We start from the raw sequence: 132231 nt of genomic DNA on the forward strand, positions 1-132231 counted from the left end.
TCACTGAAAAATTTCAAATATTGTTATCATCTTTGTATGATAATTATAAGACAGTTTTGTTAATTTGATCTTTAATATTTGTATTTATAATTAGTATCTGCTCACCATTTTCCTCTGGTTGCTGAGGCAGAAAGTACAGATGTGTTTTGGCTGAGCTGATTGGTCAGATCCTCGGCTGGGGGAGGAGTTAACGTGGAAGAACGGCGGTGAGGGAGTGTGGCACGGCTGTCCGTCAATAAGCCCCTCGCCCATGAGTAAGACGGTCCCCAGGTGACTGATGTAGCTGCTAGCCAGACGCAGCGTCTCGATCTTTGACAGCTTCCTAATCATCAATATAAAAAAGACATTTAGGTTATTAACTATAACATTACATTTTTTTTAAAGTGTACAATAATTAAAAAAAGAAATAATGCATTACAGTATTTCAAAAATAATGGGAAACTACTGATGCTGGAGTGAGATGTGTGAGATGGTACTTCCTGGACACAAAATCTTTGACAAATTTATTATAGGTAATATTCTCTTGTCATAAATGCAGTGCTGCCTCAAATACAGAACAGGCTTTTCCCAACAATAATGAAATAGGGTTTACATTGAAATGCTTTCCAGAACTACATCAGGGACTATTTATTTTTGTTTCAAGATGGAATAGATTTATATATCAGACAAAAATCTCCTGACTCTTGTTGCTCAGTACCTGTCTGCAGGCTCGGTGGGGATGAGTGTGCGCAGCGCTGTGAATGCCGTGTTGACAGAATTGGTGCGATCCCTCTCCCGTGCGTTGGCTGCAGTCCTCTGGCGACCCTCCCCAAGGGGGGGAGACCCCGGGGGGATGAGCCTCCCCATCATGGCCTCTACATCTACCGCTCCGATTCCCCCACACAGCTTCCTCTTCCTGTTCACCTTGATGTGAAAGGCAGATGGCGAAGAGGACAGGCGGTAGTTGGAGGAACGCTCCTCAGATCCCGACCCTTCGCTCCCGTTCTCTTCGTCGTCTTCGGAGAGGAGGGCGATGTCGCCGTACAGGAAGCGGCCCGCGGGAGGCGCACTGCGCAGCATGGCGAATGTCATCTTCTCAGAAACAATGCTCGGTCGGCTACCGGTCAATCCTCGAGACACTTGTTGAGGTTGAAGTTGTGGCGTTTGTTATCGGAAGTTGCTTGGCAAATGTTCTGTTGATGCTGCTTACCCTTGCTTCTCTGCAAAATGAGTTTAGCCAGGTGATTCAGATGTATTGGTTTATAAGGTCAGCGAGTTGATCCTTAGTCAGTGGTCAAGAGCAGCTTTACGTCAGAGCGGCAGTTTTCTCCCTTGGTTTATACAAAAATAACTTCACATACCAAATGTCAGTTCTTAGTTCTGTAAATCCTGAGGAAGAAATGATACGTTCAAGTCAAATGGTTGCTGATTTTGTCCTCTTTTTCTTCTTTAACCCTCTTTCTTGGTCCTTTGTTTCTATATCTGTCTGTGTCAATCCCAATGGCAAAGAACTACTCCCAGTCTGTGGCAGCAGTTTTACCGTCTCTTGCTCTCTATTGGCCTCTCTCTCCAAGTCCTTCTCTGTCCCTGCCTCTTTGCTCCACGTGTGCCTGTTGTCTGAGTGTTTCCGTCTGCCCCTGGTCTTATAGCTAGTGGGAGGGCCGGAGGACTCCTCTGCTCCTCCCTCTGAGTGCTGAGGGTCCCTGGGCTGCTGTCTAGAAGCAGGCCAGAGAGACCGGAGGAAAGAGGCTAACCATCAGCAGGAGTTTGTTTTGGCTGCACGATGATTTGTTTCAGGGGGAATCGACACTAAAACAGAACTTGCATCATCCTTTTGCTCAGGGGGTTTGGAGACCATAGTGACCACAAAGACTTTTAAAACACATTTTCCTATTAGTATGAATATTATATACATTACATTTCTTGGAAGGCAACTAAAAATGGAAAATAAACTTCCTCTTTCTGTCATCTGACAATAGTAATAGAGTTATAATACTTGAATGTGCTGTCATCAATATCAAATGTCCTAACCAAAGAAGTTTTTTAAAATATTCTTTCTGCAAGGACAAAAGACAAGAAACTTATTTAACTTGGCTTGAGGTCAATTGCTCGCATAAACTAAAATTATCCAATATACTGTAATTCCGTAATCCAAACATGTTTTTCTAGCAAACAGTCTTGTCCAAACTTTTTTCTGGACTCCTCAGACTTATTAGAGTATAGGAGCATATTCATGAAACAAAGGTTTGAGAGCACAAAATAAAAGCTGACGCGATCTTGTCTACAATTAAATAATTTCGAAATTCGCTCTCTGATTTCTACAGCTGTTTTAGAAGCTTCGGAGCACTTGAGGTCACAAAAGGTCGCAATAGGTCCCTCGCCAACAATCTTTGACAAGCGAGCTGCAGCAGAACACACCCACATCTGGAGGGACAGAGGTCTGCATAATCTGTTGATCCAACTGATCCCCTTATCGCCGTCTGATTTATTCAAGCAGTGTGTCGGATTGGCACCACGCCTATTCTAAAAATGTTGAAATTCTCGATTCAGCCACAGCCTATAACAAATTATTGAAATCATTACAAATAATTAAAATGAATGAGATTTCAATACTTCTCACTTAACAAACTGAATTTGACTTTAGTCTTCAGTTGTCAATATACTTCCATAACAGAGCAGACTCCCACCAAGAGGTGAGACTGGGACTTTGGTTTGCACGATCGGATGTTTTGTTAAACTACTTTCTTGACAGCAAGAAGCTGAGAAGCTTGATTAGTGTAGAAAGAGTTTGCCTCCATGTGTCTTATTTTCTTCCCTGGGCCTCCACGTCTGGGCCGAGTTTGTCCCTGGACAGCAGGCGGCGTGGCGGGCGGCCGCAGCGTTAGATGGTTCAGTCTGGGCTTGTGGTTAGAGCAGGGAACTGAGTTCATTCAGCCATGGCTGAAGACTTTTATCTGTACAAGCTGTGACGCTGGAGGGTCTGCAAGTCGTTTGCCCTCAAGGGATTCAGACTTTTGGGTGGAGTGTTTTGGTGATGAAGGGGAGGCTCAGGGGTTTATAGTAGGGGAGCTGCTACTTTACTCACTAACACTCCCTTTAACAATCTGTCTTCTTCTTGAAGAGAAGAAAAGACGAGAACAGACAGCGAAGGGAGCAAAGACAGAGGGGGAATAAAAAAAAAAAAAGGAGTGGGAGAAAACTAATGAAAGACAGAAGAGATTGAAAGAGATCCATCTATCTAGCTACAAATACAGATGCAATACGTGTACAAAAGGCATAGAGGTGATGTAGCAGTTTGGAACATTCTCCCTCTGATTTGACCAAAGCTATTGCACAGCCTTTATCAAACTTTAATCTGCTTTGGGGTCTTTGGGGTTTTATTAGCCATGATTGTGCAACTTAACTCTTCCATGGAACTGGCTGACCTTATCGTTTTGTTTCCTGCTTCAACTGTGCAGTGGTTAAAGGTTGACAACCTATGTAAAACTCAACTATGAAGTGTGTAATCCTCAGTAGTGCATTATTGAAAACCCTAAACCCAACTGCCATTTCTGGTATGCCTCTTTTGTGTAGATTGGCAACTGTAAACTGCTGCTGAAAACTAATAGCACAATGAATAATCTGTCAGAGTTGCACAATGTTACAGTCAGCATTCATCACTCTTCTCTCTCCTTCCTTACTTTCTGTTTCTATCTCTACCCTTCAATCACAGTCGTAGTTTTTATGCTGTGGTATTGACTGTATGAAGTGAGGCCAGTGCTGGTTTCAGTGGTGGATTACAGTTCATACATGAAGTGCTGGGAGCAGTCAGGACTCAGGATGGAGGTATACTGAATGTTTCCTATAATATAACAAGATAAACCAGGAAGCATTACTGTACAGTAGGTGTTGGCACTCTATAACCCCCTCAACCCAATCAAACTAAAGCTGCATTCAATAATCACCATTTGGTTTTGGTAATCGCGTCGCCATACTGGACATCCAAATTTACAATACATTGCCTTCACTAGAAAACAACTGCTATAAAACTTACGGACCAAGTATGAAATGGAAAACTCACATTTTATAGTTTGTTTTATAGTTTTCCACTCTCCTGCAGTTCTCATTGGACACATCCGGTCACTCGATATCAAATGTGTTTGAAAAAAAAAGTCGCCTGGCCGTCAACTCTGAACATCTGAGACGCAGACTGCATCTACATTACCTCAAGTCACTCACAAAAGAGCCATGCCTTCATGCAACCGGTGCCCTCTGCAGTGACCTCTACTGTAGATCAGATTCCCACACCTGGGCTCCACCTCAGTTATTGTACCAGATTCAACAGCCCATATCACTGCTGTTACAGTAGTGTTACATTTGAAAATAACAAAACCCTGAATCAAAGTGTACCCAAAATAACAAAATCACAGAAGAAAAACAAACGTTGTCTTTTGAGCACCAACACTGCAAAAAAATCCTGCCAGCATGTTGTAAACAAAGGGGTTTGGTTCTGTGGTGAGATTCAGCAGAAAAGTCTGGGACATCCTCTGATGCTCTGCTCAGCTTGGAGTGTAAAGAGTTAAGGTAGAGTCAGCGATTCTGGAGAAAAGAAAATGGGTTTATATTTGAACTCAAAACCTAAACAACTTCCCCCCTTTAGATTATACTATCCCTCTCATATCCATTGCCTTTACCCAGTCCTACGCACAACGGCAGCACACATTTATTTTGTGCAACCTTTTGTTTCCGATAAAAGGAAAGTTGAAAATGATAAATATATTTTATGTTATAGTATATTTTTATTACACTTTTAATATTGATATAAAGAAGAGAATGGCAACAACACGTAGATTCAAACCTAGATACCCGATTAATGACTGTGTTTAGACTGGCTGTACATATATTCGTGAGGGCCCACTCTGGAGGAGGGTTTCCAAACCATTCCCTCACTGTGGTCCGTCATTACATGCATTAGCATGATCTTCCTCTCATTTGCATCTCCCAGGAGTTTGTGGCTGGTCTAACACAGTATCCATTTCTCTCTGAATTGTGGCCCGCAGGCCAGAAAACATTTGACTGAGTATAATGTAGACATTATGTCTTTTCATAATCACACATGGCTGCATTTCGCCAGAAGAATGTTGTTTGAAAAGGAAATACATTACAGCACAGTAATGGTTACATTTGCATAAAACTACATAAAGTGTTGACCTAAGTCCACTGCACAGATTTTGGATTTTACATTTATAACCATGCTTGTTGTGCCTTACATAGAGAACACTGGTTGTCAGTTAGACACTTTTATGAAGCTTCTACTTAATATGAATCTAAAATATGAAATCTAAATGTTTAAACCAAACCCACACACCCTTGCTAAAAAGTTTTCCAATTTGAACAACACCATTTACCTTTACGTGATAAAAGCAATCAAAACATATCTCAAAAATATGCCTTAAATTCGACCTTTCTGTGTCGTCTTGTTTGCTATCTTACCTGTTGTTGTATGACAGATGAAAGTGTCTGTGAATTTCAGATGTCTCTAAGAACCACAAGGCTTCACCGAGAGGAAGGGACGTCTGCACTCCCGTCACTGAGGCTAACAGTAAGCTAGCTGCTGAAAGTAAGTAAGCATACGTCCGAGCTGGAAACTGCTGCTTGTTCATTACTCTATAACAGAGGTGGGTACTCGAGTCACATGGCTTGACTCGAGTCGCATATTTTTTGACTTGAGACTTGCTTGACTAACATTGATAAAAGACTTGACTTGACTTGACTTTGACTTGGTATTCATGACTTGAGACTTGACTTAAGCTTGAGGTAGATGACTTGAAAGGACTTGACTGTTTAAAATGAAATATTTGCGTTTGTTTTGGTAGTGAGATATTACGTTTAGTTTTTTTCGAAAAACGTGATTATAGCGCCATGCGCGCAAACCTGGCAACCCACTAGAAGACAGGAGTCTCAGCTAACATGGCAGCGGCTGGCTTTACTCCACAAATAGTCAAGTTTGGATTCAAGGATTATGTCGTCGATGACGGTAATAAGAAGAGAGCAGCGGTATGCAGGGTCTGCAGCATAAAGATCAGTGACACGACCACCACAACATCCAACTTCATTCGTCACTACAAAAAAAAACACAGAGAAAGGTGCGTGCATGTGTTGTGTTAGCTACGTTAGACTTGGTTTCAAATCGGTTAAAAACGGCAAATGAACACTAGAACCGCCAAGGGTCAGGGATTCATTTTTGACTAACCCTGATACTGACGGGCTGTCAGAGGAGAGAGAGAGAGGGAAAGAGATGCCTTGTTTATTTCCCCTGTGTTATTATCAGAAGTTACTGTAAACTTTTGAATAATGTAGTTCATCTACTTTTAGTAGTTTGTTTAAATGTTTTTATTATGTTGTTTTTGTTTGTAGAAGTGCATCATTCCTTGATTTATTGTAAAATGAATCTGAACTTTTTGATCTGTTATGATGATAAACTGAAGCAATTTCTAAATTAACCCAATTAACTGAGTTTTAAATCGTCCTACTTAGTTTATAAGGAAATTATGAAGAGGAACAAATTAAATGATTTGAAAATGATATCTATGTAGGTGCTGAGGCTGTTGGCGGTTCTAGTGTTAACAGAAATGTATGTGTAATGGAAAATGCCATATATGATTTTCTTACCTGGAATTCTGCCTTTTTGAACAGACGTTTGATTGAGTCCTTCCTAGCTATATATTGTCTGCAGTTCTAGGGTTAATATTAATCTAATATGATTGTCATCGGTCTAAATTAGATTTCAAATGAAGTATGTAATGAAGATTATAGTGTGGGTTGAATCCATTTTCATAACTACTGTCTTTTAACTGATGCGGAACTGGGCTTGTTCATCAGAATTTCGTATGACTTGACTTGCTTGACCTGAGCAATGACTTGACTTGCTTGACTCTCACCACAGTGACTTGGACTTGCTTGATACTTGTAGGTCAAGACTTGAGACTTGCCCATGACTTGCACATGTAGGACTTACTCCCACCTCTGCTCTATAATACACGATCGTAATATTAGGATGATAAGATTTGTGAAGAGATAGAGAACACTAATTGCTTTTTGAATTTGAATAATAAGTCGAGTAACACCGTTTAAATCTACAATAACACCGGTTTCTGCCACAGGTGGGCAGCAGAACATGTAATGAACACATTATCTTTTAAAGGCCAGGGCTGCACATACAGTTGCAAGAAAAAGTATGTGAACCCTTTGGAATTACCTGGATTTCTGCATAAGTTGGTCATAAAATGGAGGAAGCCACTGCTGTCCAGAAAAAACATTGCTGCACGTTTGAAGTTTTCAAAAGAGCACCTGGATGTTCCAAAAATATTCTGTGGACAGATTAAACCAAAGTTGAGTTGTTTGGAAGGAACACACAATGCTATGTGTGGAGAAAAAAAGGCACAGCACACCAACATCAAAACCTCATCCCAACTGTGAAGTATGGTGGAGGGAGCATCATGGTTTGGAGCTGCTTAGCTGCCTCAGGGCCTGGACAGATTGCCATCATCGACGGAAAATGAATTCTCAAGTTTATCAAGACATTTTGCTGGAGAACTTAAGGCCATCTGTCCACCAATTGAAGCTCAACAGAAGATGGGTGATGCAACAGGACAACGACCCAAAGCACAGAAGTAAATCAACAACAGAATGGCTTCAACAGAAGAAAATACGCCTTCTGGAGTGGCCCAGTCAGAGTCCTGACCTCAACCCAATTGAGATGCTGTGGCATGAGCTCAAGAGAGCGATTCACACCAGACATTCCAAGAATATTGCTGAACTGAAACAGGTTTGTAAAGAGGAATGGTCCAAAATTCCTCCTGACCGTTGTGTAGGTCTGATATGCAACTATAGGAAACGTTTGGTTGAGGTTATTGCTGCCAAAGAAGGGTCAACCAGTTATTAAATCCCAGGGTTCACATACTTTTTCCACCCTGCACTGTGAATGTTTACATGGTGTGTTCAATAAAAACATTAAAAACATATCATTGTTTGTGTGGTTTTAGCTATATAAATAGAAGAGTTGCGACAGCGGAAGTCCAAAATGCTTGATCGTCACGTGGTTCAGGGAGACTCAATAGTTCTCCGGAAGTTCATGGCGGGCCATTTGAATCACGATTTGAATGCATAAATAACAGGATAGAAATGCAATTTTTGGTAATTAGTGGTCAATAAAGGTTTTGATTTGCAATATTTATACAACATATCGATATGTGTATGTAGTTACATCAATGTTTTGTTTTTTTTTTAAAGTAAAATTTGCTAATATTTGAGGATTAAGATAAAAAAGTACTTTATTGATAACAATTGGGGAAATGTTTACGCTGCAGCAGCAAAAGACAAGGCATTGTACATTAGACACTTAAAAGACTAGAATTAAACAATCGAAAATTTAAAAATCTTAAATAGAAATAACATAGCATTACAAAGGGTAGAAAATATACATTGATAATGTGAACAGCTATCTCACCTGTTAACATATACATATTAGGCTAACGTTGCCTTGGTTAAAGAGCCTGTTGTTTATTGCTTTGAATTCTTTAAAACAAATACTATCCTCTTAAACTTGTATGGTAGTCAGGAGCATCAAATCCTAATGTTTATTGATATATTTAGAGGGAGGGAAGGAAGGTTTCAAAATTCTGATAAGATACATTTCTACCATTTCTTTAATTCATGGTGGTTTCAGTAATCCCATGGTAATTGAGGACATTAGTCATCTAAATGACTAATGTAATCTTTGTGACTTTCAGAAAGGACAGGAGACTGACAGGTGCCTATCAATGATGGTCAACTGACAGCACAATGAGTCAAAGGGCTAGCAGCAGCAGCAGCATGATGATGTTAAATGTGTTGTGTTAGGAACATCCATTGTAAATAAATGGAATTCAATACACATTGAATAGCATGCATGCAGTTTGTCTGTGCCTTTTCCTCTGTGTTGTCCTGGCATATAGTCTCCCCCATGGTTTGCTGTGCTGCCTGGGGATGCTCCAATCGCTCAGAGAAAGGAGTATGAATGTACGGCTTCCCCACTGACACAGAGAGGAGGAAAGAATGGCTGGCTCAAGTCAGCAGGAGCAATTTAACTATCACAAAAGACAACAACAGAAACAAAATATGTGAGGTAATCATATTTTTCACAAAACGAAGACCACACCATTGGGAAGCTTAAAGTGTGTTTAATCAAAAATAAGGAACAGGGAGAGGCTTGCAAAACTCTGGGAGTTGAGACTCAGGTGCAGGGTGAGGGTCTCATTGCAGGTCTTCAGGCTCCATTGAATCCCCCTGAGGTTCTTGTGCTGAAAGAGGGAGACAAAGACAGCAGAAAGGGTTGGATACATCTATATAGCAACCTATAGGATGGGAAATTGCTGACCTATTTGAAACTTACCTTGTGTCCCCTGTTTCTCTCCCTTTGCGATCAATCCGACATCAGCTGAGCTGCAACATAATACAGACACACAAGGACATAATATGACTGCTAAAAACACTCACCCATAAGTTATGTTTTTGTTTACTGTTTGGAAGTCTCAAATATGCACTCTAAATCCATATCAATAGCGATGTATCACAAAAATAGTTCTCTTCCTTATTATTGTGTAACGTTAACTATAATATACTAGCTTGAACTCCAATATGGATATCCTCATTTCCCCACCTCCACCCACTACAATCACATGCCCCAATGTTATATTTAACTAATATTTAACTCCCTCCACCCCGGATAAAAGCACGTTAAGAAGCCCCTTTTCTCTAATTCCACAATGTTGGGTTGAAATAACATTAGGAGAACGGATTAATAGGCTGTTCATGGTTAACGTGTGTTGCTAACTTTATCCGGTATCCTAGCCTAATCTGTTATCTGTAAACATTCCCTAGATGTATTGATTTAGGGATAATCCACTAACATCCTTTAATACACATGTTAATTTGACCCGCCATTGCTGTAAAAAAACAGGTCCATTGGAGTGAACGGAGATGTCGTAACTCTTCTATTATATGGCTCTGATAGATACATGTGAGCTAATTAGAGCTGGAGTTGTTTAACTCACCCTCCCTCACAGGTGCAACGAAACAGAAGGCCCAGAGAGACGTTAATCTGGCTCGACTCTTACACATCAGAGTACTAATTATGGATGTTTGGTGAACACAGTACACCTGTGTGGGTGTGTTCAAATAGTACAGTTGTTAGCAGTACTTGTGATGGGCATTACAACTATTTGAATGGCTCTGTTCCTGTTTTTTAAGTCATGTTTAAAAAAGGTAGTTAATTAGCATATCATATGTTGTGCTGGTCAACAGAGCTTTCTTCTCGACCCCTCTCTCTCTCTCTGTTTGCTTGTATGTACATACTGTATGTCTCTCTGCTTATGGCTGTATTTTGGCATTTGTCCGTTTCAAAGAACCATTTAAAAAAATGGGTAGGCTATGTAACATCATTCTTTATTTACACATCCAGCAGATAGAGAGCACAAAAAATGCTGCTTTGAAAGCGTTGACACTGAACCAAACAATTCGGACACCAAAATATTCACTGTATGGCTAACAATAATGCTCGCCCATTTGCCGAGGAAAATGTAAATGCTTCGTCTTACAGGTAAATCTTACTAATGATTTGCTCGATTGGTCAACAAAAATAATCAATCTATATTTGAGTTGGTGTGCAAGCAAGCATTTTGGTTATCCTGGAAACAGGAGTTTCATTTTGTGTTTGAGGATGTAGGTAAAACTACTAATATTTATTAGACCGTTTTTTTCTCTTTTTTCCTTATGTAACATTGAAAAGAGTATATTAAATATAGCAGCTTTAAAATAAGTCACCTAGAGCAGACCAAAGAGCCATGAGTCCATCTGAATTGAGACGTAACTCCAGAAGGTCTGCTGTCATTTGCACCAGGTTTAATATGAAATTACACACTCTCAAGTCTCTCTTTTTACTTTATTCCTTTTCACAATGATGAACGCACAGACCCTGAGAATAATAATCATATTAGTGCATTTTTCAGTTGAGGGCTGTTCTCCTTTAAGGACACAGCAGCAGCAGCAGCAGCAGCAGCAGCAGCAGCAGCAGCGGCAGCGGTGGCGGCAGCAGCACAGTAGTAGAGCACCATCTGATAGTCATTACCCCTCCCCTCTCCTCCTCCCTCCTTTCTCCTCCTCTCCTCCTCCCGCTTGATACTCTTCTCTCAGCTCAGACGTAGTATTCATTAGTCTGATGAAAAACACCCACCAACCTCGCTCACACACACACACAAACCCACAATTATTACACACACACGCAGTCCCAACCCAGCTGAACCGCTCTGGCGTGGGTCAGGGACCTGTCAAAACTCGGAAGCAGGTCTGGACCCGATACGGTACCAGAGCAGGCTTCTAGAGGGGGAGAGTGACTCCAAGGACCTGAGCTATTTAACGTAGTCCTTGGACGCTCGTTTCTGGCCTGCTCTGAAAGTGATAGAGAGGATAGAGGGAAGACTTTCTAGATTTGTTATGGTGCTGCTGAGCCGATGCCTGGAGAGGGTCATTATCCAAAAATTATTGTCAGAAAGCAGGACTGCAGGAAGAAGAATAGGAAATGGAAGAAAGGAAGGTGGGAGGGTGGAAAGCAGAAGGGAAAGGGGGAAGGAGATGGTAGGGAGACGGAGGAAGAAAAGTAGGATGGAAAGGAAGGAAATGAAGGAGAAGACGAAGGGGAGAGGGCTGGCGGCGGCCTGCCAACGCTCCAGACTGCATGCTGTATTGCATGGGGAAAATGGTCGGAAGTGCTCGCCCCCCCAACTTGCACCCCCGCCACCACCACCACCAGCCCCAATTTCAGGCTCATTCAGCCTCAACTCCAGCCACACTCTACTGTGTTTCCCAAGAGTGCCAGACTCTACAGCTGGCCCTATTAAAACCGAGAGAGGCAGAGAGACAGAAAAAAGACGGGGAAGGAAAGAGAGGTCACACAACTGGAAGACATCAGTTGAAACCGTGCTCGCTCTCTTAGTTTTTTCCGTTCATATCCCGTTTTATGATAGAGTTTCTCACAAACACGCTCGTGGTGCACCGGGTTCAAACACATAGTAAAAAAGCTATTGTTTGATTCGACATCCCTCAGAACGCTGTAAAACAATGAAAGAAATGCTGGGAAATTAAAGTCTGGGTGACTTTTATCTCGTTTGTCTGAGTGCGTCTGAAGGCTGTCGTCATACATCTGAGCCCCGCTGCATGAGGGTGTCTCTGCTAGTTTGTTTGAATCTTGTCATATTTGTGAACACTGGGGGGCAATAAAGTCAACTTTGAGGGATGGAAGTCTGTTTCCAATCCTTTATCTGGTGTTCATTTATCATTTTCTTTTTTTTCTGCTGCAGCTTGTCTGAGTTGATGTTAAACCTTGAGCTTTTTTTTTTTTTTGACAATGATGCTCTGTGCTTTAGAATAACACAATTACACAAATTCACACCGACGCTGAGTATTTCCGAAGAACAGCTGCTGGCCACTGATCCGCTCCACTGGGGCAGCTGAGGGTGGAGTACATCGCTCGAGGCCATCTCACCTCCGTTAACATATCGAGAGTCAGGAAAGCTTTACAGTCATCTATTGTCTGGGCATTCAAAAGGGAAGCAAATTGAGTTGTAAAAATAGAAGAAAAAAAATAGAAATACATTTTAGAACCCAAACACAGAAGAATAGAATCAAACGTTACAACTGAACATTACAAAAGTGGAAGAAAAAAGCTGTCAAATTGTTTCAATGAAAGTTGATGTCATGGTTCCTTGTCATCAATTTGATTATAATAATAATTGGTTATCAATCATGTATATGCAAAAAGACGAAACCAACCAATCACAGCTCTTGCCTCCTCCAGAACTCTGTTGCTATTATATCCCCAGCACAAAGTTATATGTAAGCCATAGGGTAGCTATACCTGCATACGTTCTGTAGCTACACCATAGTATCTTAACACACACATATCTTTAAAGGTTTAATTTACTTAAATATTCAAGCCTGAATTGAGAATGCTTCTGTATTCACTCACTCATCTCACTGTTATGTGATGTTAATTACGAGCAAAGTGTGCTTAATTCCATAGCCAGACCACTCCCCACCCTCTGTCACCTTAAACATTTTATTCCACCGTGTGAAAGATCTGGTTCATGTCAGCACTGTAAAAGAATCAAGGCACCACTCCCTTTTCTGCAGCCAATCAGACCCTGAGCAGCTGACACCTCTCTTCCGATGAGTATTAGATATGACTCCTGTTGAATAAATGTTGTAATAAAATGAAAGGCACTTAACAAAGGTAAAGGGATTGGTTGGAGTTGACCAAGTACCAGTAAGCAGGCACTGCTGGTCAAATGTGAGATGTTTGCGTTGTAGAAGTAAAAACTATAAGAGCACTCAAAGGCCCCATCTTTAACAAAAGTGAAAGACAATGCATGTAGTGGCCATTGGAATTAAGGGCTTATTTCTTGACCCATGCTGCAGCCCTCCACCAATTTTCATGAAAATTGAGGCAGTATTTTTTCCATAATCCTGCTGACAAACAGAAAAATGGAAGGAAGTAGCAATTTCGAAAGCTTTCTATTAACATTACTATAAGCCATATCCTCAAGAGAAACTGCTAAAAGTCTTTGTTATAACTAAATCAGTTCCATACAGACAGCTGCAGCTGGACTACAGTCGTTTCATGATTATTAATAAGCAGCATTTAAAGATCTGAACTATGATTACTGGGCTCAAAAAAGTAGATATTTTTCTCTCTGGAGTTATTGTGGACATAAAAGCAGCTCCCCAGACTCTGCCCTCAAAGACTGCGGCCGGTAGCAGCTCTACCTCTCTGTAGCGGAGGAGTTGTGGCGCGGTAGTAGCAGACTAAAAGAAAAATCTGCTGTGATGTCATCGCTGCTAATGAGGTGGCAGGAACAATATGACCACCTGACGCACCCACCAGCTCACCTCTCTCTCCGTATTTATAACTTTTTTTCTCACACCCAACCACTTTCCCACTCACTTCTTCTTCTCCCCTCCCTCTGCCCCCATCTCTGCCTACCGCCTTTTCCCCGGACTTTGCGTTTACCCGACGGGCCATATCAGATTATCCAGACTGATATGTTGTACCTTGGCTGCAGGGTGAGCTTCCACAAACAACTAAAAAAGTAATTAAATGCCGTTCACTTTTATGTATCTGAAGCTTTCATTTCCAATCTGGTCTCCTTAAGTAACAATGAACCAATCGTATCAGGGTTGATTATAATACACAGACACCGATTTAGCATCAATAAAGGTACGATGTTCAATACCCGACCAAATGCTCCAAAGAAACATTACCCTCTACTACTGTGTCCATACAATCTGAATGAATATGAATATTACGCAGTGAAGCAGGATTGAATTTTAAGCTTTTTTGCACAAAGAAGAAGTAATCACCAATCACGTTGTGTGGGTCAGGTTTTGAGTTGCTACTATACTAATGAGGATTATGAAACGACAACACTCCTGCTCCTTTGTCTGAACAAAAACAGCAACTCTATTACTCTGTTCAACCTTGACAAAGCCCAGATCCACTCCTTGAAAAGCCACAAGAAAAGCCCTTGACATGTAATATTTTCAGGCAAAAATGTTTTCCTTTTACGTGTTGTTGTCTGCAGTCGGTAAAGGTCTTTGATTTGCTTTCTTGTGCAGAATAAAATATTGAGATCTATACAAATCTCAAGGCTATATCTTAAAGGCATATTTTCAAGTTCATATTTGTATTTGTTCCCTCTACTGTGACATGTTTACATGCTTTACTGTTCAAAAAGGGGATTTCTCATGTTTTCTGTTGATTAGTCAACTGCTCAGAAATGCCCCCATTTGGCGTCACGTACCACGTGTTGGAGCGCTAGCCAATAGAAAGGCAAGTACTCACTATGTTACAGAAGTAAACAAAGGACTGGAGGGAACTTTGGGATTTTAGCCTTTGCAGACCATTTGCATGCACAAAAACCAACCAATCTAAAAAACCCAAATAGCATAATAGGGCTCCTATTATTGCTTGCTTTTTGCAAGCTCCAGCACACTTAGCTAAGCTTAGCATAAACAGGACTCCAGATTGTCAAGTGGGACTAAATATTTTCACTGGTTGCACACTGCGCAACCCTTTAACTCTTTGAAAACTAAAATGGTGGTGTAACACAACAAATATAATAAAGTATAAAATACGTTTTATTGCCAGGTCAATTCCAAACATTTCATACTTCATACTGCTTTTTATGACTGTCCTACTGTGGTCCAGCAGTGGAGCAAAGTTCACAGAACTAAACCTTAAGGAGTGAAAAACAATCCTGCTTTAAAACTGTCACTTATATTATTGGGCAACAGGGGGTTGAAGGACGTTTTAGATTGTGCTGTTCCATTATGTCAGGGTCAACTTCAGATTTACACCTGTTGTGCTGATAAGGATTTTTTATCTTGCATTTCATACTTAAGTACTCTACATATACAGTAATTGAAAATAAAAACCGGCATTTAATCAAAAAAATACTTACTGTTTATACATTGTATTGTTTCTCAAAGACAGGAGAGGGGCCCTGGGAGGTGCGAGGGTAAAGTTCAGAGGTATGTAGAGAATGGAAGAAGTGAGGAGAAGAGTTAATTTGTTGAACTTGTTAAGGGAGTCTCAGGGTTGAAGTGAAAGCTGTGTCAACCCCTTTGTGTTAAGTGTGAGTGTATGTGTGTGTTTGATGTTACAGTCTTGTAAAGCAGCAGCTGGAGAGGGCTGTCCCCTGAGAACCACCGCAGCCGGCTAGTAAACCACACACGCACACGCACACACACACACACACACACACACACACACACACACACACACACACACACACACACACACACACACACACACACACACACACACACACACACACACAGACACACACAGATGCAGTCTTTAATAAAGCTATTGCTCTGGAAACAGACCAGACCCGGGCCAATCTGAAGCTCTTTTAAGGCGAGAGTGACACGGTCACGCTCACATTTGTACAGATTCATGTCCTCTCAACCTGTAAGAAAAAAACCCAGAAGAACCTCATTATTCTGACCTTAAAACCTATAAACCACCAGCTTCCCTATCAGAAAATAGAAAAAATATGACATAAGTAGCAGATATATTGAAATGAAAGTCTCATTACGGGTTATAACTATTTTCTCGGCATATGCGGCCGTACTGTTAAATTATAACTGTACTGTAAAACGGCCCCATCCAGATGTGGACTCAGTAATACAAGCCACAGCAGGGGGGCACACCTAGTGAGCCGGTAGCTCAGTGAAACTCATTAGAAAGGTGGAACACCTGCAAGACCCTTTGCAAGACCAGACTGAGGTATATTTTTTCATCAGGTGTATTATTTGTGTTTAACCCCAAGTATTAGGTTTGAACAACAGGAGCAGAATAGCAGTTTAATTATGATTTGTCTTCCTGATTACCTTTTTTTTTTACTTTTTAGTGTTTTTTTGCCCTAAAAGAAATAAGAGACAGGTGCAAAGACTCAAGCAACAAGTTTCTCTGTTTATGGTGAGTCTCTGTTTAGGCACACATTAGCTGTAGACAGCCCTCTAAATTAGTCTGCACCACAAGAATCTCCACATTTACAGAAAACCACTGTTCTTTGCACATTCACATGTCATGAAATATCCCTTTTCCCCCCCTTGATTGTAGGAATTATATTGGATGACATCATGCTGCAGCTGACGGGGAGCAAACACTCCTATTTTAGAGCTGTGGACCGTTTCCAGGGAGATGATATAACGCAGTCCAGATGAGTCCCTCTAAGGATTGTCTCATTATCACACACGCCACAGCTGCACGACCACTGTGTGTATGAGTAAGTGTGTTTATATGTGCATGTGTGCTGCTCGTGTGTATGTGTCTGTGACCATTTAAACTCTGCTTGCAGTCAATTACCAGAAAATGACTTGTGTGGACCTCTTTCCCTCGAAAAATATAATAATTACAGGGTTTGGGTTAAGGTTAGGATTGGGTTTGGGATTGCAGGAAAGTCTTGGACTGAGCTTGTTCCATGTGGACGACGTGAATCAGGGGCGTAGCCAGAGGGCTGCCTGCAGGGCGGGGCTGAACACCATCCAAATCCGATTGCTCCCGCTTCCTCACCCAACGTTTGTAGTATATCTTTGGATATTTTGGGCTTCCAATTTAAAAGATTGCATGGTTGTAAGTCAGGTCACCTTGCCAACAGCAAGAGCTAAGTACAAATATTTTTTCAAAATATAGCAGCCCATAAAATAGTGGAAATTCTATTTTGACACTTGCTCAACCAAACAAAGGTTTTTTTTTTCCCACAAAGATGTAATTCTGACAGTCCTTTCAGTGATTACATTAGTGATTTAAAGCCTGTTTCCATTCAAACACTGCTTGTTTAGCATTTCATTTAGCTCCAAAGTGGTAACCACTATCATTGTGATGTTTCAGATGGGCCAAACTGCACCCACTATGTTGTAAAAGTAAAATGAAAACAACATGAAGCTATAAAACTGAACGACACGTTACATTTTGATCAAAACCAAAAAGATGTTAAAGGTTTAGGGAACCAAACCTTGTAATTTTTTTAAGAAAGTGGTTTTCGTTGTTAAAGTGAAAGTGAAACTTAACATTGTGAAAATAAATACAACCTCACATCAGTTTCACATAAGACTAGAACACACTCTTTATACTACACTACCTGAATTCAATACTGAATGTAGTCCTGCAAAGCTCTTTTTATAGCTGCATGGTTGTGTAATTTGTCTATTTGCAAAGTGAATGCTATTGGCAGACTCTTTAAACTGTTTATTTGCTTATATCCTTAACTTTTTTTTTTTTTTTGAGAGATCCCTACACGGTAAATAATATCCTTTATCCTTTATGTATCTATTAGCTCCATATGCAAAACTGCAAATGTTTTTTTTTTATTCCAAAAGGAAATAAAAAATGTTTTATCTCACATATTCTGCAAATTTGGATATACCTTTTTTTTACAACAATAACTTCATCCAGTTGTAACGTTCATTTAGGTTTGTTGCCTAGGAAGTTCTAAAGCTTTAAATGTGACACCGTTAACAATCTGTCTTTGCAGCCTAACATTTCTCAAATGATGCATTGGGACTTTAAAATGATACATTGTTAGCTTAAAAGCAATGTGTATAACCAGTCTTGTACAATCTTCAGAGGTATAAAGAAGGATGAAGAGGAACAGGAGGAGGAGGTAAGAGAAGGAGCGTTTCCGACAGTAGCCCCGACCTGACAGGTTCCCTCATATCCGACTTCATACAGTCCCAAACAGGGAATCTGCACATGGTAAAACCATCACGCACATGCACATGCACACACACACACACACACACACACACACACACACACACACACACACACACACACACACACACACACACACACACACACACACACACACACACACACACACACACACACACACTGTCTCCCTCTCTATTACACATACAAAAAACACACATGTTCTTTCTCAGTCTCAACCAGGAAATGGCTTTACTCAAGAAATACACACAGAGACAGACAGACAGACAGACAGACAGACGGACGGTTTATTTGTGTGTCTGTGTGTGTGTAGCTGTTTGTGGGTGTATTTATCCTATCCTAGATATTCCTACTCAGTTCAATAATCTCAGCAGACAAAAAGTTAGTGCGGTTGATTGATGAACTAAATAAAAGGATTACATAATGATTACAAGTGTGTTAAGTTGAATGTTTATTGCCAATGAAAGCAAATAAAACACATTTTGGGAAAAGATTGCTTCGTGCAGCGTTAAATTATAAGATCGATTCCACCTACATATCTATGACGTAACTGAACTACATTTATATAGTGCTTAATACAGTCTTTTTGACCACTCAAAGCACTTTACATTCTACAAATCATCATTCACCCATTCACACCCCATTCGTACAGACTACTAGAGCAATGTGCCAGTTGCTCAAGTAAGCTAACAAACAAACACATTAACACACTGTTGGCCACGCCATCGGGAGCAACTAGGGGTTTATTTTTCTTGCCCAAGGACACATCGCCATGTTGACTGCAGGGGCTGCGATCGAAGCCTCAACCATTCGATTGAAAGAAGCACTCCTTAACAAAAAGTGAAGCTACCACAAGCAGTCGCTTTTCTTAGCTTAGCATAACAACTGAAAACAGGCAAACAGCTAGCATGGCTCTGTACAAAATAAAAAAAACTATTCCCAAGCACCTCTATGTTTAGTAACAAATTGCGCTGATTTGGTTACAAATATCAATGTGTACACAGGACACATTTTCACATTTTGGTTTTGGCGGAGGTTATGAGATAGACTATTTCAGCATTTCAAGCACTGGTTGCCCTTTCTGAATGGTGGAATTTGGATGGGATTTGCAAAAAAAGTCAAGTTACGCTACGATACTTTTTTAGCCCACACAACATCACCAAATCATCTAACCAGCTCAGGTAAAATATACGCCAATTTTCAGAATTGCCATTAACACAATGAATAACACAAATGTTTTCCCAACCCCAACTGTAACCGGCTGAGGGATTGTCACTTCACAGCTTTTTCTTTTGATTATCACAGTCAAAGGTACACTGCATTTTATTTGATGGCCTCAAAAGCAGCCTCAACTGCTCAATTAGCCTCTCAGTGCACTGTTGAACACAAGAGAGAGGTATTACTCAACCTAACATTAAGTATAAACCTCAATGTATTCTTATATCACTAACCAAACATTTTTCCTTTACTCGTCTAGCCTGGTTAACTGAGAACTTGATCAGTTAGATTGGTTGGACGAGGCTCAACAAAATATGTAATTTTGTCTGCTGCCACTAGACGGGGTGAGAGATTCTGGGGTGGGGGGGGGGGGGTAGTCAAACGCCTGCCCATAATAACCACCAGACATGACTCATTCAGCGTGGAATACCACAGCAGCCACAGACAGGTCTCTGGCAGACAAGCAGCAGAAATCTGACCCTGCAGCACGGTTTGTGAATGGGGCAAGAATGAGCAAAACCAGGGTACATTTAATAGATCTCCAATAAGTTTCAAAGATTTAAGAGTTTTAAAGATTCATCAAGTGTTTGGTTTGGCTTGTTTATGAAAGTCAAGTGTATAAATCGCTAAAGATATTACAGTTAAACAAAAAAGAATCCCATCTCTTTTTTCTCTTTTTCTTTTTCTTTCTTTTTATTTAATCCCCATTGGTTTGATGATTCTCTTGGCTTATATCCTGCTCATCAAGTCATCATGCGGAGCTCCTAAAAGACAGCACAGGAACAACATATCACCTTGTCAGATATGATTGTAGCTCTGATCATCGTCGTGCTTGCCCAGACTTCTCCCGTGGAGAGCACCACTCAATTTGAAGACTAACACATGTTGGACAGTCCAATCATTATTTGCTTTTGTGGAGTCTGTCCAAGGCTCGAGGGCCCGCAGAGCCAAAAGTCTAATCTGTGGGCATAGAGGAATAACACAGAAATAACATATTGTACAACTTAAAGTATGGCAGGGGAGCAAACTGTGAGCGGTCACATTACATGAAAACAGCAGGCAGGAAGTGTTTTGCAACAGCGGAAAATCTTCAGGTCCAGTCTGACCACCAGACGGTCACACTTCATCTGGCCCTGAGGCTGCGGTCAGTGGACGGATACCTTCCCTACCGTTAGGGTTGGATACGCTGTCATACATGTGTCTATTGCTCCCTCTCACACTTTTTTCCATCTCTTTTCTCTCTACTTTTACGAACCCATCACACATTTTAAAACAATTCCCCCTCATTTTTAGTACTTTCTTCCTACTTTTTCTCCCTACTTCCGCCGTTTCATATACAGTCTTTCTCCGGCTTTCTTTCCAACCTTACCTCGTGTTTTTGTCCCCCCCACCTTCTCCTACCTTCCCCTTTAAACCTTTTCCTTCCTCCCTCTCTCACCCTCTTTCTCTTTCTGTTTGTGGTCAGTCACACTTAATCTAGCTCCATCCATCTGTTTCTCTTCATTCATTTAGTCCGGTCTGCTTTCGATTAAGATTACATCAGGCTTTGACCTATTAGTGTGCCGTGATCCTTTTGAAGTCATTCTGTGGTTACAGGTTAAGCTCAAAGCCCACCACTCTTCTTACTCAACATAATATACACAGTATTTGGAGGGGGAAGGTTCTTAAAACTTCTCAGCCAGAGACCAAAATTACTCTTTTTTTTTTCTCAAGGATCCAGGATCATTAAATCATACAAACTTTTCCTGTCATGTGGAGACCCACTAGAGGAGGGCCTGCGACCCATTTTGGTTCCCAACCCATAATCCAACCTAGCAATCTGTGAACTGGAATATAATGTGCATTGAACTATATATCCTTAGAATTTTGATTACATTTTGAAAGGTTACTTTCCCAACCAGAGAGTGTTTCCTATTAGGGTTGCTGTTTAAGGTCCAGCTCAAATTCTACATTTAACATAACGCAGACCCCATTAAACTAAATTGAATTTTTTTAGACAGCGGCCTGATTGCCTAATGGTTAAAAGCATAATGTACCACTTTATTGGAATATCCACTGTTTTTTTTCCAGCAGGGAACCTGTGTTCCACGTCATACCCCTCTCTTGTCTTTTGATTGCCCAATGAACAAAGCCGAAAATGCCAGAACACAACCTTAAAGTGGTAGTTTGGGAGTTCAGAAGTGAAAAATGGCAATTATTAAGGAAGAAATCAGTTCAGGCTACGGTTGGTTGTTTTTGGTGGTGCTTACTTAGCTTATATTTAACTGCACACAAGAAGTGTTGAGCAATTATATACTTTACATACCTATTTTACTATCTATTATTGGGTTTTATCATGCTTCTGAGATGCATTGTGTTGCAACATTCTAAGAGATCTACCTGCCTTCTGTTTTTATTTCAGTTGGTGTTGCTGATATTGGCGTTGATAAATCCTGAGATTAAATATTGTATCTTTTATGAGGAGGAAGGTTAGTCGCTAATAATGGGGTATTCTAAATAAGAAACATTTAAATAGATGTCGGTCAGAATGCCCATGGTTTGTAGAAACAGTCACTTCCATCACAGGAGAAAATAATGTACTTGTGTGGAAGGGGAGGTCAGAAAAATGTATATATTTGCCAAAATAATAGCCTAAAGAAAGCCCCAATAAACTCAATATCAGTTTAAATGTACACAACATTTCAAATATTTTCACTACTTTACCTTGCTTTTGGGAAGCCCATTCTGTTGAAAAAGCTGGTATCTATGCTCTGTCTTGACAAAGCCACCAGTGCTGCTCTGTTTCCCCCCGATATGGGGCGTGCCAACCGCCATCCGCTGTAGGTAATACACTGACCATTTATAAGCAGCTCATACTGTACAACCTACACTTTAAACACTCTTTTCTTTGAAAACTATCCCTTTCATTTAAAAGGTTATTTTGAAGGACTTAATAACTAATTAAAAAAAGATATATATATATATATATTCCTGGTGTTCTTATTTATCTTTATTTAACATATAAAGAGGATATAGGCCTTCATCTCTGAAACCTTAAAGTTAACCCTCGTCCCTTCTCTGACTTGGATGCCTATGAACAGAGATTGACTGAGAAGTTAAACTGTACATCATCATTACTCCTGGGTCAGAGCTGGGGTAAGTAGCCAATTGGCCGAGTCGGGATGCTAAACTGACATCTATTGGCCAAGATGTGGCAGGGTAGGATGTTAAAGTCATTTAGACTCATCAGGCTAAGTGGACACAGTTGACTGAGAGGTCTCAAACTTCCTCACGTCTGTTTGTGGGTAGCTAGCTTTCCGTGCCAACGATTCTCAATTAGAGCAGTAGATGAGAGGACATCTGGGCTGCTGGGTCTATGTCTGCTTCGCTTATGTATGTTAATGTACGCCAACAGGCCTGAACTTGTTTTAGAAATCAACCAAACATGTTCGTCTTTTAACAATCAGTCAATCATGACGGTCAGAGTTCGCTCAAACATTGTGACAGTGTCAGAGTAGAGTAATTCACTTCCCTTACAGTGCAATATATTTTACTGCACGTTCAGTATACACAATGAGTCAAATACATTTCATGAAACCAGTAAAAAAACACTGCCTGTCTTTGCAGTTCCCTTACATTTCAGTGACTTTAAGCTCATAGTTTTGTTTTTTACAGCATACAATTTTACTGTTTGATTCACTCTCACGGCTCTCATCAGTGCCTTTTTTAAGGTACAGTAGGAAACAACACAAATTAGAAAAACTATTCAAAGTGTTTATGCTCGTGTTTGACCAACCAAAGGTGCTACAAACGTACGCTTGGCTTGTTTCTCTGATAAAGACCAATATGGAGGATGACCAAAATCATTGACCTGCTAAAAACTACCAAGATCTAAAAGGTATATCATAAAACTGTGGCTTTAAACTGTGGAATATTTTACGGAATAACTGAGGAATAGTATTATTAATAGTTATAGTTGAGGGTAATTCTTGCAAAGAGTTTGAGAGATTAGAACATGTAGTTAGTTGCTGAAAACTTCTCTAAGTCCAGAAACAATCGGTTGATAGAGGAATTCTGTTAAAAGAGACAATTGTGAAAGTAACATGATCAGAAGGGTTGTCACATTTTCTAAATAGCACAACATAGGGAACCAGTGTCATCACATCATTGACCTTTTAAGACTGTTTTGGAAGGAGAAGTGGAAAAAATGGGAATAGAAACAGTGGAAAGGTAGTTGAAAGTAGTATTAACCCTTAGATGCATAAGTGGGTATTTTTTGAACCGGTGAGGTGGTTTTCTTGAAGTATCTTTGTAATTACATTTTTTATCATTTCATATTCCAGCTATTCCTCAAAAAACATGTTTTGGATATCATACCATTCGCATTTTAAATTTTAAGTTTTTTTATTACTACCCCAAGTTTCAATGAGTGGGTCAAAAATGACCCGCATGCATTTTCTATGGAATCCTATGGGAACCTTTTATTCTTATCACCTCTTGCTGTCAGGAATACATTCACTGTAGACCATGCAGACTACATCACAAGTGACACCTCTCAGGAAGATTATTTTACACAGCAAGATCTGATACCTGTCTGTATAATAATAATAATAAATTATATTTTTATAGGGCTTTACAATATAAGGGAAGGTTAGGGTGGGTGGTATAGGACTATCAAACTTGATCAACCGGCATGGATTGATGGGGGGTGGGCTATGAGTAGACAATAGGAGAAGAGATGAGTTTTGAAAAGGGACTGGAATACTGTGAGGGTCTCAGAATAGCAGAGATCTTTGCATCAATTCTGTTCAAAACTTTTTTTTCAAAATGTAAAAAAAGTGTCTAAAATTATAAATAGTGAAAAATTAAATATAAAGTATTTCTAGTGATTTTTCTTAACCAAAATTACAAAAATGGCATAAAAACACATATTATTCTAATACGGGTCCTTTTTGACCCACTTATGTCCGAGTGTAGGGTCCAGTCACTCGTGCATCCAAGGGTTAAAAGGCATCTGAAGTGACTTCCTCTTCCTTTTCCTGTCCCTTCCACTCCCCCTCCCATCTGCTGCCACCTGACTTTCATCACAATGCAACCTCCCTTTAAAAACTCACCTCCATCACCCATCGAGTCGCATTCATCCCTCTAACCCTGTTCTTCCTGAGTAACTTTGGCGAATGAAGATACTTTAAGGGGTGAGTGCTTCGTATTTAACCAGCTGTATTGTGTCTGTTTTTTCCTGATAAAGGTTTCACCTTTGTGTCGCTCTATGCTTCTCCTTCTCCGGTGACATTACAGAGCTCGTGTCAGCGGAGATGTTGGCAGGTGCGTTAGTTCTGGGCACCATCCTTACAGCTTTGCCAGGTAAGAGAAAACACAATAAAACATCAGAAATTATGACTTTGTTTCATTGTGAGGTGTAAAAACATAACGTGAAATGGTTTTAAAGAGAATATTCTTACAACTTCTGGGGTTAATATGAACTGGAAGCTCCTTAACTGTCAGATATTTATATTTTATTCCAGAAATATCATTAATGTGTCACACATGCTTTAAAACAACAGTTGAAAAATGAATGAGTGATTTATAGGATCCATTATGCACATAGGCTCCTGCAGCCAGGTGCCCTTGCCTTTACGCTCCAGTTATTTATAAGTATTGATTGCCTTTTGTGCAAGGTAGTCAGCCAGGCAGGCAGTTAGCAGCACAGGATGACACCATGGCTGTACATCAAGGCTCAGTCTCTCTGCTTCAATTTTATTAGTCACACTTGAAGCTGTGGTTTGACAACTCTTTCTCTGAGGAGCCACACTGAAGGAAAACTTTGACTTGTGGGCAGTTCAAATGTACACCTCCTTTTAGTGTTCAAGTATGTATCCCCTAAACCTTAGCTTATTTTATATGGCAAGCTGTCTTTGTCAAAGTGACAGCCAGTAGATGCTTCATTTTCTTTGAATCCCTGAACTCGTCCAACATAAAAACATTAAGAAAATGGTGAAAAAAGCAGAGTGTAGAGACTCCATCTGTTAGCCTGTAGTGCTTTGTTTAAGTGTAAAGCGTTGCAGACTGTGTGTGAGTTTTAGTTTGCTTCTTTTTAACTATTCATGTTTGTATGTTCTTGTAGCATTTGTTTTTCATGCTGTTTAGGATTTAGTATGTTTGTGCTGCAGGTATCCAGAGCAGGTGGAGCGTGTCATTTTCCCGGAGGGAGATCTGTGTGTGGGCGGGAACAACTGTCACTCTGCCCTGTCGCTATGACTACCCATCAGGTATCATATCCATTATTTTTCACTTCGCTATTTCAAATATCTATAACTATTATATTCAGCCTCAAAACAATCTAGAGTTACAACGTTTTACTTTTTTTTTTTGGTGGTTTTCTTTAACTTTACAGGTCACAACGTAAAGCGGGTCATGTGGTTCCGTGTGTCTGCAGAGGGTCGGAGGGAGTTCACTTACCACACTGACCCGAACGAGATCAGCCTGTCGTACCGCGGACGCACACGGTAGGAGAACGAATATAGGCATGTTAATATGCTGTGAATGTGAATTAATGAATAAATGTTTTACACCACGATGGTGGGTTCCAGGTACATCGGGGGCAGCTACTCCAGCTGCTCAGTGCAGATTCGGGTGGTGAAGCTGAGTGATGCAGGCCAGTACCACTTCAGGTTTGAGACAGACCAACCACTGGGGAGATGGACCTCTCCGAACACCATCACCCTCCATGTGACAGGTAGGTTCAGGCAAAAGAGAAGCTGCCTTTACGGATATTTTGCCTACATACCTTGTCTTCTATTAGACATCCACAGATACACATTAAGGTATATTTTTGCTACAGTGTGAACATGTATCTGGTAATCGACGGAATGTTTTATCTTTTTCCTCCCACTGATACAGTGGGGTGTTTTCATATGTTGTTATTGGCCGGATTTAGACTACATTTATATTCCTGATTTTATAATTTTTGCAAAACTAGTAAGTAATCAGCTGGAGAATTTTCATGCTGATATCTAAGTGTAAAAGCTGTTATCTATATTCACGCGTTTTGTCCCCTCTTGACCATCCTGCTCTGTGCAGCCGACAGTGGGTGTTTCTCAATGTCGAGGAAAGCTGCTCCAGATCCACTATTTCAAGAATACTACGTCATCGAGTCCCGCCGAAGGACTGTTCAAATGTCCAGGATACTTGGAATTCTACCGAGGCCGGCGTACTTTGTTGCGGGAAATTTCGAGGCTGCACATGTGTAGACTCCGCGGTCTTAAAATTCCCACAATGCTTTGCGCACGGACCAATTTCCAAATCTTTGGCGGAAATCACGCTCCATTTAAGGCGGGGCCTCACATATGACGCACACCTGCACACCTGTTAGCCTGTTCCACAATTCTTCGTTTTCCGAGACTAGGAAGGATTCTTGCCTTGCTTCTGAAGCAACTGACTCTGAAGTGCATGTGCTACCAAGCAAGCCTCCTCGACATTGAGAAACACCCAGTGTGCTTGTGAGTGTGTGACTGTCTGTGTGTGTTTCAGACCTGCAGGTCCAGGTCCATCCAGCCAGGCCCAGGAACATGTTTGGCCTTGCAGAGACTGTGTTTGTAGGCTGCCAGGCGACAGGATGTGCTGCTCCAGGAAGGAGCCTGGCACTGTACAGGTGTGTGATTATTCATATGAGTGTATTAGTGGTCACTTAGACAGAGAGTCATACATGTTGTCAATATTTAACACTGTAGATGTGATATGATGCTCTGTACACAGGAACGGACTGAACCAGGGCTCCTATGAGAAATGGATGACCATCAACCGCTTTGACCAGCAGCATGTTGGAGCGTACACCTGTCGACCAATCCCACCACAGAACGTGCAGTCCCCGCCCCTCACGCTGGCTCTTGGATGTGAGTAATCTCTTACAAAGCAAAACGCACAGTTTTCACAAAACCTGCTCATATCTAAAAATGCTTTATGTGGTGTATCTCAAACCAGATGGAGACACATTTTGGGGTTAATCACAGAAACACAGAATAAATAACTTTTAGGGACTGTACACACCTGCTATTGGCCCTGATAAGTTTTATATTAATTAAATGTATTTAATATAGTGTAAACTGCACTAGCATTTTCCCTATGTGTCCTTGTTGTCTTCATTCTATCTCAAATTTCCTTCCTTTTTTTCCTTCTTTTATTTTCCCCTGCAGACAGTCCCCGCTACACCTCCATAGCAGTCTTCCCAGTAGGGGGTCTGTCGGAGGGGGAGTCTGTCACTCTCACCTGCAGTAGTGACGCAGCTCCACCTGTGGAGAGCTTTGCATGGTTCAAAGGTACAGGACAACATGAAATGCTAAAATATATGTGTGACCTTCGAGGGAAAAATTGGTATTTGACTTAGTGTTTGGATTAATCGTGTAATCTGTGTCTGTATCCGCTCCTCAGACATGGAGAGTGGCAGCATCCCGGACAGTTTTCGGCCTCAGCTCCGTCTGTCCCAGGTCAGATACACCGATAGAGGAGAGTACTTCTGTGTAGCACGCAACTCCCTGGGAACAGACCGCTCCAACCCTCTTCTACTCAACGTCACTTGTAAGTGTGTTGAGTGTTTCCTTTGTTATCACAGAGAAGGTGCCCTTGCTCTACTTCAAACTCATGCACACATCAGAATCCACACTACATGCTGAAATCTGAATCACATTATGCAATAACACTTTATTAACACATATTAGGTATGTTTCTATCTTCAGTCCTGTTGTAACTTGTGTCTGTCAAATGTTAGTCTGGGTTGAACTGATTAGGCAACAACTCTATTTTAAACTAGAAGGGAATCTTCTGTCATTGTGTAAGTGACACAAACTGAAACTGAAATGTCAAATAAAAACATGAACATGGTGGTAATATTGCTTCTGTTTTCCTCTCTGCATGCCAAGACTCTCCAAAGAACACGCGTGTGCTGGTGAGTCCTGCAGCAGATATCAGAGAGGGCTCCTTTGTGAACCTGAGCTGCGTCTGCCAAGCCCACCCTCCTGCCAGCAGGTAGAACCACCACTGAACTCCTTGAGGTTTATTCCGTTTTTCCAAATAATACATGAGTCTGATATTGTTTTTCTTATCATGATCCTTATTGACCCTCTTGCCGGTTTTCTTTCATCATTATCATCATTTCTGCATTTGTCCTCCTCAAATGTTCTCTTTTCTCCTTCTAATCTCCTTATGTTTTTAATTCAGACTTGATCTTAACTTAACTCAACCTCACTATGAGAAATACTCCACTGCAAGTCAAAGCCCTTCATTATGAATGTTACTGAATTAGAAGTATACAAGTATAAGCAGCACAATGTATTTAAAATACCAAAAGTACTCATTCGGCAGCCCAATGACCCCTGTTAGTGTCCCCATATTATCCGTTTTTATTTTTAAGTATGCATAACTGTGTAAGAAGGATTTGATAAAAAAGACCATCTTAACTATGTTTTATACTGTTATGTAATTTAAACTAAAACAATACATCTATATAATATACAGTGGCACTGCAAGACACTCTGGGGGCCCCAAGCAGAAGAGACATGTAGCACAAGCGTCACCGTTCTATTACCATTTCCAACGTCATCATTGTTTCCATATACATCTTCATTACCTTCTCTCCTGCAGGTATGCCTGGTATCGTATCCTAGGTGACCAGCTGCTGTCTAAAGGAAGCTTCCAGAACCTGACGTTCCCCTCAGTGCGTGCTCACCTCGCTGGTCAGTACTACTGCACGGCGTGGAACCACTTAGGACATCAGACCTCCCCCGTCGCCACGCTCTCTATACTCTGTGAGTACTGCCTGTGTTTACTATGGATATTACTAATGTGTATCTCAGTTACAGTGACACAACTCTGAGTATTGGAAAAATAACTACGTAAGTACTGTACTTTTACTTAATAGAGTATTTCTACACAGTGGTATTATTACTTTTATGTAGGTAAAAGATCTAAGTGCTACTCTTTCCTTCTTCTTTCCTTCCCTGAGTTTCTGTCGGTCTTGCCAGCGTCTTCTTTTCAGTCTCTTTTAGCTCTTCTCTTTGCACAACATCATTTCAGACTACACCTCCCTTAGCCCTCTGTACTTTCCCTCTATTCCTCTCTGCAGACCCTCCTAAGAACACTTCAGTTCTCGCTCGTCCCTCCGGTGTGGTGGACGCCGGCCGACCTTTGACTCTGACCTGCAGCAGCCAGGCCAACCCAGCAGTGGACAACTTCACGTGGCACCGCTTAGCTCTGGACGGGGGCCCTGTACAATGTTAGCATCGTAAAAATGTGGTTCCACTCAAGGTTAACATTACAAAATCATCAATACCTAACTGAATGTTTGTAGTGGGTAAGGCGTCGTGCTCTGTGTGCCTCGGTCTGTTTGCCACCCTCCACACCCTCTGACATAGCCTTCTGTTCCCCGGCAGCCTGGGGCAGCAGGTCCGGTCCCGTCTTCTCCTTCTCAGAGGTCGGCCCCAGAGAGAGCGGTCAGTACTACTGCGAGGCCAGGAATCGGATCGGAGCCCACAGCTCTCCTGTCCTCACTGTGCGGGTCAGAGGTACGTCATGATGGACACTTTATCCTCAGCTTATCTCATCATGGTCTGGGTTGGATACTGCTGGATTTCAAAGTCCAGGACAAACGGGAAAAATATGTGTATATATTTTCCGTTTATTTAAAATTAACACAATTCATATGAAAGCTATGTTAGGAATGACATAATCAATCTAAGAGCTCTCAAAAGACTGGCACTATGACTTCACCGTCAGCAGCTACAGTAAACCCTTTTAAACTGTGCAATTCAGCATGAGTATCTTATTATTAATTCACTATTACATATATTTTAATATGCATGTTTTACATTTTAAGATGTGCACATTTATAATAATAATAATAATAATAATACATTTGATTTTGTAAAGCACCTTTCATTTCTAAAAGCAATCCCAAAGTGCTACAAGGGGCATACAATACATACAGTAATTAAAAACACAAGTTTAATAAAAGGCTACATTTTTTACTTTAAATTTGTATTTTAGCACCTTGGGATTGCTTTTAGCAATGAAAGGTGCTTTACAAATAAAATGTATTATTATTATTATTTTTGAAGACATCTTTTATTTTTATTTAATCTTTTTATTGCAAAAATATTACTTATATTTTGCAGGTTTATATAAGAATGTTTTATCCTTAATTGTTTTACTATATTTATTTAATTCTTAAATGCAGAAACTGCCCCAAAACCCAATTCTCCACCGGATATACAGTATAAAGCATTCTGACTCTGAAGGCATGTCATTTTATAATATTTTGCAAATGCTCCATTCAGAGTGGCTGCTTCAACACTATCCTCCTCTATATTCAATGAACAGGCTACCCTAGTTCGGATGAGAAAAGTGCTTACAGTGTGTTTCAATTGTTGGGTTGGTTATCATACATCATCCTGCATAATAACAAGCCATGTGGGTACAGTACTTTAGAACAATAGCCTTTTTTGTTTTTTTATTTGGGACAATGAGTCTGCCCTATAAATGTGCTTTTTACATTTTTGGAACTACTGGGTTTTTAGAATAATTGACCCTCTGAACAATGGCACGGCACCAAAGGAATTGCTTTTGGTTTTTGATATGAACTCAATTATATCATAGCAACAGTTGAAACCGAAATATGTTACAATGGATTTCTTATTTTGAGCTGTGAAGGTCTCAGTCACATTCACACTGCCTGGAGGCCTTTAGCATTTCATCTGTTCATCCGCTGAAAACGTTTCCCTGTGTTAAGTGTAATTGTACTGTCCCTGTGCATGCTATTGTCACATTAAAAATGGAAAGGGGGGAGATGAGGTGTCACTGACAAGCTAAGTGAAACACCCCCGCCCCATCTTTACATCTGTGTTTCTGACTATCAGCTGTATTACTCTGAGGGACGTTGGGATGGGTTCCTGTGTGTTTGACATGATGAGTGATGAATCCTCCCTGTCATTATCGCAGCATTAGGTCCGGGCTCTGGTTGTTTACGGCCTCATGGTTTCTGACTGCTTTGCTATGAGTCATAGTGAGTCATGTAAAGCCCTCTCGCTACGAGGGGAGAGGAAAAGGGGGTGATGAGGTGTTGTGGAAAACGACTATTTGAGTCTAGACGAAGGCAGAAGAAGTGGAGTGAGGTTTGGAAATCAGAACTGGAAACACAAGTCTAGACGCTTGCAGGATGATGCACGGCCCACTTTCTCTGCTTCTATTTCTGTATCCATCGCATTTCTATTTTTAATAATCTAACTTCCCCTCTTTACTTCTTGCTTCCTAGTCATGTAGATAACCTCTGTTGTCCTCCCACTGAAAGGTCGTCTTAAGGTCATCGCCCTGGCGTCAGCAGTAGGGGTGTCTGCTGGACTCATCACTCTCACTGTGGCCATTATGATCAGGTGACAGGAAGTACACTCATGTTTACTTAATGGCTATTTCTGTATTCCTCCACACGACACAAAGAAAAACACCAGTTTCCTGCTTTAATAGACAAAACTTGGCGTTGCTTTGATAATATTGTCCCCTTCTTTACAGTAAGAACATGCACAGGGTGGACATGGAGTCAGGAGAAGTAGCAAACAAGGTACAGTCCTTATTTATTATAACTTTAATAATGTAATAATAATGATACCTAATTTTTTGATTTTCTTTAAACAATTTAAAAAAAGGCTTTATTTATCCGATAACTCTCTGTTAAAAGCTATTGATTAAAAAACACCCATTCATTTTCTCTTTTGTGTGTGTGTGTGTGTGTGTGTGTGTGTGTGTGTGTGTGTGTGTGTGTGTGTGTGTGTGTGTGTGTGTGTGTGTGTGTGTGTGTGTGTGTGTGTGTGTGTGTGTGTGTGTGTGTGTGTGTGTGTGTGTGTGTGTGTGTGTGTGTGTGTGTGTGTGTGACCCCAGCGTCCCTCACTGACAGCCGACACCATCTTCTTTGAGTCAGCCCAGCAGACATTTCCAGTGAGAAAGGGCAAGATGTCCGACATACCGGTACACAACTCACGACACAATTAAGCGTTGGATAATTAAAAAAAAAACATGCAAAAATTTATCAAATTATCAGATTTTTTACATGTGTGTGTGTGTGTGTGTGTGCAGGAGGAGTCAGAGGACTTGAGTGACAGCCATCCCGCTATCGTCCCTCTGAAAGATGCTCCACCAATCACAGAAGTTAAAAGCCCCGCCCTTAACTACATCACTGTCCACTACTCCAAGTTGTCCAGGTAACCACCTTCTGCCTCCATCTCTGCCACTTCCTCTTGACCTTTGAACTACATCTCTCTCTCTCTCTCTCTCTCTCTCTCTCTCTCTCTCTCTCCCTCTCTCTCTCTCTCTCTCTCTCTTTCTCTCTCTCTCACACCATGTGTCTTGAGTTGTTGGCCACAGCAGCAATCTACGTTTTGTGTTTGGCATTATATTTTACAACCACATCGGTTTGTTCTTTATCTTCATGTCATCACATGCTCTCTCTAAACCTTTTTGTCTTTTCCTCCGTCTTCACTCCCTTTCTTCTCCGATATCCAACACCTTCCTCTCGTTTATGAGAGGACAATACATTTTTCATCCCGGGTTTCAGACATTCGAAAACATTTGAATGGTTCTGGAGCTGCTTTTATGATCTGATCTGAGTCAGATGTACAGAGGAGCTCATATGGTTCAGTTTGTTGATGCTGTTTCTTCAGCGTGGACCAGGTGCAGATCCACAACCTGCCACTGGGGGGTGAGAGGAAGCCCAAGGACTCCCCGAACGTCGTTTACACTTTACTGCAGCAGCCTCTCCGCTGACTGGGGGCAACAAAGAGGAAAATCAGGTATAACACTATACAACTCTCTGTTAAGTTACCATATGGATACACTTTTTCCAATTTAGTATGTATTTTTTTACTTGAAATGGTCCACATATGTTTACAGATCGTGTATAGGGAATGTGTAAAATATGATAAAATGGACCTTTAATAATCCCAGTGGGAAATCCAGGAGTCAGAAGAAGCAACAGAGTGAGATTGAAAAAAAAAAAACAAGGTAAACAAAAATAATACTAAAATTCTAAATAAATGATATTGTAACTTTTAAAACAAGATATCACAACAAGGTAAAGCGTTGATCATCTAAATATACATATACATATCTGAGTTTGGATAGTTAGATATCTCAACATGTTAGTGTGCAGGTCAAATGCACTCAAATGGTATGGTTACACTAATACAGTAGAACTCTCTTATGTGGTGATAAAATAGTAGTTTCAAAATAATCCAGCAAAGATGTGCCCCTAAGATAAAACACAAATACGACCCAAATGATATTGTACCAACTGTAAAGAGTCTAAAAGGTGCAAAAACCAATCCATGCTGTAATACACACCTAAAGAAAATGTTAACAGCTGAAACATTTGATCTGCACTAAATGTAGTGAAATGGAGACATTGTAGCTAAACAAATAAAAAAGATGACAGGGCGGGGAGGGAGGTAGATTCAAAAGCAGCGTCTGCTTGTTTTATACATTTTGTGAGTTTTTTCTTTTTAATTTACCATTTCAATTTCAGATCTAATTTAATATCTATAATCTTGGAAACTATTTTTCAATAATTTACCGCCCCCCCGAACCCCTACAATGCCTCTGTTATGCTGCTAATTGTGTTCTATTCTAAAGTGACTTTATTTTTTATTCTCAGATGTTTCCTTTCTTCTTCCTCAGCTGTACAACACTTCTTCATGTGAAGGCTCAGTACTTCACATTCACATCGTAGGACACACCCGTGGTGAACTCTGATGATACCTAAACTGTTCTGGGTCAGACGTGTCCTCATGGATCCTCTGCAGTTCACTAACATGGTGCACACTGGGAGTCCAGATCCTGACCGTGTTGCATGTCTTTGCCTTTTTTCTATGCATCTTCCCACTGTATGCTGCCTGATGAAGCAGAACTCAGACTGCTTGCATCCATATCCACAGTATGTATGTACCGTTGCTAGCGTTGATTTTGCATCCTGGCTCTGACCAATGAAAAGTCAAAACAATGTGTATTCAAACATACGAAAACAATTATACTTCAATACATATTATTGGAAGAAACCTGTTGAAAAGGATTCAACATCTATACACAATATGTAATATTTGACACATATGCATTTCCACATTGTATTCAACCATGTTCTAAATGTAACAGGCTTATTTGTTTGCTAATGCTGCAACACCTATTCAGTTGATATAGATTGCTTCCATTGAATCAGTCTCAATGACAGAAATAATGTACAATTACATTCATTTTGTTACACTGTAGAACAAATCTATTACTCTTTTATTTTAGGTGTATGTTGCAATGGCTGCAGTTAATAAACAGTCAACAGCACTGATGACTAATGCAAGGGTTAAAGGTTAGGTATGAATCTCAATCATTAAAATGAATACATTATTTCATTTCATTCTAACATTCATTCAATCGACCATGTATGCCATGCCAACTTAATTAACTTAGTTTTGATTTTTAATAAAAGTAATTACAGCCAATGTTATCTGTTTTTGGTATGCAAAACATTTACAATAAGACATGCAGTCCTGACAGTGAGTCATATTTGGTTATTAAGCATTGCTAACCAAGAAACATTGAGGCAATAAAGTCATGTTATCAAAAGACACCAGAATGCACTTTCACTTTATTCTGTGAAAAGTCCACAGCATTAATATCACATTGGAAAAGTTCTCTTTCGCCTGCTTCCTCATTTCTTTTTCTCTTTCCATTTCTTTTTGGTTTCTAATTTACACCTGCCATTAATATCTATATCTATCTTTATACCTGTTTATAGCAAAAATAAATCTATTGCAATATTACTCCAAAAAAAGCTATCCAGTTATTGATCTGTTTTTATTCACTATTTCATCCCTTGTGATTGATAATATGGGGCAGGGGGGTTTCACTATTTTACTATCACATTTTCACAACAATGCCGATCAGCTGCTCGTTGCATTGTTGAAGTGTTAAACTGTCAATCGTACAGTTTACGGTATCTTGTCCGAAAGACGTTGAAGCAATGTTATTATAAGAACAATGTTTCTCTCTTCTTCAAGCATGGTCATATCATATTTAATAAAGTATTGTATTTATTCACCAGTTACTTATTGTAACCCCACCAGTGATTTGCATGTCCTACATCTCCTGCACAGTCCAGGAACACCACCCTGTGGAGGAGGAGGGATCGTGTTGCCCAAGACGATGCAAGACCAGCATATCATTCAGAAAAAGCTCTGTTGCACTGCAGTGACCTCAGTTTTATATATTTAGCATATAATTAATTACTTGTAACTAAGAAACCTTCTATGTATCACCACAGTGTCAAGTAAGTAAAGGTACTCATTATGCGTAATGTCCCATTTCAGAATTGTACATTTATTGAGTTACTGGGTAACTATTATGGAGATTTATGTGTTTTTATCCCAACTGGTAAAGGTAGAGCTCATTTAAATAACTGTATATACTGCTGCTGGATATCTTAAACTATACATAATGTCAAAGCGTATTTAATAATTGATTTATATTATGAATTAACAAATATTCTAAACCTAAAAAGTAACTAGTACCAAAAGCTGTAAAGTACAAGTACCTCACAATTGTACTTAAGTACAGTAGTTGAGTAAATGTACTTTGTTACTTTCCACCAAGTGGGTAACATCCCACTCAACCAGTACCTCGGCCCACCGCCATCGGGGCGTAGGTATAGAAAATTGGAAAAAGCTTGATTCTGTCAGCCATTCCTGTCTTAAATAACAGGCCTCGCTGAGTGTATCTGCCATGTGTGTCGCTATCTGTTGTTGTCAGGTGTTATTATTGTTGTTTATATATTGTATGTATATTGCTTACGTGTACAGTGCTGTGAAAATTAATTTCCCCCCTGGGGACAATACATCTAATATAATCTACTCTGACATGTACACTCTTGAGAAAATAAGAAAAGCAATTAAACAATCTGCAACTTCCATCTTTATAAAAACACATTTTGAAAAGCTTGAACGCTCATTGGTTCTAAACAATGGACACAATCAATGAAGTGGTAATCAGAGAAGCAGTGGTAGAATAAAAAAGTTAAGAGATTTCCTTTCCTTTTATGGCCCAAATGTGTTTGTAGTTTAAGTAGGTAAGTACTCAATAAAGTAATTTAACTACTTGAAACGCAACAACAATATGGATATAGTTAAATAACCAGCAGGCCACTGTTAAAATGGTTCCACTGCTAGTTGAATTACTGGTGTTTGTGTGAAGCTAGTAAATTGTTGTAACTGTATGTACTGTTATGACGATAATACATGAGGAAACGGGGCGTCCACATTCTCCCACTTCCTCTTTTTCACTCCTTAAATCATCCTCATGAATGTACAAAGTAATATCTCTTCTTGCTTTAACTGGTGAGTACTACTAACTTTGATACACTACACGTTTCTTTTTTTACATTGTCCTCACCTGTAATTAGACAATATTAATCTGTGTCCTGTGTTATGATGTTCCAGATTAACTAATCATGGAAAGCTTCATTCTGATAATTCTGGTAATTTTGCCAGGTAAGGGACCTTTTATTTAATTGTATTAATGTTTAGAAAAAGTATTGACTGTGATCAAATGCAATTTTTGCTGAGAACATTTACATTTGACAAGTAAGACACACCCACATTTGGGTATTTTATGGATTCTATTAGCAAATTAATAATTCAATTGACTGTATATTTTCTTTATTTTTGCCCAAAGGTGTGCAGGGTGGGGACTGGGGGGTGACCTCTGGAGATCAGTGTGCTTTGAGAGGGTCGTCAGTGATCATGGACTGTCAGTACGACTATCCTTCAGGGCGGTGGGTCACGTCAGTGGGCTGGTCCAGACTCCGTCCGGGGCATTTTATCCTCTCAAAGCTCCCTCTGAACTCAGCATACTTTAACTATGTGGGCAACTACAGGGGTGACTGCCGTCTGCGGATCAATAATGTACAGCACGATGATGAAGGAGTATACCTTTTCAATTTCGTGACAACAATCAACAGATGGACAAGCAAGAGAGCGGCTCGTTTGTCCGTAAGAGGTAATAACTATTAATCAAGGAAGGATACATTCCTCATAAATTAAATGTGTTTTTGTGACATTATGATTCTGTTGCAGAGCTGACCACAGTGGTGGAGCCGAGCACAGTGACAGAGGGGGGGGAGGTCCGTCTGTCCTGTGTGTCGGGCTGCTCTACACCGGTCAACATCCTCTGGTTCAGAGACGGACAGCCTGTCCCACAGCCGGGGTTCCAGGCTACCAGAGAGGATGCTGGGAGATACTACTGTGCCGTCCAGGGAAAGGACACGGTCAGATCTGCCCCTGTGGCTCTGAATGTTCAATGTAAGTATTCAGATATATAAATAATAATTTTAGAGCACAAGTTGATATGCAATGTTCCTGTTGCTGTAATATTTAAGCCATTTTGTTTAGATATTTTACAAATTACATTTAGTTGTATTAGTAGTATTTATATATTTTTATTATTATATTATAATAATATTTTTAATAATTTTTAATATAATTATAATTATAATAAGTATTATTGTTATTATTGTTGTTTTTATTAGTATTATATTGTTATCATTATTATTATTAAGTGATTAAACTCACTTTTTAGCTTGTTCTTACTATTCATTTAATGTTTCATAATTGTATTTCTCTCTTTATTCATTCATTCAGTTATTTATTCGTTATTATTATTATTATTATTATTATTATTATTATTAACAGGTTTAAGATATCACTGCCCCGTCCAAGACACGAGTGGATCTGATTTTAATTACATTTGACTCAAGTGTTTCGTCAACTTAATGTGTTGCTTAAAATAATATTTCTGCATACAGTATGTGACACTGTAAGTGTTGCACGGCCAGATACGGCTAAATAAGCTGACTCAGATAAGGAAATATATGATACATTTATGGGCTTAGATATGTCTCATAATTATTTGTGTGAACATAAAAATAATGTGTGTAAATATGTGATTTGTAAATGTAAATCACCATCCACAAATGCATTTAAAAGATTTGCGAACTCACAAATACATTTGCAAATGTAAAACGGATCTGCAAATACGCAAAATATATTTACAAATGAAAGAAAAGATCTTTGAATATCTCTTTAACATTTACAACTTTCGATCAGGCATTTATGAATCCATTTTGTATTTGTCGACCAAAAATGCACTTGTGATGTGGATCTCACATTTTTGCTCGTGGATCTCAAATCTCTGCTTGTGGATCGTCTTTTTACACACACACAGAGTTTTGAGACAAACTTTCCACCGGTCTCGGCTAAAATCTACTCGTGTCACTCGGTTATTTTCGTTATTAGATCCTAAGTGATCCTAAGATTTTCACTTAGCGAGCTAACTTCAGGGAAAACTGGGTTTCCGGTCCTACGACGCTGGTTCACTTCTTAGCGGGCTAGATGTCCATGGTAACTTGTGCTGAACGGCTAGCCTGGTGCGGAGCAGGTTAGGTTCCAGGGTAAGAGATCAACTCAGTGAAAGCACTGCCTGCTGACCAATCAGAGCTCAGTGTGCAGAGTTTAAAGCGATCAAGTCATATTACAGAATAAAGGAAATACAGAAAAACTATAGTTACGGCTGTAACTACGGTTCTATGAGTCCTGGATGACAGCCAGTTCAATCAGGAGAGACGTGATGTATGGAATACATGTTTATTATCGGGTCACATTATATAAATGAAACATAATGATGACAGTTTATAACAAGTGAATGAAATGGTGTTTGGCGATTAGGCCCAGGTTTTGTAGGATGTCATTCGGGAAGGGAAGAACCGTTTCCGATGAACCCCCCCGGGTCTAGACACTGGTGGTGGTGATAAGTGGTTAGGTCCGGTTGGAAGGGAGAAGGTTGGGCTTGGCCCTGAGTTGGAAGCAGGAGGCGAAGGGGTGGAGGAGGGTTGCGCGTTGACACCTGGAAAACAGCTGATGGAAAAGGGGAGAACATATATAGAGGGATTAACAGGTGCGATGATTAGGCTTGTGAACGGAGGGAAGTGATAGGGAGTGCCACTCCTCAGCTAACCTATCATTTAGTGAAGGGAGCGAGTATTGCCATGACGCGCAATACAAAGTGATAGGTCTTCCTGCCTGAACTTGCGCTGAGCTTAATTTCAATCAGGAGAGACGTGATGTATGGAATACATGTTTATTATCGGGTCACATAATATAAATGAAACATAATGATGACAGTTTATAACAAGTGAATGAAATGGTGTTTGGCGATTAGGCCCAGGTTTTGTAGGATGTCATTCGGGAAGGGAAGAACCGTTTCCGATGAACCCCCAAAAGAAGTGAAAGTATGAAGTACTGAACGTGATGAAATCTTACCTTGTGGGATGCAGTGGAAATCTATGGATGAAATGAGAGGTTAATACATGTGGGGATTTAGACATACTGATGCCTCCTAGGCATCCTCCCTGGACGTACAGGGCTTCCTGGACGTACAGGGCATCCTGGACATACAGGGCGTCCTGGACATACAGGGCGTCCGTACGTCCGGGGCATCCTGGACGTACGGGGCATCCCGGACATACGGGGCGTCCGTACGTCCGGGGCATCCTGGACGTACAGGGCGTCCTGGACATACAGGGCTTCCCGGACGTACGGGGCATCCCGGACGAACGGGGCATCCTGACTTCGCAGGGACACATTTTATACAGACCCGAAGGTTACAACCTGGACGTACAGGGTTAGACATGCAAGGATAAACATGAGCCGCGGGGCGAATATACGTGCTGACATGCTAAGAACCACCACCAGTTATATGCATACGTACCAATTTGAAGGTTGGAGAGACCTTTGGATAGCCAGCACGGCACTGGGGTTCCGACGAATGTAGGATGAGAAGCGGTTGTTGCAGGGAAGAGGAACAATTACCTTGATTGCGGCAGGTTTGCTGCACCTATCCTGAACGAGCCCTGAAATGCTCTTAAGACACCACCACCAGTTATATGCATGTTTACCAGAGGTAAGCTGGAGAGATCTTGGATAGCCGGCACGAGCCGATGCCCGGCGAAGAGGGAGATGTAGACAATGTAATGCGGCTGTTAGCTTGAGTACAATGATGCATGAATATCATACCCTGCTTAACATAAGCCATGTGAGCATGAAACCAAATATATGAGTGCAATATGAGCAGCATGAAATAATATTTGCTTAAGTAAATGCTGAGACATGACCCATGATATAGGCAGGGCTCAGCGCTAACTTTTAAAAGTGGTTGCCAGGCTGGCAACCAGGCATCCGCTTTTGGTTGCCAACTGAAAATACGGTTGCCCTTTTTTTTTTTATACCTTATATTTTAAATAATTAAGATGCTATACAGTTATACATCAACTTAATACTGAACATGTGACACAAGAATGTTCAAATGCTTTACAATAAGTAATTAACGCACTTATTTGAACCTAAGTGGTAGTAAACTTGTCCACCCTCAATTGCTGGTATACAAAATACCAGTAGTGCTGCTGTTGTCCTGTCTTCATAGATCCCTCACAAATGAATTGAGCAAGTCACCAGTTTCTTGATCATCCGTTGTCTCCCTTTCAAATGTGGGTTTTCTTGACCTTTGTGCGGACCCCCACCATAGACCCATTGCCCCTTCAGCATTGAGGTCTTGGATTGGCCAGACTAATACATTTCTAATGTTAAATAAATGAAAACCATTCATGGTTAAACATTTGATATTAATTATTGATGCTGTAAATTACCTTTAATATGTCTAACTACATTTAAAATGTGTTACCTTTTTATAGAAGTGATTATAATTTAATGCAACCATTTTCTATGGTAAAGTTTCGTTTTGCACTTTTATTTTGGTAGTAATAAGATCGGGATTCTTATTTTGAAGGAACTTTTACCGGAAGTGAATGGAAAACATTCCTCTTTGTTTTTCGTTCGGGTTTTACCTTACGCTCCATCAGTTGAATCACTTTGAACATTCATTGGAGAAGTTGAGGTGTTGGCTGAACTTTTTATCACACAGTCAAGCAACTTATTTTTGCTTCGCCATTTTGTTGTAAAACAAACACACGAAGCACCGCGCACGCGAGTAAACGTGCATCGCTTTCTGGCTCCGTAATCACGCCAATGCACGTGCAATTTAAGTATCAGGTTCCGACTGGTCACAACAATTAAATATCACTCTTAAAAACGAATATGAACATTTATCTATTTTGGGGTGCACGTTTTGCTGTCCTTATTTCTTAAGTTAAAAACTGGTTGCCACTGATGGCAACCAAAGTCCAAGAAGTGGTTGACATTTTCCAAATGGTTGCCAATGGCAACCTGGCAACCGTTACTGTCGAGCCCTGGTATAGGACTAGCTTAATTAGCAGTTTAATTACGCCACGGTGAGACGTAGATGCTGATGTGCTGGTTGGGTGATTAGACTGTCTTCTATCCTCTTACATGAGCTTCTCTTTCTCCCTGAAAGAACCCCCCAAAACCACCGTGGCTGTGTTGAAGCTTGAGACAGCGGTACTTACTTTGCATTGTGACGGGTAGTAGTTACCCGAACTGCATAACTCCATGCTGTAACGCGTTACACCCGTTACGTATTGCGCCCAGGCTTCGGAGCGTGTGTCGAGTAATCCCCAAATCTTTTTGTGAAGCATGTATCGAGGCTTGTATCGTTTCGGGCCAGTGACGTCATCGATGACGAACGAACCTCGCTGCCTGTCGATACCACGTGACTGCTTCGGGAAGCGATTCGGATCATTTGAACCGCTGAGCCACAACGCTCATAATACCCATGGATGTATAACAAGAACCATATTACCCCTCCTGTACCTGGGTCCGCTGGTGACACGATGGAATTAAAAGAGCTCAGACCCTCACTTATATAGAGGTCGGAAAATGTCATAAGTATAAATAGATACAAGCATAAATAAATGTAGGAATAAAACATGAATAAATAAATGAATAAACGCAGATTAGATATATCCAGTGTTTTTGGGTAGATTCAGCGTGTGGGCTGTGGCTCGCTGGAAAGCAGCCGACCCACGACCGCAGGGTTTGCTTATAGAAGCTACAGCTAAATGAGATAATGCAGTTAATAAATGTATTCCTGATATGGTTTAGCCTTCTCAGGCTACAACGTGGTTAAGTTTATGAATAATATTAAGGAATACGAATCCCTCTTTGCAATGTTTACCAGCCTCCTATAGGCTTTTCAATCACAATCGTTCAACTGGAATGAAAACGATATTGTTAACATGAAAATATGATTTTATGTCCGTTGTTTAGAGTTATTCTAAGGCTTTACTCATTGGGAACTCGGTATGAGATAGAGCGCAACTGTTGAGATTTCCAATTTGCCTGTTTTACACGCTTTGACCAACAGGGGGTTTATGTTCAAATGAAGCCCATGATGAAGCCTCATGAGATGAACCCTTTGCGAACCAATTGGCTGGAAAGCTTCAAAGCTTCATAAGGCTTCATCTCGCCATCACTACCTGCTTGCCACCTAAGACGTACTTAGAGACCAGTACTGCTACTGAGCCGGAAGGAGAAGTAGCTTCGATGAGATGTAGCTTGAGCCCTGCCTGCCTGCAAGAGGGGTTGTGGTTGAAGCCGGAAGTGGGTGAAGCTTCGAAAGCGATGAGGGCCCGTTCCGCGTGAAGGCCGGAAGCGCCGCATTGGAGCGGCCCTGATGCCAGTGATGCCCTCTCGAGAGACTGAAGGCGTGTGTCAATTGTTTGCCTGAAGTAGCCCATTTCCATTAAGCCGGAGGAACTTCCGTGGAGCTCAGTATCCTTGTCTTTTTCTTCCGCATCCGGGTTTGCGGGGTGGCCGGCTAGAACCGCTAGCCAACTGGGGAACGCCCCCTGTAGCTTAATCCGCAAGACTGCGGAGCTGATGAATAAATACCCGGAGCTGGGACGAAGCCCTGCTGCTGCTTGCGCGTTGACACCTGGAAGACAGCTGATGGAAAAGGGGAGAGCATATATAGAGGGATTAACAGGTGCGATGATTAGGCTTGTGAACGGAGGGAAGTGATCGGTTAGCTGAGGAGTGGCGCTCCCTATCATTTAGTGAAGGGAGCGAGTATTTCCATGACGCGCAATACAAAGTGATAGGTCTTCCTGCCTGAACTTGCGCTGAGCTTCATAAGCGGTGCTTTAGCACTGGATATGTCCATCGCACGCATGCGCACAGGAGCGCCGCCAGGGATTTTGGGCCCCATGAAAAGATATCACATTGGGCCCCACCACCAGGCACAGGCCACGCCAACCAAGCACAATTGCTGTAACCACACCTCCAGAACCCAACCGACTCATTTATGCTTTAAATAACTACCTGTACAGGCTTGCATCTATCTTGTAGTCCAATACTAACCGCACAATATTTACTGACACTGAGCGGTGAACATATAACACTGCAGACTGCAAATTATACTGCAACGTTCTACTGCAGTAGAATTCACTATTTGATATAACACTAACATTCCTGACAATAGATCTCAATAGTCATCTTTTATGGTGTACATGCCTTTTTAATAACATTTTTCAATGCAACATTCATAAATCAAAAATAATGACCTCTTAAATTAAAATAAAGTAAACATTAACACCAATATTATCATTTATAAAATGCTATAACAAAAAAAAGAACATAAGCAGCAGATTTTTTTATTAAATATACAACTACAAAATAAGCGGGTATTTAAGTGTAAATGGACAACAAAACAGAAATGGAAGTGAAAAGGCCTGATGGTGGTGCTAAATCAGAGCCTATTACCTGTTCTGTCTTTTTCTCATCATGCATCTTGTGTGTAGTGATCCAATATCGTTACCATAGCCTTGCCCTTCAACAGTTATCACGAGCCCTTGCTCAGCCTTACTCACCAAGAGCCCAGCGCCTAGCCTTCTTACAGGCAAAGTCACTGATCAAGTCCTTGAAGTCCAGCTTTCTAGCCAACTGGCTTTCAATGGACAGCATGGCAAGACTGCACAGCCTTATGGGGGGGCTGCTGAGCCTAGAGATGGATCTGTTGGTCCTGGCACTAGGGGGAGGGACAATTGATTTAGTATGAATAGCTGCTAAAAATGTACCTGCATTTATTAAATGTCAGCTAAAATAGGAGTGAAATTAAAATCCTCAGCATTTTCTGTGAAGATATTAACAGCAGGCTACTTAATGTCAGCAAAACATTACAATTATTATTTACAATGGACTAAGCTTAGCTAACAGATTAATTTCCACCACTCATGGACCACACTCACCTTTTCTTTTGAAAAATTGGGTGACATGCTGTCGCTCTCTCTTGTCTTTCTCTCCTTTCATTTCTTTTTTGAAAGCCTGACTTTGTTAGTCGTTGAGACATCGTACACACGTAAGTACTAGCATACCCAGGGTATATGCAGGAATCCTGAAGTCAAATTTAATACCTTTTAAGACCTTTTTTAAGACCCTTTCCATACATTTTAAGACCTCATTCCAACTTTGAGTTCTAACCGGTTACATTGGCTACACACTTTACCTCACATTTACTATATTGATAGTAAGATAGCAAAACTAAACAGAGTGCAGACAGACTACTGAAGCCTCCTTTCCACATGAACTTCAACCTCTCTGTGAAGGTCAGGTTTAATGCAGTATGCTGCTTTTTTGCTTCTGTAGACTCTGTGTTCTTTCATTCCAGTAAAACTCCTCAGAAACCATTAGAAACCAGTATTTGACCAATAAACAAAACAATTGACAAAAACTTTGAACTATGAAATATGTTAAACTTTGGTGAGCTTCAGCGGGGTAATGCCATATAGGAGCACCCTCTCAAATACCCGGGGGTTAAATTGGGCTGGGGCTGTCCGGGGCTAAGCCCTGGCACATAGGACGATGATCTGACGTCATCACCCTCACACATTTGTCATATGTTTACAAAAAAGGATATATATGTTATGATTTTTTTCGTTCTTAATATAGACTATATTTAGGGTCGATATGTGTTGACTTTACTTTAAAATAGCAGATCTCTGTGACCGGATATAGTTTGGCTTAGACCCCGGCCCCACGAGGACGCATACGCAAGCGCAAAAAAGGCTTCCGTTCACACGCATTCGATTCATTAACGTGTCCGTTCACACTAGACCGCTGGAAATGCTGGAAACGAGGCCTGTAAGTGGCGCTGCTGCCTCCCGAAATACACCAAAAGCAGTGAAGAAGACCCCGGAGCATGGTTGCCCTTCTGTTTATTCTCCGCGGTGGACGGCGTGTTCTCCTGCTGTATATCTCTCCGGTAGTCCACAGCAGATGAAAAACACCCACCTCACCGCCTCTTCCAAGGAACGAGGGGACCGTGCGGCAGTTTCCGTAAAAAAAATGTTCCGCCGGTCAACATGTCCGTTAAAGTTTAAATCTTCCGTACAAAATTAGAAAAGTGCCGGTCAGAGGTCTTCTTTGTTATTTATTGAGCTTTCAAACAAATTGATAACGACTCTGTTCTCTGTATAATAATATAATAATATTTAATAAACGGTGCCTGCCTCTTTTCCTCCCCCTCTTCTGACAGCCCAGCAGCAGCAGGAGACGCGGGGAGAGGGAGGCGGGCTATTTCATCGTTATCAGAAAATGATCATATAGGCCTTACACACGGAGCCGTTGGACCCCCAGAGCGTTGCGTATGCCGGTCTACCCACCTTGGGACCCGTTACCGTAGTCGCTTAGTTTTCCCCCCCCCCCCACAGAGCGGAGCAAGGCAACGAAACTTAAAATAATAAGCAGCATTTTACGGCGCGCGCTATGCATGAGGCCGCCTTGGGGGGTTTCCCGACATGTCGTTTCAGTAAATTAAAGGGTGTTTCACTGTTTCATGTTGTCGTTGCTGTGGACCTTCTTAATACCTTGGAAAATGCCGTTTAATACTTTTTAATAGCCTTAATTTTCGCTAAATTGATTTATCAACTTTTAATACTTTTTAAGACCCCGCGGACACCCTGATACCTCCTCACATGCTCTCATTCTCTGCCAGAAAGTGTGGTGTGGTGCCGCACAGCGTTTAGAGGCAGGACCAAACCATTACATGTAAATGTAGGGGGGTGTACAGAGGCTTTGGATAATTCACTTTTGGAAGAAAAAAAGTGAAATGATTCGTAAGTTTATAGAGTACATTATCAATTTAACGTTATATTAATGTTAATTGTTGATGATTGAAGAAAGGTTACTTAAACATTTTTTCTTCATGTTCTAAAAATGTTTGGGTCCCCTGTCAGTCACGGGCCCTTAGAATCGTCCTAACTTTTCACCCCCTTACGGCGCCCCTGCATGCGCAGTTCGAGTACCTAATAACAACAAAGTCACCTGTGACCAACGTGACTACGGCTACATAGGCCGGCGTCCTTAGTGGATCGGTTCCCAGAATCTTCTCGGAGGAAACAAGAATTCTGAGTGACCGGAAACTCTGGCGGTCATCCGGGACTCTTAGAACTGTAGTTACAGCCGTAACTATCGTTCTATTTCGTCCCTACTGACCGCCAGAGGCGGTGCTTTAGCACTGGATGACCTATACCAACCATGTCATGAAGAATCCAAGCCCTTGCTCACTACTGGAAGCAGCGGAGCTCGGCAACAGGACCACGCCCAAAGGATGGGGAATGGCGACATTGACCCGGTAGAACCTGGAGAATGTGCCAGACGATGCCCACGACGCAGAGGCGCAGATGGTCTCCAGGGACACCTCTCTCAGGGCAGCCCAAGTCATTGATATGCTCCTTGTAGAGTGGCATCTCACCCCTGATGGCGGGGGGTGGCCACTGGCCCCATAGACATGCGAGATTGTATCCACAACCCAGTGGGACAGCTGCTGCTTGGAGAGAGCACAGCCCCTTCTCGTGCCGCAATGGCAAATGAAGAGCTGCTCTGACTGTCGTATATGGGCCGTAGCACCAATATACGCCTCTAGGGCACGCACAGGGCACAGCAACTCAGGCGTGCCGTTCTCCTGTGGGACGTTAAAGCGCGCCAGCTGGATAGGCTGATTGGAGTGGGCTGATTGGAGTGGGCTAGTGGAAGCACCTTGGGCAGGAACGCCACGTTCGGCCAGAGGGCAACACCCGAGCCATCGGAGTTCCACCTCAGGCATGTATCGCTCACAGAGAGGGCATGTAGCTCTCCAACTCGTTTCCCTGAGGTCATGGAAAGCAGAAATGCTGTCTTTAAGGACAGCCACTTAAGCTCCACCTGGGCCAGGGGCTCGAAGGGAGAAGATGATAGGGCATCCGGCAGCAGGGGCAGGTCCCAAGCCGGAGCCCTCGGGGTGCTAGGGGGATGCTGCCGTAAAGCCCCTCTCAGGATGAGGGACACCGACCTGTGGCGAATATGTCGGGCAGAAATAGCAGCCACATAAATTCAGAGTGGAGTAGGGATGGGTATTGTTAAGGTTTTAACGGTACTACTACTTTTATCGATACCGCTTATCGGTTCGGTCTTTTAACGGTACTTTTATCAGTTCTTTTAGAGAGAAAAAATAAGGTAAACTAACTAAACAAATTGTGAACAAAACTAACATTGCTTTTTATTTAAATTAAATACATAATATTTCACATCAAAATAAACAAAAATGTTTTAACAAATCATATTAAATAATGTGATGACAGAACTGTAAACAGAATAGCTGAAATTTTAACAAAATAAATAACTGAGTTACCTCTAATCATTAACCCATGTTTGTATAATTGAGTTAACTCCGTGTGTTGCTGCTAGCATACATAACACCTGACGTGGAAACGTTACTCGTGGATGGGGGGACTACAGAGCTACTAGAAAGACAGTCGAACCCGGTGCATTCCTCCGTCTGAATGTGGTGCACTTTTGCTAAATGTTTAGACAAATTGCACGTGTTACCACCCTTACAGATGGAGCACTGAATTTCAGACTCCAGCTTACAGCTTCCTGCCTACCACCTGCCAAAGACCAGTATAGAGGAATGTTAAGCCCTCCCACTATTTTCCAAGAGGGCGTTGCCAGATTTTCAATTTCAGGTTTTAATCAGGAGATGGCGCTTCATTCACAAATACAGAAAGATAAGTTTCATGGACTTTCAGTTGTGTTTTGAAGAGCATTTGAACACATCAATATTTTAGATCAACTAAAGTATACCTAATCTTATAATTCAATAATATATAGTCTTTATATATTAAATAATCATAATTATAATGTAAATGTTTACATTACACTTCTTTATTTGTTATGCTCATACTTTAACCTTTACAATCGTTTGCTTTAATATGCAGTATATTTTTGTGTTTGCTTCCTCCTGCTCCCTTTCGGACACATACTGTATGATTTATTATTATTATGAAGATATTATTAAGATAAGATAAGATGTTACTTTATTGATTGAACATTTTAGTTTAGAATGTGCTGTCCCACGGTAATTCAGAAGGCTCACAGGTCACATTCCGACCATTATTTAAAACAATAGGTGCTTTCACACCGTCTACAGTTTGATTTGTATAGAGGGAGCTCTGTCAGTTTTCGAATTACCCATTTGCTTTCGGGGAGCCCTATTTTTCAGAGCACATCCTGCTACTAAATATGTCACACGCACGCTCTGTTGACTGGCGCGGATGCGATCAATTGCTATAAAAACACTCTTCTACTAATACAGACGGTGTCACTATGCCGGTGGATGTGGCCGTTGTTGAAGCCTCTTCAGGCTCCGCATCGGCAGGCCTCTCCCTCGGTGTGGAGCTGTCAAGCTCGACCCTAACGCCGCTTACAGCCGGCCAACTAAAAGTTGTTTTCCGTTCACGTTGTCATTTTTAGACTCCTTCGCTTCTTTGCTTGTGAATCCAAAAGCTGTGACGCTTGACTGTTTTCGTTTTGCCATATTTTTTTATTACAAAGCCAGAGTTAAAAAAATATCAATATGAACATTTCAAATACCGCGCCGGCATCACCACCATAACCATAGCAACGCAAGTAAGAATGCAGCGCCGCCACGTACAGATGGCAACACCCAGACATATTCACAAATATAAAAAAAATATTCAGAAACTGTAATGAACAATAACTATTATTTATTTCAAGAACTGTTATTTACAGAAACTCAACATTTATAATCTGTGTGACACAAATATGCACGATTGTTTTGGGCTCCCCCTATTTATCTCAAAGTCAGCCTTCAGGGGAGCTCCCTCCCTCTTCGGGGGAGCCAAGCTCCCCCTAGCTCCCCCCCATTTCGAACAGTGTCTGTGGCTGAATGGCCAGCGATTAGGGGCGGCGCATTTATCATAGGTGATCAGAGCTAACTGCCTGCCGTCAGATTTCATTTAAAAAACAGATCTGATTTTAAGACTATTTTTGCGCTCATAAAGAATGATAAGAATAAGAATAATGCGTATTGAACTGGTTTCATTAATTTGTGAGTTTATTTAACACTAGAACCGCCAATCGGGTCAATTTGTGTGATGTGTGTTGTGTGTGTGCAATGTAACTTTTTTTCAATAAAATATTAAAGTCTCCCAGTCCGTGACTTTTCCTGAAAGTGTGTTATGTAGCACCCTATGTTGTTAAAAATTGCATTCTAATAGCGGGATTTGACGGGTTTAGGTAGGCCTATACAAAAACCTCTGGCGTTTCTAGTGTTAAGGTAATTAGGTACAGTAGAAGCCCTTTATCAGTAACGAATTTAGCAGTTGAAAATAAAAGTCGACTAACTGAGGGTCACTTGCAATGACAGTGTTGTGTCTAACTGTAAGCTTGTCACTCAGAGTAACCTACCGTTAATTTAGCTGCTGGAGAAGAAAGATCAAGGGGGGAGGGGGGGAGAGAGCTGTGGTTGATGGGCCATTAGTTGTGTAAATACACAGCTGAGAGCTGCCGTTTCATTCAGTCTGTTTAAAAAACTGTAACAACGGACTATTTTTCTTAGCGGATGCATGTAAATGTAAATCAATACATCCAACTATTTTTTAAATCAATAAAACTATTTTTTAAATCAATAAAAACATTTTCTAAATCCATAAAAGCCTTTAAATTAATATTGGGAGTCATGTCGTTACTTTGTTGAGAATGTGGCCGTGTAATAAGCGGGATAATTTGCAGCGACTTGTTCCTTATGGGGAAAATAACACCCGTCATGTGTGTGTAGAGGTGTGTGTGGTTAAAACACTTTCATGAAGTTAAAACAGCTGTGGGCAGCAGTGAGTGTCACGGACATGAATTCATAGATCAAGGCAGACTGGTGCACACTCTCCTGTCCTGCCAGGCGACACGCCCGTTCTAAGCCGTGTCCCTCACTCACATCCCAAGCATCCCCGAAAAGTGTATTATGTTGTTACATCTCATATCTTATGTTTCAGTTGTGCTCTGTCTATGTCCAGTGATGCAAACTTATCACCTTTCGGTGAAATTCGCCGTTTTGAATCCAAAATAAGTCGTTTGTGTGATTCATGTAGATCTGCAATACAAATATCTTTGGGGTATGAAGGGGGCTGGGACCCGGAGTAATCTGCGGCCGTGAGCTGTTATGTGCCATCATGACACGCATGGTGTTCTTTTTTTATATATATTATAATGAAGTACGAGCTGTGTGCTCGAGTCTTCCTGCCTGTCGGCTCTGCTCATGGATGTATAATAAGACTCTGCTGCTCCGAGATGATGGTCTAGCTTCAGCAGCTACATTACCTACGGGTGCGTTCGTTAATATTAACCGTGCGTCCGGATTCACTGTGGCACAGACTGGACCGCTGGTGAACAGCTGTTAGAACGGGCCGTTCAGGTGTTCAGAGCAGAGCTCCCTGTCGGAGCGGCAGAGCGTGATGTGAACTGAAAGGTTTTTCTGTGGCAATATTATTTAAGGAATCGTTGAGCTAGCTAGCTAGCATACATTGTCACTATCTGCTAACGTTAGCTTTAGCCTTCTATTTCTAATAGTTTTTTTCATAGGCTATAAACAGAGGTGGTATAAGTATATATGCGTACTTGAGTAAAAGTAGAAGCACTCAGATCTTGTACTTGAGTAAAAGTAGAAGCACACAGATATTGTACTAGAGTAAAAGTAGAAGTACTCAAATCTTGTACTTGAGTAAAAGTAGAAGCACACAGATCTTGTACTAGAGTAAAAGTAGAAGTACTCAAATCTTGTACTTGATTAAAAGTAGAAGCACTCGGGTCTTGTACTTGAGTAAAAGTAGAAGCACACAGATATTGTACTAGAGTAAAAGTAGAAGTACTCAGGTCTTGTACTTGAGTAAAAGTAGAAGTACTCAGATCTTGTACTTGAGTGAAAGTAATAGTCCCAGAGTGTAAGAATAGTCTGTTACAGTAAAAGTCCTGCATTCAAAATGTTCCTCAAGTAAAAGTAGAAAAGTATTATCATCAAAATATAGTGAAAGTAGCGACAGTAAAAGTAGTCATTGTGCAGATTGGTCCATTTCAGAATAATAGATATGATATGTCTTATAATGATTGATCATGAAAGTGTTCTCAAAGCTGGTAAAGGTGCAGCTAGTTTGAATGACTTTGTATACTGCAGGGTAGCTTGTGGATTTACTCCAGGTGGAACTAAAGGCTGATTTAACACTTGATTATATTTCACATCATTCATCCACATCTGTAAAGTAACTAAAGGTATTACATACATGGAGTGGAGGAAAAGTACAGCATGTACCTCTGAACTGTAGTGGAGTAGAAGAACAAAGTAGCAAAACATTGAAATACTTAAATAAAGTACAAGTATCTCAAAATTGTGCCCAAGTATAGTACTTGTTGAGTTTATGAACTTAGTTACTTTACACCATGTGGCTATAAAGATAGAAAGACTAAGCCTTGCACAGAGGCACGAAAATACATTTTCAAAATGCTCAACAGTGCTGCCAAAATTATAAACTGACTGCTACACAATTTAAAATAAAGGCTTTTATATATTTCTATTAGATGTGACTCTTTGGCGTTTCTGTTATTATTAACACTGCTGCTTTAGTTGTTCTGACTGCTAAAATCCTCTGTCATTCTGTGGGGTGGGGGAGCCGGGGGCTCGGATCCTTGTCACCTTTTTCATACCTGATGAGTTTGCATCCCTGTATGTTAAAAAGCCTCAGTCACCTTAATTCATGTAATAAAAACATCTCCGGTCAGTAACACTCAAAGCTAAATGTGCAATACCATGTTCAGCTCTGTTACTATTTATAATGTTATTGTTGTTACATCAGAAGATGTACATATTGAAATGATTTCTTAACTTACAGTAGGCTATTTTTTACAATGTGTGTTGGAAGGATTTATTAAATTACAATGAATATTGTCATTGTTGAAGGCTTTTAGAGAAGGGTGAACTATAAGCCTGAATTACATAACATTATACCTAAAAACATAAAAGCCACAATAAATAAATCACAATTATTCTAGTTATTTTTACCTCCCGTATTGCTTTCAACCCACCAGCTTTTATGGTGTTGTTACGTCACTAACTGTAAGCTTGTCACATACAGTCTATGGTCACTCAGACTAACCTACTGTTAATTTAGCTGCTGGAGAAGAAAGATCAGGGGGGGAGGGGGGGAGAGAGCTGTGGTTGATGGGCCATTAGTTGTGTAAATACACAGCTGAGAGCTGCCGTTTCATTCAGACTGTTAAAAAAACGGTAACAACGGACTATTTTTCTTAGCGGATGCATGTCAATTTAAATCAATACATACAAATATTTTTTAAATCAATAAAAACATTTTGTAAATCTATAAAAGCATTTAAATTAGTATTGGGAGTCATGTCGTTACTTTGTTGAGAATGTGGCCATGTAATAAGCGGGATAATTTGCAGCAACTTGTTCCTTATGGGGAAAATAACACCCTTCATCCAGATGAGGATCCCTCCGCTACACTTTGGGATCCTGATCGACCGACGAAGCTCCATTAAAATATACATATTTTTGGTGAATTACTGAGTTTAGGCACGTTAATAACGTTTTAATGAAGTTGAATACAGTATATTCATATGTCAGTGTTTTCATGTCAATTCGGCGAACATAAACATAAATGATCGTGGTGAAGATGATGATTAAATTAGGATTAAAAATCGAGAGCCGGGCTGCATTTCCTCCCGTTCGTTTTTTTCTTATAACAAAATTATTTTGTTAAATAACAACATGGTGATGTTTTGTAAATGATTACATGTCTCTTATTTAGCACAGTAGTATGATATCCGTGACATATGGATCTTAACAAAGTTCCGCTGTACATCCAGCATACTGTATCTCACTTTATTTCACATGAGCTCCAGTGTGGAACCCCACTGCACCCCCTGGTGGATCAATGATCCATTGCAGCCGGCTTCATTATAATTACATTAATCTATCACGGGGGCGGTCTCAAGTCAAGCTGGAGGTTTTTTCCCTTGAGCGAGGGCAGATCACGTACCAATCACGGCCCTCGCGTTTCAAACTGTCTGAAATGAATCGCTACATCTGTACATGCTAAACTCTTATAGCACTTTTGGTAACGAGGATTGTCCACATCGAGACGGGTAAAGTTTAACCACACCTCAGAGCACGTTCTCTCCGTCATCTCCTCCACGTGTGTGTGTTGCTGCATGTAGCAGCTGCGTGTGTGTAAACTGCCCCGCCCCCTCGCAAGCAGGCGGGGGAGAGAGATCGCTGGATTGGAAAGATCGAAAATACTAAAAAGACGCATTTTGCACGCTTTTTGCATATTAGAAACGGAGTTGGTGACACTAAAACTGCAATATAATGTTTGAGTAGCAATAATACATATTACATATATTTTTTACATGTCTCCAGTACCGATAAAAAGACCGTTAACGTCGGAGCTTAACGGTACCACGCCTTTAATAATTCAGCCCCGGGGCCCGTTTAATACCGGGGCTCGGTACCCATCCCTAGAGTGGAGTGAAACCGCCCACTATCTAGAAGGGACTGCTGTCTGGGCAACAGCGTACATGCTGTCCCAAGGAACACGCACATTCTTTCCCCCCAGTCGGGGTAGAAAGTGCGTGAGTGCAAGTTGCAAAGCCCGAAGCTCTAGCACGTTGGCATGGCGTGCACCCTCCTGGGCAGACCACTAACCCTGAACGGTCCTGCCCTGCCTTACTGCACCCCACCCTGAGAGACCTGCACCTATGGTGACGGTCTCCTGGCGGGATGGGCGATATGGTCTCTAAATGATATCACGATATTTACTGACTATATCGCGATATACAATATATATCGCGATATTCTGAAATGTCCTCTAAAACACATACATTTTTTTTTATTTAACCCCTTGATGTTTACAGTCACGCCAATATGATGATCATAGTAGTCCCTGCAACATATGTCTGCATTAAAAAAATCGACTAATAATGAAGAAAATTAACACATTTGTTGCAATAGTAATTTATGCACTAACTACATTACTACTTTTACTACAACATTTGAATCATCAGTTCTTCCTCATTTTCCTCAATTGTTCATATTTGGTTTATTAAAATAATGATATTGTGGTCATTGTTCAAAAATGTCTGCTATTATTATGAGTAGTATTATTATTAGTATAATGCGCTTTCTGTCTTCCTGTCATTATCAGGAGTTAGACATGTAATGGCTATGTATTAGATTAGATCCTTCATTATCCTAAACTGCTGGGACATTTCCCTATAGCCAATACCTTTTATATTTTCTACTCTTCACTTACTTGTCAGCATAGGTCGGCATTGATGTACAGAGCTGACAGAAGACCTTGTTTATATTAGCATCGTATTGAGAGGTGCAGTGACGCGTCATAAAACCAGCCAGTAAGCTGCTGGTTCCCTCGGCAAAAAAGCAATGGGATTTCTCCATAGGGTTTTGGAAAATAGCTGGAAATAAGGTATGTGGAAAACAAACCTGTTTGATAAATGCACGTTTTGTTCAGCCGGATAATCTCCACATGTCTACCCTACTTTTAAAATGTACGAATCATAAATCTAATCGATAGATTATAAAAAGGGTTTTAGGACGCGTCACTGCACCACTAGAAGCCAACTCCATCGATCAAGCTGGCGGAAACTTTCTCTCCCTCTTCTTCTCATGCTACCTGTCACTCTCCTTTAACTCCTCCGGTGACTTTCTTTTATTTGAAGATAGTTTTTTGCCCGGCGCTCACGGGCAAACGGGAGCCTTTTCTCGCTGGCTCCGCAGCAAACAGCTGTTTACTGCGGAGCCAAACAGCTGTTTGCTTTTCACCCAACAACGACAACCGCCTCACGAAACGCTATGTTGTAACGTTAATAAACGAAACAATTGAACAACATTGCTTGTCAAAATACCTATACCACTGGACAATTTTTTTTTTTTTAAGCAATATTTTTAGTGGCCCGAGCGGGCAATTGGAAAGTACGTTATGCTGGCCCGGGGTGTCTAAATAGTGCTTCCGAGCCAGCGGGCCATTTATAATGTTGAGCCCTGCTCTCTGTCACTGTGCATGTGTGTAATGTTTGTGTGCAAGTTAGACGGGGCCTGCGTGTGTGCCTGCGTGTGTTACTGTGTCTATGAGGGAGAAAGGAAAGCTCATTTTGGCCGCGGCGGGAAATTTATTTGACAACATAAAACTCGATGTTCACGATGTGGTCATTTACGACATCGCATGTAGTGCAATCCAGGATGTATCGTGTAAACTCGATATATCGCCCAGCCCTAGATGGCGCCCATGGGCACGTCCATCAGGAGATAAGCCCTGCCCCTCCAGTGTGACCGAGAGTGGAGGCAACGCTGTGACACCCTGACTTTCCTGCGCCTGTGCCACTTGGCGTCCAAGTGAAGGCTGTTCAGCCACATCTGCATGGGGCGCATCGACAGCGGGCCCAAGGGCCCAATGGCCGAGGCAGCCTGCCCAAGGGCCGGAGGAACTGAATATAAGGCACCATGTTGCCCGGCCCACGTGGAAGTAGGCATCCCTCAAGTCCACGGCTGTGCATGTGCTGTCAGCATATAGAGTGGCAGCACCTTCAGGAATCTGTTGATTCCTCTGAGGAAAACCACCCAAGGGCCGGAAGTACAGACAGCCCAGTAACTGAGCTGCTGCTGGGAAAGCAGCCGACGACCGTCCCCGAGTCTCGGGGCCTAACCCCCCAGCCTCCGGAGCCCCCTGGGGGGCGCCGGTAAGGCTCTGAGGCACAAGGCCGCCTAGAAGGCTGGCGGCATTAAAGCCCCCGGGAGGTGGATGAGTGGGCCGTTGGGACCTGCGCAGACCACCACTGTAAGCGGTAGGCTGAGAGCGGCTGCTAGAGGGGCCCCTGGGCCAGCTGGGAGTGGGCACAGGCCTATGAAGACCCGAGAGCCGCTGCCTGGTCTGCCTAGCTTGGGCAGCACGCTCCAGTGCCTACATGGCAGCTGCCCCAAACAGCTCCCCTGGCTCGACTGGCATACTACGGAGGACATGTCTCCGACAGTGGTGACTGAGCAGGCCAAACCTGGTGACGAGTCTGCACCAATAAGGACATAACTCGTCCCCATTCCCTAGACATTAGGGCAAAGGCTTACAGTGATGCTTCCAGGGCTCTCGACTAACTTTTTTCACTATCCTCCCGGAACCGTCCCGAAATACAATCTAACCCGTCCCGAAATTAATGTGGACCGTCCCGAAATTTAAAATGAGTTTTTCTACATTATCATTAGCTAGAATGATTCAAAGTGAGCTTTAACATAAATAAAACATCATACAAATCATTAGATCAGGGGTGGGGAACCTTTTTTCTCTCAAGGGCCATTTCAATGTTTTAAACATCCTTCGAGGGCCGTACAAATTATTGACCTCTGCTTAAAAATACTAAAATCACAGCCCATTCATTTCGCATTTCTTTCATGCCGTGCAAAGAAAAAGCAACCTCTGAATCCAGATATCTCACCATGACTCATGCATGCATTCACGTGCACGGTTGTGGCATGACCACCACAACAAAAAGTATATTGGACACAAGATATGTGCAAATGTATTTCGTTTCCTATCCATGTTGACATGATTTAAGTGGGGGGGAGACCTAACCTCCTCTAGGGGGGCCCTCACCTCCCCGGGAAGATTTTTTTTTAAATGTTGAAGTTAAAAGCATCAATCTGGTGCACTTTGAGAGCAACATTAGGAGATCTATAGATACATCTCTCAACATCCATATGAAACAGAACTGGAAGCAGATGTATTTTTCTTTATGGATATTTTACAAATAACTCCCCTTTCAAACTGTATTCTTGTTTATTAATAACAACTTTTATTTACTGTCATATAGTATTTTATACCTGTTTACTTTATTCTCTTGTTTTTTAGAACTATAATGATCATATAAAGATGTGCCTTTACCTCACTGGTTGGAGAAAAAGCTTCTTATATTCGTTAGCATAGCTAGCTAACCAGATGCTAATAACGACAAAGTTATTGACTGTATGATCAGTATGACAGATGAACAGATCGCCACTGGGCTTACAACTGAAGACACAGCCACGCAGAAACTGCGGCATGTGTACGGCTCCTTATGGGTACTGCACTTTTTGGAAGTGCCGAAGCGACGTTCTGGTGCTCCCCTGCCATGCTCCCCTGTCAGACGAGACATATACCACGTGATGACACGTTAGGCTCGTGTTGTGTTCAAGGACCTTGACCTTGGCCAGGAAAAACAGGCACTCGCCTGTTTAATTTTTTTGCGGTCTAGATCTCTTTAATTTTTTTCTTTTTTGCGTGTGTTTATAAATTGCCTCGAGGGCCGTAGCAAATGGTCTCGCGGGCCGTATACGGCCCGGGGGCCAGAGGTTCCCCACCCCTGCATTAGATGATAATTCATCAACCTTTTTATTTGAGTAAATCAGTCAATCATATAAACAAAGGCCAAATATATTTAAACAAACACACAAACGAGAAAATTACTCTAATATTGAATCCAAGCAAGTCCCATCCAATTAACAAAAAATCCAACACTCTGTCCTGAAGACAGAACCCAGAGTAACCACTAACCAGGATGACAGTCTGTAACACAGTCAGGAGACCTTCACAAACTGCCCCGCCCCCTCGCACACAGACGGGAGAGAGATCTCGTCTGGATTAGAAAGCTTGAAAATACATCATAGACGCATGTTGTAGTCTTATTGCATATTAGAAACAGAGTTGGCGAAACTAAAACTGCCATATAATGTTTATGTAGCAATAATACATATGATATATATTTTTTAAATGTCTCCAGTACCGATAAAAAGTCAGATAACTTCGGAGCTTAACGTTTCCACTGTCTTTAATAATTCCGGCCCGGGGACCGTTTAATACCGGGGCTCGGTACCCACCCCTACATGGGGAGAGGCGCAGCATATTGCTAAGGACTAAATACGATGGAGGGTTCTCATCTCAGCCTTGTTATTACATCCCATAGGGGATGAAGGGGAGTAAGTAAATAAAGAGGCCGGGGCTCCAGGGTCTGGTTCCTCTGTGTGTTTTTGTGATGTAACGGTAAAACATTTCAGAATTCCTCCACGGGATGCCATTGTCATTGTACATCACTCAACCCGCGAAATACACACACTCAGAGCCATATAATAGATAAATGGCGCTGCACACACTCAGTACATAGCTAGACCCGCACATTTGCGGGCCAGGAATTCACGGGCACTGGCTGACAGTCAGCGGCACAGCTGTAGCTACGTACTGTGTGTGTGTGTGTGTGTGTGTGTGTGTGTGTGTGTGTATTTCGCGGGTTGCTAAATGTTTTGTGCGTTTATGTTGACAAGGAGGTTTAATAACTGTGTGCTACACAAAACGTGCAGTCAGTTTCATTTTCATCGCCGTTCATCTCTCGTCCCAAAATATTTTTTTATCCTCCCCGACACTATTTTTTTCGGCCCCGGGACGACGGGACGTCCTTAAGCTCGAGCCCTGGATGCTTCACTGAGGCCCAGCAAAGAGCAAAGAAGGCTCAGCCGGAGCCTGCTGCAGAGAGGTAGAGAAAGCCAGTATCAGATGGGAGAGGGAGTTCCCGTGCCGCTGTGTCGTAGGCCCTACAGAGCAGCTCGTTTGTGACCCTGCAATGAGTCCGAGGGCACCTGGCATCAGGAGCCCGAATTGGGGAGGCGATGGCAGGCTCAATGGATGGCAAGCGACCCAGCCCCACCCTCGCCGGATTCTGCCTGGCAGCAGAGTGGGAGAGGGCCCTGGTGTCTCTCCAGCATGCATGGAGCTCCGTCAGGTACTCCTCTGAAGGAGGAACAGTGGGAGTGAAAAGGGGCAGGGTTATGCCTGAAAAGGCACTAGCCTGAGCCGAGTCGGCCTGCGGAACCTGAAGCTGCAAGCGTACCAGGGCCGCACGAATAATGGCCGCCATGAAGGCGTCCTCCATGCCCTGCAGAGCTCTGAGCAGAGGAGTGGGAAGCCTCTTCGGGGTTGAGCGATGCTCAAGGTTGAGGCATTTTTTACACGGCTTAGAACCGTAGTTACAGTAGTAACTGTGGCCGGTGCCTAAAAGTGTCAGCCAACGGCTGCACCCTAGATAATATAATATTGGGAGGATGAAACCCTCTTTAATGGCCACACATGCAGAGCACACACAGTGAAGATTTTTCTCTGCATATCATCCTAGTGCTAGAGTCTAGTACTAGGAGCAGTAAATACAACGATGTAGTGCTACTGCAATCAAAACAATACATTACCGGGAGCAGAGCGAGAGCACTGCCCTCACCGGCTGAGTTAAATAGTGAAGCTTAACAGTACATGCAAGGTGTTAGCCAAGTGGCTGCTGCTAACAATCAAGCAACCAAGTCAAAACACAAATGTTAAGACCAGATAATTAGCTTCTATGGAATAGAACAGCCCGCATAGAACCGTAGGCCATGGTCACAGTAGTAACCATGGCCAGTGCTTACATGGCCTAGGACCGTAGTTACAGTAGTAACTATGGCCAGTACTTACCTTACTCTCTGCATCTAAACAAAAAACGGGCAAAAATATGGCACACTGCTGGGCTTTCCATACTAAATTGAATGAGAGACGCAGCTAAAGCTGGGACTCAAATGCTAATGATAGCTCGGGCACAACGCCACAAGCAAAACTTTCAAAAGAGCATAATAAGGGCAACTTTATGGGAGAGGAAGCAGGAACACTGTCGTCCCCAGAAAGTCTAAGCCAGGGGTCTCAGACTCAATTTACCTGGGGCCCGCTGGACGTAGAGTCTGGGCAAGTCTGGGCCGCTTCAAGTATTCCGCAAAACATTTATTAAAAAATACAACATTAACAGTTCTTCAACATCTTCTTAACATGAACTGTTCTTCACAACATAACTATGTACAGTTGCTCTTTCTTGCCTACTCCTTGCTGGTAGAGACCTGGCAGCGCTTCCTCTCACACAGCTGAGCCACATTTGGTTTGAGGGAGGAAGCAGTTGAAACCCTCAGTATGGCTTGAAGATGTGCATCAGTAAGTCTGGACCTGTACTTTGACTTATTGAAGTTCATGGTGGAGAAGAGCTGTTCACACATATATGTGCTCCCAAAAAGGCACATGGTCCGCTTGAACATCCTGGAAATCTCAGGGAAGGAGGGGGGCAATTCTCTCATGAACTGTCCAAGCTTGTCTGCTTTCCCATTCACTTCCCTGAACTTGGCTTTGAGCTCAGAATTGCACTGCAGGTCAATGAGCTCCATTTGAAGCACACCAGGGGCATTTTCCACATCAAAGGAGAAGGGGTCTGCAAACATTTGGAAAGTGGCTCTGTGTGTCTTGAAGTCTGCAAACCGCTGATCGAATTCCTCCTGTAGCTTCACAATGGCATCAATATACTTCTCACCACTGAATGCTGTGCCCCTGTCCATGAGAGCCTTGCATGCTGGGAAATGGCAGAGGTTTTTCTGAGGGAGCTGGGCTTTCCATAACATCAGTTTTGTAGAGAATGCTCTGACATTGTCATATGCTGCACTAACAAGCTGGCCCTGGCCCTGCAACTTCTTATTCAGAGCATTCAGCTCCTGCGTGATGTCAACAAGAAAAGCTAAGTCCATGAGCCATTTGGGATCACTCAGCTCGGGAACAGCCATCCCACCCTTCTACAGCATGAATACTTTCAGTTCTGTTTTCAACTCAAAAAACCTCTTCAGGACGTTTCCCCTGCTGAGCCAACGTACCTCTGTGAAGTAGAGCACATCCTCATATTCTGACTCAATTTCCTCCAAAAAAGTGCTTTAAGCCCCTGGATATGGTTGATGCATTTCACAACGACAGACATCACATTGTCAAACTTCAAGCATTTGCTGCAAAGGGCCTGCTGATGGATAATGCAGTGCAGAGCAATAGCCTCGTCCACACCCTCCTCCTCCAGTTTTCTTTGAACAAGTGCCACCAGCCCGTTTTTTCTCCCTGTCATTGATGGCGCTCCGTCCGTCGTAATTCCAACAAACCTCTTCCATGGCAGACCGATATCCGCAATGGCATCACACAGTTGCTGAAATATCTCCTGAGCGGTGGTCTGGCCCTGCATTGGTTTCACTGTAAGCAACTCCTCTGTCACTTCAAAATTGTCATCAACACCACGGACGTACATTGCGAGCTGAGCGGTGTCAGTGATGTCTGTGCTCTCATCAAGAGCCACAGAGTATGCACGGAAAAGTTTGGCTTTGTCGCACAGCTGATCATATATGTCACTTGATAAGTCAGAAATGCGCTCTGCCACTGTGTTAGCTGACAGGCTGATGTTGTTGAACTGACCCTTCTTTTCCGGACAGACTATACTTGCAGCCTGCAACATGAATTTTTTACAAACTCGCCTTCCGTAAACGGCTTTCCCGCCCTAGCAATCATCAAACTCACCACATAGCTAGCTTCGACTGCTAAATCAGCCTCATTGCTTCCTTTCTTGAAGAGATTTTGTTGCTTCCATAGAATCTTTTTTAGCTCTGTGACTTTTTTCTCTCTCTCATCTCCCAGGTATTTTGCATACTCTGCATGTTTAGCTGAGTAGTGACGTTTGACGTTATACTCCTTGTATACAGCGATTTTCTCTGTGCATATAAGGCACGTTGCGTTTCCCCTGTACTCGACAAAAAAATATTCAGTCTCCCACTTCTCCTGAAATGTTCTGTGGTCATCATCGGTTTTTCTTTTCCCTGAAAGTATGGCGATATATTTTGCTTCCACTCTGTGCCACTTTTGGATCACTCTGGATTGATTCCGCCGCGCGCATTTGATTGACGTGTGGCGGAGTTCCCTCGGAGGGGGGAGGGGCGAGGGAACTCCGCGCAGCAGTTCCCTGCCAGCTGCAGCAGCAGCAGCGGGAAAAATAAAATTGAAATATAAAGCGCAAACGTTAACGCGCGGGCCAGATTAACTCTATTACATGATATCAACAAAAGGGCCAGACACCTGGTCTAAGCCAAACAATAAATAAGACAGCAATCAGGACAACTTAGCTGGGAGAGGGTGCGGGGACACAGCCATCACCAGCAACAAGCTGACACAAACCTGTCTGTCGAGGCTCTGCACAGCGCACAGCCGGCCACAGCTCCTGGAGGACGCGCGACCCGTAACTCCGACTGTCGGTCGCGAAGCTGCACGCGGCCAGCTGCTTGCAGAGAAATCCCTCAGATCAAAAGTTCAAACCTGAACGCTGTAGGCTACAAGAATGTAGCCGCGGTACTCTCGCGAAGCGAGAAGATGAAAAGGAACCGATCCACTAATGACGCCGGCCTATGTAGCCGTAGTCACGTGGGTCACAGGTGACTTTGTTGTTATTACTGTAGGTACTCGAACTGCGCGTGCGTGCGATGGAGCTCAGTAGGGGCGAAATAGAACTGCCGTTGCAGGAAAGACGGCCGGCAAAAGAGTGTGTGAATGTGAACATTAATAGAATATCACCTCCCATCTTCAGAGCAATCTGACTAATATAACATTAGCGTTAAGAAAGCTTACTTAAATATCTGCCACAACATAAGTAACTAGATCAAAGTAACATTACGTACAGTCCGCGGCACTGTGAGTGCAGACGTCGATTTGTCCCATTATCATTCATATCACATCATATCACATAATAATGTATCATATATGTCATTTTTTTAACTATAATGATCATATAAACGTGTGCCTCGGAAATTATTTACATTAATCGTGACCAAAACATTTGAGACCCACTGAGATAACTTATACTAAAGTTATCTAAACACTCAGAGAGTCCTTTAGTTTACTGAGCCTCTCAGTCTGACAGGAGAGGACCTCCTCCACCTTGTTGTTCAAAAAGCTCCTTATATCCGTTAGCGTAGCTCGCTAGCACCAGAAGCTAACAACAACGATCTCCGGTACCAATGTGCTCTCTCTCTCTCACTCGCACACGCACACAAAATGGCTCGTTCCACACACACACAGAACCGAGCTTGAATGAAACACAGAGACCCAGACGTACTTGTACTGTAGCATATTATTTTCGAGTCAATCATTTTTCAAATTATGATTCTTTTTTTTTTTCCTCCTGGTCTCTCGCGCCCCCCCTGTCATGCCTCTGCGCCCCCCAGGGGTGTTGAGAAACACTGGATTAGGTAAACTGGGTAACTCAAAAATCCAGGGTATGCTGAACTGGATTCGTAGTACAGGCCTCTTGTCAGTCTAATTTGTCCTCTGTTTGAACTACCAATGAAAGTGGACAAAATTACTATTAACATATTTTAAATAATTTTACTTCATAGGCTACTGACTGAGACTTTTTTCCCATGAAATTTGTGATTCACTGATCACTAAAAGCCTGACCCTCCTCATCCTCTCTCAGATGCTCCCAGGAAAGTCACGCTGTCAATGACTCCTTCAGTCATCAAAGGAGGTGCGGTGACCTTCAGCTGCAGCAGTGACGCTAACCCCCCCGTGCCCCAGAGCGGATACAGCCTGCACAAAGACAGACACCTCATCAGTTCAGGACAGAATCACACCGTGTCCAACATCCAGCCCCCCCACAGCGGCCTGTACTCCTGCCAGGCCTGGAACAACATCAGCCGGAGCGGCATCAGTCGCATCAACTCCACCCATCTGCACCTTGACGTCCTGTGTGAGTGTGTGGAGGCTGGGGTCAGATGTCTGTGTGTCAGTGTGTTACTAAAAACGGTGTCATAGTGGATTCAAGCATGACGTTCACTAATGACAATGCATGATTAAATTCATTGCAATCTAATGACTGCACCATGCTATATTGGTTCCTGGCCTTTTAGGCTTGTGAATAAAGCCTGGTTGACCCTCAGCACTCGATATGGTCTCGAGTGAACACTTTAACCAGTTTCCTATCTTAGATTATACAATTTCAGGTATGTTTTGAGACCTGACTAGGTTAACACATCCAGTATTTCCACAGCAAAAAGCCAAATTAAGAGGAAAGTCTGAAAAATAATCAAGTCAAAGTTTCTCTTTATGCCTTCGAGTTATCATTCTAATCCCTAAATCGCTGAGTGAGCCTTAAAAATCATCTCCAAGGTGGATAAAACTGTCAACATGTTTTTTTTACTTTCTTCAGACCGTCCAGAGAACATTTCCATTTCGATGGACCCTCTGGATGTTGCAGAGGGCGGCAGTATGAATCTGAGCTGCAGCAGTGCCGCTAACCCCGCAGCTCACAGCTACACCTGGTTCAGGCAGAGTGCCCCCAGCCTCAGCTCCATGCTGCGGGTGGGCTCAGGACCGCTGCTGACCCTCCCCTCTTTGGACGCGTCCCACACCGGACTCTACCTCTGCACGGCCAGGAACCAGCTGGGGGAAAACAACTCAACTGAGGTGATGCTGACCATGAGGAAAGAATATCAAGGTCTGTGTCATCTTCATATATTACTGCTGCTGGGTTCTTCCAGAAATAGCATCTAAAGTGTATATTTAATACAAAGTTGCTATTATGTCCTTAAATGACAAAAATGACTGTATCAAAAACCTGCAATAAAGAAATGTTTATATCAATATAATAATGTCACTGTAGTTTTTTTATGAGGGAAAATATTTTAATTACTTTCTGTATTAACCACCATTAGGGGAAATTATTGTACTTATAGTCTGGGTGAGCATAAATAGACAGTGTATTTTAGTGCCTTTTATTTTCTTGTGCAGGAAACCAGAAAGATATATTCTGTATTTGCCACATAGGCCAAGAAAATGGCTCAATTTGGTAGCAATTTGTAAAGGTAAATGAAATACAGGGCTCCAGATACAGATGCTTTAATGGCTGTGGTGTCAAACCTTGTGGATTAAATACGTTTTAATGTGGAAATTTCTAAGGTGCTGAGGTTGTATAATGTGAAGTAAATACAAATCTTGCAAAGATAGATGCCATACACAATAACGTCCAAAATGATCACCAAAAAATTCAAAACATGTCCCTAGTGAGGCTCAAGGGTGTGAAGTGTCGTCAGTCAGAGGTGCAGTAGTGTAACAGATCTTTGTGTTTCTCCACAGGCGAACAGACCGTCCCTGTCTTAGCTGGAATTGGAGTGTGTGTATTTGTGGCGCTGCTGTTAGGTCTGCTTCTGTTCTGGTGAGTAACGGGAGGATGGGGGGAGGGAGTGTGACTTACTCATGTCATAATCGCTGTTCACATTCTGTTTTTCTACATTTCTTGTAACTTTTTTCAATGTCTTTCACCCAATGTTGTAATAGCTGCATATACGACAGAGTGTAAGGGCTGTGTGTGTCATCCTAATTTCCACATGCTGACACTTTTAACCATTTACTCATTTTGTCTGTCGTTGGCAAAATGTTTTAAGTAGGAGCTTCAACATATTATTAAATGATGATCTACTCCATAGTGCAGGCGAAATGTTATTACCAGTCTCATTCATATCTTTTTTAAATACCTTTATTTCAGATGTACGCCACATATTATGAACTGACAATTAGAAAAGATATACAGTATATTATCAAAACATTTTGTCTACTGAGCTTGTAGTTTTTAGAAATAACAACTTGCTGCTGTTTTCCTTTTCTTACAGAATAACCTCTCTAAAATATGACATCAACGAGTAAATAAAAAAACATACAATGTTTTTTTCTCCACATTAATTTATTTTGTTGTCTTGGTAGGCTGAAACAGAGGACCCGTGCAGAGAAAAAAGTGAGTATTACAGGTCATTTAATTAAAAATGATGTTGAAATGTCAGATTTCAGTTCCCTCTCAAACTGAAATTCATATACAAATACTTTTGAAAGGGGAACTACAGAAAGTAAAGGCTCTCAGTCTGCTTGCTAAGGAAGATTGCTTAGTTTCCTGTGGTTTTCCCTATTATGAAATGTCCTAACCTGAACTCCTCCTACTTGCAATAGTAGAAAGTTTATAGAGCCAAGGCACATGATGGTAGTTTCCCAATGGGCAGCTGCAGTGGAGAAATAAAGGGAAGTAAAAGGATGACTCAGCAAAAAACCTAATCAGATTTTCAATGTGCTCCTCTCAGCCGACTGTGTTCGACTTTAGGCTCAGTGGGAGAGGCTCGAGCTCCTCAGATCCATCTGACAGTGTTTACGCCAACATCCAGCAGGTGCTGCCATCTCCTCCGCCTGCTGCTCAGGAGATCACTCCTCTTTCTCAGAGGTCACACCATGAGCAAGAGGTAAATATGGGGCATTTTTAATATATCATCTCTGCTCACATTGATCAGATTTTGAATGAAGTGACTCTTCTCTTCCATCAGGCACCCATGTCTTATGAAGATGACATAACCTACGCCACAGTGACCATTAAACCCATAAAATCCACTCATCACATGAACAGCAGGTAACCGTCCGAATAACCACCTGATCACAGCTCCTCAATGCTCAATGTAGCACGTCAAGTTCGTGTGAAGTCTTTAGTCACCTTACTGTATAAAATAACACATTTAAAAAACGAAATAGGACAGTCAAATGATGTTTATCGTTTTATTTAGCTGTTGACAATTGTAGGCCTTTACAGTAACTGACGTCATGTGAGCTCGAGCCCCCTCCTCTCGCCCCACTTATATAACATTTAAAGAAGACTTTGATATTTTACTTTTCTAAGTGAAAATATTCAGGATTCTTGTCCCTCTAATTTAAAACGTATACATTTAGCCAATTTGCACCGTTAGGCACACATCATTTTTATATTTGCATTGGCTTTACAAGCAATCACACAACCTCTAAATCTGATTAATATTGCTTGCCCATCAGCCTGGAAGAAATCTTAAAACCCTAAGTTAAAGTCCCAGTTATTTTGCAAATAATTATACTATAAATTAAATATATATAGTGTGTATTTATTCATGTTTTCAGTATTTCCCAACATTTTAAATACTCAGTCCAAATATATTTTCTTGCTTAAAATATAACTATCCAGCTTATAACCCAACATATAATATGTCTATACTCTACTACAGCCTTAATGACAACACAATTGAATTTCAAGTAAAATGACTATACTGTTCTTATTTGTTTCATATATGATTCAAAAGAATGGTTCTGGCATAAGGCATCAGTGCTGCTGTTATAAGGCTGCTGTCCCCGCATCACCTCCAGATGCTGCAGTTTGGTTAAAATCCACTAACACCATTATTTAACCATCCCATAATATCCTCCTCAGGTCCAGAGCTGGTGATGATGATGATGACTCTGTGATCTACGCTTCACTGGCCTGACCTGTTCACTCCTTTAGGCCGGGTTCATCTTTATCAAGGAATGACGCCGTGTGGCGTCTTAAAAGTTCAAGTCTCTCAGGAGGGTTAAAAAAAGATATAAGAGCATCTTTTAATTTATTTGTAATAAACATATATTTATTTATATTTTTGCAAGGCTTTTTTTTGTAGTTTGTACATAAATACTTACTAAATACACTTATTTCATGTTTTTTTATATACTTAAGTTAAGTTGTGGGTTACTAAAAAGTATACTGAAGTCTGTACAGTTGGTAATAAAAATGGATGAATACAGCATGGCTATGGGCAAATTGTTTTATTTTTATTTCAATACAATACACAATGCTACAATTTACATTTAACAATATCAATTTTCTCTTTCACACATGAAAATTACCATAAATGTACATGCATGCACCACTTCAAATGTAAAACCTCTGGGAAGTAATTTGGACTTTATGGATTCAGATTCAATAGTAGAATTCCACATAAGAATTTAGACTTTTTTCTAAATACAGTTGTGCATTTTTCAGTGTGCAATCAAGTGTGTCACCTCAAACATCCACATTTCACAGTGTAGTCAAATCTAAAATCCAGTGCTTTTGTCCTTTTGTGTGTCTCAATGTAATACAATAAAACACTCTTATTTTAAAGTGTAAGTTCAATAGTGCAATATAAAGATTTAAAGCACCCTGCCACTTTAATCTCAACCATACAAGTGTGCATGTGACATAGTGACACAATCTATATTGTATATTGTATTTCTGAAATACTGGTGGTTTATTTGAAGTGTTACTGTAGTAGCAGAGGGGGCGTTTTAGTATATAATACTATTGGTCATGATTGAGTATACACACTCCTGCCAGTTGGCTTTGAGATATGTAAATCAAATGCAACATGTCTCAAATAAACATCTACATAAACAAAACATTACTAATATTTACAAGACATTAACAACATACTGTTTTCAATAGAAGCATCAACTCCATGTGGGGATTTTCTGAAGACAGATCTTGAATTAATAATAATTTTTCATACAAAAGTCAGTATACTGCATATAAAAAGACATAACATCTATTACACCAGAGTTTAATTATAAAAAAGATGTACGTGTGCTGTGATTTTACCAAATAGAACACACAAGTTCATGGTTTTCTTAGATCTCTCATTGTGTGTGTGTGTGTGTGTGTGTGTGTGTGTGTGTGTGTGTGTGTGTGTGTGTGTGTGTGTGTGTGTGTGTGTGTGTGTGCGTGTGTGTGCGTGTGTGTGCGTGTGTGTGTGTGTGTGTGTGTGTGTGTGTGTGACCCACATGGGACAGAGTAGCACCTAGACATAACGAATTTAAAACTCATCATTAATGAACCCTTGTTATTACCTCTATAATTTTTAAATGTGCATTTACAAGGCTGAATTCAATGTAGTGATTTTTTACTAAAAATGTATCTTATATTGTGATAAAGTGATCATTTTTTAAAATTAGTTTTTTACTTTAAAAAGGTCACTATTAAGCAAAATTCCCTTTCTCATGTATTTTATATACATATATGTGTCCCCTCTGTGTTAAGAGATTTGGAAAGTTTCAGGAAAAAAGATTCTCTCTGTTTTTGTCCAGATCCATCGATATAAAAACTGTCTGAACACCTTTAAAAAAAGTAAGTTAATCTACTTCCATAAGTCTTTGTTTTTTAAAGAGCCCTGTCTGTGTGTTTATTAGGAGTCTTGGTGGGCATTTACGTTGTGTTTAGGTTCAGGAAGAGGTTGAATCCACAATATGAAAAAACGTTTTAGTTAAAAAGGGGAATGAACAACCATGATATGTGGAGAACGTTTCAGCTCTCCATTCAAGAGCAGAAAAAGGTGGAAACATAAGAGCAAGAGTCTCAAGTTCGGGCCATTTTGTGAAGCCCCGGCGTGTTGTTATAATTCTGAAGGAGAGAGATGAGAGCTGATGTTAAAACACATTCATAATGTCACAAGAAGACAGTATAGAACCTGAAGCACACATGTATCCTACATGTTGTAACTCTGACCATAACTCTTTGTGTTTTTGCTGGTTGCAACATTTTGGTTCCTTATTGGAAATTCTATATTTTGTGTGTGAGAGGAAATGATGCACGCACAAATGAAAGAGAGGAACTTAAGCGATTTATTTCTCCTGTGTTTATAACTTGTTGTAACAGTTAGTTTGGCCTCAAGAGGTTGAAGTGATCCCCAGCCCTGTGTTCTCATTAGAACTCAAAACATGAGATTTAATTTCTCAATGCACTGTAAACACGAGGTACATACTGTATATTGTGTGAAGCCAGTGTTTCCATACCTTGTTGGTTTATAGATGAACTGAATGCCAGTGACTGACTGTTCTGTTACTGTAATTATTATCTCAGTTAAAGAATCCCTTTTCTTACCCTCATGGCCGTGGACATCCAGGGCAGAAATCTGGACACTCGGGTGTAGACGCCCGGTTTCTTGGCCAAGGCGCAACCGATCCCCCAGCTCACCACACCCATCAGACGATACCTCCTGCTCTTAGAGAAGCAGTCTTCTGCAACAAGAGGGCCACCGCTGTCTCCCTGAAGACACAGACCATTACAGCAGTTCACACACAATACAACAACCCATTTTAGGCAAGCATTTACAGAAATCGAAGTGAATTGTAATGCAATAAAATGTATTAAAAGTATATGTATTGGATTCAAACAGGCATGAATGTTGCGGGCAGATTAAACGCACTCTGACCTGGCAGGCATCAGTGCCTCCTTTCTCATAACCAGCACAGAACATACTGGTGGTGATCTGGTTGTCATAGTAATCAGGACCGTTACACACAGCGTCACTGATGATGGGGACGTTCGCTTCCTGCAGAATATCTGCTTGAATACCTGCGGTTGCGAAAAATAAAAAACATTAAAAAAAACATACTGTCAATTACTGTTAAGGCCTTTAAAGTAACGCAATATTAATTACTTTTTATATGTAGTTATATAAATTGAAGTATACAGTTTAAACTAGCTCTCTGTACTTTTACTTAAGTAACATTTTAAATTCTGTGTACCTTTACACTATATCATGGCTACTTTTAATGAAGTTAAATAACTAATTCCACCATTGAAAATAGATTATGTTGATAAAAGGAATGCAAACACATAAAGTTAATACCATACAGATGTAATTCAGAGGATGGACTCACCATAGTAATCTATATTTCCCCAGCCTGTTACTGTCCCCATCTGTCCGTCTACCAGTCTTTGACCATAGGCTGGCAGGCAAATAGGCTGCACATATTCTACACATAAACAAATGATATAAGAAATATATTAATACTGCACACAATAATTCATACACTGCAACATGTGACAGGACAGGGATACCAATAGCCAAGAACCACCACACAAACTGAAACTCTAGATTTGTTAGGATTATACTATTTGTCCGGTTATTTCCTGTAATTTTCTCTCTCCCATTACAATATCATGTCTTTGCTTTCATTATCATATGTCGGCGTAAGTGAAGTTCTCATTGGATCATGACATCTAGGCTGAAGTAAATAGTTTATAATCCAAAGCAACAGGCTTTTAAAGATGTAAACCACATGTTTTCTATTTTTTAGCACTGAAACAGTTCAATGCATTGAGCAGCTACTGTGTCCTCCTTGCTTATTTTCACTCCAGGGGAACTTGTTCTGTGGTTGTAATTATGAAAGCAAACACTAGATGTCAGACGAGGCACCCTGAAACATTTTGCTTTTAGAGTTTATCATTGTAGTTTCTACCTCTGCATAGTGTGTTATACACAACATAACTTTTTTTAGTGAGTTACTCAGATGAGTACCAGGAGACAGCGTTTGGTACTCACCCCACACAAAGCGTGGTGTTAATAAGTGCAGTCTTCTTCACTGTCCTCCTCAGTGTCTCCTTCTCTGTCCTCTATTTACACTTCTTGCATGCTAGATGATGAAGATGATGAAGACGCACCTCCCTGTCTCTTTTTAAGCCTCCGATTTGCTTTCTCCAAAACTTGTTGCCAAAACTGTGAATTCCTTGCATTTCATGAGGCCAAGTTGAAGGATCAAATACTAAGAAATTATCACATGACTTGAAGTCAAATCTGATTTCAGAGGTGGGAAGTTACTAAGTACACTTATTCAAGTACTGTACTTAAGTAACATTTAAGATACTTGTAGTTTACTTGAGTATTTCTATTTTTTGCTACTTTGTACTTCTACTCCTCTAAAGTTCAGAGGTAAATCATGTACTTTTCCTCCACTACATGTATTGAAAAACTTTAGTTATTTTACAGATGATGAATGATGTGAAATATAATCAAGTCTTAAAATCAGACTTTAGTTCCACCTGGAGTAAATTCACAAGCTACCCTGCATAAGTTGACGTATGTTTGGTACAATTATGTTGTTCATACTGACGTTAACAGCAGCCCCGTCTGTGCACATGGCGACCAACTCTGTCGTCCAGTGATCTAAGCCTCTTTCTCCTGTAAAGCTTCACAGGTCCGTCGGTTATGTCCTGCGCGGCACGGCCAGCACCCAGTTCAATCAGTCATAGAAAGTCCGAAGATTTTTATAGGGAGCTAAACGGCAAAGTGGCTGCTTAATGTCTTCTTTTTGTCTCATAATTTACTCCACTGAGTGCTGACAAGAAACACGTGTAGACGAAATATGTGTTTTGTTTTGTTCAGATTGTTGCCGCGTACCTGCGTACCAGTTATGTGCACCCCTGGATATACAAACAAAAACCCTACAGACATATGACTGTGTGTAAATATTGAATTAAAGGAGTCATGGGATTAGAAATAGAGACATCTTGTACAGGGCTAACAGATGTTGTCAATATATTAAAAGGTCACCTATTATATCAAATCCACTTTGTCATGTATGTTATACATCAACATGTGTCCCCTCTGTGTAAAGAGATTCTGAAAGTTTCAGGTAAAAAGATTCCCTCCCTTTTTGTCCTGATCCATTTATATAAAAACCTGTCTGAAAATGAGCTGATCAGATTTTGGCCACTTTATGTCATAACGATGTTTTGCCCCCCCACCTTATCACCTGAATCTCCTCCTAGAGCACCATTGTGTTCTTTTTAACCAAATATCTCTGGGGCGTGGGGAGTGGCTCCTTATTTTCATCTAAAGTAAAAGACAGAGAATCAGCACTTTTGAAACAGAGGGGATTATGGGATGCTGCAATGATCTGTTTGGTATTTCAAGCCAAACATTTTAGAGACATGTTTTGTATATATCTGAGACCTATAATATATTGATGTAAAACAGTATAACAGAGGACCTTTAAGATCATTTTAATCCTGCAATCCAGGAAACAGAGGACATAAAGCAGGCAAACAACCGTAATGACTGACTGTCTATTTATTTGACCTTCTTCTTCATATCTGATCATAGCTCAAATTCAATGAAATACTCAAGTTTGTCAATGAGTGATTTGATGAATATGAGTGGGTTTTCTTGTGTGACCTACCGTTGAAAGTGAGGGGCTGTGTGAGGGCAAGAACAGCGATGTCCCTGCTGTTGTCGTCGATGCTAGCATCCACAAAGGGCAGGTAGCTGCTGTGGTAAACGATGGTGTTCACCTCCGCCACGTTAGCGTTAACTGGTTTGCTGTAGATCGAGCCCAGCAGCACACGCCAGCGATTAACGGTGCGATATCGCCTTGGATGGAATAAAATAAATATGATCCAATATATGCTTAAAGATCAAATGTGATTACTGCATGAGTCCAGGCTTGTGTACTCACTCTCTGAAGCAGTGAGCTGCAGAGACGATCCAGCGGTTGGAGATGATGGCGCCTCCACACTGATGGACTCCATCGTACTCCAGTCTGACCTGCCAAGGCCAGCCACCCTGCCTGGCATCCACACCTCCAACTATACGGTCCGCTGCGAAACTACGCCTGCCACAGTCTGCAGAGGACAGAAAAGAGAGGGTTTACTGTGGTTTAAACTGTAGGTGAAGAATCAAATATATAAAAAAAGAGGAAAAATATAGTATGCTAGAATGAGAGTAGGTGAATAAAATATCAGAGCAATGATCCTGACAAAATCTGAGAGACTGCAACAGACAGAGAATAAGAAGAATGAACCGCATGGAGTATCGAGTGATGCATGGATGATGCATTTTTGTTGTCCGATCCCTCAACAAAAAGCAATAGGATTTTTCTATATGATTTTGGAATATTGCTGAAATAAGCTCTGTGGCAAACAAACCTTTATGACACTACATGCTCTGTTCAGCAAGACAATCTCCACATATTAACATTTATTTTAGGATTTATTTTCGGAGCATAAATGCAATCAACAGATGCAAACATTTACGTATTTTATATAACATGTATATCTCTTGAGCTTGTCTTAACCACATATCTTATTTTAGGCAACTAACCACTAACACATTCAAAGAAATTAATTTAATTAATTTAAAGGTGGGGTAGGTAATTTTGGAGAAACCAGCTCGAGTGCGCTAGAATTTGAAAATACACAGCCGGAAGACATCTGCCACTTCCTTATAGAGCCCCTCCTCCAACACACACGAACGCGCACATGACCAATGAGGGCACGAGATAAATTTGTGCACAGATGGAAGGCTGACAGGCAGGTAGGCCATCCATTTATTTTAGCCGGGCCGGCTCAGATGATTGGTCGTGTTTTTTACAGCGCCACGGCTTCCAGAGATATTGATATTTTGTCAAAGCACTTAAGATATTCATTGCTATCTGGATGTTAAGAGCATTCCATGGAATATAACAAAAAGTGTATCTCGAGCCGGTTTCTCAAACTTACCTACCCCACCTTTAAGGGAACTGGAAGTGGTAAAATGCTACCACTTTTCTCTATTTTAGGACTCATTCAATCTATAGGAGTATGACAATGTGACAATGTAGTGAAAGATGAGCGGGTGAGTGCAGATCTGAGCTCTGAACTTACCTTGACACAGAAGTGTGAGAACCTCCCTGCTCTCACAGTCACTGAAACAAAGACAGACACAGTGAGTAAGAGCCAGACAGAAAAAAGGGAACTGAAAAATCAGTCAGCTTCCTCTATGTCAACCAAGTAGTGGAGTGAGAGAGAAGGAAGCAGGAGCAACAGAGAGGGGAGTGTGGTAGAAGTTGAGACAGGTGCCTGGTCAAACAGACGGGTGTCTGTTACCATGGGAACAATGAGTCTTCGATTTTCTTGCCGTAGCTGAGCTCTTGCTCTCGGACACAGAAGAACTCCCCGCCGTCTCCGCTGGCCTCCGGCACCGATGTGACCGAGTAATTCACCATACTGAGACACACACACACACACACACACACACACACACACACACACACACACACACACACACACACACACACACACACACACACACACACACACACACACACACACACACACACACACACACACACACACACACACACACACACACACACACACACACACACACACACACACACACACACACACACACACACGTCCTGTTTACATTATACCGCATTAAAACACTATTTGTGATAACATTGTAAAGATATCTCACCTGACAAAGCCCACTTCTTCACAGCTGATGCTAGCTAGCAGCTCATTGGCCGAGGAGGAACACACCTGTCGCCACCTCTTGTGGGCGGGGTCAAAGACTCTGAGATGTTGGTCAAGAGAAGTCACCTGGACTGTAGGGAACAAGACAGGGTTACTAAAAAAAAAAGCTTTAAACAATAGCGCACACTCCTGCTAACCCGACATATATTTGTTATTTATTTTCTCCCTGTGATGATCATTTCTGCAATTGTTATAACCCAACATACGTTTTCTGACTTATATTCTGCCCCTTTAAAGCAACATTTGCCATTTCAAAGAACATAAACATCACCTTTCTTACTCGTTTGTCCATTTAACCTCAGTGTTGAACCTGTTGTTACACAATTTTATAATACACATAAAAAATAATGAAACTGCAGCTAAGCGTGAATCTGCATCAACATTCATAAACGTATGAAATCATCAAATATATTTATGTCTTCACTCAAGCAACAAGATTGTTACCTTGTCCAGGCGTAAATATGTTATTTGTTTCTTAATATTACATCCCTGCATTAGAAAAAATTACTACAGGTGAAATGTGTTCTTTATCATAGCTGTACCTATAATAAAGTATAAGAATAATCATAAAAAATCCATGAATTAAAAAAAATCTCCCACCTACTCACCATCATACAGCCCGGAGTCTTCCTCCATTGTACAATATGAAACTACAGAACGGTGATAAAAAACAGCAGCCATTTTTTAAGTCAATGTGATTGAAAGTAAGAAGAAGAAAAAATAATGTTCCTGAGGCTTTTAATTGTAAGAACTTTAAATGAAAGAGTAACAGATTATTGGAATCAGCATGCAGTCTGACCTACGGCCCAGACGGCAGCTCCGACGGCTCCCAAGGTCATCAGGGTCATACACGCCCCAATGACACGGCAGGGCGTCAACACACAGGTCAGAGAGAGTCCCCTGTTCGCTGCAAACACACACACAACACATACATGAGGGCACATACACTCATTTGACAGTATGAACACAGAGACACAAACATGAATGCAGACATGCCATAGCACTTAGACAGCAACACTGGTAGTTAGCTGAAGACTTTGGGAATGAAATACAAATAATAAAAATAACAGTGACCTCATTTGATAGATACAGATTTGTTGGACAATCTAATACAGGGGTGTCAAACTCAATTTCATTGCGGGACAAATTCGCATTATGGTCAAAGGGCCGGCTGTAACTTTAAGACTATATAAAAATACATATATAAAAATGTAATATAAAATAATGTAGTACATTGGATTATTATCGGATAGGGTAATAACTTCCTAATTAACTACGTCTGAAAGCAGAAGTCTAGCAAATAATTGCAAGTCTCTTCAGTGAGAATGTCACAAAATGATCTAAAAAGAAAAGCCAAATTCTGGAAAAAAAGTCAAATTCTGAGAAAAAAGGCATATTTTGAAGGAAAAAAGTCAAATTCTGAGAAAAAAGTCAAATTTTAGATGCATTGTCCTCCATGTATGGGCAACAAGCTTCTGTAAAGCGGCATGTAACCGTATAATAAACATATCATATTTTTTTGAAGCTCTTGTGGGGCCACATAAAATGAAGTTGTGGGCCGGATTTGGCCCCCGGGCCTTGAGTTTGACACCCCTGATCTAATACATTGCATGAGTTGTTTGTATTTAATTTGGAATACTTTTTGGGCCAAGAAACATCAGGATTTCAGCTCACTGTTCCAATTTAACAGTACTGCACATTTCCTGGGCCAGACTGAAAAGTACAAACAGCAGATTAGATCAATAGTCTAAAGTCTAGCATTTCTCCACTGACTGAGAACAAACTTGTAACTAGGATATGGTGGCATGTCAGTTCAGCATGCACGTAATGACGTGATGTTGTACCCTAAACACACTGGGATTAACACTCATTTAGTGACTTACAGTGTGTGTGTGTGTGTGTGTGTGTGTGTGTGTGTGTGTGTGTGTGTGTTGTGCGCACGCCTGCGTGTGGGGGTTGTTCTGTCCCTCTCTACCCCTGTTATCCCCCTCGCTGCTGCTCTGTAGGAAGTTTTTCAACTTGAGCCAAAGATTTTTTAATGCAGACAAATAATCAAAGGAAGGGAAAAAAGACGACACAAACAGTTAGATAAAAACAGATCTATAGAATGGCGCGTTAGTTGAAGAAGGGGGTGTATGCTAAAAACTGAAGAGGATAGGATTGTTTAAATAAAGAGTAATATTTAGCTATTAGCTGCCTTACACTGGCTCCCTATAGAACACAGGATAGAATTTAAAATTCTTCTTCTCGCCTACAAAGCCCTGAATGGGCAGGCGCCATCTTACCTTAAATAACTCATTATACCCTATTGTCCTACTAGGGCATTGCGTTCCAAGAATGCAGGGTTGTTGGTTGTTCCTAGAGTCTCTAAAAGTACAATGGGAGCCAGAGCCTTTTCTTATCAAGCTCCACTTTTATGGAATCAGCTTCCAGTTTGTGTTCGGGCGGCAGACACCCTATCCGTTTTTAAGAGTGCGCTTAAGACCTTCCTTTTTGATAAAGCTTATAGTTAGGGCTGATTAGATTCAGCCCCTAGTTTTGCTGATATAGGCTTAGTTTGTCGGGGGAGATCTTACTTCTTCCTTCTCTCTGTCTATACCTGTGTACTCTCGTTCCGGTTAACCCAGCTTCCCCAAATTTCTTTCTTTTTGGTGTCTATATACGCCGGGATCCGGAGTCATGGATGATCCTGCGGTCCTGTGTCATGGATCGCGAGTCCTGGATCTTGAGTCGTGGCTGTGGTCCTGGATCATAAGTCCTGGATGGATATCCTCTTGGATTCATCTTCCTATTATACACACATGCATTTCCAAACATTTGGACTACCTATGTTGCAAATGTATTATCTTTTCAATTTACACACGGCATCTATTGCACGTCTGTCCGTCCTGGGAGAGGGATCCCTCCTCTGTTGCTCTCCCTGAGGTTTCTCCCATGTTCCCCTTTAAACTGTGGGTTTTCTCTGGAAGTTTTTCCTTGTATGATGTGAGGGTCTAAGGACAGAGGGTGTCGTATTGTCATACTGATATTCTGTACAAACTGTGAAGTCCACTGAGACAAATGTAACATTTGTGATATTGGGCTATATAAATAAACATTGATTGATTGATTGATATTACAACAGATACAGTATGAAGATGATTTATGATGTGAAAGGAGGGAGCTTGACGTTTTCCATAACAAGCTAATTTCTGCTATTTTACGAAGTGACATTAAAGGTTTAAGCTAGAAGTTATGCACAATGGAAAACTTCATATTTGTGATGAATATGTATTGTTCCTACTATTTGTATTTTCTACTTTTTATATGAGTTATGTACAATGCAATGTTCAGAATAATAACTCATTGATTTCCGTTTTATTTACATACCTTAAAAGGTATGTAAGGAGAGATTGTAAGAAATTAAAATCAATGTTGATATGGCGTAATTTATGAAAAAAACGGAAGTTTACACTAACTATTAACTTAACACTTTCCGGTTAGCATTAGCATGTGGCTAACGTTTTGAAACCGTGAATTGAAGGTGAAATGACGTGTGATGTTGTACCCTAAACACACTGGGATTAACACTCATTTAGTGACGTACTGTGTGTGTGTGTATGTGTGTGTGTGTGTCTCTGTGTGTGTCTCTGTGTGTGTGTGTGTGTGTGTGTGTGTGTGTGTGTGTGTGTGTGTGTGTGTGTGTGTGTGTGTGTGCACCTGCGTGTGGGGGTTGTTCTGTCCCTCTCTACCCCTGTTATCCCCCTCGCTGCTGCTCTGTAGGAAGTTTTTCGACTTGACCCAAAGATTTTTTAATGCAGACAACTAATCAAAGGAAGGGCAAACACGTTTTATTTTTTAACATTAATAAACAAAATTGTATATTTTCACAGCAGACATTTTGACTTGTCGTAGGAAAAGCACAGGTGTAAACAATCACGTTAACGATGCTACATTAAACTCAAGTACCCAGGGAAGCCTTTACAGTGGGACAGAGAGCCAGCATGCACAATAGACCCTTTTCACAGGAGACACAGGTGTAAATAACCACGTTAACAATGGCTCCATTCCATTAAGTGTCTGAGAGAGCCATGTCAGTGACTGAGCACTCAAACTACCAGAGTTATTGGCTGGCTAATAGGGCTGCACGATTTTGGGAAAAAATCTAATTGCGATTTTTCTGACAAATATTGCGATTGCGATTCGATTTGCGATATTTGTTTTTAAGCGACCCAACGGAAGTTTATTGTAAAATGCGGCCATATCTCCGGCTAGGAAGGTCGCATAAACATGCTCCCGTCTCTAGCACCCTCGCAGCCCGAGCTACGAGTGAAATAAATAAACTTACTTGAAACTTCTGTTGGGTTGCTTTAAAGCAGGGGCGGGGAACCTCTGGCCCCCCGCGAGACCATTTGGTACAGCCCTTCGAAATCATTTATAAACACACGCAAAAAAGAAAAAAATTAAAGAAATCTAGACGGCAAAATAATTAAACAAGGGAGTGCCTATTTTTCCTGGCCTTGGCCATATATGTCAGGGTCCTTGAACACAACACGAGCCTAACGTGTCATCACGTGGTATATGTCTCGTCTGACAGGGGTGCAGTTCTGATGGAGAGCACCAGAACGTCGCTCCGCCACTTCAGATAATGAGCTGTACACATGCTGCAATTTTTGCGTGGCTGTGTCTTAGTTGTAAGCCCAGTGGCGATCTGTTCATTTGTCATACTGATCATACTGAATCAATCAACAAATCTTTGTTGTTATTAGCATCTGGTTAACTAGCTATGCTAACAAATATAAGAAGCTTTTTCTACAATCAGTGAGGTAAAGGCACATCTTTATATGATCGATCATTATAGTTATAAAAAAATAAGAGAATAAAGTAAACTACTATATAAAATACTATATGACAGTAAAAGAAAGTTGTTATTAATAAACAAGAATACAGTTTGAAAGGGGAGTGATTTGTAAAATATCCATAAATAAGAAATAAATCTGCTTACAGTTCTGTTTCATATTGATGTTGAGTGATGTACCCATAGATCTCCTAATGTTGCTCTCAAAGTCCACCAGATTGATGCTTTTAACTTCAAGATTTAAAAAAAAAAATGTTCCCAGGGGAGCATGCCCCCTAACCCCCCTAGAGGAGGTTAGGTCCCCTCCCACTTAAAACATGTTCACATGGATAGGAAACTAAATTGCACACATGTTGTGTCTGTATCTTTCTGTTTTGGTGGTCATGCCACAACCATGCACGTGCATGCATGCGCGAGTCATGGCAAGATATCTGGATTAAGAGGTTGCTTTTTCTTTGCACTGCATGACAGAAAGGCGAAATTAATGGGCTGGGATTTTAGTATTTTTAAGCAGAGGTCAATCATTTGAACGGCCCTTGGAGGATGTTGAAAAAATTGAAATGGCCCTTGAGAGGAAAATTGTTCCCCACCCTGCTTTAAAGTCAAGCTTCAGTTTAAGATTCACCCTGTAATATAAATCATGTGATGGAGCATTACTAACCTGACTCAGATGGTTTCTTTCACCAAACCATCTAGGAAAGCTCCATTGGAAGCCATTTGGAAAGGGCAGGCACCTTCAAAAATACTTGGATCAATCTGTCTATCACCTTCTATCATGGGCCACTTCTGATTGGTTAACAATGGCTGGTACATGTGAAGCACTGCACTTCTGATTGGTGTGGATAACTGACACACAAGAAGAAAAAAAAAATGTAAAAAATGTTAAAAAAAAAGAAGAAAAAGTCTTAAAAAATTGCAGGCTTTGCGATTTATAATCGCATAATTTCGAATCGCGATTTCGATTTAAAATCGATTAATCGTTCAGCCCTACTGGCTAACCTAAATGGATTTCAGCCATCGTTATTGTTATTCATTTCACCTGTGCTCTTCCTGCTTTGACAAGTCAAAATCTCCTCTGTGAAGGTAAAGCAGCCAAATGGGAATCAGCCGTCATTAGTTGTATGATATGCAACTGTAAGGAGCCTTTAAAATGTATATTTTTTTCCATGTTTGACTTGTCATTGCAGGGAAATCTAAGGTTACTAGTTAGGCCATGACTAATCCAATAAACCTTATGAAGCCATTTTTATATTATTTACAACAGTGTGCTCCAGCTATTAGCATGACCAAATTTTAGCTGTAAAAAAATTATATTGGAGTGGCAAATCAAACCAGGAAACCTAAACCTACAGTTGTCTCAGGTTTCTGTCATTTATATTTAAAGGTCTCCTATTATACTATTATTAGGCATATATTATAGGTCTCAGATATATACAAATGTATAAAAAACATGTCTATGAAGTGTTTTGCTCAAAATACCAAACAGATCACCCATTCTAGCCATGCCTCATACCCCTCTATTCCAGCCCACTTTTTTTAGTTTTTCCACTAGGGGTAGTACCGGCTCACAGCTACGTTTTCACTTTTTTTCTGGCCCTCCAAAATCGAGGTTCCTACCAAGCTGAAATATGCTAAATTAGTGACGCAAACACTCCGGACTGCTGATTGGTCAGAGAGAATCGTCACAATTATTGCGCGAGACAGTCCCCAAGCGTCGCATAAGCAATATTTTTAAAACAGACGAGCTACCGTCAACAAATCCATAAAGAAATGGCAGCAACAACAAAAACAAGCCGTGGTCGTTTGACGAGGTACAGACGTTACTCCCTCTCGTTGGGGATGAAAAAATACAGCGGAAGCTTGACGGCGCAAGGTGAAACGACGCCTGAGGCCTGTACTACGAAGCCGGATTTTCGCTTAGCTGTCTAACTTCAGGGAAAACTCGGGGCTTCCGTTCCTACAACGCCGGTTCTCTTTTTAGCGGCCTAGATCTCCCTTTCTGCTAGAACCAGCAGAGATTCATAAATTACACCAGAGACACAGCAAAAAGATGACACAAACAGTTAGATAAAAACAGACCGGAAAAAAATGACGCATTAGTTGAAAAAGGGGGTGTATGCTAAAAACTGAAGAGGATAGGATTGTTTAAATAAAGAGTAATATTTAGCTATTACAACAGATACAATATGAAGATGATTTATGATGTGAAAGGAGGGAGCTTGACGTTCTCCATAACAAGCTAATTTCTGCTATTTTACGAAGTGACATTAAAGGTTTAAGCTAGAAGTTATGCACAATGGAAAACTTCATATTTGTGATGAATATGTATTGTTCCTACTATTTGTATTTTCTACTTTTTATATGAGTTATGTAAAATGCAATGTTCAGAATAATAACTCATTGATTTCCATATTATTTACATAACTTAAAAAGGTATGTAAGGAGAGATTGTAAGAAATTAAAATCAATGTTGATATGGCGTAATTTATGAAAAGAACGGAAGTTTACACTAACTATTAACTTAACACTTTCCGGTTAGCATTAGCATGTGGCTAACGTTTTGAAACCGTGAATTGAAGGTGAAATGACATGTGATGTTGTACCCTAAACACACTGGGATTAACACTCATTTAGTGACGCTGAAATAACATTTATTACGGAATGTTTAAATAACCACAGACATCAGAATGATGTAATTTAGAAACAGAAAAAGGCAGGAATTGCATTGGATCCGCCCCCGTCGACGCCGGCCAATAAGAGAAGACTACACTGGACTACCCGTGAGCCACAGGAAGGATCGGCCTCTTTTGCCTGATCTCGGCTGACCGAACGCATGGGGAGAGCACCTCCAGCTTGCAATTTCATTGTACATCACCGCATTATTTGTGTAATTAAATGCTGTTAACTTTTATAAATTTCCCTTGACTCTTTTCAGTCTGTCCTGCTCTCAGGGTTCAAGAATTACTAACAGCGGCTACAGGCTAAGAGATCAACTCAGTGAAAGCACTGTCTGCTGACCAATCAGAGCTCAGTGTGCGGAGTTTAAAGCGCTCGAGTCATATTACAGGAGAAAGGAAATACAGTTTAAACAGCTGGAAACTTCAGGAAAGACGGCCGGCAAAAATCACAGACTGTGTGAACGTGAACATTAATAGAATATCACCTCCCATCTTCGGAGCAATCTGACTAATATAAAATTAGCGCTAAGAAAGCTTAATTAAATATCTGCCACAACATAAGTAACCGGATCAAAGTAACATTACGTAGCCTACAGTCCGCGGCACTGTGAGTGCAGACGTCGATGTGTCCCATTATCATTCATATCACATCATATCACATCATAATGTATCATATATTTCCTTATCTGAGTCAGCTTCTTAAGCCGTATCTGGCCGTGCAACACTTACAGTGTCACATACTGTATGCATTACATTACATTGCATTTAGCTGACGCTTTTATCCAAAGCGACTTACAATAAGTGCATTCGACCAACAAGATACAAACTTGAAGAAAACAGAATCATATAGTACATCAGGTTTCATAGAGCTCAAACATTTCAAGTGCTACTCAACTGGCTTTAGATAAGCCAGTACTTTATTAGTATATAAGTGCTTTGTTAGCAATTCTTTGTTAGTAATTCTATCGCTCGAAGTGGAGTCGAAAGAGATGAGTTTTCAGTCTGCGCCGGAAGATGTGCAAGCTATCTGCTGTCCTGATTTCAATGGGGAGATCATTCCACCATTTTGGAGCCAGGATAGCAAACCCACGTGTTTTTGCTGATGGGAACTTGGGTCCCCCTCGCAGTGCGGGTGCAGCGAGCTGTTTGGCTGATGAAGAGCGGAGTGCACGTGCTGGGGTGTACGGTTTAACCATGTCCTGGATGTAGGAAGGGCCAGATCCATTCGCAGCATGGTACGCAAGTACCATTGTCTTGAAGTGGATTCTAGCAGTTACTGGAAGCCAGTGAAGGGAGCGGAGGAGCAGCGTGGTTTGGGAAAATGTTGGAAGGTTGAAGACCAGACGAGCTGCTGCATTCTGGATGAGCTGCAGAGGTCGGATGGCACATGCAGGTAGACCAGCCAGGAGGGAGTTGCAGTAGTCTAGGCGTGAGATGACGAGAGCCTGGACCAGAACCTGCGTCGCTTTCTGGGTCAGGAGGGGACGTATCCTCCTGATATTGTAAAGGCTGTATCTGCAGCAGCGGGATGTTGCAGCAATGTTTGCAGTGAAGGACAGTTTGTTATAGGGTCACACCCAGATTCCTTGCAGTCTGAGTCGGGGAAACAATTGAGGTGCCCAGGGGCGGATCTACCGGGGTGGCATGGGGTGGCAGCTGCCAACCTAAAAAATAGCCTTGCCACCCCAGCTGCCACCCCAGTTGGAATCTTTGTTTTGAAAGAAAAGTTGTGGCTCATTGGACATTTATGAGAGAAAATCTCTAATGTCCGAGTGCAAGTGAATGTAGCACAAGACGCGAGTCTTGTAACCCCCAGTGCTTGAATTGGACTGGTACTCACCGGTACGACCAGTCCAATTGTCCAATTGGTCTCTGTGTGTCATTCAAGCTCGGGAGGGTGTGTGTTAGTGTATGTGTGGCGCGAGCGAGCGAGTAAGCGCGTGCACCGGTTACGTGTATTGTTTTTAGCCTCTGGCGCTAGCTAGCTGTGCTAACAGATATAAGGAGTTGTTTCAACAAGGTGGAGGGAGAGTCCTCTGCTGTCAGACTGAGAGGCTGGTAACTACAGCTCAGGTGAGGTAAATTACACTGAGTTTTTAGATAGTTAACTTAGTCGAAGTTATCTCAGTGGGTCTCAAACGGTTCGGTGACCATTTATTTAAACACATATTTCCATTTGAGGGGGTAGTGATTAGTAAAAAATTCATGAATAATAAAAATAAAATGTTAACTAGGTGAAAAAAGGTAAGATAAACTTGTTGAGAGCTAAAACTAGTCTTTGCTGTTGCCTCAAAGAGGAGCAGGGGGGAGAGGGAGACAGGTGTGGCTGATTTAGGAGCACAGACACACTCACAACTATAAATGAACCAAAAACAAATAAATAAACAAGTTTCAATTTTTTTTCATATTGGATATGGTGTGTTATTGGTTATGGCCATGCAGTTATGATTTTATGATTATTTAAATGTATTCAGTTCTGTTTCATATGGGTGTAGTCTCTTTATTTCCCCCTCAAAATGCACCAGATTGATGCATTTAAGTCCAACATTTAAAAAAAAAAATCTTACCTCCCTATAGGATTTGAGGTCCACCCCCACTTAAAATATGTTCACATGGATAGGTTCCTAAATAGATTTGCACACTTTTTAAAATAGTAACCCACCTCCATATGTTTATTTTTGGAGGGCTATCACTATGGGCAGCAACACTGTAAATATTGACAAATAAACCCAGCAAAATGGCACAAAAAACTGGTATTGGCCTGGCTGGGTGTATAATTCCCGGCCTGACTTATTGTCCCAGTCCGGCCCTGAATTTGACGCATGACATCAACTATGCCCAGCGTACCTATGACGCGCCGCAGCGATAGACTAGAGCAGAAAAGACATCACATAACGTTAACATTTCGAAAATGTTAGCGTGGCTTAATAATAGTGCGAAAAGACAGCGCTTGTCGCCGGACAGGGATTCCCTCTCTCCTTTCCTGCTGAAAGATGGTGAGTGTACTCAGGGACGAGGAGTCATTTAACCAGCCGCCAGTAGGAGTTAGGCTTTACTTTCTTTTATATCCATAAAGAAAAAGTAAATCTGTTTACAGTTGTTTCATATGGATGTTGAGAGGTATCCATATATCTCTTCATTTTGCTCTCAAAGTGCACCAGATTGATGCATCTAACTTCAATATTTATAAAAAAATCTTCCCGGGGGAGCATGCCCCCAGACCCCCCTAGAGGGTGTCAGGTCCACTCCCCACTTAGATAAATAGCACTTTATCACTGCACCCCCTCTAATCTCAGATGCACCCTGAGTCATTTTGTTTAAGTACAGTGAGCCTTTCTAAAATATACAGTAAAGAGAGAAACCCACCAGCATTATAGGATATACTATGACTTTAAGCCAAATACTTGTTTTTCGGCTGTATAAATAAATTGACTTGAAACAGTTGCTGATTTAGAGTACTGGCACCTTTTTTATTACAATTCAAGCTCTGGTAACCCCTCCCTGGCGCGAGCGAGGAAATAATATGATTGGCAGCGATTTCATTTGAACGGGACGGCGCATAACGAGAAGCATTCGGATCCAAGTAGACGGAAGGAATGAGGTATTTGTGGTCTACAATGACAGAGAAGAGACTGTCAAGTTTGGCTGTAATCAGCATTGAATCAAAACGCAATAAAGCTTTGGAACTTACTAAGTTTGTGAGGCGTTTTGCTGAACAAATGGTAATCGCTGCATTCAGCTGTAATATGCCAACTTGATGCTTTGCTCACGGATGACTCGATGAGCATAAAAAACTGTTAAGATGATGACCTCGTATGTGTCTATATATTTTTTTTCTTTGTGGGGGTCTGCCCCCAAAAAACAGTTTTAAGTCCTGAGAAAGTCAAATAAGTAAAACTACACTGCCCAGCCAAAAAAAAGTAACCACTTTGATTTAACTAGGCCAGTATCGTGATTTCCTCTGTGTTAATAGTAGATCTAAACAAACAAAACAGACCACAAAACAACTTTCTTAATGTATTAAAATGATTTTCTTTTCATGATCTGTTATTTTCTCAAATGTTCTTATTATGGGGCAGTACTTACAGATGCTTGAAATTCAAATATTTACTAAATGGTCAATTCTGATAATATATATATATATTTTTTAATCATTTGACAAAACAGATGTATATGTGAAAGAGTAAAAAATATGTATTTATGTTCAATACAATTTACAATCAGTACAATGAATGTGTTGCTATTCAATTAGCGCATCAGACCCTCTCGTATGTCCCTGCCCTCCTCCTCTGCACCTTGTGCCACTGCTACCCCAGGCTCTGCTGCTGCTGCTGCTGCTGCTGCTGCTGCTGCTGCTGCTGCTGCTGCTGCTGCTGCTGCTGCTGCTACATCCAATTAATCACCCATAGGCCTCTCCATGACATTTGTTGCACAGATAGGTGTAGGTTTCCTCAGACGTCCTGAAGTTCTGCACCCACTGAGTGTGTGTGAAAGATGAAATAATCCCACCCCACCACTCAGTAGCTCGGTTGAACTATAGTTACTACCCCAGTGACTAACTGTAATGGAAACGCAGCTTAAATTGAGCCTGGCCTACCAAGGCCAAACCATACCGTACTAAACCGTACTAAGTCCTGCAGTGGAAAAGCGCCATTAGAGAAGTGCTGATTCTGGGTCCTTAGCTTTAAAAAAAAGAGATACTCAGCTAAACGCTGCCGTGATTAAACGCCATATCATGTTCAAAACCCCATCAAGGATTATTTCTGGAACAGTATGGAGCTCAAATTACTTTCTCTTGCGGATTTACTACAAGGTGAGTTCCTTTTTATATCTTGTTTTTTTTAAATACTAAATTCTACTGGTCATATTTCCATTGTTGAGGTCTACTAAAATAGATTTAAATTGTACAATTTTCCAAAATTACATTAATTTCTCATACAGTATCTCTGTATAGTATGTGTATTCACCTGGTATTCACTCTTCCCCCCCTCCCTGTGAGCCCAGTGTGCCCTGATTGGTCGGGACGTTACGAGGCTCGTCGGCTCGTTGCTGCTCGCCGCTGCTGCGAGGAGCGGACAGGCTTTCGGGTCGGCGATACAGCGAGACACAGCGAAACTCATAATGAGCACACACAAACACTCACAGCCGTAGTAAAACAATAAGTGTGGCTTGATATTGAGTAAGAAAAAGGTTTATAACGCTGTGAGAATTGGTCTGCGGAGAGCATTTATCCGAGATCCCAACTCGTCTATGACCAGCGTTCAGGGAGTCAATGGGGACTCCCTGTTAGTTAGCCAAGGGATCCTGGTGTGTGAGGTGCTCCGCGGATTGGTCCACTTGGGCCAATCCGGTCATTTGTTGTGGATTTGGGTGTTCACACAGAACCCAGGAAGCAAACAATTGAAAATGAGAAATCTCTAACGAGGCGTTCTGGGTCAGCATAGACAGGTCTTTTCTGTGTTAGAGTTTTACTCACTACAGGGTGTACCTACAGGGTTTCTGACTCTGCAGACCGTTCACATGCATAAAAACCTTCATAACACACAAGGGGACGGGTAATAACCGGAAAAGCATGACATGGGCCCTTTACAGAATCCCATGTGTTAGTGAATTTTTATATATTTTCCTTTAGAATGGAAGGAAATTAGTATTCAAATTAGTATTTAATTGTTGATCCCCCCCCAATGTTGACTCCATGGTTACGGCCTTGTTTTGTATAATAGGACACCTTTAATATGGAGAAAACCCAGATGTTTGTATGTTTTTAAATGTAGCTGAAAGAAATACGGGTGTCCATACTGAGAGTGCATTAATATTAGCTATTTAGATGTGTCTTTAGATGCTTGTTAGGAAAAAAACAAGCTGGGAAAGATCACTGTCATGTACATTTATTTTCCATAAATTAAACTGGAGAGTCAGGGCTGTGATGGTAATCCTTTCCATCAATGTGCCAGGAAACAACAGGAGATACTCTAGAACAGTGGTTCTCAACTGGTCAGGCCTCGGGACCCACTTTTTACTTGGTCAATACATCGCGACCCAACATTTTGAAGCACTCAAATCTATAAAAAACGTGCTGTAATATATACGCTTTTCAGCATACAATATTAATACAAGTGAAGTACAGTGCATATATCCCTTATATCCCTTTACAGAACTAAAGTATGCTTTTAAAGGTTTAATGAGATGATGGAATCAAAGCTGAACTATGTAAAAAGGCACACATGCTGAAAACCCAACCCCAGCAGGGGAGTCTGGGGGGATTCTCCCCCAGGAGATTTTTAGAAATACTAACATACTATGCATTCTGGTACACTCTGAGAAGAAAATAAATAAATCTATTACTACCCGACAGATTAATAATATGTTATGCCATTGTTTGTTTTTCACTTTGTTCTGACATCTTGCAGAAGAGGAAAGAGGTCTGCGTGACTTACTTTAAATTGTGGGTAAGGGTAGATATTTCCCATTGTTCTGTGACCTGTCAATCATCAAACCGGGGGTCATATTTCATTATGTGTTCATTTTTATCTGAAGTTGTACCCATGGATGTATAAAGAAGATTTATACCGCAAAGTTATTCTCCGTGGGGACTTCCCCCCCCCCCCCCCCCCCCCCAAAAAAAAAAAAAGAATTCCAAAATGTTTTTCTCCAATTTTTTTTTCTTCACTCACACATCCGCGACCCACTCGAAACGGGTCCGCGACCCACCAGTTGAGAACCACTGCTCTAGAATATGAGTGTTGCCAATCAAAGAAAACATTCTACATGCCCAGTTTCCTTCCTGCCACTGTCTCCCTCCAACATTGCCCCTACTCTCTCATTTCACTAACATTTTCTGTGAAAACAATTGAAGAAAAGGAAGACATAAAAACACATTTTAGACATTCAAAGTATTCACCAAGGTTAATGGTTCACATCCAGTTGTTTTTCCAGTTAACAACTCAAAGTCAGTTTATTTAGCTTATATGTAGACTTTTTAATCTCTACGTTGTTTTCAGGATACATGTTAGCTGTGTCGACCTACTCATCCAGTGACCTCAACATCCTTCTCAGCTATCTCCTCACGTCTGCTCCCTCCCTCTACAGTAGGACCTTTCCCTGGCCAACTCCATCTGCTCCTCCTCCACCTCTGTACCTGTCCTCTTTTCCCCCTCTCTTCAGGCTTCCCCAACAAACATCCAGGCAGGTGTTGTAGTTCCTTGCATTGTATAATTAAAATAAACAATGGAGTGTGGTTGAGGGGTCACAGAGGGACGAGGAAAAATGAGGCAGAAAAAGTGAGAAACAGAAAGTGAACATCTGATGAATGGACGTTTTATAAGAAGCACATTCCAGGCTCCTGGTCATTCTCTCAGGTTGTGTCCTCCAGGAAATACCCCAACATTTCCTCCACACATCTTAACTCCAGCACATACACACTTGCACCAAAGCTGCCCATTCCCAAACTTCTTCTTCTTTCTTCCCTGATGCCTTCCCGCCAACACAGTGCCCTTTCCCAATCAAATTGCAGAACAGAACAAGCACTCTTTTGTGTCCACTTCTACCTGAGACCACACCCTTTCCGAGACCACCCCCTTCCTGTGTGTCTGAATGCTATTAGTCAGGGTTTTTCTAGAAATCACTGCGATATTATGTTCAGTAATTATCTTGTATAATAACAAAAAATAGTAATACTGTAGAATTGCATTATGTTGAAAAGTGGAAACAAAGTTCTTGTTAAAATGTATTACATATTTGCATATGCTACAATGAGAACTGACCCAAAGTGGGTGTAAGATGTATTCTACCTATTCCACTAAATATTAAGGGGCCCTGCTTTGGGGGATTTATTGTTTTTGTGCTTGTAAATGGTCGGCAAAGGCTAAAATTCCAAAGTTCCCTCCAGAATGAGTTTCTCTCCCATACACTCCACGCCTGAAACGCCTCCATCAGACTTATTTGTTTACTTCAGTGACATAGTGACATCATTATATAACACTCTTGCTTCTTTTGGCTAACGCTCCACCCCATTATGCATGATAGGCTAAGGGGCGTGACAACTCTTGGCAGTTGACCAATCACAACAGAGCTTGCCAGCTAACCAATCAGAGCGGACTGGGCTCTGGTTTCAGACAGAGGATGAAAAGAGGTGCTGCAGCACAGGCAGTATGAGAAAAATAAAGAGCTTTTTGTACATTAAAGTATGGAGACATGTCACAGGAGAGACATAAAACATATGTATATATTTTTCAACACGTTTAATTAGTAGCAATTTGACTTCTAGATCAAGTGTTTATCTACAATCAAAAGATAGAACTGGGTTTTTTGTTGCGGTAAATAAGGCTGACATAGGGGAGAGGAAATAATGAATCATCACTTACTGTTTGTGATCCACACAAGCATTCTGCACTTACATCTTATTTTGGGTAATTTCTCTCCCCATACATGAGTCACATAACCAGCCAGAAGCAGCAGCATGCTTTACTGTATCATGACTCATTTACTGAGATGTTGAAAGGGATGCATTACACCCTCCCACTGTAGCCTCACAGTGGTGGGTGAAGAGAAGCAGCTGTGTTCCAGATGGGCTTACACACCCTCAACAAAAAAAGGAAAAAAAAAAAAAAAAGCATATTTTGTATAAAACAAAACAAAACGTTGTCTTCTAAATTAGCCGAGTTGTATCTGAGATGCAAGCTTATTTTCCTATAAAAAATATATATCGCCTGTCTTGCTTTTGTTAATAATAAGGTGTTAAAGTAAGAATGAACTTAAACCTTGAAAATAGTGGTGTGATTAAAAAGTCCTCAAGCTCCAGGCTCTGTTTTTTTAGCATTTGCTCTATTATACTTTGTGCTCTTGGAGGCAATGACATTAGGGCTTTAGGAAACAGATTCAAGCCAGGAAGATCACATTTGTTATGTATCTGGTCCATCAAAAACAGGGCTGAGCATAAATTCAACATACATGGAATCCAAATAAAACACCATATATTTATATAAAGGGGTACAATGGTTTTCAAAATAAATATAAAAGAATATCCTTTTCCTGAGTGAATGAATGAAGTGTGGGAAAAGCAGAAATAACAACAGCACAGAAGCAAAAGAAAACCTCTCACACACATGTGAAGATACAGCAGACTCTCTGACTCATAGCTGTAGTGGTTGTCATGGTAGAAAAGTAAAAATAAACACAATCATACTCAGTGCAGTAAATATTAGTCAGATAAGAAGTATACCCTGCTCTGTTAGCACGTGCTTATGCTTAATGGTGTTTCCTGTACTTGTTCACACTTGTAGCATGTTATGTTTAAGGTAAACAGACACACAGCTGAAAATAGATGAAAAAGATGTCCCACCTAGGCGTCAACACACACACAAGATAAACCACACCACATGTGCCACTCCTCGGCTAGACGGTGTTTCTCTTGTAATTACACGCACCATAGACACAGCCAAATGCATGTCATCTGAGTGAACTCCCTTCAGAAACTACAAAACCAAACGCTAAGCGGACCACGTTCAGATGTAGAAAGTAAGTCACATCACAACAAGGACAAGAGGACCAAGAGTTGAACGGCAGAAAATGTGGAGATAAAGACAGTTTTCTACTAAAGACTTCACTTCATCTAAGGCTACAGGAATCATTTGACTGGCACTCAATCCCTGCAATGTAAGGTAGGGTCACTGCTGGCAAGGGTTATGGGGTAAAAATGTATGAAGGGTTCATTTATTGTCTCTTCAAAGTGGCCGACATATATTTGTGTTTCACAGTTCACACAGACAGGAGTGCTTTCTGGCAACAGTCAAATACAGCATGTAATCTTATCTCCACTTCCATAACAGCATCATATCATAAAGTATGTCATAAAGTCATTACGAGTCGTAAAGCTGACTAAATCTGCATTTCAGCTTAGTTAACGTAACAGGACAGATGTGAATTCCCTGGTTTCCTTTTACATGCGTGTTTCACTGATGGTTGTGAGAGTGTGTTTGCAGGGATAAGGTAGGGGAGTTTCATATTGACAGTAATGTGGGCATAGTGAGGTGTTTTATGTGTCTGCAATGAGGGTGAACTGTTACTGCTGTAGATATAATGTGCTGCAATTTAGTGTAATTTTGTATAAAGTGCAGGGGTGATTACTGGCCCCAGTTATCAACACAAGTATCAGATGTCTTCCTGGAAATCTTTTGAAAAAAAAACTAAAATCATATTAAATCTGAAAACAAAATATATCAAGTGAAAATCAGAGAGACAGCCAGTCAACTTGGAAAAAAACTGTTAATGGTTAACTGTCAAGTGGACTGTTGTCTGGTCCCAAATACAGAAAAAAGGCAACGTGACCAGCGCAGCATTTTAATCTGTGTGTGCGTGTGCGTGTGCGTGTGCGTGTGCGTGTGCGTGTGCGTGTGTGTGTGACTGAGTAGGAAGGGGTGGAGTATAAGGGCAAGAACAACAGTAGTGGTATGTGCACTCACCCATCTTCCCCTCCGACAAAACTTTCTCAGCATACATCTGTATACAGTAGGAAGCAAAAGGGAACAGCTTCCTTCCTTCTCTCCTCAGAACAGGTGGTCCAAGGCCTTGTCAGTCACTTTTCCCTATTGATATAATATTGAAGGTCTTAAGTGACAAACAAAGACCATATTGAAGCAAACATTTAGGATTAACTCTGAAAGCATACAAGTACAGTATATTACGTGGGAGGAACCAACTAGTTTTACCACAAATTAGAAAAAAAAAACATTAAAACACTTTAATATAATAATCCTAGGCCTACTTCAATTTTGATCGATATGCTCTAAAGTACAGGCTGGTTACATCACATATGCAGTCCATAAAAGTCGATATATTTTTACACTAACTGAGTTTTTCTTCTACTATTTGCATCTTCATTCAACGTCATTATTTTTGCCAATACATACTCCACGACTGTTGTCTTTATCAACAGAAGGTTAAACTAGTTACAGTGTTCACTGCCCTGCTAACAGGAGGACAAAAGTCATATGAGACAACTGGGAGCAAATGATAACAAAGGCATTCTTCCTAAAGTTAAAGTGTATCTATAGCAAGCAATAGAAAGTTCAAGCAACTATTGTGTCACTAGAAATATTGAAATTCCCTACAAAGCTATGATATATTTGTTTATTTAAGACTGCAGAGGTTCCAAGACAAAGATAATTCGGGCATTAAAATGGTTCAGCACTATAAATGTAATTTTCACATAATTAAAATTATACCAAAAAAAAGCTACTTAATTTTGTGTTTCATTTCAAAGAACTACGTACTACTAGCTGTTAGAGTTGGGCTATAGCCATTGGTGTAGATTAACCAAGTACATTTACGCAAGTACTGTACTTAATAACTATTTTGAGAGACTTCTACTTTATTTTCAATTTAATATAAATAAACTAAGACTTTTTTTACACCTGGAGTAAATGTACAAGCTACCCTGCAGTATACAAAGTCATTTAAACTAGCTGCACCTTTACCAGCTTTGATAACACTTGAATGCATCAATAATTATAATCAAAACATATAATATATATTATTCTTAAATGGGCCAAACTGCAGAATGAGTACTTTTGGTACTTTAAATATATTTTAATGCTAATTATTTTATTTGAGTAACATTTTGAATGCAGGACCTTTACTTGTAACAGAGTATTCCTACACCCTGTTATTTGTACTTTTACTCAAGTACAAGTTTTGAGTACTTCTCCCACCTCTGACTATAGCCTTTAGCAATGTTAACTGTTAGCATTAAGTGTTAGTTAGACCACAGGGCTGAAACACATTCCAGAAAGAGACTCACCTGACTTTCCTTACAGCAGGTGAAACAAATGCCTTCGTTAATGACAAATATAATGTTATTTTTTCTTTAAAGTCTTTATTGAAGAATAAAATAGCAACAAAAAAACTTCTGCCTCGAAAAACAGACGACGAGGCCGTTTAAACTCCGCCACAGATAAATCCAGTTTGAAGTAAATCCGTGTTGCTGTCTCCACAGGTTACTGACCCCAGAGGAAGAAGAAGGGGGAAAGGATTTCAGCGAGTCTTAATATCAACCGAAACCACCGACACCGGCGTCTAATAGAAAAGAGAAAAACATTTGGAAGCCTGTTCTATCTGAGACGAAGTTAATGAAAGTTTATCGCATCTTTGTCTGCGGGTTCTTGTGTGGTCGTCCTGTGAGCGGTCAGCTCTGCAGAGGAGAGGGGCACCAGTGACGTCACGGTGCATTTCTGAGTGGACCCAGATTGCTGACCTGCTGCAGGTGAACACACTGTGCGAACAGAGTATAGAAGTTGTATTATCCCGTTTCGAGAACACACAACGAAACGGGATAATAACTTAATGTGGGCCAGGGTTTAGTGTAAAAATGTAGGCTACCTTAAAACGGTGGGTGGCGTGGAAAAAATTAAGAGATCAATCAAAATGTTTCTTAACCCTCCGGTACCACTGTGGACGTTTTTGTCCATATGGGTCATTTTTCACTTTACATTTTGCAATAACTTTGGTTCTGTTGGTGCAAATGGCCTGATTCTTTGTAACAAGGCTATTTTCTCGATCTATTTTAGAATTCCAATTTCAATTTTTCAAATAGGTCTTTAATTCACTGTGTAACAAATCGACTACGCAAATTAGTCATTCGAGACAAAAATGTCCACTGCAAAATATTTTGATAAAAACATTATATTAAAAGTTTTTCTTCACAACTTATTTGGGTTCAATCTTTAAAACAACTTCCGCCCTAATAGAAAATACCAAAAATGTAATCATTTTCAGGATTTTAACCCTTTAAATGCCATTTTGAAAACATGAAACCGCTGTGTTTTTTCATGATGAAAATGAGTTATTTTCCAAAAAAATACATATCTGGTGACTGGCTCTTTTTTTATAGAACAGTCTTGGATATGTCAAAGATTAGCAGCAAAATTGATTTTTTTTGCATTATTAGTTTTTGCACAAAATCCGATTGAACAAAAAAGTGACATATTAGTCATTTGGGACAAAAATGTCCACTTCCAAAAACTGCTCTAAAATGACAACAGATTCATATTTTTAAAAACTTTTTGGGGTTAAATCTTTCAATCAACTTCAGTCCTGATCAAAAATACCAAATGTTAAATTATGTTCAGGATTTTAACCCTTGAACTGCCAGTTTGAAAACATGGGATAAAAAAGTGTTTTATCTTTGTGCTGACTCCTTTCAAGCACAGGCAGATCCACACCAGATTCTCCTTCTCAGGGTGTTTCTGGTTCAGAGGATGAGTCCTGCAGCTGAAGTTACGGGCTGCATGAGACCTCTTGTCCCACAGAGAAGCTCCTCTTCATCTTACTGCTTGTTGCGTATCACAGGAATGAAATGACCATCCAGCTAAACTACACATATTTGAAGCTTTGGCATTGCAGCCAGGTGTTTTTATTTACTTCAATGAGTGTATGTATGGCTGTGTATGTCTGTTTGCTAAAGAGACATTATCAAAGGACTTTGAAGTTCCAAACAATTCAAAACATCGAGGTCAAGCTGGGTCAAGATCATACATCTGTTTACCTCAAAGACACATGAAACAGCACAAATGAAAAACAAAACGCCATTAGAGCACACTTACTCCTGTCTCATTCTCACACACAATCACTCACACATACACAAGGTATAAGGAGGTTTAATATGTACGAGTGTGTATGAGTTTGGGAATGAGGGAGTGAGAGAAAAAGAGAGAGAAAGAAAGAAAGATATGAGGCGAAAACTGCGACTTGCTGTAAACCAAATCTACTGTATATTGTTGTCTCTGTACACACACACTGTACATCCAGACACACACACACACACACACACACACACACACACACACACACACACACACACACACACACACACACACACACACACACACAACACGCACATTTCTCAGCTGATACCACTCTTCCACATCCATACCAACACACCTACATCATATTAGTTTCATACATGTATTCCAATGGCTGTCAGGGCCCCATTATACAACAGGCAAAGAAACGAAGAAATGACAAGCATGTAATTCAATGGTAAAATGTCACATCTGGTGATATAGAATAAAAAGGACAAATTGAACTATGTTCCTCCAATATAAAACCCTGACATTACAAAATGCATGATTTTATACCGGTATGGCGGAGAGATCAAAAGATGTGGCTATAATGGGAGTGGATGGGACACGAGTGGCTAATGTGTGAGTTTTTTTTGTTTAATCTGATTCGGTGCAAAAACTAATAATCCACCAAAATAAATGTTATTGCTAATCTTTTTGACATGTCCAAGACTGTGATAAAAAAAAAGCCGACCCCCCCCAACATTCATTATATGGAAAATAACTGCCTTTTTTTGCATGTTTTTCATAGAAAACGCAAATTCATGTTTTCAAACTGGCAGTTCAAGGGTTAAAATCCTGAACATAATTTAACATTTGGTATTTTTGATCAGGACTGAAGTTGATTGAAAGATTTAACCCCAAAAAGTTAAAAAAAATATTAATCTGTTGTCATTTTAGAGTAGTTTTTGGAAGTGGACATTTTTGTCCCGAATGACTAATATGTCATTTTTTTGTGCAATCTGATTTTGTGCAAAAACCAATAATGCAAAAAAATCAATTTTGTTGCTAATCTTTGACATATCCAAGACTGTTATAAAAAAAAAAGAGCCAGTCACCAGATATGTATCTTTTGGAAAATAACTCATTTTCTCTGTTTTCATCATGAAAAAAAACAGCGGTTTCATGTATTCAAAATGGCATTTAAAGAGTTAAAATCCTGAAAATGATTACATTTTTGGTATTTTCTATTAGGGCGGAAGTTGCTTTAAAGATTGAACCCAAAAAAGTTGTGAAAAAAACCTTTTAATATAATGTTTTTTTCAAAGTCTTTTGCAGTGGACATGTTTGTCTCGAATGACTAATTTGCGTAGTCCAATCGAATGATACCGGAGGGTTAAATCTCAATCTCTACATGTATGGGCAGCTATTCAATTCCAGTGTCTGTTGAACTCCAACAAAGATAAATTAATTCAATTAATTGATCACTAAATGTGCTTCAGTGACATTATCCAAAAAAAATGGCCATTCTGCATAACGAGTACTGTAGTTTTTGTACTAATTTTCAATCCAATACTTTTGTATTTAAATGTAGGATATCTAATAAATTATTTCTAGCCTGTGGTATTACCACTTTTACTTAAGTTGTTCCACTACTGCCTAAACAGACATGGCTACACACACATTCATTTACAGTAGGTTCTCTTGCTTTCGTTTAACCATGCATCACCCCAGTTTCCTATTGCAGAGAAAATAAAAAGGAAGTTGGACAATCTGACCCATGATTCTTTGCTCTACAGGAAGCAAGCACATCACCGAAAAGCAGAGGAGGGCAGACAGTTGAAGCCAAAGGAGAAGAAAGGGCAGGTGTCTGATGGTGGAAGATCAGGGGACCAAAACTGAAAAATCAACAGCTGGAATAGAAGATGGGTGGACGAGTGAGCTGCTGGCTGCTGCTCACACTGTCTCTGAAAGGTAAAATACATATTTAAATTAAAGTTTTGGCTTGACATGCATATAGCAAAATTAATGCCGCTTATAAATCATTAAACTGATGTCACAACTGCTTGAAGATGGTTTCAGTGGCACCAGAGCTGCATGCATATTATATCTATATTAGTTCCAATAAAAAATTGTATTTTTACATTTCACCCTGTGACTTATTTTTGTATTGTTTTATTCTTATATCATTGACCAAAACACGAACATTGTTGTACATTGCAGCAAAACTTATAATGCAGGTACACTCAGATACGTCAGTTAATTTGATCTGTATATCTGGATTATCTTAGGTTAATAATGTTAAAGAAAAATACAGTAACTTGCGTAAATGTTAGACCCTTGTAATGTAACTTAGTGGTTATGATATAAAAACCTGTTGTAATGTATTATCTATATCCTCCCCCTCAGGTGTTCTTGCAGGTGATTGGTCAGTTAGTCTTCCCTCCAATCCTATTTCTGCTGTGATTGGTTCCTCTGTGGTTCTCCCTTGTTCCTATGACTTCCCTTCTTCTGAGGCTGAGAGACGGCTCTCTGCTCAGGTATAAAGAAGGCTTTGTTAGCAGTTGCAATGTATCCTGTTTCTTCAGCAGGAAGTCTTTCTTTGCAAGGCTCTTAAATGTGCAGCTGCAGGGGTTTGATCAAGAATAATTTAAATAAACTAACTTATTTGATGGAAGGATTTAAACATCGAGCATCAGGTTAACACAAGCATAATTATGTGGTATTAAATGGTGCTTTAGCCCTTGTTGGAAAGATCCTTCAATAGAAACTCTGTCTAATTATCTCAATTAGGGTGGAGGAGGAGGAGAGGGAGAGGGACAACAGTACAACGTTTCGACTGAGATCTGGTGTCTCGAAAACAATCGCTGTATCACATCAAGGTCTTGTTGAATGAAGATGCACAAAAACATCCACAAACATTTCTGCAAGAACTTATAGAAGAGGGTTAAACCAAACTAAATAAATCTGTCTATCTGTCCCAGATATGTCTTCCACAGTGCCGGTATATTCCCAAATCCATCCTACCAGAACAGGGTGGAGTACCTACAACCAGGAACCAAAAACTGTTCTCTGAGGATTTCTGACCTGAGGAAGTCAGACAGTGGAGCGTATGTGTTTTACCTCATCACCAGCCACCCCACTCAGAAGATGCCAGAGCAGAAAGGAGTACAGCTCCTAGTGGCAGGTGGGAATATTTCATTCACAACTAATGCCAAAACTCATCACCAACAGTAATACTATAATCCCCAAAATGATCTTCATCCTTCATTATCGATGCATAGCTCATGTTGTTTGAGTTGCAAAGGATTTAAGAAAAAATAAATGTTGTACTTTGCGAATTTGTTGACTTTAATATTTGGATGACATGTGTTGATGTTTTAGCACCATCACTTGGAGAAGGAAACACTTCCTTTTTGCAACTCTGTGTGCTATTTATGTGAAGGAGAACTGAAACTGACCAGAAACCTTAACTTGTGTTTCAAGACAGTCTTAATTCCGTACCCAAATGATCAAAGTCCCACACAGCCACACAGCCCAGAGACTCACTGGAAACATGTCTTTGCTGAACTCCTAAAGCAAGTTATTAGAGCCTGTTGAAAAGCAAACTCATTGTGTTTGTGTGAGGTAACTCATGTTGCAATATTCTTAAGAAATGATGGACCAACATCTGTGTCAAGTCACTCTCTTGTTTTGTTTTGTTGGTATAATGCAGTCATAATTATCAGTGAAAGTTGAAAAGTTAAAGATTTTCAACTTTTCAACTATTGAATACAACTTGCACCATGCAGCTGCAAATGAACAAAAACAAAGGTTTGTTGTTTGGTCATGAACAGTTGAACCACTGGTTGGAGGAACAGCACAAGCATGAATGGCGAAGCATGCAACACCTTTTAAATGAATAGAGGCTTGTGAAAAACAACCTGGAGGCAGGAGTTTATTGTTTTAAGGTCAGCTAGTCCACACAGAGGTCACATTCTCAATATATTTATTCTGCTTAAAATAAAGAGATCTGAAATTAGTTTTATTTTTGAACAATCTTATATTGAAACAGTACACATTAAATATGGATCATTAGTTAATAAGGATTTACATTTTATTCCCACCTTTTAAACTTCAAGATAGAGTAGATGTGTACACAAATAGAACAGTTAAAGGTTTGATGTTCAACAGGGAAAAAATATAAAACAATAGACTCAATCATTTTTTCTATGTGTTATACAGTATGGCAGGTTAGTGGACCTTTTACCTCAGTATTTCTACAATCCTGGCCAAAGCCCTGAACAGAGATCTTCATACAGTTCTTTTTCACAGATCACTTAACTTCGTTTTATTCTCGAATAATAATAATACGACTTAATACACTTGTTATTTGAATGACCCTCGTTTTCTCCAGACTCCTCCAGTGCAGTCACGGTGTCAGCGAGTCCCTCCAGTGACATCACAGAGGGCGTGGCCCTGCGTCTGGCCTGCGGCAGCCCTGCGGCCAGTCCCCAGGCCCTCTTCAAATGGTACAAGAGCACAAGCAGCACCCCGAGACACACTGGACAGGTGTGGGACATCAGTGAGGTGACACCTGGACACTCTGGCAGCTACTACTGTCAGATACAGACTGGGGATAAAGAGCAGAACTCAACAATGCTGCCTATTGATGTAGAATGTAAGTGAAGATTTATTCCCATTTAAATTGATATTTCTATTATGAACCAACAATATGTAGTTTTACGCAACTATGCGTCTCTCGTCAAAACAACAACAAAAATAAAGTTTGGTGATATGGAGAAGTAGCATGGGATTATGAGAGTTGTTGTGTTCTCCACCATTGCAGTCAGCTATCTCTGATTGGGCTTTCACCATTGTTCGTCGTTCAGTAGGCTTTAACAGGTAGACAAATTATCCACAGAGGTTTTTGCAGGGTTGCCACTAAACGTTTGCTGAGCTTGTTTTTATGTAGAGTTGAGATCCAGGTGTTAGGCTGGTATTTATCGGGTGCCAAATTATCTGCCGACTTCTCCTCCTCTCTTAAACAAACTGACTCAGTGATTTAAACTGAGAAAAAACAAAGAGAGAAGCAGTTAAACTTTCCCTTAGCTTTTTTTCTCATGAAGAACTAGACGTTTAATGTATTTGGATCATTCCCTTGATTACAGTTAAGAATTTCTATAGGTTTGAAAATTGTTGAAAACATTTGGGATAGTATCCACTCAACATATAGGTCCAGACATGTAATATCTTACATAATGTATATTTTGACTGAGAAATTCTACATAAAGAAACATCACAGCATATTTTTTTCTCTATTTAATTTAATGAATATATCATTAGCATTAAGTGTCTTCACAGAATCCCATATGATTTGAAACAGGGTGTAACTGACTTCTCATCTCCATCCTGTCCAGACTCTCCTCGCAACACAGCGGTCTCAGTCTCTCCTGCTGCAGAGCTACAGAACGGGCTTCCTGTGACTCTGACCTGCAGCAGCGATGCTAACCCTCCTGTCCACACATACACCTGGTACCAGGGGGCAGCATGTCTTCTGGCAGCCGACAAAAGCTTTAATCGAGGCAGAAAATCTCCGGCTACACCTACAGGACGAGGCCCGACACTCAGCAGTGCCAATATCTCCGCTGAAGAATATGGGCTGCACTGCTGCAAGGCTCGGAACAGACATGGATCACAGACTGACAGTGTGAAACTCACAGATCCCAAAGGTGGGTCAATACGGAGCCTGCCAGTTCTTTGTGGAACCAAGTTCAGCAGGACATAGGCCCAAAATAACACCTCATCTAATATTCAACAACAAACAAACAATACGTAGAAAATAAATTGATATTTCTAAAAAGGAGTCAGTGCTTACATAACAAGAGGTGACTGATTCGTCATTTTGCATACCATAACCTATGACAATCACAAAAAAGGAACCTTTATCACCCTCATTAAGGTACAATTATAATTGGTTGGCCACTGATCCATTTCAGCAGCAACAGTTGTGTCGGTTCTTATGTAAAACAAGGAGAAAAGTGATAATTAAAGAAACCCATTCTTCCACCAGAGCACCAAACACTTATTAAGGTATCATTTTCAAACTACATATCTCTTCTCTACCTTTGAGATACATAAAAAAAAAAAAGGTATGAATTGCCATGTAAATATTTAGTTTGAATACTGGGTCTATTTTGCATTTTATCCAGTACAAATAAACACTATATATATAGCTTTGCTGCCATGAAGCCCAGCCTTATGAAATACCTTTACACTGTAAGTCCATCAGCACCAGGATGTGTAAGGTCTAACTATTAAAAAGTATAAAATAATTCTGCCAGAGACCGTTTTATATGACTCTAATGGTTTTTGTCTGTCCACCCCAACAACGGACCCATCCGAGTCTTCAGGAAAGAGATTGCTGATTATTGGAGTGACTGCCTGTGTTATCCTGGCTTTAGTTGCCATAGTGGCCTTTCTCTTGTCAAGGTGAGTTATTTACTCCCCTTATAGATGATCATTCACTTTTTTAATGACTGTATCATTTAATTTTACATTTAGACAGATGCATCTTTCATAGTCTGCATGCAGAGTCTGTTGCTTGAATTATTCCAATAATCAAATCTAGATGTGAATATAGCGTGTATTTAAAAGGTTGATGTCTGCAGTAGTGTGACTATCAGCCCAATATCTCCAATGCTGTGTTACATGTTATTTATTTAATTTTAGATAGATAGAATGAAATTAGTATTGTAAATTGTTTTTGTTGATAAATGTTTGGTCTATCCTTTCAGGAGACAGAAGTCATCAAGACATCAGTCGTATGTCCTCACAGAGACATCTCCTCCGGCACCTTGAGGCTTCTTTCAGCACAAATACTAGAACGCTTTTTTTCTGGATTTTCTGGAGTTGACTTTTGCTTTAAGAGAATACTCAAGCAAAAATAATAACTATGTAAATAGATTTACTCTTTTGGCTCTTATCTGTTCATTTGTTTACATAAGCTTAAAGGTGGGGTAGGTAATTCACTTCAGCAACACTTTTTGTTATATTCCATGGAATGCTCTTAACATCCCAATAGCAATGAACACATTAAATGCTTTGACAATAAATACATAAAAAAAATTCATCTGTAGAAGCCGTGGCGCTGTAAGAAGCACGACCAATTATTTTAGCCGGCCCGGCTAAAATAACTGGATGGCCTACCTGCCTGTCCGCCTTCCATCTCGTGCACAAACTTATCTCGTGCCCTCATTGGTCATGTGCGCGTTTGTGTGTGTTGGAGGAGGGGCTCTGTAAGGAAGTCTGAAGGAAGGGGCAGATTTTTTTCGGCTGCATACTTTCAAATTCTAGCGCACTCGAGCTGTTTTCTCCATTCTTATACCCTACCTTTAACTGTTATTGTGCTTTTGGATTAGTTTAATGCTGCTGTCAGGATATAACATAGTGATAAAATATACAAATATATTTATTATCACCCAATTTCCTTTTTTATACTGCACTTAAACAACACGCAGAGTGCACCCAGTACGGCAGTGTCCAGAAAACAGCTGTTGCTCAAAGCCTGTTAGTGATGATGCAGAGCAAGAAGATGATGACGGAAAATACATTCATAATGATCCAATTAAAATCCGTTAGCTGTAAGCTCTGGGTCACATTTGTGTGTTCTTGAGTAAACGCTGCAGAGTGATAAGGCTATAACAGATACTGACCAGAGCCTGAGGATGAAAACCAGGAGGACAGTGACTCTGAAACCCGGACATTCATTTACAAATTCTACTTGGATATCAACTCTTCATCTTGTTCGTCTATTTTTAGAAAAAAAACGTAATGCTTATAATATTAAAGTGCGATGAGCTAAGACATGCTGATTGAGTGAACAAATATTTAAAGAGACAGTTTCATGTCAGTTCATGTGTTGTTTTCTTTGGTTGTATGCTTGTATTTACTGTTCACTTTCAAAGCGATAGCTCACCACAAACTCAAAAACACATATTTGTCTTGTTACATAACATACATGTTGCTATTTAAAGCGGCCCTATTGTGCTTTTTGGGTTTGTCCCTTTCCTGTAGTGTGGTATTGTTGTGTCTCGTCAAATGTGTTAGTTATGTTCATGTATTTTGTCTGTCATTTCCTGTTTTATTTTGTACCTACCTCTTGTCTTTCATTTGAGGCCCTGTTTCTTCCTCCCCTTGTGTTTTTTTCCCGCCATCATCATTGTCTGCCCCGCCCCTGATTGTTTCCACCTGTTCCCACTCACCTCATGTTTAAATAGTCCTGTCTCTCCCCTGTCCTGTGTCAGTTCGTCTTGTTTGTTTCTCCGAATGGTCATGCCAAGCCTCAGCTCTGAAAGGATCGCTTTCACTCATGTTAGGTTTTGTTTCTTTTGTTAATTGTGTAGGCTTAAGTTTTTCTTAAGTTCTCTTTTTGTTACGGCTAGTTTTTTCCTCCTTGTGTGCACCGTTTGTTATTTCCAGTACCTACTCTATTAAGAGGGATTACCTGATCTGTGAAATTAAAATTAAAATGTTTTACATTCAAGACTTTGTCTCTGGGTCGTGCATTTGGGTTCATCAGTTTGTGTCTAGATCGTGACAGTTATATAGATTTGAGTGCATGTAAATGGTCTGCAAAGGCTAAAACCCCAAAGTTCACATCAGAGGGACCCCTTTGTTTACTTCCGGGACATAATGACATCACTATGTAACACTCACGCTTCTATTGGCTAGCGCTCAAACACATTGTATGTGATAGGGTAAGGGGCAGAACATCTCTAAGCGGTCGACCAATCACAACAGAGCTAGCCGGCTAACCAGTCAGAGCACACTTGGATCTGATTTCAGACGGAGGGTGAAAAGCATCTTAACATGTCACAGTAGAGGTACTAAATAAATAAAATAACCTTAAAAATGTGCATTATAGGGCCCATTGAACAAGCTAGTTTGAGTTGCAGAGTAATAGAGTAATGGAGATATCCGCCATAAAGATGACTGCCTTCACTTGAATATAAGGGAACTAAATGGCGCTGGCTCTGGAAATGTGTTTTAGGCACCACTTGGCAAATGCCATCTAGTTCTGTTACATACAAAAGCAGCAGCAGATGTCACCAAATTAAAATGTCCATACTGCTGCACAAACTATACTGGAGTGGAGCACACATCAAGGGATGATAAGAATGTAAAGTAAATCTTTGTAACCTTTATTTATCCAAATTGGTCCCATTGAGATCATAGATCTCTTTTTCAGGGGAGACCTGCAGCAATTAGGTTCCACATGGAACATAAAACAACATAAAACAATAGAGGATATCATACAACATATTTACAAGCTACATTTACATACTTATCAACATTTACAAATACCCATAGTTTCAATGAGCATTTCATTTACACTTACTTTAAAAACATGAAGAGGAATGAAATTGCTCAGTTTCAATTTTAGCTGTAGACTGTTCCAAGCAAGTGGCGCTGCGCACATAAAAGCTGTCTTACCTAAGACAGTCCTTGCTCTTGGCACATCTAACAATACTACATTTTTGTTACCCTTTTCTCCATCAAATCAAAAGCTTAAAATAAAATGGTGACCTCTCAAACTCACTCAAGTTTCAATCAATGAAATGTTTATCATTATGATATCTTAGTCTTACACAGTGTTCTGCATAGTTATTTAGAATTGTGGCCACATCAGTCTGCCATTATTTGATCCTGACTGAAATATCTCAAAAGCTACTGACAAAATGTATCTGGACATTGACGGAAAATCAAGGGCCCCAGATGATCGATTCTAGAGTCTTTGGTTAGCCCATGACTTCATCTTGCCTATAGTATTTCTTCAAAATATCACCATCAAAGACCACTACATTTGTTACAGCAAAAGACAACATACTTTCCATCAGATTTGTGCACACCATTTCAAAAATACTAATATGGTACACTTGCCAAACGTCAGTATGTTAGCATTGACATTGATAGCATGGAAATATGCTGATTTTAGCATCTAGCTTAAAGCACTGTTTAGCCTTACAAAGAATGGCTGTTTAACTCTTAATCTTGTTAGATATTATCCATCTCTCCCTCTTTACTTCAGAGAATCCATTATCGCAAGAAATGTACAATACATTAATTTGTCCAGGACATTAAAACCAAAACATAACAGGTATGTTTTTGAACATTGGTGTCATTTTTTGTTGCTTTGACACCAGGTCGTCCTGCTTGTCCTTCACCCAGAGGGAATTTATTTGAATGTAAAATTGTGTTACGTAACTATTTCCAGCTCATTCTCAGTAAGCAAATGTGTGCGTGCGTGCGTGTGTCTGGGAAGGGGGGAGAGAGAGAGAGAGAGAGAGAGAGAGAGAGAGAGAGAGAGAGAGAGAGAGAGAGAGAGAGAGTGAGAGAGAGAGAGAGAGAGAGAAAGTTTGACATCACTAGCAGCTATTATTGGCTCAGGCCTGCCCAACCTGTTTGTTTCAAAGAAATCCTTCCTGTAAATCAGGATGATTTCAACATTCCTCCAGTTGCGTTGTGCCTCTCAACTTACCTTCTGGTCAGAGCGAGAGGATGGCGTGACACGTGGATAGATGAAAAGAGAGTCAGTATACGTTGCGACATTGACAGTCTTTTGAGACTGCATATGTGAGAATAACAGCTGAGAGAAGGTTGTTGTTTTTTAAGTAGCTGCGTTGTATTGTTAAAATAGGAAACTGCCTGCAGATCTTCTGGGGAATTTCCAGTTCATTTTAAGGTTAGTGGTAATGTTTTCCTCGACTTCCATTGCATTTTAAATACATGTGTTTTTTCGTTTACTTTTTTTCCCATACTTACAAAACCTTGCAAGATTTAGGGGTTGAAAAATGCATGTTCATGGATCAAATATAGATGAGCCTTTTTTTAAATGCATTTGAAAGCAAATAACACTGCATGACAAAAGCTCAGTAAAGTTCAAGTTAACATCACTTATTTACAATTCATAAGGACAAGGCCTCGGATCAGTAGAATCATTGTAAAAGTGATACAATTATGAATGTAAAATCTGATAATTTTATATTGTCAGCCCATATATTCTTATTCAATCTATGGTGTGAAATATAATCTTTGATTTAAATACATGTATATAGATGACAAAAGTTATTTTAAAATCAATTTAATGGGTCATACATTCTGGCCCGTATCATAAAAGGCTGTTAACATTGCATCTGTATCTAAAACCTTTTTTTTATATTACCCGAGGGCAAAGAACCAGTCAAATGGTTATTTGCTCTCAGGTCATAGTAAAGTTCCAATGTAATTTACACCACATTTAATCTGAATAAAAGCATGGGAGTCTTGACTGTTGTATTCCTTTATTGTTGAATGAAACGTTAAGTTAAATTGTTTATACTGTTGCAGATTAACCTATGAAATAAGAGAACCTGAGTGGAGAAAATAATGGAGAAGACAAAAGTAGAGATGAGGCAGAGGAGGAAGGTTTTTAATATGTGCCTGCTGCTGGCTCTGTTCCAAATCACCGCACCCTCCTCAGGTAACTAACTGCTTCAGTCATTAGAAAATACAAGTGTGTTTATATCAAACATCAGGTTTCCAGGTCGTACTTGCATGAACATTGATACACTGTAAACTGAATGCATGCATTGACGTCACTCCGGCCCTGGTTAATGTTTTGGAGCCTCTAAGGAAATACCTTTAGTCACTGGAGGATATTTGTAAAACAAATCTTTCTCCATGTCAAGAAAATCCTCCGGGGGAACACCGGTTCCTTGTCATTGGAATATACAAATGTTTATGAGGGCAGGGGATGTACTTTGCTTAAGGCATCATCATCTCAGATGCAGGTAGCATTCACTTCCTGTCAACATCCACAACAATGATGGGTGGATTTTTGCAAATAGCAACAACTCAACCTAAAATTCTTATCTGAGCGATGATGTGTAGAGTGTGTTGTGAAAGATCAGACTCCATGAAGTGTGATCAGTTGGACCATTTTTAAAAAAAAATTTACTTTTGATTTGGAGATAAGACAAAGTGTGTGTGTGTGTGTGTGTGTGTGTGTGTGTGTGTGTGTGTGTGTGTGTGTGTGTGTGTGTGTGTGTGTGTGTGGGTGTGGGTGTGTGTGTGTGTGTGTGTGTGTGTGTGTGTGTGTGTGTGTGTGCGTGCGTGCGTGCGTGCGTGTGTGTACGTGTGTGTGTGTGTGTGTGTGTGTGTGTGTGTGTGTGTGTGTGTGTGTGTGTGTGTGTGTGTGTGTGTGTGTACAGTGCATTATGTGTTCCCTGACTCTGTAGATATCTATTTATCTCATTGCTCCTCTCTCTGGAGTAGATTGTGCTGTGTTGGTCCGTTGTCCGGCATTTATCCATTGGGTTAGGGTTAGGGTTAGACCCATCCCCCTATACTGTGTACACATTTAAAACTCGATGTTGTATACTCAAGCGTCTTTCATGGTTGCAGTGAATCATTTCAATGTTATTTAACTTATCTGTTATACCATCATTCGCTGCTGACTACAAAAAAATAAGAACTGATTCCTTATCAAAAGTAATTCCCATCAATAATGCGCATGTGCGGCAAACATTATCGACTAATTCAAACCCCATGTTTTTATAGCTGGGCACAAAACTATTTAAGTATGTAAACCTCATACTGCTATGGGGTTTACAACACGATCCTTAGAGGGTCTTTGGAGACAATAACTTGACAGACACAGTATGTGTTCAAAGGGTGGCAAAGGGTCGCATTCCTCATTTGACAAGAAATAAAGAAAATGTACTTTGTTTGTTGCAAGCCACATTTTGGCCTTTGTCATTGTCCAAAAACAACAAAGTATATCGATCAACAAAGATAACAAAGATCTGGAGCATGTGCATATTAATTACCTGATATGTTGTGATCCACTTAAGTTAGGCAGGAGACAAGATAAATAAATCAAGTTTTTGTTTGTCTTCCCAGCCATCATAAGGGCAGTTATTGAACTCTTGTCAGTTTGGAGAGCACTTTTCTAGGTAAAAGTGTTTGGTTACTGAACTGGTTTAACACCTTTTTGATGACATAAAAAACTGTGGATGAAGTTAGAATATAGTAGTCCAAACTAATTGTACTTTAATGCTGACTGCACTTTTTGTACTTTCCTCCTTATCATACCCATTTTCGACTCTAAATAACTGTTTCAGCTGAAAACTCCATCGCCAATATCCCCACCACCACCACCACCACCACCACTTCAGCACCGAACCCAGCAGCTCTCAGATACCTCACACACCCAGCGGACCTCAAAGTGGCTGTGGGAGATCCTGCAGTGTTTAGCTGTGGAGTTCCTAGAGCTTCTCCGACCTTCACCTTCACCTTCTACGGGAGTCACGGCAACTACAGCCTCACATGCCCCTCTGGCCACGTAGAAGATATCCCCCAGGTGAGGCCTCATCTAATGCTTCCTCCTATCCTCACTTTCTTCTCCACTTCTTCCCCTCAGTAGCACCATCATACTGCCACTGTAAGAAGCAACATAAGGGTTCACTCAACAGTCTATTTCGCCGTTCACATCGTTTTGTATCTCAATTCTTTCTTGCCTGAACTTCTCTCCACCCTCCTCCCTGTCTCTCTCATCAGGCTCTGTATGGAAGTTGTGTTTCGAAGAAAGGCGAGTCATTGGCTGTGTGGACACTCAAGGGAACCTCTTACTCAGACAACGGCACAAGAGTTGTGTGTCAGCAGCCAAACAATCGTGCTGCACCTGCTGCTGTCCTGCAAGTTTATGGTGAAAATATTACTATTGCAATTTGATATCTATATTATTTCAGCAGGTTTATCATAAAAGAAGGTCCGAGGCACTCTTCTGGCAAACACAGTTCAAACAACTTCAATCAGATAACTAGGTGAATTTCTAAAAACAAAGACAATGTTTGTACATGTTAAGAGAGAGCCGGTTCACAATCTCTTGTGTCCATGTTGTTGTTGGAAATTATTTAAAGTGTAACTTGTATTGTTCTGTATGGAAAAAATACAAAAAGTAACAATTATTATTGAGGCTTTCCGATATGCTCTCAACTTGTAAGCAATCCAGATAGGTTATGTTAATGTTTTTAGAAATGCATCATGGACATTTCTTCATTTTTAAGCTTAAAGTTTCTTACTTTTAATAATGTCTGCACAAGTTGCTCTATGCATTTAGTCTTTCTCCACCAAATCAATTGTGAAAAATTCACTCTATAGATGACGGTCGCAGCTACTTCACTCTCATTGGCTGTGTCATTGGGGGCTTCTTCGGCATCCTGTTGGTGTTTGGTTTGTTGTACTTCATGCTGCGGAGATCTGAGACGCTCCAGACGTGGTTCAGTAAGTACACTGCCCAAAGTCACTGCTGAATGCATTGATTGCAAACTGCTAATTATTTAGTAATCTGTGATGTCTTTGTGCTTTCAGGGGGAAGTCAACCAGAAGATGATATGAACACAATAGTAACAAAGGAATAGATGAAGCCATTGCTTTTTCATGTACAGTAAAGGGACATTTTTCCTAACCTTTAAGCAATCTACGTGTAGTGAAAGCATGAATTATCCCAGGTCTGAAGATGATGGTGACATTTTGGATCTAGTTTTTCCTCTGATAACTTCACTTTCTTGTTATGTCCTCTTAAATTGGACCTTGCATGCATTATACACAAACACTTTAAACACACACTTTTTTTAAAAATAGTTATGCCAGATCGCTTTCCACTTGGTGCAAGGTCTGTGCACTGCCTTTACAGTACCTACCATTTACATCCTATTAAAACATTTTGTATTGTGCTTAAACAATGTGTGTGTAGAGTAAATAGTCAAACTGTAGATATTTGATGATCAGTCTTTTCCCCATGAATATTTGTATTGCACATTATTGTTGGATAAAATCCACATTAATAAACAAAGTAATCTTATCTTTCAATTTATCTTCCACTGATAAAATAGGCAGAATAATGAAATATTAAGTGTCAAAATAAGAAACATGAAATAATAAGTGTCTCTGCATGTTAAGCAGCTTTACGCAGCAGTTTGAAAGTGTTGAGTATACGTGAGTGATTGTCTGTAGGCAGGCAAGGTAAAATAAGGAACAGAGGAATTGCTGCTCTTTGTGCTGGTACACATTCTTTACGGCTCTATTCCAACAAAATATGAAATGTAAAATTCTTACAGATGAGGGTCCCATCTGTCCAGGTTAGTCAGCTGCTCTTTCACATACTGTCCACTTGAGGGAAGCACTCACTTTACAGATAACAGAGAGAAATAAAACAACTGACATTCATACCAAACACAAAAAACACAATTTTCTGTTTTTGTCAGAACTTGTTGCACTTATTCAATAAAACTCTAATGAAGAAATTGCTTTTCTATTGATTTAGGATTTAGTAAGTTAATACAACATGCTGTGACGATGAGTGTTTTCATATATTTGAATATTAAAGTCTTCACGCTTTGTTGTTATTGTCTTTGCATAAAGTTGATGATGTTTGTGCCCTCTATTCTGCCTTTCATGTCTTCTGAAGTATTTATGATGATCACTGAAATATTATTTTTGTTCTATGCTTTTTCTCATCTTCTTGTTGCCTATTGACCCTGTGCTACAGCTGTGATTCAGCTAAATTATACTAAAGTATTTTGGGTTGCAGTTGCATACACATGGTGAACGCTGTGAATTCAAACTACAGTGTATTGGCAGGTTAAAAAAGACACAAGCGTTTGGGTTAAAATATTGCATATTGTTACGTAATATGTTACTTTATTAAGTTAAGTAGTAAACATTTATAATTCAATAGACTTTTGGTTTCACAGAAGACACAAACAAGTCTAAGTTTATTATTGTTACTACTTTTTTTTCATCTTTAGTACCAAGGTTCAAGGTTCTTTATTTGTCATACGAACATAGCTACAGAGTAGTTATGTCGATGAAAATGTTAGGTCACAGGCTTCTCCAACAGTGCAACACAATAATACAGATAAACAGTAAACTGTAAATTGTAATAGTGCCCCTTACTTAAACAAAATAGTGACATCAACTGATATCTACATTATTTGTTAACTTAACTCAATACAACAAGTTAAAATTACTTTCTTGTGAGAGAAGTTATTTAACTCATCAGCTTGAAGTAACCGTTACTTTAAAGCACGAGTGAGCAGCTCTCTTTGAACACACGTGGGCGACTACACATGCGCAGTTTGCCACAGAGACGTCAGACCGACGTCATGGGTCATGGAACGAACTAAGCGGGAAGAAATCATTGTCGAGAGTCTGAGGACATGATAAGGTAAGTTTTAACACAGTCTATGGTTTTAACAAACAATATTGTGCTACAGAGTTGGGAAGTTAGCCAAAATCATTCAGGGTTAGCTATCGTTATTGTAATGAGTCATCCTCTTTCGTCAGATGAACACCGACTTTCACCGTGTTTAAGTAAAAATCGTGGTGAGGCTATAAAGTAAGAGCTAACTTTAAAGCTAATAAAGTTAGCCCCTCATGTAGGCATATGGCGTGGAATTAATTCCGGTTAAATAAATGTATTTGAAGAAAACTTGTGCAAAAGCAGCATTTTCGTTAACGGTTGACACTGCAGCAACTGCTGCATTCCCTGTTAGCACACATTAGCCACTGCTGACGACGCTGAAGTTGGCTTCCGATTCAGAGCATCCGATTCGGCAGTTAAGGGGAAAGTTAAGGGACATTTAATTTACAGCGCTGAGCGAACAATCCTCCGTGTTTGAACCTCTTAAATCGCTGCATAGCCGATTTATTTGGACTGGATTATCCCAGAGAGTCATAAGATTATTTATAACCCAGTTTGAGATTTGTGAAACCTTTATTCTATTTGTGAAAATACAAAAAAGGGAGATTTCAGTGCTTTTTTCACATGTAGACCACATTAGACCAGGTCCTGATCTAAAACCACTATACCTAGACTCATCAAATCTGGACTGGATTATCCCAGAGGGTCTAAAGATTCTTTATAACACCGTTTCAGATTTGTGAAACCTTTATTCTATTTATGAAAATACAAACAAGGGAGATTTTGCAGTTTAAAAAAAAAATCTAGACCACATTAGACCAGGTCCTGATCTAAAACCACTAGACCTAGACTCATCAAATCTGGACTGGATTATCCCAGAGAGTCTAAAGATTATTTATAACACCGTTTCAGATTTGTGAAACCTTTATTCTATTTGTGAAAATACAAACAAGGGAGTTTTCAGTGCTTTTTTCGCATCCTGACCACATTAGACCAGGTCCTGATCTAAAACCACTTGACCTAGACTCATCAAATCTGGACTGGATTATCCCAGAGGGTCTAAAGATTATTTCAGTGATGCAAATTAGTCGCTTTTCGGCGCCTCCCGTTTTTTAACGCTGATTTGGGTGACTTGTGTAATTCGTGGAGAACCGAAGAGTTTTCGTTTTGGGGGGGGGGGGGTCCGTCCGTCCGTCCGTCAGTCAGTCTGACAACTTCTCACTTCAAAAAAGAAGAAGAAATCTAGATCGCAAAATAATTAAACAAGCGAGTGCCTGTTTTTCCTGGCCAAGGACAGGTTCATTGAACACAACACGAGCGTAACGTGTCTTCACGTGGTTATGTCTCGTCTGAAAGGAGTAACGGAGACCATCGGAACGCCACTCCAGCTCTTCAAATATTGCAGTACCCATAAGGAGCCGTACACATGCCGCAGTGTTTGCAAGGCTGTGTGGTTATGGCTAGAAAGGATCCGTCTAATGTAAATATGACGTCACGTTCTCGTTCTAACTCTCGTTGTAATCGGAGCGGCTCGGCTGTAATCGGAAAGGGTCGGGGTGGGCGGGACGCGGGAAGATCGCGGGAAGATCGAGAAGAGACGTCGTTCTAACTCTAGGAAACGACAGCAGTGTGGGACCTTATTGCGGGAAATTACTGACACACACATACCACCTACAGGATGAGACGTTCATGTGTACAGTGATATCAAGACTAAATGATCTTTTGGAGGACGTAAAGCAACACACCCGGCATGACAGTAGTCTTCCTCTCACCTTCACGCCCCCCAAACACAAAAGGCAGAAGAGGACCATAACACCTCTCAGTACCAGCCATCGTAGACACCCTTTTTCAGGCCGGGTGGGTCATAAAGCTGAGGTCATGAGATCCAACTACAGAGTGGACAGCTTGAACAAGATTTTAAAAGCTAAGTCCCCAGAGTCTAATGCGGGAGGAGCAGGCAGGGGTACGAAGAGGAGGATAGATGCTTTAGGTAAGAACAAAGTATATTTGTGACCTGCTCTATCGAAATCAGTCGCATTGACCCGAAGACACATTTTGAGTTGTATACACTGCTGGAAAGAGGATATTCCTAGCTTTCTAATGATATCATTGTTTTTGTACTCCAAATATTAAGCGAAATATGTCACATTATATAATGACTGTCACCGAGTCATCATTTTGAGAAAAGGCCTTCAAAGTTTTGTCTTCGCTGGAATCCATCGATCTGAGCAAATTATCAAAATACTACGGAGGGAAGATATTTTCGTTTGGATTACTGGTCTGGGGGAAGCTCGCGAGTGTGTGTGTGTGTGTATACGTGTGTGTGTTTGTGTCTTTTTGCGTTTGTGTGTATTGCGTTTGTTTTCCCGGGGGAAACCCTCACGAGAAACACCGGCTGTTGTTATGCCTGCCGTGACGTTACATTACTCCGTTCTCCGCTTGTAATTATGCCGTTACAAGCTTCAAATTTGTATTTATCATCTGAATTTGCCGAAACAAGTTTAATATTCTGAAAGCCAAGACTTTGTTTAATTGAAATCAGATGAAAACAAACTGTAACGGACCCTGCCGTGTTATTTATGATTACTCTACGCTTACATTCATAATGTCAGCCGGAGGGAGGGGGGGCGGCGCTGCGGAAGAGCAGATTGCCTGTCATCTTCCCTTTACAAGCTTAAAGAATGTATTTATCGTGTGAGTTTGGAAATAAAAGTTTAATATTCTGAAAGCCAAGACTTTGTTTGTTTAAAATCAAACAAAACACCCGAACCCCGAAGAATATTTTTTTACGCAAATCCACGTTTATTTTTAAATGAGCCGTTGCGACTTCCGACTGATTTCGATAGAGCGGGTCACATTTACTTTTGCCATCTCTATATTCACAAAACACAGCCAATCATCCATTCCAATCCTATGTGACATGGCACAGTTCATTTCACTCCAATAGAAATTGGTATAAAAGAGACCATTAGTCTTCTAGTCTTCTCATTGTGCTTATTGCTGTGGATAGGTGTTAACTATTGTTGTTGTATTGTATAATCTCAAAAGTTGTTTTCATCCAAGGCACCACCGCCAGGTGAATGTTGGAAGCTTGGAGATGAATGGAGCTGTAAAGAGGTGGTAAGTAAAACAACGTTTTTAATCCATTGCATGTGATTGATGTAGTTATAAAAAGTATATCATAAGCTGTCATTACAGTCTAAATATCTAACAGCAAAAGGAGGAGAGTCTGAGGAGGAGAGGAGATGAGGAGAACAGAGGAGAGGAGACAGCAAAAGGAGGAGAGTATGAGGAGAAGAGAACAGGAGAGGAGAGGATACAGCAAAAGGAGGATAGTCTGAGGAGAAGATGAGGAGAGGAGAACAGAGGAAACAGGGAAAGCAGAGTAAAGAGCAGAGTTGAAAGAGAAGTTGAAAGCAGAGCAAACAGTAGCAGGAGAAGTAGAGCAAATGTAAAAGTAACTTTGAAAAGTATCACCAAGAAGATCAGAGTTGCATAATGTTATTTTGTTTTATTCGTTACTGTTATATTAATGTTTTATGTTAATTTTTGTACATAGGATAATAAAGATGATCTTAACCTTGAACTCGATTCATGACCTCATTTCATTATTAAAACCTTAATATCAAATTACAGACTGGATTCAAATTAGGATCTCCAAATGTGTTGATGTAATGTTTGTGATAAACTGAAGGATAAAGTGTTCCTTTATGTGTTGAGAAAATTCCCCTCCCTCTTAAGCCAAGTAAGGTGTTTAAAAAGCCTCTTGGATCAGCTGGAAAATGCATCATCACAAAGCTGAAAACAGCTGTTTCACTTTACTTTTGAAAGATACGACAGAGACAAAGCAACACATATATGATGATATTATAGAATATGATGCATTGCTGCAGATTAAACTACCCAACGGGATATAAAAGAGGTAAACACATCTACAGCAGTAACATGCAACATACATTTTATTGCACCAGGAGCTATCTTGGGACTTTTACTGCAACAACGTTGACTTGCCTGTGAATACAAAATAAACCATAGTGTTGCTGATCTACAGTGTTGTCATTCTTCTTTCAACAGCAAGACCGCTAACAAGTATTTACATACCTAATATAGTTTAGTTTCTCGCCATCCCAAACGTAAACATTCAGCCACGTGACTGCACTTCCGAGCCGCTCCGATTACAACCGAGCCGCTCCGATTACAACGAGAGTTAGAACGAGAACGTGACGTCATATTTACATTAGACGGATCATTCCTAGCCATAACCAGGCTGTGTCTTTAGTTGTAAGCACAGTGGCGATCTGTTGTTATTAGCATCTGGTTAGCTAGCTATGCTAACGAATTTAAAGAGCTTTTCTACAACCAGGTGGAAGAGAGCTCTCTCCTGAGAGGCTCAAATAACCTCAGCTCAGTGAGGTTAAGGCACACCTTGATATGATCATTATAGTTATCAATGAGACATTAGAGACTAAATTATTAACAGGTATAAAATACTATATGACAGTAACAAAAAAGTTGTTAAAAATAACAAGAATAGAGTTTGAAAGGGGAGTGATTTATAAAATATCCAAAAATAAAAATCTGCTTACAGTTCTGTTTCATATGGGTGTTGAGAGATGTATCCTTAGATCTCCTCATGTTGCTCTCAAAGTGCACCAGATTGATGCTTTTAACTTCAATATTTAAAAAAAAAATCTTCCCGGGGGAGCATGTCCCCGGACCCCCCTAGAGGAGGTTAGGTCCCCCCCACTTAGGTCATGTTCCCATGGATAGGATACTAAATACATTTGCACACATCTTGTGTCCATATCTTTCTGTTTTTGTTGATCATGCCACAACCGTGCACGTGAATGCATGCATGCGTCAAACATGAGGAGTTTCTTTGCACAGCATGAAAGAAAGGCCAAATGAATGGGCTGTGATTAGATTTTTTTTAAGCAGAGGTTTAGTTCAATAGTTTGTACGGCCCTTGGAGGATGTTGTACAAATTTAAAGGAAAAAGGTTCCCCACCCCTGCTGTAAATAATAATAAAAACCCTTGATTTATAACTTAATATTTCTGTCTCCTATTGATCTGAGTATATTATAAAGAATAGCAGTTCATTGAAGGATTATAGCACAGGCCTTTGTCAGGTGGTATATTACGCTGTTTTTTTTCTGCTACGAATAGTTTTCTCTTTTCTCACCATACGTGTGTTTGCATCACTGGTTATAAAGAACCTTTAGACCCTCTGGGATAATCCAGTCCAGATTTGATGAGTCTAGGTCTAGTGGTTTCAGATCAGGACCTGGTCTAATGTGGTCTAGATTAAAAAAAAAAAGCATCAAAATCTCCCTTTTTGTATTTTCACAAATAGAATAAAGGTTTCACAAATCTGAAACTGTGTTATAAAGAATCTTTAGACTCTGGGATAATCCAGTCCAGATTTGATGAGTCTAGGTATAGTGGTTTTAGATCAGGACCTGGTCTAATGTGGTCTACATGTAAAAAAAGAACTGAAATCTCCCTTTCTTGTATTTTCACAAATAGAATAAAGGTTTCACAAATCTGAAACGGTGTTATAAATAATCTTTAGACCCTCTGGGATAATCCAGTCCAGATTTGATGAGTGTAGGTCTAGTGGTTTTAGATCAGGACCTGGTCTAATGTGGTCTAGATAAAAAAAAAAGCATCAAAATCTCCCTTTTTGTATTTTCACAAATAGAATAAAGGTTTCACAAATCTGAAACTGTGTTATAAAGAATGTTTAGACCCTCTGGGATAATCCAGTCCAGATTTGATGAGTCTAGGTCTAGTGGTTTCAGATCAGGACCTGGTCTAATGTGGTCTACATGTAAAAAAAGCACTGAAATCTCCCTTGTTTGTATTTTCACAAATAGAATTAAGGTAATCTTTAAACCCTCTGGGATAATCCAGTCCAGATTTGATGAGTGTAGGTCTAGTGGTTTCAGATCAGGACCTGGTCTAATGTGGTCTAGATTTTAAAAAAGCATCAAAATCTCCCTTGTTTGTATTTTCACAAATAGAATAAAGGTTTTACAAATCTGAAACTGTGTTATAAAGAATCTTTAGACTTTCTGGGATAATCCAGTCCAGATTTGATGAGTCTAGGTCTAGTGGTTTTAGATCAGGACCTGGTCTAATGTGGTCTACATGTAAAAACAAAAAGAACTGAAATCTCCCTTTTTTGTATTTTCACAAATAGAATTAAGGTTTCACAAATCTGAAACTGTGTTATAAAGAATCTTTAGACTCTCTGGGATAATCCAGTCCAGATTTGATGAGTGTAGGTCTAGTGGTTTTAGATCAGGACCTGGTCTAATGTGGTCTAGATTTTTTTTTTAAAAGCATCAAAATCTCCCTTTTTGTATTTTCACAAATAGAATAAAGGTTTCACAAATCTGAAACTGTGTTATAAAGAATCTTTAGACTCTCTGGGATAATCCAGTCCAGATTTGATGAGTGTAGGTCTCGTGGTTTCAGATCAGGACCTGGTCTAATGTGGTCTACATTGTAAAAAAAAGCACTGAAATCTCCCTTGTTTGTATTTTCACAAATAGAATTAAGGTAATCTTGAGACCCTCTGGGATAATCCAGTCCAGATTTGATGAGTCTAGGTATAGTGGTTTTAGATCAGGACCTGGTCTAATGTGGTCTAGATTTTAAAAAAGCTGCAAAATTTCCCAGATCAGGACCTGGTCTAATGTGGTCTAGATTTTAAAAAAGCTGCAAAATTTCCCTTGTTTGTATTTTCATAAATAGAATAAAGGTTTCACAAATCTGAAACTGTGTTATAAAGAATCTTTAGACCCTCTGGGATAATCCAGTCCAGATTTGATCAGTCTAGGTCTAGTGGTTTTAGATCAGGACCTGATCTAATGTGGTCTACATGTGAAAAAAGCACTGAAATCTCCCTTTTTTGTATTTTCACAAATAGAATAAAGGTTTCACAAATCTCAAACTGGGTTATAAATAATCTTTAGACTCTCTGGGATAATCCAGTCCAAATAAATCGGCTATGCAGCGATTTAAGAGGTTCAAACACGGAGGATTGTTCGCTCAGCGCTGTAAATTAAATGTCCCTTAACTTTCCCCTTAACTGCCGAATCGGATGCTCTGAATCGGAAGCCAACTTCAGCGTCGTCCACTGCTGCACGCTCCTCTACCGCCATTTTAGGCGTTGCTATCAGTGGCGGCTGGTGGAAAATATTTTTGGTGGGGCTGTTGATATAGTGAGTAAAAACTTTTTTGGGGGAGAAATTACCCCTTAAATTGGGACTTCTGGTGATGTAATGGCCCCATAAAATCGTGGTTCTAGGGCCAGGAACAACGAGGCTGAGTCGGGCTGAGTATGCTAAACTAACTGCGGTCAAGCCAGCCTCCACTCGGGAAAACCTAGTCAAGCCAGCCCTCACGTGATATTGCGGTGCGCGAATATCCTATGCATTACGGTAGAGTCAAAAAAATCATCCCTCTGTGTTTAGATGAGAATAAAACTAAAACTGTCCAGTATCAGAGACTCATTTCACTTCAGGGTGATAGCAGGACATCCCATCTAGTCACTCAGAAAAAATCAGGACATTCTGATGTAGAGTTTCAAAATAAAAGACCTTTGAAATCTCTATTGTATGACCTATGATCCCTGTTTTTAAATGAGAATAAAACCAAAACTATCCAGTATCATAGATCCATCTCACTCCAGGCTGATAGCAGGACACCCCATATCGTCACTCAGAAAAAGTCAGGACATTCGGATGTAGAGTTTCAAAATAAAAGATGAAGTCTCATATATGAGCTATCATCCCTGTCCCCAAATGTCTTTTATTTTTGAAACTGTACATCAGAATGTCCTGATTTTTTCTGAGTGACTACATGGGGTGTCCTGCTATCACCCTGGAGTGAGATGGATCTATGATACGGACAGTTTTTGTTTTATTCTCATCTAAAAACAGGGATGATAGCTCATATATGAGACTTCAAAGGTCTTTTATTTTGAAACTGTACATCAGAATGTCCTGATTTTTTCTGAGTGACTAGATGGGGTGTCCTGCTATCACCCTGGAGTGAGATGGATCTATGATACTGGACAGTTTTTGTTTTATTCTCATCTAAAAACATGGATGATAACTCATACAATAAAGATTTCAAAGGTCTCTTATTTTGAAACTCTACATCAGAATGTCCTGTTTTTTTCTGAGTGACTAGATGGGATGTCCTGCTATCACCCTGAAGTGAAATGAGTCTTTGATATGGGACAGTTTCTGTTTTATTGTCATCTAAACACAGAGGGAGGATTTTTTTTTACTCTACCGTAATGCATAGGATATTCGCGCACCGCAATATCACGTGAGGGCTGGCTTGACTAGGTTTTTCCGAGTGGAGGCTGGCTTGACCGCAGTCTAAACTAGAGAGAGAATCGCTGTCAAGGGGGCTACAACTACAACAAGATGAACATATTTGCCCGTGATTTAATTGTAATTGTTAACTGTGTTCGCTATTCTCCCGTCCAGGAGAGAAGCTTTAAAAGGAGACTAAATGGAGTCTCTGTGAAAGTTCAATTGGGTACTTTAATTAAAAAAGGCGCGGGTCGGTCACAAGCATGATATTGTTCAGTCAGACAAACAGCTGTGATCCGCTCCTCGTTAGGGAAGAGAAGAGAATGGATCTCTCCTCCGGTGCTGTTATATATCCTCTGCTGGCTCCTCCCCGCCAGCCGGCTCGCCTCGTCTCCAATGTCCGTTATTGCATTTAAACAGAGGATTGGTTCTTTTCACATTCAATATATTCTTAACACGCCTTTTCTCCTCATATTCTCTTTCATCACTTTTCATTTAACACATTCTAAACGCTGTAATCAATACTCTAAAAAATACTTATCGGCTCGTTTGGTTTCCGGTCATTCCGGATGTTGTCACATGCTACTCTCGTCTGTAAACAATAATGTATTCAAATAAACTGTACCTTCATTTAATATTCAGCATGGTAGTATCTCGACATCTATAGTCGTAGTGTTAAATCAGTAGGCTTCGGTTTGCACCACTCCATATCATTTCGCTACTAAATTCACCTCTTTAGGAAATCGTATATTAGCCACATGCTAAATACTAACCGTAGATTAAGGATTTTCAGAATAAAAGCTTAACTGCTTGTGCACAAGAATTTCTGGTTTTTCAGTATAAAAGCATTAAAACTGACAGCATGTTTAAACTACATTTCCCCATTAAAACATTGATTTTAATTTCTAACATAATACACGTTTCAAAATGATGCCGAAGTAACAACATACTGATACCGGATAGTAAAAACCATGAATTAAGGCTTTGACAAGTCTGCAGACAGACGGCAGGCGAAAAACCTTTTAAAATGCGTGTTTTCGAATGGAGATTTGGCTAAGCTAACGTTGTAAATGCTCCGACCTTCCACACTCACAACAACGGCCTATACAGACATAAATAAACCAGCGACTGTATTCGCCATGACACAGACAGTATGTGGTTTGTACTTGTTTAACTTTTGTCTAGTTTCTGAACAGATATGAAGAGCTGTGAGCTCTGAGTGCTAAGAGCTAACAGCTGTGTTGTTTTTCTGGGGAGCTCATTGAAGATGACGTCACGGCTCCCCCTAAACTGCGTTACTAGATACTACCCCAGTTCCTCACGAGTCTAAAAAACAACTCACGTCAACGCACGTAAGCAACGTGGGCGCCGAGTGAGCGCCCTCGTGACCAAAATATTTGACGGCGCTGATTGGCTGAAATTATGTTTCGGCGGCACAGTTTACTATTGAGACTTTTGCTACGTGCTGGTTGCTGCTGTTTGGCTCGGGGGCAGCGCCCCGTAATGATAAACTAATGCCAAGGGCAAGGCCAGGCAGGAAACATGTGACTTATCAGTAACTTTAGACATCGTAAAACAATTTAAAACAAGATTTTATTGTAGATTATACATTTTACTGATACCAATTGTATGATATTTACCTTGTTCATCAAAAATAAAAAATATAAAATATATATATTTTTGAAATATTTTTTCTTGAATATTTTTTTATTTTATTTAATATTTTTTTAATATTTTTTTTTGTATGTGGGAAGAGGTGGGGCGGCGCCCCTATGGGCCGGCCGCCACTGGTTGCTATTGTTCTCACTTTAACCTGTTAAGCCTGGTTGCCCCCGCGGGACGCAACGTCTTGCAAAAAACAGCGTCTTAGAGCTTCTTAACATTTTTTAACATTCTAAACCTATTAATGATACACCCACTTCACGGGAAGAAACTCAGCTAACAGACGATATTCACAATTTTTACTTGCTCATCATCATCATCAGTGAGCTATTTTTAGAATGTGCACGCCAAGTTCGTTTTAAGCAGACTGTGTGCCCTGCTCCTCCGTGACAATGACGGCTTGAGGCTAAACAAATAATGATAAACTAATTTGAAAGGGGCTATAATGCAGAGTTGTTTGACTTTTTACACTTTGTTCTCTGCATTTCCTCTGCTCTGGTCTCTGACTGTGAGTGTGTGCATTCGTGTGTGTGTGTTAGTGATGTGTCAGTCGCGAACAAGCCGGCTCAAAGAGCCGGCTCTTTTAAGTGAACGACGGGAGCCGGCTCGCGCCCGCGAACGAGCCGTTTTTATTTTTTTTGGCGGAGGGATGTAGATCGGCATGAAGGCACATTATGCAATGTGCACATTATCCCGCTTATTACAAGGCCACATTCTCAACAAAGTAACAACATGACTCCCAATATTAATTGAAATGATTGTATTGATTTAAAAAATAGTTGTATTTATTTAAATTGACATGCATCCGCTAAGAAAAATAGTCCATTGTTACTGTTTGAACTAACGTAGCAACGGCAGGAACTGCTTCGATAGTGTTTTTGAGGAGCTTTTTTATTACAGATTTGAAAACATCGTTGCTTGCTTTAAAAGTAGCACAATTCATGATGTCTTGGAAAGTATCTAGATATCCCTGCCCTAATGCCAAAGTAACTGCACACTGAATATGTGTCGCAGGTTTGATGTCTATTAGAGATGTTAAGATTCACCGATTCGCATCGGTGCACCGGCATAAACGTTCAAGATGCGAGTGCACCGGTTGAAAGAGTGCACATCGGCTACAGTTTGGGTTGAACTCGCGATGCATCGATTGCATAGCGTCTTTGAATCGGTAAAAAACCGATTCATTCATATAAAATCCCCTTATCTTGTCAACGTTCAGCAGAGACGATCTTTGATATTTGCTTCGCCACTACGGAGAACGAGAGTCTCAGTTATCAACACACACGGAAGTTGAGGAGAAAGAGAAACACAGCGCAGCGAAAAATACCTACAAATCAAACGTTTGGCAACACTTCGGATTGTTCAAGAAAGACGGTGTAATAGTCATTTATGCTATATAGTTGACCGCAGGTCATGGAGAGTAATAAGGTATCCGTAGACCTTTGTATGAGGTATCTTTATTACTTAACAGGTCTACAGCCATGATACATAGATCCGTCCTAGATGCGGACTTGCATACACACAGTATCACTCCGCAGCCGCACCCCATCAGTAACGTCCTGATGGTATATGTGCGCGGCACTATTACTACAGACGGTCAACTTGAAAAATCACTCGCAAATTGTTAACGATGCCGAGCCGCTTTAAAGTACACAAGTAGTACGAGGAACTTAGCGACGCACATAAAGAGGCGACATGGGGTCTGCGGCTGAAAAGAGAAACCTGAAAGTGAGACATATGAGTTAAATCACTCAGTGAGGTGTTCTGTCAGAGAGAGGTGTTTAGCTTACAGCAGCCTGTGACGGCCAATAATAATTTAAATGTCTTCCTTACTGTAAGCAGTTATGAAATACCTGTTTGTGAAAGGTTATTTGTTTTCTTTATTGTTCAGATAGAAACCAATGCTTTCTGCTCACTGGTGTGTTAGCCTCTGAGTGTTAAGCACATCAGGCTGGCAGCTGTATGGGCATTGCTCTATGGTAGCTGTTATTTGCACATTGTTAATCATGAGCAATGCATCCTTACATTGTTTAACTGTGAGGTGTTATACAATTGTACTCTGGAGAGCTTTTAAAGGTAAAAAAATAAACGGCATGATGGGATGTGCAGTACCAAATATGTAAAGCACTTTTTTGTTAATGTATGATTTGCTGCATATAAGGAATAAAACAAAAATCCTCTGTCGTACCATATTGAAGTATCATTATTTTTGCATCGTGTTGAATCGCATCGTATCGCCCCGAATCGCATAATGTTGAATCAAATCGTATCGAACTGTATCGCAACAGGGGTGAATCGTATCGCATCGCATCGCCTGGTGTTTCAAAGGTATCGTTAATGTATCGTATCGTGGTAACGTATCGAGATGCGCATCGCATCGGCCTCAGTGATGGAGATGCACATCCCTAATGTCTATGTCTGGACCGCTGCGTAAAAAGGAGGGTTTCTGCCCCCTTACTTCTCTTCTTACTTCTATAAGAATAAAACACGGAGGACGGAGATCTCTTTTTCTCTCCCTCTTCTGACAGCCCAGCAGCTGATCTCAGAGCACACTCCCCTCTCCTGCAGGGGGGCGTGGTCAGCTGTAGCTCACCGAATCAGACCCCTGCAAAAACAGCGCTGGAAAGGAGTAGCATGAAGCTGCAGCGTCGGTGACGGCAGATACAGACTGGTAGATGCAGACCGGTAGATACAGACGCGTAGATACAGCTCCCTAGTTTTTCGTGACACTCCCACATGAACGACAACGCAGAGAGTGTGAGTAATGTGAAGTGCTTTTAAAGTTTGATCTGTTTAACATTAATAACAATTCCGGTGTCTTGAAATGAAGTGTGATTAGCTAACATTAACTATGATATTCTTAAGGCAATACAAGCAAACATCTGTTAGCTTAGGATAGCTTCTAACCGGCTGCAAAAACAACTATTCGTTAGCTATAGCTTTCGGCAAAAGCATTATTAAAAGCATTAGCTTCATTAGCCTTTTGATTTATATAATTTGATTATTTGCTTAATGAAACTAGCGTGATTTTGGCAAGCCCAACTAGGTGTCCTAGTTGTTGATTTCATCACTAATTACAGTAAGAGTGTGAGTAATGTGAATCATGTTGTTTGATTAAAGTTAACAACTATTCTGTTGTATTGAAAATGGAGTCTATGCTGTCCACAAAGCCTTCCATGAATCAAGTATTCCTCTGCATGTTCAGAATAAAGTGTGGGGAGAAAATCAGCATGTCTCTTGTGAAAACAATGAGTGCCAGGTGAACATGGAGTTGGCATGGAGGAGTGGAATTAAAGCCTATCAATGTACACATTTAAAATCCATAACCTACTGTTTATCCTATGCCTCCCCTATTGAGCTTGATGAAGAAATTCTAACGGAGATGGTGAACAACAAATGGTTTGGTGAAGATAAAAAGACAATTCGTATTAAGTCGTGTTTTATATCTACAGCTGCCTGAAGGTACATTTAGCAGGATCCTTATGCGTGTCGTTCTCGAGGATGGTGATCCTGCAATATGCACGCTAGCCCTTACCTGCGAGAGGTTTAACTACATCGTGAGCCAGGGGTCATTCCAAAAGGAAGCCCACTTCAACTGGCTTTACAGTAAGTTTATAAAGTGTCTTTACTTCTGCCTGCTTCTATCCTAGTATTATGAAGTTGATTGTCTAAGAGTACGGTCAGCTAAATTAAGGAAGGTTTTGTTCTTTTCTGTCTGAATTGTAATTGTCTTATGACATTCTACTTCAGGTGTCGTCAACTGGAATGTGTTCTCAGAGGGACACAAACAGGAGTACAGGAAGGCGTACCAAATTTCCAGGTGCTTCCAGTGTGACAGCCTGTATAAGGACGTAGGGACAGGCTACCGGGGAAGTGGACGGCGAGGAAGGCTTCAGGGTTTCTTCTCAGAAGAGGGCTTCCCGGGGTACTGCAGCTGGAGCTGTTTTCTGGTGGCTGAGGGAACAACAGACCCCGCCTCACCCCAGTGAAGAATCCTCAGTGTGCAAATAAATAAAAATTTATTCTGCAGTGAATTGCCTCTCGGTCAAACTGCTTGTTTATCTTTTGCAGCCTGGTGCATAAACACATTAACAGTTTTTCAGTAATCTAGCACCTCTTCAAAGACACATTTGATTTAATACAATAAAAAAAATTAATAATGAAATGAAACAAAAATAATTATGATACTGTATGTTAAGCTTGGGTGCACATGAATCGCGTATGAACAATAAGTAAATCAGACTCGGTATTCTCTTCAGCATGTCTCCGGTAAGTTTATTCACAGACCGACAACAGTCAACGTAGTGACGTCACATTAGGACGTACCTTCATACAAGAACAGAATAACAGTGCGACTGCTACCGTAGTACACAGACTAAGGGCGTCATCAAATAATAATACTTAACACCCCCACTCGCTCTTAGCTTACTGGGTTACCTGAGAACAAAACAAAATAAGGCTTTTTCTTTTACCTTAACTATGTTAACTCTTTGCCCTTCTAGGTGCCAAACATATCCTGAGCAAACCTCTTTAGCTTTATTTTGGTGGCTGGTTTTGTCATCACATCAGCGATCATTTGCTCAGTAGGACAGTGTTCCAAAATTACCTTTCCACTATTTACAGTCTCCCTTATGAAATGGTACTTAATATCAATGTGCTTGCACCTTTGCCTGTTTACTGGGTTTCTGGCTAGTGCTATAGTACCTTGGTTGTCTTCGTACACCTTTGTTTGTGCATATTTGTATTTGTCTATACCTCTGAGTAATTGTTCTAAGTAGATGTATTCCTGTATGGCTGATGCTAAGGCCATGTACTCTGCCTCGCAGGTAGATAGTGCAACCGTAGGTTGTTTCCTTGCCTTCCATGAGATCAAGGAGCTTCCTTCACTGAGACTGGCACAATATCCTGATGTACTACGTCTGTCTGTTACGTCTGATGCCCAGTCAGCATCACTGTACACTCTCAGACCTAGTCTATCTGTGTCATTTCTCTTAAAGCATAACCCCTGTTCTGCTGTACCTTTAAGGTATCTGAACACATGTTTTACTGTGTTCCAGTGCTCTTCAGTTGGTTCAGCAAAGTGCTGAGATAGTTTACTGACCACAAAACATATATCTGGTCGAGTGCATGTGGACAAGTAGATTAAACTTCCTACTGCCTCCCTGTACTTTCTTGGCTCTTTAATGTTTTCAGCGTCTGCTGTGTATTCTAGTTTTGGCTCACATGGTGTGTCTCTGGACTTGCAATCCTGCATTTCAAATCTCTCCAGTATTTTGCTCACATATCTCTTTTGAGACATTTTGACTTGACCTTCTGTTTGCTCAAAATCTATACCTAAGAAATATTTCAACTTTCCCAGGTTTTTCATTTTGAACCTTTCAGTGAGCATCCCCTTTACACTTTCCAATACACCCTCGTTGCTGGCTGCTATAATGAGATCGTCAACCCATATTATTAGGATTACCTTTTCGCTGTGCTTTTCTCTTGTATACACACAGTGATCAGCGGGGTTTTGTACAAAACCATTTTCAGTCAAACATGTATGTAACATAGCATTCCAGTTTCTGCCTGACTGCTTTAAACCATAGAGAGATTTGTGCAACTTGCATACTAACTCTTCACCTGTTTTTGACTGTTTCTCATAACCTTCTGGTTGTGTCATATATATTTCACAATCAATGGGTGCATGTAAATAGGCTGTTTTAACATCCATTTTGTGTAAGATTAAGTTCTCCTGTGCTGCCTTTTGCATGAGTACTCTTACACTTGTCATATCAGCTGTGGGTGAGAATGTCTCATCATAGTCGATTCCTGGTTTCTGACTGTAGCCTTTAGCTACAAATCGCGCCTTGTACTTGTCTGACCCATCAATGTCACTCTTGAGTGCGTAGACCCATCTACCCCCCACTGCCCGTTTGCCTGGTGGCAATTGGGTGAGGTTGAAGGTCTCGTTCTCCTCCAGTGATCTCATCTCCTCGTTCATGGCATTTTTCCACTGCCTTGATTTGGGTGACGCTATGGCGTCCTGGAAGGTTTGAGGAATGTCGCATACTGCTCTGTAACAAAAATCCATGCATGTTTGCAGTTTGTCCTCCGTATCGTCAGTCTCAAACTCCTGTAGGTGAGCTGGTCTCCTCCTGGTTCTGGGTGGGTTTTTTCTGTTTGGAGTCTCGGTGACTTTACCCGGCTGTGTACGTTCAGTCTGTTCAGGTAAAGTCCCAGAAGCAGCACTTTGAGTATCTTGACCTGGCACATTTCCCACATCACATTCATCAACAACATTTTCATCGCTGTCCTTGACCCTGGGATGTACATCACTATCACCATATTCATTGTATGACTCTGGTGTTTGTGTTTCCTTTTCTTTATCCCCCTTTGTTGTGAATTTGACCAATCTGTGCTTTTGGACCCTCTCTGTGTCTGGATAATACACCAGGTAAGCTGGGCTATTTTTATCATAGCCTATGAAAACACCTTGCTCACACCTAGGGTCGAGCTTTCCCTTCTCTTGTTTGTAAGCAAAACACACTGACCCAAATTTCTGAAGTTTGGATATATTTGGTTCTTTGCCTGTGAACAGCTCGTATGGCGTTTTCTTTGTGCGCCTACTGTAACACCTGTTCCTTACATAAGCTGCTGTCTGTATGGCGTAGTTCCATAGTTTATTTGGTAACTTGCTTTCTATCAGTAAGCATCTGCCCATATCATAGAGAGTTCACCAACCTCTCTCTGCTGTACCATTTTGGTGGGGTGAATAGGGTGCAGACGTCTCGTGTCTAATCCTATTTTTGGTTAACAGTGCCTGGAAGTCTCGGCTTGTAAACTCAGTGCCGTTATCTGAACGGATACACTTAACTTCTCCGTAAGGTGCTATGTCTGCTAAGAACCTTTCTGTGGCCTGCACTGTATCACTCTTGGACCTTAGAAAATACACAAAAATAGTACCAGAGTAGTCGTCTGTAAAAGACTGTGTATATCTGTGCCCTTCTATGCTTGGTGTTGACATGGGACCGGCTAAGTCTGTGTGGACTAGTTCTAAGGGCATCTTAGCCTTTTTGTCTGGCTCCCTATTTCTCGTTTGGGTGAACTTGCCCTGTGTACACACTTCACACAACTGAGCTGGTTTGACTGCACTTCCTCTTATCTCCATGCCTTTCACTACACCTTGTAAATTTTGTACATCTTCGTAATTGCAATGACCCAAAATGTCATGCCAAGTTTGCATGTCGTGACACCCTTTACATTGGTCAACATTCCCCTCAACAGTTGGTAAGTAATACAAATTTACACTTTCATGGATGTCAAACCTGCTGCCGTCTTTGGTAACCATGTGACTGTCCCCTTTCTTGAAGGTGATTGTCGCCCCTCCGTTTGTTGCTCTTGCCACCGAAAAGATGTCATGTGGGTATGAGGGCATGTACAGTGCATCCCGTAGCTGTGCTCTGTGTTGTCGTCCGGCGTCGTCTAATAGACATATCACCGCCGTTCCTCTTCTCTGTGCTGTTCCATTGCACTTGGTCCCGTCAGCTAACTCCACTGAATGAGACTCGGGCTGGAATGAATCGTCGAAGCTTTTAAACTTTCCGATGTCGTTCACGATGTGGGATGTCGCTCCTGCGTCCACCATGATGCCTTTCATCTTCACGTTGTCTGGTGGTTTCCCGCTCTTTGTGTGCTTGGCCTTGAAGAGATGGTCTTGGTCGCCATTCTGTTCCTCTGCGACTTTTCTGGCACCATCTTCTCCCCCCTTTTTCTTACAGAGTGATTCATCGTGTGTATTCCTTTTGCAGTAACCGCACCACACTTTTCGAAAACATTTTCTTGATATGTGTCCTTTTATTCCACACTTGTAGCACGTCACATTGGCATCTTCATCTCTTCTGTTGCTAGCGTGCGTCTTGGTGCCTCGGCCTTGCCTTGCACATGTTTTCATCACATTATCTGTGGATTCTGCTGTGTTCATTTTCTCCGACTCTTCATAGACCCTTAATCTTCTTCTAAAGTCTGTGAACGTAACGTTATCTTCGTTCTGTGTTACATGGACGGCGAATGGCTTGAAGGAGTCTGGTAACCCATTTAGTATCATGGCTATGGTCAGTCCATCACTCATGGTCTCGCCTGCATCTCTCAGGGCTGTAATCACGTTCTCTGCCCTTATCATGTAGTCGGTAACACTCTCGTTGTCTGCCATGTGCAGCCTCGTTAACGACGTGTATAAGTTTATTATCCTCGGCTTGCTTTTCCCTGAATAATGTTCTTTCAGTATTTTCAGAGCCTTCCTGCCGTCATCTGCGGCCTCATGTCTTATTAGCGACAGGCTCTTATCATCTATCAGCCTTATTAGCTCAGCATAGCAATCAGCATTCTTCCTTCTATCTGCATCTAGCTGTTCTTGATCAGCACCGGTGGGCTCATGTAAGATAGTCTCTTTTAGCCTCAGAGTATGTAAGCAGCCTAGGAATCTTGTTTCCCAAAGGTCATACTTATCTTCACATCCTTTGAATAAGAGCTGCGGTGCCAGGAGACCTGTTGCTCTGCTTGCCATTTTTGCGTGCCAACTTTACCGCGAGGGCTACTAGCTTGCTAATATACTTCACTTGCTAAGCTAGCTTGTTAGCTTAATTGGCTAACGCGTAATACGTCGCGTAACACTTCTTCCGATAATCTAACTCACTTATCTCCAAGTCGGTTTGTGTCCAACTCTGCCTGGGCCCATAACCTTTTAAGCTTGGGTGCACATGAATCGCGTATGAACAATAAGTAAATCAGACTCGGTATTCTCTTCAGCATGTCTCCGGTAAGTTTATTCACAGACTGACAACAGTCAACGTAGTGACGTCACATTAGGACGTACCTTCATACAAGAACAGAATAACAGTGCGACTGCTACCGTAGTACACAGACTAAGGGCGTCATCAAATAATAATACTTAACACTGTAGAATGATCCTGTAGAAACGTAAGCAGTATCAAATTGATAAAGTAAATATTATTGAATTACAAATTATATATGAACAAATGATCTACCTAATTACACATCGGAAAAGGCGTGGGAAGAAGTTTACACGTATTTAACCCCACCCCTTCTCCCAAAAAATAAATTAACAGTTTTGTTTTGTTTTAACAAAATATACATCTAAATGTAAAGGTGATATCATTATTACTACAATATATATATATATTATTACTACAATATATATATATGTGTTTTATGTCAAATTTGATAAGACAAATATAAAAGACTATCTTTTTA

General features: G+C 40.6%; 7 protein-coding genes and 1 long non-coding RNA gene across 16 annotated transcripts in view; 6 read left to right on the forward strand and 2 right to left on the reverse strand.

Annotated features, from left to right (window-relative positions):
- The window catches only part of LOC307013629 (basic helix-loop-helix transcription factor scleraxis-like), a 15298-nt gene extending 9688 nt beyond the window's left edge, over positions 1–5610 (reverse strand). The window contains exons 1-3 of one of the 4 annotated variants that reach the window (XM_079641082.1): positions 5452–5610; positions 698–1368; positions 106–322 (exon numbers count right to left, since the gene is read on the reverse strand). In XM_079641082.1, coding sequence (XP_079497208.1) covers positions 106–322; positions 698–1071 — 591 coding nt within the window. In that variant the 5' untranslated portion in view covers positions 1072–1368; positions 5452–5610. Of the gene's footprint in view, positions 1–105; positions 323–697; positions 4558–5451 lie in introns of all 4 variants that reach the window. The other 3 variants (XM_079641083.1, XM_079641080.1, XM_079641081.1) reach the window with 3 other exon arrangements.
- Positions 5611–16492: 10882 nt separating this feature from the next.
- On the forward strand, positions 16493–35377 carry LOC307013970 (B-cell receptor CD22). Of its 4 annotated transcripts, XM_079641622.1 has the most exons (21): positions 16493–16534; positions 16679–16844; positions 18185–18313; positions 24735–24850; positions 25657–25755; positions 25881–25992; positions 26077–26222; positions 27017–27137; positions 27242–27378; positions 27679–27801; positions 27914–28060; positions 28402–28507; positions 29123–29286; positions 29604–29753; positions 29911–30042; positions 31824–31905; positions 32042–32090; positions 32408–32494; positions 32603–32727; positions 33187–33315; positions 34176–35377. In XM_079641622.1, the coding sequence occupies exons 4-20, from the start codon at positions 24802–24804 to the stop codon at positions 33287–33289; spliced, it is 1932 nt and encodes a 643-aa protein (XP_079497748.1). In that variant the 5' UTR covers positions 16493–16534; positions 16679–16844; positions 18185–18313; positions 24735–24801; the 3' UTR covers positions 33290–33315; positions 34176–35377. The 4 variants fall into 4 exon arrangements, with proteins under 4 accessions (XP_079497748.1, XP_079497749.1, XP_079497747.1 ...); XM_079641623.1 differs by lacking the exons at positions 16493–16534; positions 18185–18313 and having other exon boundaries at positions 16776–16844; XM_079641621.1 differs by lacking the exons at positions 16493–16534; positions 16679–16844; positions 18185–18313 and adding an exon at positions 24572–24681 and having other exon boundaries at positions 24785–24850.
- A 1479-nt stretch (positions 35378–36856) lies between these two features.
- LOC307047005 (B-cell receptor CD22-like) lies at positions 36857–68382 on the forward strand. Its single transcript, XM_079693705.1, has 11 exons — positions 36857–36900; positions 37003–37053; positions 37238–37561; positions 37639–37863; positions 64240–64512; positions 64972–65259; positions 65898–65976; positions 66522–66552; positions 66890–67045; positions 67127–67209; positions 68032–68382. The coding sequence occupies exons 2-11, from the start codon at positions 37014–37016 to the stop codon at positions 68084–68086; spliced, it is 1554 nt and encodes a 517-aa protein (XP_079549831.1). The 5' UTR covers positions 36857–36900; positions 37003–37013; the 3' UTR covers positions 68087–68382.
- Positions 68383–68384: 2 nt separating this feature from the next.
- Positions 68385–95201, reverse strand: hpn (hepsin). Of its 2 annotated transcripts, none has more exons than XM_079693707.1 (13): positions 95000–95201; positions 93663–93785; positions 76487–76594; positions 76296–76337; positions 75629–75758; positions 75256–75375; positions 75034–75074; positions 73848–74013; positions 73572–73762; positions 71271–71366; positions 70820–70962; positions 70489–70653; positions 68385–70008 (listed from the first exon to the last, which is right to left on the reverse strand). In XM_079693707.1, the coding sequence occupies exons 2-13, from the start codon at positions 93697–93699 to the stop codon at positions 69964–69966; spliced, it is 1284 nt and encodes a 427-aa protein (XP_079549833.1). In that variant the 5' UTR covers positions 93700–93785; positions 95000–95201; the 3' UTR covers positions 68385–69963. The 2 variants fall into 2 exon arrangements, with proteins under 2 accessions (XP_079549833.1, XP_079549832.1); XM_079693706.1 differs by having other exon boundaries at positions 70814–70962.
- On the forward strand, positions 92617–105282 carry LOC307047007 (B-cell receptor CD22). Of its 2 annotated transcripts, none has more exons than XM_079693709.1 (9): positions 92617–92861; positions 98558–98732; positions 99168–99298; positions 99552–99640; positions 99743–99945; positions 101155–101418; positions 102158–102469; positions 103151–103229; positions 103535–105282. In XM_079693709.1, the coding sequence occupies exons 2-9, from the start codon at positions 98684–98686 to the stop codon at positions 103596–103598; spliced, it is 1191 nt and encodes a 396-aa protein (XP_079549835.1). In that variant the 5' UTR covers positions 92617–92861; positions 98558–98683; the 3' UTR covers positions 103599–105282. The 2 variants fall into 2 exon arrangements, with proteins under 2 accessions (XP_079549835.1, XP_079549834.1); XM_079693708.1 differs by lacking the exon at positions 92617–92861 and adding an exon at positions 95324–95461.
- A 1920-nt stretch (positions 105283–107202) lies between these two features.
- On the forward strand, positions 107203–112224 carry LOC307045485 (uncharacterized protein). Its single transcript, XM_079691169.1, has 6 exons — positions 107203–107481; positions 108126–108258; positions 109901–110139; positions 110337–110484; positions 110940–111062; positions 111150–112224. The coding sequence occupies exons 2-6, from the start codon at positions 108165–108167 to the stop codon at positions 111197–111199; spliced, it is 654 nt and encodes a 217-aa protein (XP_079547295.1). The 5' UTR covers positions 107203–107481; positions 108126–108164; the 3' UTR covers positions 111200–112224.
- Positions 112225–112956: 732 nt separating this feature from the next.
- On the forward strand, positions 112957–116569 carry LOC307012985. The gene is made up of 2 exons (XR_013800797.1): positions 112957–113007; positions 116047–116569. It is a non-coding gene; the product is annotated as an uncharacterized lncRNA (long non-coding RNA).
- A 4306-nt stretch (positions 116570–120875) lies between these two features.
- On the forward strand, positions 120876–127013 carry LOC307047606 (uncharacterized protein). Its single transcript, XM_079694614.1, has 3 exons — positions 120876–125736; positions 126432–126585; positions 126730–127013. The coding sequence occupies exons 1-3, from the start codon at positions 125716–125718 to the stop codon at positions 126966–126968; spliced, it is 414 nt and encodes a 137-aa protein (XP_079550740.1). The 5' UTR covers positions 120876–125715; the 3' UTR covers positions 126969–127013.
- Positions 127014–132231: the final 5218 nt, after the last annotated feature.

This window comes from Notothenia rossii (genome assembly GCF_949606895.1).
Source record: "Notothenia rossii genome assembly, chromosome: 7".
In the NCBI taxonomy this organism is placed as follows: Eukaryota; Metazoa; Chordata; class Actinopteri; order Perciformes; family Nototheniidae; genus Notothenia; species Notothenia rossii.

Coding starts and splice junctions, on each gene's coding strand:
- LOC307047005 (XM_079693705.1), top strand. CDS start 37,014: ATGGAAAGCTTCATTCTGATAATTCTGGTAATTTTGCCAG. Junction 64,513..64,971: donor TCTGCACCTTGACGTCCTGT/GTGAGTGTGTGG, acceptor TACTTTCTTCAG/ACCGTCCAGAGAACATTTCC. Junction 65,260..65,897: donor CATGAGGAAAGAATATCAAG/GTCTGTGTCATC, acceptor GTTTCTCCACAG/GCGAACAGACCGTCCCTGTC.
- LOC307047606 (XM_079694614.1), top strand. CDS start 125,716: ATGAACGACAACGCAGAGAGT. Junction 125,737..126,431: donor TGAACGACAACGCAGAGAGT/GTGAGTAATGTG, acceptor TTATATCTACAG/CTGCCTGAAGGTACATTTAG. Junction 126,586..126,729: donor CCACTTCAACTGGCTTTACA/GTAAGTTTATAA, acceptor ATTCTACTTCAG/GTGTCGTCAACTGGAATGTG.
- LOC307047007 (XM_079693709.1), top strand. CDS start 98,684: ATGGGTGGACGAGTGAGCTGCTGGCTGCTGCTCACACTGTCTCTGAAA. Junction 98,733..99,167: donor GCTCACACTGTCTCTGAAAG/GTAAAATACATA, acceptor CCTCCCCCTCAG/GTGTTCTTGCAGGTGATTGG. Junction 99,946..101,154: donor AGTACAGCTCCTAGTGGCAG/GTGGGAATATTT, acceptor CGTTTTCTCCAG/ACTCCTCCAGTGCAGTCACG.
- LOC307013970 (XM_079641622.1), top strand. CDS start 24,802: ATGTTGGCAGGTGCGTTAGTTCTGGGCACCATCCTTACAGCTTTGCCA. Junction 28,061..28,401: donor TCTTCTACTCAACGTCACTT/GTAAGTGTGTTG, acceptor CTGCATGCCAAG/ACTCTCCAAAGAACACGCGT. Junction 28,508..29,122: donor GCCCACCCTCCTGCCAGCAG/GTAGAACCACCA, acceptor TCTCTCCTGCAG/GTATGCCTGGTATCGTATCC.
- hpn (XM_079693706.1), bottom strand. CDS start 93,699: ATGTATGCTGAGAAAGTTTTGTCGGAGGGGAAGATGG. Junction 71,367..73,571: donor ACAGCCCCTCACTTTCAACG/GTAGGTCACACA, acceptor GTTTATGTGTAG/AATATGTGCAGCCTATTTGC. Junction 70,654..70,813: donor CTGATGCCTGCCAGGTCAGA/GTGCGTTTAATC, acceptor CTGTGTCTTCAG/GGAGACAGCGGTGGCCCTCT.
- LOC307045485 (XM_079691169.1), top strand. CDS start 108,165: ATGGAGAAGACAAAAGTAGAGATGAGGCAGAGGAGGAAGGTTTTTAAT. Junction 110,485..110,939: donor TGCTGTCCTGCAAGTTTATG/GTGAAAATATTA, acceptor TTCACTCTATAG/ATGACGGTCGCAGCTACTTC. Junction 111,063..111,149: donor GACGCTCCAGACGTGGTTCA/GTAAGTACACTG, acceptor TTGTGCTTTCAG/GGGGAAGTCAACCAGAAGAT.